The following is a 144,179-nucleotide window of genomic DNA, read 5'->3' as shown; positions in this document are numbered from 1 at the left end:
TTTTGCTAATTATATACCAATATCTAATCTATCAGTGTCTGGTGAATGTAGTAATTATTTATATACCCGGCTGGACATAATAAGACATAATGAGAGCGCACTGCTTCATTCATGTCATTTCATGACTGTACGTCTGTGACCATGGGTTATATACAGAGGCACAGACATACTGTCATGAAACGTGTATTGTCCACTCGATAAGAGGGATTAAATATTGGACATTGTGGTGTTTATTTATGGTGTAGTTTATTTTTTATCTCCACAGCAGTGGAGATAAAAAATGTGGATCCACACGTTCCAGCTGTTGTTTTTTTTTTGTTGTTTTTTTTCCACATCAGCAACACGATGTGGTTCCACATGCTCCAGCTGCTCACACTGTGTTCGTGCATGCTCATGCGGGTGCACAAAACCGTTGCAATGGGATTGTTCATGCCTGCCTGACCATGTATCCTTCCTGACGTCATTTCAATGTTTTCGGGGTTTGCTTCCTTGGGCTGTTTCACTGTGATTTGCCCTAATTCCTACTTATTTGTGCTATGTGTGAAGGGGCCCTAAAGATGGTTTGCAATCTGCCCGTAAACACAAAGAAGTAGTAATTTTATTTTTGTTATTAAGTCATAAGTCTTAAGTCATAAGCCTGTGGCACAAGTGCAGCTATGATGGTCATCATAATTCACATACATTATGTAACCCATGAAAGGGCATGACAATGTATATGTAATGTAAGATTTATTATGGCTATAACACCCCATTCAGATGTGTGTGCTGCGCCCGCAGCTGTGGCACGCATTGACCCACAGGAACTCACGGTGCTTTCGGTTTGATTGCACAATTTTCATGTGTAGTTTACAAGATGAATGTGTGCCACAGACACTGCATATAAAGATATCGCCTTTCCAAACCCCAAACGGGATCTAGTGGAGGTGCACGTACGGCTCATCCATGCCACACTCTGGACATGCCAGCTGGAGCTGATGTGCCTGACCACAGCGAATTTCCCTCGAATGCGATCAGACCATTACAAATGCTGTTTTGATGCTGTGACAACACTTAGAACGCAATTCTAATATGGTGTAGGTCGAGTACGTAATATTTCATTTTGCATGCTACGTGGAAAATGTGCATTTGGTGACAGATTGCAGACATCATCTGTTTTGTTCAGCTCATTATGAACCTGTGGTGGGACAAATTAGACGATGGTGGTCAACATACTTTGTGGTAAACTTGTCATGAATTATTCACTATAAAGTTATATATTGTGAACTTTAATGGAAGGGCACAAACAATGATGAGGTTCCCATTCAAAGCACCACGTCCAGCATTCTGTAACAAGTTGGTACTTGTTACACTTATGCAATGGAATGACGGTATGTGAATATGGCACATCGTAACTGAAATTAACCCTGTATTGCCCTGCACTACTTTTATGATGTTTCTGTAATTCACTGTCAGACCTCACTGTCGACTGTGTTATCTGTGGAGGCAAACCTGCTGAGGCTCTGGACTTTGTGCCAAGAGAAGTTAGACTCCAGCTGTCGATGTGCCAGGGCAATAACTCTGAAGCCCTGCCTGGTGTAAACCTCGAGGATGGCAGCGAAATTGTGTGGAACTGTGGAGAATCAAACATAGAAGAACAGAGCCACATCATGTGGGAGGAAATATCCGCCAAAAACATAAACACCCACAAAAGCCTGACCTGTGTGCTGTTTGCAAAGGCTGGCCACGACCTCAGGCGCCCCTTTCAAGTAGGCATCCATGTGTTTTTTCCCCAACCTCCTGACCACCACACTCATCCTCTGCAGAGCCGAGGAAAATGGGAACTGATGCACAATACCAATCTCAAAGGTCTGAAAAAACAAAAGTCACAGCATACAAACACAGTCAGTGTAAATATTATCACTCTTCTGAATTCTAAAAACATGAGAGAAAGCTTAAAGAGGTGACTTACCAGTAATTCAGACAGCAGCTACAAAGGAAGAATTGTATAATCCTATAGATAAAGCATGTAACGTGTGTGCATGTGTGCGCATACGCATGCACATGTCCAGAGCCCATGTATGGGTAAAGAATGGAGCATAAGAGACACGGTACCCTACCTGGGCTGGACAACAAAAGAAATCTGAATACCAACAAGCTCAGCTAAGAGGCTAACTTCAGTTCAGGTGTTTATTAAATCATATTTTGTGTGGCTAAGCAGTGGTTCTCATAAAGTGTTTGCTTTGGTGTGGTCAATAAAAATTCTGATCCACTTATTTCCTCAGTAACCACAGTCCAACTGGACCTAACATCATGATGCTATGATGCCTGCTAAATATGCTAAAACCTTTAGCATCCAAAATTACATTGCATGATAAAAGCACTCAAGGTACCAGCACACAAACACATCTTTGATGATCCCTTCAGAGAATTAACCACACAACAATCCATATTATTACAGATATTTTTAATAAAAATCAAAAAATGTAGGGCTGGGCAAGTTAACGCGTTATTATTGCGGTAACGCATTAATTAACGCCAACATTTTTTTATCGCACATTAACGCAGCTGTTTTCTTTGTTGTTTTTTTATTGTAAGAGCCTGTTGCTCACAGGCTTATGTTTTGCAAGTCTGTCGCTGACTGCTGGCGTGCTCACAGGAACCGGTGTGACGAGTCCACGACACTGGAAAAGAAAAGAATTGGTGGATAAACCAACCAACATGGAGAAGGGCATGGAACGTTTACATGGCCATTTTCATTTTAAAGTGCTTCCATACAACGTAGTTGACAGAACCAAACAGTTTTTTGCAGCCACTGCAACGCTGATAAACAAAGGCAAGAGAAGCTCGCAAACACGACAGCGAAATGGATTGCTACAGACCGCAGGCCGATTAGTGTTGTGGAGGATGTCGGTCTGAGAGACATTCTGAGCATTGCAACAAATGACGGCACGTATGAGATTCCCTCACAAAGCACCATAAAGGAGAGGACTGCAAAAGCCATAACTTTACAACGTGCACCCACTGTTGCTTTCAATGGGGACTACTGGACATCACTGGGTAACCATAATTTAGTTTTATTTAACTGCAACTGCATAAATAAAATGCTGTTAAGTGTTTGCAGAACAAACATTATGGCACTTTCATTCATATGGCAGAACATTTAAAATAAAATTGTGCTATACACTACTTTTGAATTCATTTTTAGATTTTGCGTATAACAATGCAATTAATCGCAATTAATCATGGAAATCATGCGATTAATCACGATTAAAATTTTTAATCATTGCCCAGCTCTAAAAAATGTCTTTTGCATTATGCTTTCTAACCAGTGGGTATTTCTGCTAGTACTATTGTATATTGTGCAAACTCTTACTTGTTTTCCTGGGACAAATAGTTAATACAATAGTTTACACTTGTAGTAATGTTATAGAAATTAGTTTGAAGTTTGAGATTATATAAGAGTTTTTATTTTTTGTACTCTTCCTCTATATTTTTAGACATCATATGCACAGTACCAATCAATCCTTTGAATGGGAAAGTGTGTCCAAACATTCGACTGGAAAAATTTTGTTGCTCCAGTATATTTCAACACTAAGTTGCACACAGGCATCAAACCAACTTATGCTTAGTTTATTGGACAACCCAACCCACTAATTTAGTTGTATAGCCATCTTTGGGTTTTTTATTTGTTTGTTTGTTTGTTTGTTTTTTTGGGGGGGGGGGGGGGGGGGGTTTACAATGAAAAATCTTGTAAAAGTCCAAGTGGTTTGAGGCATGTTTATAGCCACTGAAGACATGGCTGAAGCCAAAACATTTCATTGGTCTTCAGCCAAAAAATGTACAAAAAAAAATCATTAAAAAATTTTCTAATATCTGGATTAAGACAGTCGTGAAGGAGGACCAAGCCACGATGGAGTGAGTGTAAGAGATAATAACCTGAAGAGTCACTGTACCTTGTGCTCTGTTAATGTGATGTTCTGATTGGTTTCACAGATGAGCTGCTTTGGAGGTCGCACAACTGTGGGCATTACGGGATTATGAAGCGCAGTTTCTTCCTCTGTGGCCTCCTCTAGCATCTACAAAGAAATAACGTGAAAAGATCTTATACTGTCTTAAAGTATATTTTTAACTACAATGTCCTTATACTGTATGTTTGCTGCTCATTGTGAGATGGTTATTCCATTGACCTACTCACGGACATTTTGGGATATTCATTTCTGACCTTTAACCCTGATCCTTCCTCTTTCTTTCTGACTGATGATATGTAACCCATCCATTTTCTTCCGCTTTATCCGGAGTCGGGTCGCGGGGGCAGCAGCTCAAGCAAAGCCGCCCAGACCTCCTGATCCACACACACCTCCCCCAGCTCCTCCGGGGGAACCCCAAGGCGTTCCCAAGCCAACCGAGAGATGTAGTCCCTCCAGCGTGTCCTGGGTCTTCCCCGGGGCCTCCTCCCAGTGGGACGTGCCCGGAACACCTCTCCAGCGAGGCGTCCAGGGGGCATCTGGAAAAGATGCCCGAGCCACCTCAACTGACTCCTTTCGACGTGGAGGAGCAGCGGCTCGACTCCGAGCTCCTCCCGAGTGACCGAGCTCCTCACCCTATCTCTAAGGGAGCGCCCAGCCACCCTGCGGAGGAAACTCATTTTGGCCGCTTGTACTCGTGATCTCGTTCTTTTGGTCATGAGCCAAATCTCATGACCATAGGTGAGGATTGGAACGTAGATCAATCGGTAAATTGAGAGCTTTGCCCCCCCTACTCAGCTCTCTCTTCACCACGACAGTCCGATACAGCGACCGCATCACTGCAGATGCTGCACCAATCCATCTATCGATCTCACGCTCCATCCGTCCCTCACTCGTGAACAAGACCCCGAGATACTTAAACTCCTCCACTTGAGGCAAGGACAGTCCACCGACCTGAAGAGGGCAAAGCACCTTCTTCCGGTCAAGAACCATGGCCTCGGATTTGGAAGTGCTGATTTTCATCCCGAACGCTTCACACTCGGCTGCAAACCGCCCCAGTGCACACTGAAGGTCCTGATTTGACGAAGCCAACAGAACCACATCGTCCGCAAACAGCAGAGATGAGATTCTGTAGTTCCCAAACCAGACCCCCTCTACACCTTGGCTGCGCCTAGAAATTCTGTCCATAAAAATAATGAACAGAACCGGTGACAAAGGGCAGCCCTGGCGGAGGCCAACGTGCACTGGAAACAGGTTTGACTTACTACTGGCAATGCGAACCAAGCTCCTGCTGCGGTCGTACAGGGACCGGATAGCCCTTAACAAAGGACCCCGGACCCCGGACCCCGTACTCCCAGAGCACTCCCCACAGGGTGCCCCGAGGGACACGGTCGAACGCCTTCTCCAGATCCACAAAACACATGTGGACTGGTTGGGCACACTCCCATGAACCCTCGAGCACCCGATGGAGCGTGTAGAGCTGGTCCAGTGTGCTGCGACCAGGACGAAAACCACACTGCTCCTCCTGAATCCGAGGTTCGACCATCGGTCAAATTCTCCTCTCCAGTACTCTGGAATAGACCTTACCGGGGAGGCTGAGGAGTGTGATCCCCCTATAGGTGGAACACACCCTCCGGTCCCCCTTCTTAAACAGAGGAACCACCACCCTGGTCTGCCAATCCAGAGGCACTGTCCCCGATCGCCACGCGATGTTGCAGAGGCGTGTCAGCCAAGACAGTCCCACAACATCCAGAGACTTAAGGTACTCAGGACGGATTTTATCCACCCCAGGAGCCTTGCCACTGAGGAGCTTTCTAACCACCTCGGTGACTTCGGCCTGGGTAATGGATGAGTCCGCCTCTGAGTCCCCAGTCTCTGCTTCCTCTTCGGAAGGCGTGACGATGGGATTGAGGAGATCCTCGAAGTACTCCTTCCACCGCCCAACAACATCCCCAGTCAGGGTAAACAGCTCCCCACCCGCACCGTAACCAGTGCTGGTGGAGAGCTGCTTCCGCCTCCTGAGGCATCGGACGGTTTGCCAGAATCTCTTCGAGGCTGACCGATAGTCCTCCTCCATAGCCTCCCCGAACTCCTCCCAGACCCGAGTTTTTGCCTCTGCGACTGCATGGGCTGCGGCACGCTTGGCCTGCCTGTCAGCTGCCTCTGGAGTCCCACCTACCAACAAAGATAAGTAGGACTCCTTCTTCAGCTTGATGGCATCCCTTACTTCCAGTGTCCACCACCGGGTTCGGGGATTGCCGCCGCGACAGGCACCAGAGACCTTGCGACCACAGCTACGAGCAGCCGCATCGACAATGGAGGTGGAGAACATGGTCCACTCGGACTCAATGTCTCCAACCTCCCCCAGGATCTGGGAGAAGCTCTTCCGGAGGTGGGAGTTGAAGACCTCGCTGACAGAGGGTTTCGCCAGTCATTCCCAGCAGACCCTCACGATACGTTTGGGCCTGATGTGTAAACTTGGTCCTGATATTTGTTTGTCATCATTTATCTTTTATTGCTGATTTGTGATCCTGAGCGTTCATCCTTATTGTTGACCTTGGATCCAGATCACTCAGTTTTGATTTTGATGACATTTGATGCAAATCACACATCTTTGATCCTGATTGTTTACCTCTGTAAGGCTCCTGGGTTGTGGGGTGGTTTTTTGTGTCCTGTCTGTCTCTTTTTCTATCTTTCTGCTTGGGTTTACTCTGTCCTGTTGTTTCTTGCCTTCTTTTCTTGGTTCTTGTTGGTGGGTGTTTAATTCTGCCTGGCCACGCCTCGGTTCTGGGAGTTTCTCACACTCCTGTTCTGAGTTGTAGTTAATCACATGGGTGCTTTATAAGCTGCACGGTTTGACCAAGTCCTTTGCCAGTTCGATGTGCCTTGTGCCTTCTTACCAGCTCAGTTTTTGTATTCCTGCCTTACGTTTTGTGCCTCATCGGATTTTGACCACTACCTGCTTGTATCTCAACCACGCACTTTGCCTGATGTTTTTGATCCTGTTGCTTTGTTTGGACTGCCTATCTGTGTACCGACCCCTGCCTGTTCCTCCAGTTAACACTGTTTCAACTCTGAGCTGTACTCCCGCGTTTTGCATTTGCGTCCAACTCCTCGAGCCTGTCAACCTCTGCTTCTGATCACTCATCTTTGATTCTGACCCGATTGTTGAGGTTTGATCCTGATCACTGAGTGGTGATCTTTTAACCATGTAAAGGTTATTTACATTTTCATAGTCATGTTCTGTCTGTCTTGCTTTGGTCCCGTAATCAAGACCAAATAATTTAGGATCAAGGAGTTAGATCTTGACCTTTGATACTGATGACTGAACTAAGTACCAATACTGATTGCAGGTTCTAAAAAATCAGGTTCAAGGTTCAACAATTAAGATTTGATCACAGGCATGAAGATCAAATATACACTGTAGTTGACAAAAGGCAGGGTCTTCCCTTTGTCAGAATCAAAAGAGTGAGGATCAAAGGCTGTATATGAATGAAAGAAATTGGGATTACGGTGTGGATCCTGCTGAAATAATCAACAATACTGAATACTGACAACATGCACCCATTTTTTATACCCATTTACTGCAATTAAAGGTCAGGGGCTGGAGCTTAACCCAGACGTCATATGGCATGATCTGGGGTACACCCTGGACAGGGCATACTGATAACATGCTACAATATAATCAGGATCAAATATCAAGTCTCAAACATCAAAGACAGTGTCAGTATCAAAAGAATCCAAATCAAAGAGTTAAAGTCAAAGATCCAGGATGGGAGGCACGGTTCAGCCCTTAATCAGGATCAAAGGGCCAGAATCATCAAAGGCAGAATCAGGTTCAACCAAATTTGGATGAAACATCAAAGACAAGCTTGATTTGCACCATACTCAATCATATCTTACTTAATTAATCTACGTCCCCACCAAATTTCACTGAAACATCTTTTTAATACATCCTGTTGACACGCAGCAACAAAAGCATAACAGCCTCAGGGTAGCTAATTACACTAGAACAGGTGTGACAGCCAGCATGTGGACTTTAGCTTTTTTCCTAAAAGGCACAGTCCCTGCTTTCATTGACATGGTACCCAACGTCAATTACTTTAGCCAAGAACAGCATGTTCTGCTGAGACAGCTGGTGTAGTCCTGCACAATTCATGCACTGAGCCTGTGACTAAACATGGCGTCCTTACCCAGCCTGTGGCACTGAACATCTTCAGGTCCAAAGGGTCTCCAGAGAGCTCGCCCTCTATCCTCGTCAGTGAGTGGCAAGTAGCCATGCAGGCTGTGATCGCTGAGTTAACCAGACTCTCTTTATCCACCTCCGCTTCTGGAGGACAAAAACTGTAAAGGAGCAGAAGGCTATGAGTCCAGAAATGTTCCGTGAAGAATAAACTGCCTGTAAGATCCTCAGACATAAATAACTACAGGAAGGTGTTAATGAAGGTCACAGTGTATATAGAACTACAAAAACTGGTACGTACAGACGCATAGCACCTTGTCACAACAAATATAAGAACAATGTGCTGTACATAACACTCACCCACAAACACAAAAACAATCCAGATAATACCATCTTCCTTGATTCTCCGTGTACTGTACCTCTGTGCATCTCTGTGAGCGTCTGTGCCACAGAGACACTCAGAAACTCATTATAAAACATTGTTTTAATCAGCAGTGAATGAGCTTTCAGAAAAATGGACTCATCTGTACCTCTTTGTTTGGCTGTAGCATGCACATGTTACTGCAGACACACACATTTTACAGAGGACATGCCCTCCTTCCTCTTTGACAAAAACACCATGGTTCAGCACCAAGGACAGCTCCAGTGGCAATAAAGATGAGTCTTACAATTTCATGCCACATACACACAACAATCTCACACCAGTGTTGCCACCATTGTGCACATGTCCATCAGTGCCATTTGCAAAAGTCTTTTTTTTTTCCCACAACGGGTTTGACACCTCAGTAGGGTGAATTGATTGCTGGCTAAGGTTGCTTTCCGTAGCCGTCTCGGCCTTAAAGGAATAAAAAAGCTCCATCTCCTCAATGTCTGAGGAATTTTTGGCTACAAACTTTGACCACCATTCAACAATATTTTCCACAATCAATAACCTAGTGTTCTTCATCATGAACCTACCTGCCGTTGTCTGTTCTCTGTATACCCCACAGGTCCAAACCATCTTCAGTGAGAGTGCCAGTCTGGAAAGACAAAATCCATCAAATTGTCAACAGTGGTCCAACCAAGGGTTCAGACTGAGGGCTCTATCAACACAAAGCAGTACACACTGCACCACAAGTGTCTTTGCTAGTCATTTTCATGGCCAGCACCCATGAAGTTCAAATAGCAGGTGTACTTGTGCTCATCTCTGTGGCCATTGGTGAGTATGTCTTAAAATGAGGTGTGGTCAGGTGAAAATCTTGCGCATTGCTATTGTGAGGCATCAGCAACAGAAGACACCCCTGATCACACAAAAAAAGTCAGTTTGTTACTTTGCACTATTCAGGTATGGGTGGCATGGTGGCTTAGTGGTTAGCACTGTTGGGTCACAGCAAGAAGGTCATGGGATTGCATCGCACTTGTTCCTTTCTGTGAAGAGTTTGCATATTGCAACCGTCACTTCGTTACTGGACATTTGTTGTAAATATTTGTAAATGTTGTGGTCCTATGGGGTTTTATATAGAAAATACCAGCATGGGTTTAACATACACAATACCTTTAATAACAACACTTGCACTTTTGAATCACATGTACTTCATGTAATGTTTGCACATTATATTTAAATGGACATTTTTATTTCTAATTGCTGTATGGAGTGGTAGTTATTTGGCCACCTACCTCCTTTGCTTCCTGTGTTCAGCCAAAAGATTCCTCCTGACAGTACAATTCTGGAGCGGACCAAGTGATGAATTAGGGTAGCGATCAGAGCTGTATTGCTGGGGAATGAAATTTTTTTTATATAAATATAATTTTAAGTGTGTTATTTTGGATGGAGATGGCAGTCCATATAAAGTAATTAATATTACCATATTTTTGACTATAAGTTGCACTTTTTTACATGTTTTGGCCAGGGGTGCGACCTATACTCCAGAGCGACTTATAAATGAAAAATATATCGATAGATTCTCAATTAATTTACCGTAATAAAATAATTTTATGTGACAGAGTCGCACTATGTTTTAAAATGGCCACCGGAAACGGAAATGCAATGCATCATGGGCACTGTAGTATGGCGGCTACCCTATAGGTCACGCTGGTCGCGATAACCAATCAGAGAACAGAACATTTGACATGTATTCCTCACCTCACCCAGACAATGATTGTGAAACAGCGTGTGAAGCAGACGAACGCGGTGCTTGCTGTTCTTCCGGGAGGGCTAACAAAACAGCTTCAACCCTTGGATATCAGTGTGTGAGCAGAATGTTTAAGTTGACGCTGAGAGCTGCGTGGAAGCACTGGGTGAGCGACGGCGGAGGATTAGCGTCTACACTTGCAAGGAGCTGGCGTCGACACCACGGAGAGGTCATGAGCTGCGTAGGTAGGTGCTGCACGAACATCGGCAGCTGACAGCTGGTGTGTACTATGGTCCACAGCGGGTAATATGTTGGAAAAGAACAGTTCAGAGATAGTGCGGGTTATGGTTCAGCTCGCAATGTGGTCCGCAAAATACAAACATATCCGTGGGTAAAATGCAGCTCACGAGAGGGCGCTCAAGGCTTGTGTGACTGTTCCTGCAACTTCTGACTACCATAGAAAAATAAAAATTTCAACATTACTGATAACTTAACAAGACAACGGAGAAGGCCCGAAAAAATGCCACCAAAAAGAAAATCATACTCTGCAGATTACAAGTTACGACTAGTGAAATATGCATCCGAAAACGGTAGCCATCACAATATTATCATCTGAACTTTTCATGTTTAGTTAACATACCTGTATGTCCATGCGACTTACAGTCCAGTGCAACTTATTTATGGTTTATTTTTCTTTATAATGGATAAAGTGGCTGGTGTGACTTACAGTCCGGAAAATACGGTAATCTTTGTAAGTGATAAATTTGACATGTGAATTTGATGGTGGCTATATATATACAGTGAGGAAAATAAGTATTTGAACACCCTGCGATTTTGCAAGTTCTCCCACTTAGAAATCATGGAGGGGTCTGAAATTTTCATCTTAGGTGCATGTCCACTGTGAGAGATATAATGTAAAAAAAAAAAAAAAAAAAAAAAAAAAAAAAAAAAAAATCCAGAAATCACAATGTATGATTTTTTTAAATAATTTATTTTGATGTTACTGCTGCAAATAAGTATTTGAATACCTACCAACCAGAAAGAATTCTGGCTCACACAGACCTGTTAATTTTTCTTTAAGAAGCCCTCTTATTCTGCACTCTTTACCTGTATTAATTGCACCTGTTTGAACTTGTTACCTGTACAAAAGACACCTGTTCACACACTCAATCAATCACACTCCAATCTGTCGACCATAGCCAAGACCAAAGAGCTGTCTAAGGACACCAGGGACAAAAGTGTAGACCTCCACAAGGCTGGGATGGACTACAGGACAACAGGCAGGCAGCCTGGTAGAAGACAACTGTTTTGATTATTTATTAGAAAGTGGAAGAAACACAAGATGACTGTCACTCTCCCTCGGTCTGGGATTCCATGCAAGATCTCACTTTGGGGGGTAAGGATGAGTCTGAGAAAGCTCAGAACTACACAGGAGGACCTGGTCAATGAGCTGAAAAGAGCTGGGACCACAGTCACAAAGATTACATTAGTAACACATGATGCTGTCATGGTTTAAAATCCTGCAGGGCTGCAAGGTCCCCCTGCTCAAGCCAGCACATGTCCAGGCCCGTTTGAAGTTCACCAGTGACCATCTGGATGATCCAGAGGAGGCATGGGAGAAGGTCATGTGGTCAGATGAGACCAGAATAGAGCTTTTTGGAATCAACTCCACTTACCATGTTTAGAGGATGAGAACAACCCCAAGAAAACCATACCAACCGTGAAGCATGGGGGTGGAAACATCATACTCTGGGGGTGCTCTTCTGCAAAGGGGACAGGATGACTGCACCGTATTGAAGGGAGGATGGATGGGGTCATGTATTGCGAGATTTTGGCAAACAACCTCCTTCCCTCAGTAAGAGCATTGAAGATGGGTCATGGCTGGGTCTTCCAGCATGACAATGACCCCAAACAAACAGCCAGGGAAACTAAGGAGGGGCTCCGTAAGAAGCATTTCAAGGTCCTGGAGTGGCCTGGCCAGTCTCCAGACCTGAACTCAACAGAAAATCTTTGGAGGGAGCTGAAACTCCAAACCTGAAAGATTTGGAGAAGATCTGTATGGAGGAGTGGACCAAAATCCCTGCTGTTGTGTGTGCAAACCTGGTGAAAAACTACAGGAAACGTTTGACCTCTGTAATTGCAAACAAAGGCTACTGTACAAAAATTAACATTGATTTTCACAGGTGTTCAAATACTTATTTGCAGCAGTAATATACAAATAAATTATTAAAAAAATCATACATTGTGATTTCCGGAATTTTCTTTTTTAGATTATGTCTTTCACAGTGGACATGCACTTAAGATGAAAATTTCAGACCCCTCCATGATTTCTAAGTGGGAGAACATATATTATTAACTGAATAAATAATTTTTGGTTGAAACTTACCACATTTTTTGGTTCATTTATCACTGCAACCACCTTGCTGCTCAAAGGTCATCCCAACACATGTTCTTCCCATGTTCATGTGGGTGCTCAAACTTCCTCCCACTTCCAAAGACATGTGGGTTAAGTGAACTGGTGACTCTAAATAGACCTCAGGCATGTGTGAATGTGTTTGCCTGCCTATATGTGGCCCTGCGACAAATTAGCATTCTGTCCAGGGTGTACTCTACCTCATACCTCCTGAGTGATTAGATAAGCTCCAGCCTCCCCATGATCTTTGATTGAATAAGCAGGTATAGAAAATGAATGAATATTCAGATATATAGTGCACATTACTACAAACTGAAGTGAGAAAAAATGCAGAAAAATTTAATAAAAACAAAAAGTAATGTTAAAAAAAATACATAAATAACTGGTTTGTACTATATTTTTACATTCCCGGGGTTTGCGAGCAGGGAGCACCAAGAGGAGGCTGACAAAGGGACCGTCCAAAAGCAGGTCCATTCCATCACCAGACACTCTCTCATTTCTGTCATCTACTGAGACCAACATCTAAATAGCAATTCACCAGTTTCAAGTGCACAGAAACATTTAATAACAGATGAGAATCTGATTAGTGTGATTCCTGTTATTCCCAAAACACACCTACAGTTAAATAAGTGACTAAGCACAACCCCTTTGCAACTTCAGCCTTAATTTGCACTCAGATTAAGTACTGTGTAAATAACAAACTTAAGTTGGGCACACCCCAAATGCATTTGAGCTGTGCATGTTAGACTGTGTGCTAATCCTCAGTTACTCTAAAGCAGGGGTGGCCAAGTTCGGTCCTCGAGAGTCACCTTCCAGACACTCTTAGTTGTCTCCCTGTTCCAACACACCTGAATCCAATGAAAGTCTCATTAAAAGTCTGCTAACGAGTCTTTCATTGGATTCAGGTGTGTTGGAGCAGGGAGACAACTAAGAGTGTCAGGAAGGTGGCTCTCGAGGACCGAACTTGGTCACCCCTGCTCTAAAGACTATGGACACAGTGTAAAGTGGAAAAATAAATTAAAAAAAATAGAAGTGCATACATCTACATCTAAGTTGAACTCCAGCCCTTCAACCATGTGTCTGAATTCTCTTCCTTCATGACAGGCAGCGTGGTGGCCAAGCAGTTAGTGTGCTTTTTTCCAGAGCAGAAGTTTCTTGGTTCAAGACCACCTGTTCTCCATGTAATGTGGAGTTGTGTCAGGAACAACATCCGGCATAAAACATGTGCCAAATCAACATGAAGATCCATCTCTGATCTGCTGTGGTGACCCCTATTGTTAGAGGGGAGAACCTGAAGGAACTTTCTTCCATAATAAATTAAAAATATACCTGATCACAGCTGTGACATTCATGTCTCTGGGAGCATTGGCAATAATACCAGAACCTCACTAGCAAAAGCCTATGGTTACAGGTTAGCGGTATTTGGCGTCTTCAGGGTCCTGGTGCTTCCCATATGGTAACCAGTTGCCCAAGCTGAAGACACAATGACTTTGGGACTCTGTCTTCTTGGGTACCACTGGAAAGTCTTTGTGTCAAACAAACAGTTAAGAAGACCAACATCAGCTATGACACTGTGGCTATGTGGCGCTTTTCTCTAGGCATAAACTAGAACGCAGGTGCCTCAGTGTTGAGAACCCCAGCAGCTGGAGGAGGCCAAGGGGACACCCACAGATCAGCTGCATGCAGCAGACAGATGTTCCTTTGGGGAAGAGGGGATGGGTCAGTGGCAGGCACAGCTAACTAAAAACTTAGTTTCAATAACATCTAATCAGCTAACTGAAAAGTTATCTTTTATAAAGCTAAATCACCACAAAATTGATCAGAAGCTACAGCTAACTGATAACTTCCGGTATTATTTCCAGTACACTTGCAACAACTTCTGTCTTTGTGTGTCCTGCCCACTGCTGGTAGCTCCTGTTTACTACATATTTTGCAGTTGAGCAGAGCTAAGCTCAGCTCTACACACACAAAACAAGCCATTATTCCTAAACAGGATACAACCATGCCACCGTGAGGCTGAGGTCTTGGAAAATAAAGCAGTTTTGACTTGTGTTTTTTTTTTTTTTCATTTAGAAAAATAATAAAAATTAATTCCATTAATGTCAATTCTGTCATTTGTACAAAGTTAAAATATAACATATCTTTTAATTTTAAATAATACACTAATTCTGAAGTTTTGTAACAAACACAGACAGATGCCATAGGGATTATGGGTAAATAAGCCTCCGCTAACACTGATTGGTTGACTCATTCATTCTATGTAAAAACCAACATGTTAATGTGACGTGACGTGTGCGTTGGTATTTACATATAATATGCTTTTGTAAAATATGCCATTTTATTCATATGTAAAAAAAGCCATTTGCAAAAGCCAAAAGTTGTGATTTTTCAACCTGGTATAACCGGGTCTAAATGCGTAGAACACTGCCATCTACTGGCACCCAGATACTCAGACCCTTACTCATAATCATTTGCGTACCAGTTTTTGTTTTTGTTTTTTTGCGTGCCAGAGAGTTGCTGCTGTTTAAATAATAGAATCCACGACAACAATTGTAAATGAACATTATACAACCAAAATGTACATTTTTATTTCTTTAGCTGGTGCAAGAGGCTGCAACAACTCTCAGTCGTGCAAAGGATTATAGAATATCTCAATAGTTACGGTGAATACTGGCATGAACACTACTAGCCAGTTGATGGCAGTAGAGACTGTGAAAACTTGCCAAAACAAACGTTCCAAATTATTCGTGTGGTACGTGTAATTTGCGTGGAGAAGTAACCTGAGCTTCTTCTGGCATTTTTACATAAACAAACATAATAACAATGTCTATAAACCCAGAGAATATATTCACTAGAGTTTTAGGCACAATATCAATCAATCAATCAATCAATTTTTTTATATAGCGCCAAATCACAACAAACAGTTGCCCCAAGGCGCTTTATATTGTAAGGCAAGGCCATACAGCAGAACCAGGCTCAGGGAGGGGCAGTCTTCTGCTGGGACTGGTTGGGGCTGAGGAAGAGAACCAGGAAAAAGACATGCTGTGGAGGGGAGCAGAGATCGATCACTAATGATTAAAATGCAGAGTGGTGCATACAGAGCAAAAAGAGAAAGAAACAGTGCATCATGGGAACCCCCCAGCAGTCTACGTCTATAGCAGCATAACTAAGGGATGGTTCAGGGTCACCTGATCCAGCCCTAACTATAAGCTTTAGCAAAAAGGAAAGTTTTAAGCCTAATCTTAAAAGTAGAGAGGGGTGTCTGTCTCCCTGATCTGAATTGGGAGCTGGTTCCACAGGAGAGGAGCCTGAAAGCTGAAGGCTCTGCCTCCCATTCTACTCTTACAAACCCTAGGAACTACAAGTAAGCCTGCAGTCTGAGCGCGAAGCGCTCTATTGGGGTGATATGGTACTACGAGGTCCCTAAGATAAGATGGGACCTGATTATTCAAAACCTTATAAGTAAGAAGAAGAATTTTAAATTCTATTCTAGAATTAACAGGAAGCCAATGAAGAGAGGCCAATATGGGTGAGATATGCTCTCTCCTTCTAGTCCCCGTCAGTACTCTAGCTGCAGCATTTTGAATTAACTGAAGGCTTTTTAGGGAACTTTTAGGACAACCTGATAATAATGAATTACAATAGTCCAGCCTAGAGGAAATAAATGCATGAATTAGTTTTTCAGCATCACTCTGAGACAAGACCTTTCTGATTTTAGAGATATTGCGTAAATGCAAAAAAGCAGTCCTACATATTTGTTTAATATGCGCTTTGAATGACATATCCTGATCAAAAATGACTCCAAGATTTCTCACAGTATTACTAGAGGTCAGGGTAATGCCATCCAGAGTAAGGATCTGGTTAGACACCATGTTTCTAAGATTTGTGGGGCCAAGTACAATAACTTCAGTTTTATCTGAGTTTAAAAGCAGGAAATTAGAGGTCATCCATGTCTTTATGTCTGTAAGACATTCCTGCAGTTTAGCTAATTGGTGTGTGTCCTCTGGCTTCATGGATAGATAAAGCTGGGTATCATCTGCGTAACAATGAAAATTTAAGCAATACCGTCTAATAATACTGCCTAAGGGAAGCATGTATAAAGTGAATAAAATTGGTCCTAGCACAGAACCTTGTGGAACTCCATAATTAACTTTAGTCTGTGAAGAAGATTCCCCATTTACATGAACAAATTGTAATCTATTAGACAAATATGATTCAAACCACCGCAGCGCAGTGCCTTTAATACCTATGGCATGCTCTAATCTCTGTAATAAAATTTTATGGTCAACAGTATCAAAAGCAGCACTGAGGTCTAACAGAACAAGCACAGAGATGAGTCCACTGTCCGAGGCCATAAGAAGATAATTTGTAACCTTCACTAATGCTGTTTCTGTACTATGATGACTTCTAAAACCTGACTGAAACTCTTCAAATAGACCATTCCTCTGCAGATGATCAGTTAGCTGTTTTACAACTACCCTTTCAAGAATTTTTGAGAGAAAAGGAAGGTTGGAGATTGGCCTGTAATTAGCTAAGATAGCTGGGTCAAGTGATGGCTTTTTAAGTAATGGTTTAATTACTGCCACCTTAAAAGCCTGTGGTACATAGCCAACTAACAAAGATAGATTGATCATATTTAAGATCGAAGCATTAAATAATGGTAGGGCTTCCTTGAGCAGCCTGGTAGGAATGGGGTCTAATAAACATGTTGATGGTTTGGATGAAGTAACTAATGAAAATAACTCAGACAGAACAATCGGAGAGAAAGAGTCTAACCAAATACCGGCATCACTGAAAGCAGCCAAAGATAACGATACTTCTTTGGGATGGTTATGAGTAATTTTTTCTCTAATAGTTAAAATTTTGTTAGCAAAGAAAGTCATGAAGTCATTACTAGTTAAAGTTAATGGAATACTCAGCTCAATAGAGCTCTGACTCTTTGTCACCTGGCTACAGTGCTGAAAAGAAACCTGGGGTTGTTCTTATTTTCTTCAATTAGTGATGAGTAGAAAGATGTCCTAGCTTTACGGAGGGCTTTTTTATAGAGCAACAGACTCTTTTTCCAGGCTAAGTGAAGATCTTCTAAATTAGTGAGACGCCATTTCCTCTCCAACTTACGGGTTATCTGCTTTAAGCTACGAGTTTGAGAGTTATACCATGGAGTCAGACACTTCTGATTTAAAGCTCTCTTTTTCAGAGGAGCTACAGCATCCAAAGCTGTCTTCAATGAGTAACGACCAGGTGGACGATAGATAATAACAAATAAAACTGTTTTTTGGGACTTCCAATTTGGATGGACAAGACTAAGAGTCAAGCTTTCAAATGAATTAAAGCTCTGTCTGGATTTTTGATTAATTAATAAGCTGGAATGGAAGATTGCTGCTAATCCTCCGCCTCAGCCCGTGCTACGAGCATTCTGACAGTTAGTGTGACTCGGGGGTGTTGACTCATTTACACTAACATATTCATCCTGCTGTAACCAGGTTTCTGTAAGGCAGAATAAATCAATATGTTGATCAATTATTATATCATTTACCAACAGGGACTTAGAAGAGAGAGACCTAATGTTTAATAGACCACATTTAACTGTTTTAGACTGTGGTGCAGTTGAAGGTGCTATATTATTTTTTCTTTTTGAATTTTTATGCTTAAATAGATTTTTGCTGGTTATTGGTAGTCTGGGAGCAGGCACCGTCTCTACGGGGATGGGGTAATGAGGGGATGGCAGGGGGAGAGAAGCTGCAGAGAGGTGTGTAAGACTACAACTCTGCTTCCTGGTCCCAACCCTGGATAGTCACGGTTTGGAGGATTTAAGAAAATTGGCCAGATTTCTAGAAATGAGAGCTGCTCCATCCAAAGTGGGATGGATGCCGTCTCTCCTAACAAGACCAGGTTTTCCCCAGAAGCTTTGCCAATTATCTATGAAGCCCACCTCATTTTTTGGACACCACTCAGACAGCCAGCAATTCAAGGAGAACATGCGGCTAAACATGTCACTCCCGGTCCGATTGGGGAGGGGCCCAGAGAAAACTACAGAGTCCGACTTTGTTTTTGCAAAGTTACACACCGATTCAATGTTAATTTTAGTGACCTCCGATTGGCGTAACCGGGTGTCATTACTGCTGACGTGAATTGCAATCTTACCAAATTTACGCTTAGCCTTAGCCAGCAGTTTCAAATTTCCTTCAATGTCGCCTGCTCTGGCCCCCGGAAGACAACTGTCTATGGTTGCTGGTGTCGCTGACTTCACATTTCTCAAAACAGAGTCGCCAATAACCCGAGTTTGTTCCTCGGCGGGTGTGTCGCCGAGTGGGGAAAAACGGTTAGAAATGTGAACGGGTTGGCGGTGTACACGGGGCTTCTGTTTAGAACTACGCTTCTTCCTCACAATCACCCAGTCGGCCTGCTTTCCCGGCTGCTCTGGATCTGCTGGAAGGGAACTAACGGCGGCTAAGCTACCTTGGTCCGCACCGACTACAGGGGCCTGACTAGCTGTAGGATTTTCCAAGGTGTGGAGCCGAGTCTCCAATTCACCCAGCCTGGCCTCCAAAGCTACGAATAAGCTACACTTATTACAAGTACCATTACTGCTAAAGGAGGCAGAGGAATAACTAAACATTTCACACCCAGAGCAGAAAAGTGCAGGAGAGACAGGAGAAGCCGCCATGCTAAATCGGCTAAGAGCTAGTAGCTGCGCTAAGCTAGCGGATTCCTAAAAACACACAAAGTGAATAATGTGTAAATAATTTAGAGGTGATTCAGCAGAGGGAGTGCTTTAGTTAAGGCAGGTAAAGATTACACTGTGAAACAAATGGTTATCTAGTTAACTAGATCAAGCTAACTGCGCAGATTAAACAGCTAACAGATACAGCAAAACACCGCTGTGCTCTGGAACAGGAAGTGATACAATACCGCAGTGAGAGCCAACCACCAGTAGGATGGTGTCAAAAAAATGGTGTCAATAGCATTGAGGCAAACACAACAGACTGAACAATTCCATAGTTATTCCAAATATAACTTGAAGAATTCACAATCTGGTGAAGTTGGGACTTTTGAAGGTTGGAGCAGAGATAGAAAAACACAGAGGAGAGGAGAGAGGAGGAGATGTGAGCGCCCTCGCCGAAAATGACATTCCTCCATTGGGTATCTGGTTTTACACTCCAGGAGACAGTGAGAAGCTTGAATATCCAGGATGGACTTGGAGTAGAGCCACTGCTTCTTTGCTTCAAAAGGAATCAGCTGAGATGGTTTGGGCATCTGGTGAGGATGCCCCATGGTTATCTCCCTATTGAGTAGAGGTGGGAGTAAGTCACTGTCAAGTCATTCTCAAGTCATCATTCTGCAAGTCCCAAGTCAGGTCTCAAGTCAGCTTGCAAACCATTGGTGGTCATTATGACTTGAGACTTGCTGATTCATCACTTGAGAATGACTTGATGGTGACTTACTCCCACCTGTGCTATTTAGGTCTTACAGGCACATAGCACCATGCTGCACCAGTATCACAGTAAATTTTGCTGAGTAAAATATAATATATATACTACATTCGGTCCCAGTCCAAATAGAGTAAAATACATTCTATTATAGAGTGAAATCAGCTCAACCGTCTTGTCAAATCAAGTTTTTCAACTCCAATAACAGTCATTCATTGTTGTGTGGGCCGCCAGAAGAGGAGGTACTGAGGGTGCCCTGCCTGAAGTGCGGGCTTCAGGCACGAGAGGGCGCTGCCGCCACGGACACAGCCGGGAGTGACAGCTGTTACTCATTATGTCCTGACAGCTGTCACTCATTCTTCATCATCCCACTCCATAAAACCCAGACGTCATCTCCACCTCATCGCCGAGATATCATACTTCTGTTAAAGATTTTATATATATATATATTTTTATCACTGTTAAACATTTGTTCCTTTGTCTTTGTTCTGATGAAATGTTATTGAGCTGTTTTGCACCTGTCTTAACGTAACCCTGAGAATGTACTTGTTATTATTACACTGACAGCACAACTTTGTTTTTGTAGCCACTAACGACTGGGAGTGAAGAGATGGAGGTTATTTTGACCTTATGCTGTACAAATGCTTACTGTTTTGAACAGGACACTCCAAGCTTTTGCAGAACAGATGATAAGTGCAAACAGAGGAGCCTGCGAGAACGGGATGTGCTGACCTTCAATTTTATGATTAAACAAAACGAACCGTTTCTCCACACAGCTGCAACCATTGGCATACGTGCCATGAGATGTTTTGTATTACGGGAAGAAACTTGTCTTGCGATGCTTCCCCCCACCCTTAGGACAAGTTTCACAATGTGGGTAGGGCTTTCTCCTAATAAAAAGAGTGAGCATGCGCAGCAGTCCTCAGTGCTTTCAGTGGTACTACGTGTACGGACTGTCTGCACTCCTCGCGAGCTAAATTTGACTTTCTGTCTCACTGGTGTTTCTTGACTCTGTTTGTCTTGTTAAAGGTTTTAAGAATGTTTGGAGGAGAAAATACCCAACATTGACTGGGGGCTACGTCCGGGATCTCAACAATACCGGAGGTGTCCGGCGGAGGTCGTCAAGTCCAGACGTAAATCCTTGGCCAAGGTCCGATCGATTGATCGTGTCTGCAATTGTCGACCGCCGTTGGCATCGTCTGGTTGACGAGATTTTCCCGAAGAAGACAGACAGGAGGTCGAGTCAGTGAGTAGAATTTCTTTGTAACAGTACTGAGTGAATGGTGATCAGATCACATAAACAGTTAAATTCCGCAAGCGATGATACAGAATCGTCTGTTAATGAAACACAGTTAAACTCTGTAAGGAGGTCGGACTCCTCTACGATGGCGAGGAACGCACGTAGTTAAATTCCGAAGGAGGGTGCGGACTCCTCTGTTTATATACGCGTACCGGTAGATCACATAAACAGTTAAACTCCGTAAAACGATGGCGTGGAATCGTCTGTTAATGTAAAGCAGTTAAACTCCGCGAGGAGGGCGGACTCCTCTACGGTTGCGAGGAACGCACGTAGTTAAATTCCGAAGGAGGGTACGGACTCCTCTGTTTTAATACGTAAAGGAAATACCGGGTAGAAATATGTGCACAGTGAAAAGGCAGTTAAATCTCGCAGGGACGGTGGAGTCCCCTAATGCAGGACATTAGTTAAATTCCACGGGAGGGCGAGCTCCCCTGGCCTAAGAATACGCGTACGGTTATTAAAAGTGTTTCTATGTATTTGTGTAAATAAAATAACTGTGTGAAAGTGTAATACTTTGGACAACGTAAGTGTCAACCGTGTGTGGAAGCAGAGGCAAGTGATTCCGCTTCCTACGGGGAGGTGAAAGGAATCAACCACACGACGGCAAATTAATTGTCACGTCCAAAGAAAGTGAAAACTTCAGATTTAGAACACCCTAGGTGTGCCCCCGTCTGAAGTCCAAATTATAACAAAGAATAATAATAAAAATAGGGGGAAAGACGTCTAAAAATAAGGAAAATTTATCAACTGACGACTGGAAATTTATGGAAGCAAAAAATCCAAAAGCAACAAAGAAATTGGAGACCTGGATAAATAAACATGACTTTGACGGACGACTGAACCTGACTAGTATTCAGAAGTTGAAGGAAAGGTTAGAAAAGGAACATAAAGGTGATGAGAAAAAAAAAAAAAAAAACAGCAAGTAGGGGGTGATTTAGTGGCAGTTTGGGAAGAGGAAGCACAGAACAGACAGAAAGGAGCAGAGAAAAGGAGACTAGAAAAAATGAGGAAAAAGAAAGGAGTATGGAAAGCAGAGGAAGATGTAATAGTACAACAAGAACCACAAGAACCTCAGAAACAGGCGGCAGGACCGTCTGGAAAATCATTATATCCTCAGGTAGAGGACGAACCACAGCATTATGACTTAGCAGTAAAACCAAAAATAAAAATAGGAAAACCACAAACTCGTAGTCATACAAAATTACCGTCTGCACCACCAATGAATGAGACACATGAAGATGAAGAACAATGTCGCCACCTGACCTGCATGTCACAATGTGGCACAAAGACACTCCAGGTCCTGATGGTGACTATGAAAACAAATTGAAAGACCTATGAAGCTGACAATGACAGATTTGATTCATGATGGCAACTCAACAGCCGTCATAACAGTGACAGGTGCCACTGAAGATGTTTTAAAATTGAGATTCACAGGTATGCCATTACATGTGTCACTTTGTAAACCATATTTGACAGAATGGCAAGATTTGGGACTGACAGTCATGACAGCCTTGTCAGCCACTGATTGGAGCAGAGTTGGACCACAAACGGAGTTCAGTCCATCAACTAAATTGTATAAAGTGCCAGTTAATGTCTCATTAGTGCTGACAGCCGGAACACATATTGATGTGTCCACTTCACAATCCTGAGTGTTTCAGTTGAGTCCTGAAGAAGATGATCTTCTCTCTTCAGTACTATCAGGATTGTGGACAACAGGTCCTTCAGACGTAGGACTGATAAAAAATGCACAACCTGTAGTTATAAGACCAAAAACAGAATACAGACCATGTGTAAGACAGTATCCATTGAAACCTGATGCAATTGAAGGAATCAGACCAGTAATAGAGGATTTGTTAACAGCAGGAGTTATAGTACCATGTCCAGATTCACCATGTAACACACCCATATTTCCTGTAAAAAAGGCTCCGCCCTCAGTAGGATGGAGAATGATACAGGATCTCCAAGCTGTAAATGCTGCTGTAGTAAAAAGAGCTCCATGTGTTCCAGATCCGCACACACTGTTAAACTCATTGAGATCAAATTCTAGTTGTTTTTCTGTAATAGATCTCAGTAATGCATTTTTCTCTGTACCAGTGGACCCAGATAGTCAATTCTGGTTTGCTTTTACTTTTAAAGGGCAACGATATACATTTACCAGATTACCGCAGGGTTATGCAGAAAGCCCAACTATTTATTCTCAAGTCATGTCAGCATGTTTAGCCAATTTCGTTCCACCGGCAGACAGCCAATTATTAGTGTATGTTGATGACATTTTGATTGCCTCTGACACACGAGAAAACTGCATAACTGACACAGTAGCATTATTGTGTTTCTTATTTGATAATGGCCACAAAGTGAGTAAAAGCAAAGTTCAGTTGTGTAGGGATAAAGTAAAATATTTAGGACATGAATTATCAGCCACAGGGCGCACGATCCTGTCTGACAGAAAGGAAGCGATTTTACATGCTCCGAAACCACAAACTAAAAAACAGATGATGTCATTTCTTGGACTGACAAATTACTGCAGGGCATGGATTCCTTGCTATGCAGAGTTGACTAGTCCACTTTCTGATTTGATGTACAAAGATGATATTTCAATGTCAACTGTGCTGGAATGGAACAAAGATGCTGAGGAAGCTTTTGTAAAAGTCAAACAAACATTAGTGTCATCCACAGTTTTGGCACTACCAGATTATAGTAAACCATTCATTCAAACAGTTGATTGTAAGAATAAGTTCATGACTAGTGTTTTGGTACAAGTGTATGGCTCAAAATTAAGGCCAGTTGCCTACTACTCATCTAAATTGGATGCAGTGGCAAGTGCTCTACCACCATGCGTACAAGCTGTTGTTGCAGCCTCTATGGCTGTTCAAAGTAGCAGTAATGTTGTTCTATTCCATCAGCTGACATTGAAAGTACCACATGCAGTTTCTGCACTTCTGTTGCAGACAAACATGAGCTTTTTGTCCCCAGCAAGACATCTTTCGTGCATGTCCTTGCTATTATCACAACCACACCTTACGGTAGAGCGATGTACAACATTGAATCCATCCACATTGATACCTTTACCTGAGGATGGTGAACCGCACAATTGTCTCGATGTAGCAACAGTTTGTATGAAGGCTCGCGCTGATCTACTGGATACGCCCATCCCACACAGTACAATTGTGTATGTGGATGGTTCCTCCACCAAAAATGCTTATGGACAAACACAATCTGGATATGCCGTTGTCACAAATTCAGAAGTATTGGATTCTACTTCATTGCCATCGTCATTCTCAGCACAAGCAGCTGAATTAGTTGCTTTAACTGCAGCTTGTCATTTGTTTTAAAGGAAAAGCTGTGACAATCTATACGGACAGCCAGTACGCTTTCAGCACAGTGTATGTGTTTGCAAAATTGTGGAAAGAGCGTGGAATGGTGACATCATCTGGAAAGCCGGTGACTCATGCCACTCTTTTAACAGCACTACTGAAAGCTGTGCAGTTACCACAGAACATTGCTATATGCAAATGTGCGGCTCACACCAAAGGCTCTGATATAGTTTCACAAGGAAATGATTTTGCTGACAGAGCAGCAAAGGAGGCAGCAGCAGCTTCTTCTATTTTTGTTGTACAGGAAACCACTCCAGATTTGCATTTAGGTCACACACTGCTTGCTGAGATGCAACAGCAGGCACCTGAGAAAGAAAAGCAGATGTGGTTAAACAAAGGAGCTACATATGCAAATGATTTGTACTTATGACCACAAAAGAAACCCATATTGCCAAAAAATATGTTTAAATGGGCGGCTATCATGAGCCATGGCGTGACGCATGTCTCATCAGGGGGTATGATGTCGCAATTACAATCTATTTTTTGTCTTTATGGGTTCGATGCATATGCAAAACAGCATTGTAGAGCATGCATGACATGTGCAAAACACAACTCACAGGGTAATTTGAGACCCCAAAGAGGCAAATTTCCAACACCACAATATCCCTTTCAAGTGATTCATATGGATTATATACAGCTGAGTAAACATGAAGGAAAAGAATTTTGTTTAGTCATAATTGATGCGTTCTCAAAATGGGTAGAATTGTTCCCCATAAAACATGCAGATGCACTTACAGTGGCTAAAGCATTGTGCAAAGACATCATTCCACGATTTGGAATACCAGAAACAGTCTATTCAGATAATGGAGCGCATTTTGTTAATACAATAGTGCAATACGTAGGAGAAGCGCTACAGATTAATCTCAAAAATCATTGTGCTTATCATCCACAAAGTGCCGGATTAGTGGAAAGGATGAATGGGACAGTAAAAAACAGACTTAGGAAGACAATGGAGGAAACAGGCAGACCATGGACACATTGTGTAGATTTGGTAAAAATGTATATAAACATAACTAGTACCATGGGGTTGACACCGTATGAAACATTGTTTGGCAGAAAATACCGATTGCCATATTATGGGCAAATTTGGGATGTACCTGAGGAAGCCAATTTGGCAGATTACATGAGGAAGATGTTAGAAAGACAACGAGGGAGAGTTTCAAACACTGATGATCCCATTTCTCCACAGGATGACCCTAAAGTGGTACCTGGAGACTGGGTGTTGATAAGAAGCATCAAGAGAAAACACTGGCATTCACCTAAGTGGGAAGGGCCCCATCAAGTACTACTCACAACACCCACAGCTTTGAAAATTGGGGAAAGAAGTACATGGATTCATTTAACTCACTGTAAGAAAGTCATTTCTGCAGACACAGACAAACAGTAAGAGCAGTAGGATAAGACTAGTAATAGTGTGTGAGCTTGGTGTTAAGATCCAGGTTAGACACGAAAGCTAGCAGAAGACATTAAGAAGCCACTGTTCTGAACATAGGTGTGCTGTAGTGTGTAGAAATGACGAAAGTAAAAAAACAAAAAGAACGAGGGTCCCTGGACCCCATGGACAGTCCTTATTATGTTACTTTTCTTTTTTTGGATTAGGCTTATTAGTGAAAGCCATAAGTGTCGGACACGACAATACAGGACACATCAACAAACTAAATAGGCCAAAAAGAGAGGACAAAGACCCCAATCCACTTATACCTGTAGGGCATCGATGTAGTAAACAAAGAGCATATCAATTTGGTGTACAGGCCTGCTTTCCCCGAAATGCTTCAGTAGTAATCAAAGTCCCTTTTACATCCTTGACACGGACACAGGATGATCAACAGGGATCATGGTATAGTGGCTATGATTGGTATATGACAAATGATCAACAGGATAAGAGATGGGAGACCTTGGTGGCAGATAGGTATGACAGATGGACGCCTAGATGGGCACAAACCGGGTGGGCTAAGTACCAAAGCCAATTCCTCAAAATGTATCAAACAGAGGATAGCTTGCTGATTGCAGTGGATACAAAAAACAAATCCATAATCCCACCAGGAACACCGGATCCAGAATGTTGGTTGTTTTTGTTGTGGGTCCACAAAACAGGGTCTGACCCCTACTTCTCCCTGATATTGTGTGAAGATAATATCATGGCTACAGCTAACAAGACATTAAAGCAACCAGTTATGACTGAGCTCAGCAGGACAAAGGGTGCATCCATAAGAAATACAAAAGACATGAAAACAGATGACTGGTTCCTAGTAACTACAGGAATTAGCGGACAGAATAATAATTGGCTTTTAATGGCAGAACAAGCAGGACTAGCTACAAAAAGGGACTGTGTTGTATGTATGGGACCCAGACCTATATTACAGGTAATACCGGCAGCATTACCCAAAGACTGTCTGCTGACTGTAATGACACAGACATACATTGCAGCAAACAATTGTTCTAAGTGGGACAAGATATCCATTGACCAAATTGACTAAGATTAAACCTTTATTTTCAAGCAAAGTTGGGCATGCTAACCATACATGTGTAAACTTGACAGGGACAAGTAAGACTTTGTGTTGGGAAAGTGTAGGAACACGGACCCACAACAGGGGGCGCAAATGAACGGACAATGGAGTAAGTCAAAATAACAACGCTTTACTGTTGTGAATGTGCACAACGAATACAACCAATCACAGCAATGGACAACAGTCAATTCACAAAAGTGTCGTGTGGGCAGGCTCGAAGATAGGAGACGCCTCTCCAAGGTAAGACCGGAACCACACGGCTTCCTCCGCCACAGGACCCCGGGAATACCGGAGCCGCCAAGTCCCGAACTCCCAGGTGGCCACTGCCTCCGCGTGTCGGACCTGGTACTGCTGGCGAGGAACAAAGGACAGTTAGATGGGGGCGCGTTTGCACCCAGGACTCCGAACAGCAGGGAAGTTACCTCCACCTCTCGTTGGAACAGTAATCCACAAACTAAGCACAAATCCAAAAAGATACACTCCGTAGCTTCGATACGTTACCTCTCTGGTAGAAACGATATCTCGGCAATGAGGTGGAGGTGCCGTCCTGCTGATATACCCCACAGATGATTGCCGTCAGCTGTCTCAGGTGATGGGTGACAGCTGTCACCGTAGCTGCTCACGTGAGGCGGCGGCGCCCTCTGGTGCCTGGAGCCCGCATCCAGGCAGGGCGCCCTCTGGTGGTGGTGGGCCAGCAGTACCTCCTCTTCAGCGGCCCACACAACACTTTGGGTAGCTTAAACCACACTGCCTGGTGTAAGGATGTGGTCCATAGTAATTCCACATTCAAACCTGTCAGTAGGAGTGATGTATGGTGGTGGTGTGGTGATAACAGAATCTTTGACAGACTGCCAAGAAATGTGTCAGGTTATTGTGCATTAATATCATTATTGTTACCAGTTAAAGCTATACCCATGACCCCTGAAGACGTTATGACATATGCAGCCTCTCTTATTCCTGAAGACTGGCAGAAAGGCATAGCCAGACATAGAGTAAAAAGAGATTGGAAAGGAGTGGGAGATCCACATATATTGATGCGATAGGAGTCCCCAGAGGAGTGCCTGACGAGTATAAACTGGTTGATCAAATAGCAGCTGGATTCGAATCCTCCATCTGTTGGTGGTGTTCAATTAATAAGAACGTGGACAGAATAAACTACATCCACTACAATGTGCAGAAATTAGGAAATTGGACTGAGGAAGGATTTAAGGCTGTCCATTCACAGTTAGAAGCCACGTCCCTTATGGCCTTCCAGAACCGTATTGCTCTGGATATGTTGTTGGCAGAGAAAGGAGGTGTTTGTGCCATGTTCGGAGAACAATGCTGCACATTCATTCCCAACAACACAGCTGCAGATGGCAGCCTCACTCAAGCCATCGACGGTCTGAGGACGTTGAACAGGAAGATGAAAGAGCACAGTGGAGTAAACACCGAAGGCTGGGATTGGTGGCTGGAAGGGATGGGAAAATGGAGGTCTTTGATTTCTTCACTATTAGTGTCTATAGCAGTATTTGCTGCGATTCTAACATTGTGTGGATGTTGTTGTATTCCATGTCTTCGAGGCCTTGCAAATAGAATGATAACCACAGCAATAGGTCCAGGACCAGGAGGGGGACCAGCTTCATATCCACTCCTGGGGCAAAACGACGACGAGGAGGAAGAGGGCTCTCATGACCTGGGTGTAAGCCTGTAGAACATACCATGATGAACCTCTTAGTGAAAATCTCAAAAGAAGTGCTAAGCTAGGTGATGCCTACTATATGTTTAACAAGCGATAACAGGAGGGAAATGTTAAAGATTTTATATATATATATATATTTTTATCACTGTTAAACATTTGTTCCTTTGTCTTTGTTCTGATGAAATGTTATTGAGCTGTTTTGCACCTGTCTTAACGTAACCCTGAGAATGTACTTGTTATTATTACACTGACAGCACAACTTTGTTTTTGTAGCCACTAACGACTGGGAGTGAAGAGATGGAGGTTATTTTGACCTTATGCTGTACAAATGCTTACTGTTTTGAACAGGACACTCCAAGCTTTTGCAGAACAGATGATAAGTGCAAACAGAGGAGCCTGCGAGAACGGGATGTGCTGACCTTCAATTTTATGATTAAACAAAAGGAACCGTTTCTCCACACAGCTGCAACCATTGGCATACGTGCCATGAGATGTTTTGTATTACGGGAAGAAACTTGTCTTGCGATGCTTCCCCCACCCTTAGGACAAGTTTCACAATGTGGGTAGGGCTTTCTCCTAATAAAAAGAGTGAGCATGCGCAGCAGTCCTCAGTGCTTTCAGTGGTACTACGTGTACGGACTGTCTGCACTCCTCGCGAGCTAAATTTGACTTTCTGTCTCACTGGTGTTTCTTGACTCTGTTTGTCTTGTTAAAGGTTTTAAGAATGTTTGGAGGAGAAAATACCCAACAACTTCAATGGAGGTAATATCCTCAGCCATTTGTGTTTACTTATAAGCTGTATATTGTGAGTGTTTGCAGGAGTACCGGTCCCTCTTCCTGTGGAGGCTGAGTGAGTGCAGGACGGCACTCTTTTCCTCTGAGGGATCACTGTAAATTCATCAGCATATTGAGTGAGAGGTGGAGGTGGCATTCCCACCGTTATTGTTACTGGGTGTACACACATCCACACTTGACTGTCTTTGTTCTTCGCCAGCAGTACCAGATCCGACAGTCGGGGACGGTGATCACCTGGGAATTCGGGACTTGGCGGCTCCAGTATTCACCAGGTTCGGTGGCGGCGGAAATCATGTGGTTTCGGCTCTTCTCAGGACAGACGTCTTCTATCCTCGAGCCTGCCCACACGTCACCTTCGTGGATTGACTGTAATCATATTCTGAGATTGTCTGTGTATTCGTTGTGCACCTTCACAACATTAAATTGTTATATTTTGGCTCATCTATTGACCGTTCATTTGCGCCCCCTGTTGTGGGTCCGTGTCACTACACTTTCACAACAATTCATAGCATGATAGATTTTATTTTACAATGTAATAGAACTGATTTAGCACTTTAATAGAATATATTTAACTCTATATGGATTGGGACCAAATGTAGTCCCAGTAGAGTATATTTTACTCTGCAAAATTTACTGTGTAACAGTACTAACCCCTGGCAATAATTATGGAATCACCGGCCTCGGAGGATGTTCATTCAGTTGTTTAATTTTGTAGAAAAAAAGCAGATCACAGACATGACACAAAACTAAAGTCATTTCAAATGGCAACTTTCTGGCTTTAAGAAACACTATAAGAAATCAGGAAAAATAATTGTGGCAGTCAGTAACGGTTACTTTTTTAGACCAAGCAGAGGGAAAAAAATATGGACTCACTCAATTCTGAGGAAAAAATTATGGAATCACCCTGTAAATTTTCATCCCCAAAACTAACACCTGCATCAAATCAGATCTGCTCGTTAGTCTGCATCTAAAAAGGAGTGATCACACCTTGGAGAGCTGTTGCACCAAGTGGACTGACATGAATCATGGCTCCAACACAAGAGATGTCAATTGAAACAAAGGAGAGGATTATCAAACTCTTAAAAGAGGGTAAATCATCACGCAATGTTGCAAAAGATGTTGGTTGTTCACAGTCAGCTGTGTCTAAACTCTGGACCAAATACATACAACATGAGAAGGTTGTTAAAGGCAAACATACTGGTAGACCAAGGAAGACATCAAAGCGTCAAGACAGAAAACTTAAAGCAATATGTCTCAAAAATCGAAAATGCACAACAAAACAAATGAGGAACGAATGGGAGGAAACTGGAGGAAACTGGAGTCAACGTCTGTGTCCGAACAGTAAGAAACCGCCTAAAGGAAATGGGATTTACATACAGAAAAGCTAAACGAAAGCCATCATTAACACCTAAACAGAAAAAAACAAGGTTACAATGGGCTAAGGAAAAGCAATCGTGGACTGTCGATAACTGGATGAAAGTCATATTCAGTGATGAATCTCGAATCTGCATTGGGCAAGGTGATGATGCTGGAACTTTTGTTTGGTGCCGTTCCAATGAGATTTATAAAGATGACTGCCTGAAGAGAACATGTAAATTTCCACAGTCATTGATGATATGGGGCTGCATGTCAGGTAAAGGCACTGGGGAGATGGCTGTCATTACATCATCAATAAATGCACAAGTTTACGTTGATATTTTGGACACTTTTCTTATCCCATCAATTGAAAGGATGTTTGGGGATGATGAAATCATTTTTCAAGATGATAATGCATCTTGCCATAGAGCAAAAACTGTGAAAACATTCCTTGCAAAAAGACACATAGGGTCAACGTGATGGCCTGCAAATAGTCTGGATCTTAATCCAATTGAAAATCTTTGGTGGAATTGAAGAAAATGGTCCATGACAAGGCTCCAACCTGCAAAGCTGATCTGGCAACAGCAATCAGAGAAAGTTGGAGCCAGATTGATGAAGAGTACTGTTTGTCACTCAGTAAGTCCATGCCTCAGAGACTGCAAGCTGTTATAAAAGCCAGAGGTGGTGCAACAAAATACTAGTGATGTGTTGGCGCGTTCTTTTGTTTTTCATGATTCCATAATTTTTTCCTCAGAATTGAGTGATTCCATATTTTTTTCCCTCTGCTTGGTCTAAAAAAGTAACAGTTACTGACTGCCACAATTAATTTTCCTGATTTCTTATAGTGTTTCTTAAAGCCAGAAAGTTGCCATTTGAAATGACTTTAGTTTTGTGTCATGTCTGTGATCTGCTTTTTTTCTACAAAATTAAACAACTGAATGAACATCCTCCGAGGCCGGTGATTCCATAATTTTTGCCAGGGGTTGTATAACATTTCCGTAGAATCCCAGAAGTCAGTCAGACATCTCAAAACCGCACACAGCAAAATCACACTGCCACTGAACATATGGTCCCACTCTGGCCGGCAGTGTTAATTTAACACTGTCAGTGTTAGTTTTACACTGGTGATTTTACTGTGCAGGTGTATCCTACAAACAGTGTCTGTCAGCCATAGAAAAGACCACAGAAACAGAAAAGTCCCATCTGCATACAGGCACCTCTAGACCACCCAGGCTAGTCACTGGGGTGTAAGGTAGGACAGCCTCTTCCGACACCTACCACCATCAGAACATACTCAGACCCTCATATAGAACACGCAACAAGGGGCATTGATACAGGCCCAGAAGCATGTCAGACCAGAGCCAGAAGCAAGCAACATCCAGGCATCAAGGATCCACACAGACCAGCAAACAGGCAGAGCAAAGACCACCTAGTCAACTAAATGTCCACACCCTGCACATATTGACAAGTCACACCCACCACAAAATATACCCCACTCCTGAAAATGAAAGCCAACCAGAAGGTGTTGTAAAGATCTCAAACTATCCTCCAACAGTCCACCACAAGAAGCAACCACCCACAGAACCCCACATCAGGACAAACAGAGCAACCTCAGCCAGGCAAACACAACAGACTGAGTACGTCAGAGACAAGCTAGGCATCGGCCATCATCCTGTCATACACACATCATACCTGCAGAGTTCAACCTGTTCTCTTGTAACCCCTGTAATGTAATACACGTGAGTTATCAGCGTTTTTTTTTCCTTTTCGACTTTAGATTTATTGTTGCTTTGAGTGTGTTTGTTTGCTGTGCTGATATGCTGCATTAAAATTACACGATAAGTAAAGCGGAGGTAAACCACATTACTGTTTCACAGTACCTTCGTGCACCACACCCCATGACAGAGAACTCACAAATCCACCGCCCATTGTTTATTGCACAAATATTATTAATGCCTGATTTTTGGCCCAATATTAATATTGTGCACAATAGGGATCAGGTTGAGTTGATCCTCAAAGGGGAAGTGGAATGAAAGTCAGAACAAGACTGAGAGAGAGCAAAGTGGAATAGTGAGGTTTCCGGTGGTGAAGGTAGATGAGTTTAAATACTTGGGAGCAACTATCCAAAGTAATGAACAGTGTGGTAGAGAGGTGATGAAGATAGTGCAGGCAGCGTGGAGCGAGTGGAGAAGAGTGGCAGGAGTGATTTGTGATCAAAAGGATATCCACAAGAGTGAATGGGAAAGTTTAAAAGACAGTGAGATCAGCTATGTTGTAGAGCTTCGAAGTGGTGATGTGAACAAAAAGACAGGAGGCAGAGCTGAAGATGCTGTGGGTTTTTTGTTTTGGTTTTTTGAGCGATGATGATGATGGACAGGATTAGGAATGAGCATATCAAAGCACACGTAGGAAGGTTTGACGGTAAAGTCAGGAAAGTGACCTTGAGATAGATTGCACATATGCAGAGGAAGGGGCCCAGGGTACACTGAAAAAAAATTGGAGTGATATTTACTTGGAAAAAAAACACTAGGAAAGCTTTTTCACTCAGAAATTCCCAAAATATTTTACAAGGAGAACTCTTAAGTAAATTTTACTTGCATATATTAGTTTATCTAAAAGAATAACTCAAGTAACATTTACTAGCAATTATCAACTGAATATTTTCATTGAATTTTACTGTCTTAATTCATAATAAGTAAAACTTTTCAGCTGTTCCCCTTGTTTTCACAGCAGATCCAATTTGGATTTCCATGATGATTTGGCACAAATTGTACACTGGATGCCCTTCCTGATGGACCTCCACATTACATGGAGAAATGCAGCAGGGGTGGGGTTTGAACCGGTAACCCTTTGCACTGAAACCAAGTGCACTAACCACTTGGCCACACCTCTGCCTATTATGGATTGTTAAAAATACTTAAATTTGTCAGACAGTGAGACAAACAAAAATCTGTTTAGAAAAAAGATGCATCATAATGCATCAATGGTTATTTTATAATGAACACATTCATGAACTAATGATCCAAGATCTGCTGTGGCAACCTGGTCTCACGGCAAGTCGTGATTCAGCAGCACGAAATATACATTAATCTATTGGTTCGTGATGGGCAGCCAAAGGGACTTAAAACTCAGTGCAGTCTGGCAACCTTGAGTGAAAACAAGGGGAACAGCTGAAAGGTTTTACTTTTTATGAACAAAGACAGAGTAAAATTCAATAAAAAAATTCAGTTGATAATTGCTAGTAAATGTTACTTGAGTTATTCTTTTAGATAAACTAATATACGCAAGTAAAATTTACTTAAGAATTCTCCTTGTAAAATTTACTTGGAATTTCTGAGTGGAAAAAACTTGCCTAGGTTTTTTCAAGTAAATATTACTCCAACTTTTTTAGAGTTTATATAGAGAAAATGGTGCTGAGGATGGAGCAACCAAGCAGGAGGAGGGAGGCCTAAGAGAAGGTTCATGGATGTGCTGAGGGATGCCATGCAGGTGGTTGGTGTGTCAGAAGAAGATGCAAAGGACAGGACGAGATGGAGAAGGATGATCAGTTGTGGCAAGAAGAAACACAATCATTTTAATCTACCTTCTACAGCTGTATACAAAAAGTCACATTTACATTACTCACAACAGTTTGACTAACTGATAACAGATTTCAGGAACAGCGATGTTTACCATTAACATACCGTGGACCTGAGCAGCAGTGTGTGGGCACCCTGCAGAGAGGTCTGTGTGCAAGTTCCTTTGACGCCCCACTCAGGCAGCCAGTACAGGAGCAGCAGCAGCAGACCTCCAGAGCACAAAGTACCAATGCCCACCAGGACCATCTTCCACAAACAGGGCCGGTACCCCCACACCTCCTGCACAGGCAGAGCCTAATGTTACAATGTACACGGCTGCAGCATCTTTTTTTAAACAGGCTGCAAGAAAATGTAGTGCAGGCAAAGATATTGAACATCTTAAAGTCAAACCTGGATTCACTATGGAAGAACCACCTGTTGAAATATAACTACAGTGCAGCAGCTAAGGAATGTGATGGTGGATGAGGAACGGATCTGTGGATGAATGTATAGGTTTCCAGGCCTTCACTGTGTATCTTAGTATAACATACTGTAGTGCTGGCAGTGTGAAGTGTGAGAGATTACGGACTTTGTGAGACCAAGAACCAACCTCCACCCATCAAAAATGATGCCTACTGGGAAATGGAAAACGCTTGAGGGAGCATATTTCCATAACTAGTTTCCTCCTCCGTGACAACTGTACAGAGGGTGAATTTTTTAAATAACTCTTTTAAGATGTTTTAAGCCATAATGTTGGGCATAACTAGGGACATGCTTGCTTTGAGTGACAAGTAGTTTGACCCCTCAGCTGAGTCCATTCTGCCCTGGTCACAGAGTCTGCTATCAGTAGTTAGTGATTGACTGTCTGTCCTTTCTGCAAATATCTGTTTGCTGTGTTATGCTTGTTGTGTGTTTAATGGTTAATGTTTAATTGTGTTAAAAAAAAAACCTAAACCAAGGTTAGCCTGGTAGCTTTAATTTGATTGGTAATTCTGAGACGGGGGCATGTTCAGGCTTCTTTTGTCATGTCCATGTCATGTAGGCTCTTGTCCATGCTCCACCTCTTTTACTTGGGTCAGCCAAGGCTTTGGCAGAGTAAGCACTGCCAAGATATTTAAAGCCACGTCATGGCTGCTGGTGAATTAAACAGAAGCCCAAGAAGAAAAGTGAATAGTCTGTTAAATGCACAATAAAGTACATTTTAAATATGCCCAGTTGGAGCCAGGTGAACCAAACCATTAGCATACCATATCCGGTGCAAATAGGCATAAAAATGTAGCTCTCTATATGCGTCTCACACACACAGACAGACAGACATTATAGCATACCATAGCACAGTATAGCATAGCTTATATGATACCGGATTTGATCCTTCTCATTTGATTGGTGAGCGCTATATCATGTGACGTTTATTATTGTTGCAGTGCATGGCTTGTTTCACTACCTTGCATTTTTGGTAGAATCTGTGGATTTTTTTTTTCTCCTATCCTTTTCACTCTCCTGCATATCTCCATGATGACACGACATGACTGACACATAAATTCAACAAGACTGCGCTGTGCCATTAGCTTCTCATAACAATGCTTCTATGATACCAGGAAACTACGATGTTCGCAGGGACATCTTTAGTAGCTATTGATGCACTGTCATATGAAGAATTGGACAAGTTCTTGTAGCGATTTTTCTTTGGGTTGAAGATAGCAGACATGTTTCCACAGATAGTGTTAAACTCCCCAACACAGCGGCTCTCACTGTTGTTGTTAGCAGTGTGTCAGCGAGGCCTGCAGAGGGTAGAATGAAATGCTGGGTCGTACTGCCCTCCACTTTCTGCTCTGAGAACAAACACCTGTCTAATTTTAAGTTAAATATCAAATTATGCGGATCTGTGTTTAGGTGTCATATAACACAAATAATGAATGTTTTCCATTCATGCAATGGAAAGAATCTTCAGTCACTGAAAGATGTAATGTACCATTCCACAAGGTGAAGTAGAATGTATTATAGTATAGTATAGTATAGTAGAAGCATAGTATAGTATAAGCATAGTATAGTTAGGGAATAACCATGTTGTGTCTGATGATTTGCAGATGTTAATGCTGGATTTTACAGTCACAAATAGAGTTTTACCAACAACACGTTAAGGTGGAGTAATATATTAAATGTGAAACGGTTTTAATATTTTGCCACCGTTGACGCGAAATTTTATGGTCTGAAATCTCACACGATTATCCAGTCAGATTTGTGGAAAAAATGTAATTGGATTACAATAGAGTATATAAATCATGATTGTGAATAACTGCAATTGTAAAAAATATTTGCATGAGTTGAAATATGGAATATACCATTCAATGAGGCAACATTAATTAGCTTGTTAGCTTCTTCTTGCCAACATGGTGTTTTCTTCTAAATAAATAATGTGCAGATTACATTAATTTTGCTTCTTACTGTATGAAACACAAGCACAATGTTTCAAAATTAAAGCAATTCATAAACCAGTGTGACTTATATATATATATGTTTTTTCCTCTTCATGATGCATTTTTGAACAGATATGTGACCAATACTTTGCTGAACTTACATCTGTTTTAGCTATTTTAAGCAACAGGCTTATGAATAATTACGTGCTTGGTCAGTTTGAGTGATAGCTAGTGTGACTTTCAGATAGGTAACACTCAGTGCAGGAAAAATAATGAGAAACTGTGTGAATATTTTTCACATTTAGTTAAAATAATTTATTTCCAGTCATTTACTGAACTCTATAAGACATTTTAGTTGTATTTGATGAGATGTTTACAGTAATTTTTACCCAAGGCCAAAATATGACTATATATGAATATTGCGAAGTCCATCCGTCTGTCTGGCTGGTTGTCTGTGCTCAGCGTAAGTCCAGTCCTATGCCTGCTAGGGTCTTCAAATTCACAAGGAGCATTCTTGGAACACAGACCTTGGACAAGTTCAAAGATGACTAACTTTGACCTTTTTTAAGAGGTCAAAAGGTCATAATCCTTTTCCAATTTTTTATGCTCATAGAGCCAAGGGTATTTTTAGCATTGCGTTATATTATTGTTTGTGATGATTGATAACTGTCTTTGTGTTGTCATGTTATTGACCGTACACATACAAGGAAATCATGATTTTATGTGCAAGCATAAAAATTGTAATTAAATAATAATTTAATAGAAAATTCATTTGTTCTCAAAAGCATTTGTTCTGAATAATGCAATTTGTTTTTTATGTTACTTTGGTTTTCTGTTTCCTGTTTCTTCAGCTTTGTAAAAACCTTGTAACTGTTAGAATGGCCTAAGCAGTGGGTCACCCTCTGAGTCTGGTCTGCTTGAGGTTTCTTCCTCAACACCATCAGTTTTAGCTTACCACTGTAGCCTCTGCGCTTGCTCTAGGAGTTGGTAAGGTTACACATTACTCCCATGAAGCACCTTGAGGCAGCTTTATTGTGATTTGGTGCTATATAAATGCAATAAATTGAAATTGAAAAATAATTATAATAAAAAGAATCTGCGAGTTTTTGTGTGTGTGTTTTTGTTGCAACAGAAATGTTTGGACATTTCAAATTCTATACAGTATTTTGAGTTTGTTATTGACACACTGATTCAACTTTAGACCATCATATTGATTCTAAGGTACCTACAACTCTTGCACAGTACTAAAATATAATAAACAGTTCTTTTGCACAGTATAATGACAGCATTTGGCACAGCTCTTTAAAAATAAAAGCCAATGTAAATGGTTAAAAAGTTGCACAACAGAGATGAGAAAGCAGATAATGCGAGTGAAGCGTCGGGCAGCATCGCGAAGCTTGCTGATGGTACAGGGAGTACCAAACAGGAAGTGCCAAATTTTGTGTCCACAGTGAAACAGGAAATGTCAAGCACTTCCTGGCATGGGTGGAGCTACAGCAGAGGCCAGGGTTGCACTGGACTCCCCTGAAATCTGATTGGACACAGGTGATTGACATGTCACGGCACCATGCGTCTGGTTGAAAAGAGCTGCATTTTGAAATCAGTGAGTCACATTGACTGCTAGGTTCCTCCTGTCCAGTAGTTGGTGCTGTGTACCACAAAAAGTTCTAATCCACCGTAGTAGAAGAAGAAAAATGTTTGCCTCAGATTTTAACTGAACACGTCATTTGAACTGTGGACTAATAATGACACCAAAGTCATATTGGTGAGTAAACAACCGTATTTTATGCCAGAAATGAGGTCCAGGTTGTTAAAAGTGCCATTTCTGCTTTAATTCGGGTGTCTTATATATGCATGTGTCTCCAGTGATTTTTAAACAAGCAAGCAGCTGTTGATTAAATAACCTCTTAATTTTGCTGTCTGAAGGACTTAATAACTTCTTCATTTTGCTCTCTGAGTGACACCAGGATGATGCATTTCACTTAAAAATACACATGCCATGGAGTGTTTCTCAACTGTAATCAAAAGTATTGGAACACTTGGTATTTCACACATTTTAATTTGTTTATGCTATTTCAAATACAAATAAATAAATAAATCTAAAGTTATCTTCCTGAAACTCAAACTGAAAGCAAATGTCTAGAACTTGATATAAAATTAATTAAAAATATAAAATACAGCTTCCTGATGAAGTGGTGTAGAGGAGGATTTTCTTAAAAAGAAGACCTCAACATCCAGCTACAATTTGCCAGAAAGTACATCTGAGATGCAAGGCTAGATTTGATGTGTTGGTGAAAGAAACTTTTGTATTTCTTCATAAGTGATATAAATAAAGTCCAAGACATAGTCATTTACTTAGAAATGTTCATGTTTCCATCCCCTGACTTGTCTGAAGAAAATTGGCAGTAAAACTGATTATTATTCTTATTATTTACAGGTATTAACAAGATTTGCTTTCAGTTTGAGTTTGAGGAAGATCAATTTAGAAATTTTTATTTTTTATATTTTTGTATTTCTTGTATTTGAAATGGCATAAACAAATTAAAATGTGTGAAATACCAAGTGTCCCAATACTTTTGAAGGATACTTTATCCTAATCTTATGATGAGTATGGTATCGTTACTGTTTTGTTTAAGAATGTTTAATTATCACTGTTGCTGCACTTTGTGTGAAATCATAGTCATACCGTATATCATATTGATATGACAATATTGAGCTACAATAATTTGTCCATAGTGTACAGCCCTACTGTCAACTCACTGAAAACACTGAATATTAATTACATCTACATTTAAAAAATGCTAAAAGTGGCAGGGGGTTAAGAGGACTGTAATTGGGGGTTGGGGGTGGACCTCCCCCAGAAACTGAAAGGTTTTAGCCATGATAACGCTCCTCTGAACCATTTAATGAAAAAAAAAAAAAGCCTGAAGGACCTAAATGACATGATGAGATGCTGAAGACCTTCCCTCGTTCATGCCCACGACATACACATATTAAGATATAGTGATATAAGATGATGTTTACCATTTCGTCCTGCAGGCCTTGGTTAATGATCTTCATCTCTCCCGTCTTCATGTCACCAGAGTAACTTCCAAACAAGACAAATAAGGAACACAGCAGTTACTGATTACATTTCTAGAATATGCAGTTATTGAGGCTTTCTTATCACAGAAGGAAGTATTTAGTGCCCTCTGCTCGGGAAATGTGTTGCAAACTTTCACCACGGTCAAGGGCTGGGTTTTATAGTTTTGAAAGCAACAATAACACAAATGAAGAAAACAACGTGGCAATTTCACCCCCCCCCCCCCCCTTTAAATATACTGTACACCTTCAAAAATGACTGTGAAATTATCAGTGAAATACTGTAAAATTGGAGCATAAAAATGTGTAAACAGAAAAACAACATAGCAGGCTTTAATTTACAGTATACTGTAGTAAATGCTGAACTAAATACTAATATTTAGTTAATACAGTCAGAATATCTTAACAGTATCATATTTTATTGTAGAATTTACAGAATAGTGTAGTTTAAACCATAAATAATAGACATACTGTTGTAGGCTGGGGGGGCCTGGCTGCCTTTTGTTTCTGTTTTCTGTCTGTCTTTGTTTTTTCCTTCCAGGTGGCTTGCGTTTAGGACTGAGTGGCTGTGTGGCTGAGTTATCAGGACCTCACCCTGATCACCTGAGGCTCGTCAGGACTCACAGCTGTGGTGCATCTACACGGATTGGAACATGGTGGCATTTAAGTCTGGAGTACACAGTGTGCATTTGCCAGAGACTCGACCTTGTGACCAGACGGGTGAGATCGTCGTCTCGAGAGCCATCTCATCATCAGTGGATGCAGAGAACGTCCAGGTTTGATGCATGGTCTGTGAAAGAGGAGGGGGTGAGGTCTCACGCTCGTCAGCACACTTCCTGAGGTACGTTAGATTTTGTGACTAACATTTATACAGTCAGTAAATGTGGTGTCCCTCACACCTTATTATATTGAGCTGTATGTAGTCGTTTAATCAGCTTCCACTGCAGTGGAGTTTTGTGAACAGGGTGTTCTATGCCTGCAGGGTGGGAAGCTGATTAGTAATTAAGCCAGGAAGTGTTTGCTGTTTGTACACCTTTGAGCGGTCCCTCTGTGTGTAGAGTGTGGACTCACATGATGATTTCTTCTTTCACAGACTCGGTTTGTCGCGGCCACCTGGGGGGTGTCGGCGGGGTCCTTGGGTCCGAACTGGTTCTGGCTCCGGACCGTTTTGTGCTGCTGGGAGCACACCGCAAATCCGCCACGCCAGACCGCGCACTTATTTGTTTGTATTTTTTCACATCACTGTTATGTTTATTAAACCCTGTTATCCTTTGTACTGTGCTCTGCTTATTTTATACTGGGTCCTTCAAACGCTGGTCGGTTCTCCGGGCTGCGTCCGACACATAACACATACTCCAGTTTGTCGACTTTGTAGTAAATGTATAGGTAGAAGCCGCCTCTTGTCACTGCTGTGTAAAGATTGATCAACTGAACCCTTGTAAAAATGTCAATAAAATAAGCTCATAAGAGTATGTACGAATATGATATCAGTAAAGTCATATCTGCCAGGATATATAATTACTGATAGCAATTCCAAATCTCATTAATGTAACATACTGCTGAAAAAAAAAAATTGCAGAGGGCAGAATGAAATGCTGGGTCACACTACCCTTCACTTTACGCTCTGAGAACAAACACCTGTAAAATTTAAAGTAAATTATCAAATGACACGGATCTGTGTTTAGGTGTCATATAGCACAAATAATGAATGTTTTCCTTTCATGCAATGGAAAGAATCTTCAGTCATTGAAAGATGGAATGTACCATTCCACAAGATGCAGTAGAATGTATAATAGTATAAGCATAGTAAGGGAATAATCCTGTTGTCTGATGATTTGTGGATGTTAATGTTGGATTTTACAATCACAAATTGAGTTTTTACCGGCAAGGCATTAGTGCGGATAGTAACATATTAAATGTGAAATGGTTTTAATATGTCTGTGAAATTATCAATGAAATACTATAAAATGGAGCATAAATGTGTAAATAGAAAAACAACATATTCAGGGTTTAATGCACAGTACTGTAGTAAAATGCTGAAACTAAATACTAAATACTAATATTTAGTTAATACAGTCAGAATATCTTATCAGTATCATATTTCATTGTAGAATTTACAGAATATTGTAGTTCAAACCATAAATAATAGACCTACTGTTGGGAAAGTGTAGTGACACGGACCACAACAGGGGGCGCAAATGAACGGTCAATAGATGAGCCAAAGGTAACAATTTAATGTTGTGAATTGTGCACAACGAACATACAGACAATCTCAGAATATCATTACAGTCAATCCACAAAGGTGACATGTGGGCAGGCTCGAGGATAGAAGACGTCCGTCCTGAGAAGAGCCGGAACCACACGATTTCCGCGAGCCACAGAACCTGGTGAATACTGGAGCCGCCAAGTCCCGAATTCCCAGGTGATCACCGTCCCCGACTGTCGGTTCTGGTACTGCTGGCGAAGAACAAAGACAGTCAAGTGTGGGTGTGTGTACACCCAGTAACAACAGCGGTGGGAATGCCACCTCCACCTCTCACTCAATATGTTGCAGCGATCCCTCAGAGGAAAAAGAGTGCCGTCTTGCACAGCCTCCACAAAAAGGACCGGTACTCCTGCAAACACTCACAATAAACAGATTTACAAAAGGCTGAGGATATTACCTCCAATGAAGTATATCTCGGCGATGAGGTGGAGATGACGTCTGGGTTTTATGGAGTGAGATGACGAAGAATGAGTGACAGCTGTCAGGAAGTAATGAGTAACAGCTGTCACTCCCGGCTGAGTCCGTGGCGGCAGCGCCCTCTCGTGCCTGAAGCCCGCACTTCAGGCAGGGCGCCCTGTGGTGGTGGGCCAGCAGTACCTCCTCTTCTGGCGGCCCACACAACACCTACTCCAGTTTGTCGACTCTATAGTAAATGTATAGGTAGAAGCCAGGCCTGTTGTCACTGTTGTGTAAAGATTAATCATCTGAACCCTTATAAAAATTTCAATAAAATAAGCTCATAAGAGTATGTACGAATGTGATATCAGTAAATTCATATTTGCCAGGATATATAATTACTGATAGAAATTCCAAATCTCATTAATGTAACATACTGCTGAAAAAAAAATTGAAGTGGGACAAACTGGTAAATGTGTGTGACATGCGGGTTGGCCAAGACGTTAGGACACAAATGCAAGGCTCACACAAACAACTCTAGTTGGGAAAAAGACTTTACTGAGGTGGATAGCAATGGTTGATACACAGAAAGGCAGCCCAAAATACACGGCAGACATATAAGAATCAACAGGCTTTGGTGAGAACGGAAGAATGCGCAGGAGGTCAAAAAACACATTGAAGCAGGCAGAACTATGTAACATGAGAACAAGAGCTGGAGAGAAGGCACAAGGTGCATCAATTTGGCAAGGATCAAATGCACCCAGTGAGCTTATATAACCCACAGGTGATGAGCTGCAAATCAGGAACAGGTGTGCGTGGAAAGCACCAGCACAAAGGTGTGGCCAGAGAGAGAGAAACGCCCACCACCAAGAACCCTGGGACAGAGAAGAGCGATAGAGACAGACAGACCCAAACAAAGAAACCCAGCAAGAGAATAAACACACAGAAAACCAATGAATCAATGACCTTTAAGTCTTGCCTCAATGTTTCCTCTAGCAATTCACATCTACAGTATCAATAAAATCAGCCAAGCAATTCCTGAGACATTCACACACACACACACATACACACACACACACACACAGAGTGATTACAATAGTCTCGTAAATTAAAAAAAGAAAAGAAACTCGACTAATGAATGAGCTTTTCAGCAGCACCTGAGTCACTGTGCTCCATGACCTCAGCCAGCACGCAGCCCACACAAGTAGGGTTGCCACCCGTCTCTTAAAATACAGAATTGTCCTTTATTTGACAACTAATTGTTATGTCTGTATTGATTGTAAATGGTTCCATATTTTCATAAACGTCCCACCCACACTCATCAAAACTGAATAATGAACAAAATAAAACAAAGGAAATATTAGGGCTGCCAGTGTCATCTCTGTACCTCACGTCAGGTCCTGTACTGAAGAAACTCCACCACGTCCAAAGAAGCAAAAACATTTGCAAATGTACAGACAGACGTGAGTGGGAACAGTGGAACCCCTGGCTTGACAGCATTAGTAGTACAAGGCAAACTGTAGGCAAACAAGTATTTTTATTTTGTATTTCCTCTTAAAGTAAAATATCCTCACTTTTACAATTAAAATTATTGGTCTGTTTTCTATAATATTTATGTTTATTATTACACACTTCAGTGGCTGCACAGTTTATCATTAACAGTTTGTCTTTTAAAGCACTTAAAGCTTTTAAGTATGACTAAATGCTTTTTTCAAAATTAAATATACCACTCCTTGGGTGGTGGTGTTGTGACCCTGAGGAGCCGTCCTTTATTTTCATTTCTAAAAGGTGGCAACCCTACATACAAGCTTTGAACAGTATTTGGTCCAGAAGACATTGATGACAGAGATGAGCATTCACTGAGAAGAATTCAAACACTGTCTCCACTCTGCACAGTGTTCACGTTACTGTGAGGTAAGTCCACCATAATGGACCCGTGCAGTGTGACTCCTCTGCATGACACTGAGAATGACCTCTGAGATGAAACACTTCCTTCTCATCAATGGAATCCTCAGCAGTCTTCAGACTTTGTTGTGGAAGATCTCTCACATTGCTTTAGGGTGGTTTGTCATGTGCTTATCTGGAGGTTCTGCACCCAGATTACATGGACATTCTGTTGTGTGGGCCGCTGAAGAGGAGGTACTGCTGGCCCACCACCACCAGATGGCGCCCTGCTTGGAGTGCGGGCTTCAAGCACAAGAGGGCGCCAGAGCCCTTGGGAGTGACAGCTGTCACTCATCCTCAACACCAGCTGTCACTCATTCATCTCATCACCATCACCATAAAGGCCGGACGGCAACTCCACCTCCTCGCCGAGAAATCTTCTACGACTAGAGGTAACCTTCTCTGCTGTGATTACTGTTAATCTAATATTGTTCTGTGTGCAGTCGCATGCCCGTGAAGACCCAGGAGAGGGACAAACGGGAGCTGCACGAGTAAAGACGTTCCTGGAGGTGGAGGTTATCCCTCCCGGAAGGACATTACTTATAAAGGTTGCTGGGTGTGAGGACTCACACTCACCACCTTCTGTTTCTGTCTGCCAGCAGTACCAGGGCCGACAACGGAGGACAGAGACCACCTGGGGACTCAGGGCTTGGCGGCTTCGGTGTTCTTCAGGCCGTTGGTGGTAGAAGCGGTGTGGGCCCCGGCTCTTCGTTCATCCGAGGTCTCCTATCTTCAAGCCTGCCCGCAGTCCTCCTGTGTATGATTGGCATCATTATCTTGTTTATATTCCGTTGTGTTCTTTCGCAACATTAAATTGTTACTCCTTTTCTTATCCATTGTCCGTTCATTTGCGCCCCCTGTTGTGGGTCCGTGTTACGACACCTTCCCAACACATTCCTCAGAAACAGCCTAATTTTGAAGTGTATTTATCCAGTGTCAGTCTGAGATACCAAACACATGATAGTGTGCAGAATTTCAGATGACTGTTTAAGGATACAAATAATGATTCTACGGCCAGAATTCATAAACTTGACCCTTCACTGGACCCTGATTGTTCTCCTTAGTTACTCACTAGTACCATCAAAGTGCACCTGTGGGCCCTGGAACCAGAATCAAACAACTTTTAGTGCCAAAGCTTTTACACAGTTAAAGAGCACTGAAACATGTTACCCATGACAGATCTGTGGAGACCGAAGTATTAGTTGGTGCAAGCAGACTTGCCAGTGCCAGTGTTTGCATGAAATCGCCCATGACTAGAGAAATATCCATTTTGGAACAACCATCAACCACAGAGATAACCAAACAGTTTAGTTGGTTTCTTTATGCTACCCCCCACCACCACCTGAGGAAGTCTTCCCGAGGGATCAATAAAGTTCAATCTAATCTAATCTAAAACAATGAATCGGTGTGTTTTAATAAGTTTAGAATGAGAATGTATGTCTACATGGGGGCTACCATGTTGTGTATTGATACAGTACACCAAAAGGACCACACTTACTCTATCTTTCGCACTTTGCAGCATAATGACTGAAAAAAAGAAGAACCGGTGATTGCTTCATGGACTGTCTACTGGTTGCTTGTGCAGGCTATCCATCATTGTGAAAACCTCTTGGTGATGAGGAAGATCATCTCTTGATCAATTCCCAGATGGGATGGTGGGCACAGAGATAGAAAATCTGCATCAGGGTTGATCTGGAGATGCCAGTACATGGGTTTGTTTAATGTGGAGATGATATTGCACGCTGACAAACACGCGGTCCTTGACAGATCATTAGCCTGGTGTGATGGGGGGGTAAATCCCAGGCAGTCGGGGTCTGAGGATCTGCTGCATCCTTCATCCACCTTCACAGCCGTTGGGTTGTAAGCCGTCAACTCCTCTGCCTGATCTGCCATTGAGGACTTCTTGTTTCACCAGAGCCCTGTTAGCCATCTCACGTTCAGAGTTACTGTTGGACCTTCATGGCTACCATAGTGGCTGTGGAGCACACAAGGTCCCCACCGGCAGTGTTGCCACACTTACTTTGAAAAAGTAATCCAATTACTGATTACTCCTTGAAAAAGTAACTTAGTTACTTTACTGATTACTCAATTTTAACAGTAACTAAGTTAGATTACTAGTTACTTTATTAGTTACTTTCAGCAGTTACCAACAACCCCTGCCACCTCACCATGAAAATGAAAACCCGTTTTGCCAATACTCACTTTATAGTCACCCTTTCTTGACATCAAAGAACATAAATAGTTGTTTTACAAAAAAATAAAATTAAGACATCTTTCTTGACCTCAAATTTAACTGTTGACCGCACTGTAACAATAAAATTTACAATTTCTAACCATTATTGTTTATAAATGTATAACTATTAAATTCTTTCTATCATTTTTCTTACATTTAAATTCTTTCTACACATTTTAGTAGTTAAAATTATTATTATTACTATTATAAGTAGTATTAGTAATAGTAATAGCATGAAAAAATGTTGTAATGACGAGACATACACACCGAGTATCAGTCAGAACGATTACTGGTAAATGCCGGACTCACTCGTGTACAGCTGTTTATATTACCAGGTCATGGCCTGGGGTCATACTGCCCACTTGTGGTGAAACATATAACTTCACATATCAATACAGCTCCCTTTTTTTCAAGTAAAGATGTCCAAACTATAAACTTATGACTGTTGACATCATTTCAAAAGAAATCCATTGCTTGACTTCATATCTCTTTGTCAACCATATACTGTTTCTTAAGTTTCATTAAACAAAATCAAATCCATTTCTTCTGTTTACATACCTCTGTCAACCTTGTACATTGAATCATAACTTCAACAATTTCTCTGTTTACAACTCAGCATATTTTTTCAACACTTTTCTTTCTTTTTTTTCAACTTTTATACATTTGTCTCAGTGCACTTCACTACATTTCCTCAATCAATCTCTTTGGTCTCACAATTTGTCTTTGTGAGCTTCTACTCTGTGTCACCTCAATCTGTTCGTTCCTGTCTAAGTTCTGATTGTCTGCCATTTGTGGTTGTTCTGTCTGGTTTGGCATGTCACTTGTGTCACTGTCCATGACTCTCATTTCTGTCTGAGGCACTTTCAGTAAGTGACGTCGGTTTTGCCTCATTGTTTTCCCATGCTCTGTGATGACTTCATATGATCTGGGAGTTGTTACTTTGACTACTTTAGCCAGTGGTCCCCATTCTCCATCACATCTCACTCACACTATGTCCTCATGTGCAAGTGGTCTCAGAGGCCGTGCTGTTCTGTGTACAGTTCAGTTTGCCTCTCATCACGCCTCACATCTCTCTTTTCCATCTGATGAGATGCTGATGGAAGTCACTTCCTGAGTTTCCGGTTCATGGCATTTCTGCTGGTGAAAGTCCATTCTCCAGTGGTGATGCTCGGTAATTCAGAATTGTAGTCTTCTGCATTGTCTGCAGCCTTTTTCAAGATGCGCTTCACAATTTGCACTCCTTTCTCTGCTAACCCATTTGACTGTGGGTACAGAGGGCTTGAGGTCACATGTTTGAATCCATATGTGTCTGCAAAGTCTTTGAAGCAGAAGTCCTTTGGCCCGTTATCGCTTACAACAGTCAATGGGATTCCATGGCGTGCAAACATATAGTCTTTGTATGTGCAACCACCCGTTCTGCTGTTGTGTCACTCAACCCTACAAACTCAGGGTAGTTTGAATGATTGACAGATAGTCCTTGCCCTTTAGCTGGAATAGATCCATGCCCACTTTTCTCCACGGCTCTTGAGGCTTGTCATAAATGGTAAATGGACTGCATTTATATAGCGCTTTTCCATCTGCATCAGACGCTTTACAATTATGCCTCACATTCACCCCGATGTCAGGATGCTGCCATACAAGGCGCTCACTACACACCAGGAGCAATAGGGGATTAAAGGCCTTGCCCAAGGGCCCTTAGTGATTTTCCAGTCAGGTGGGGATTTGAACCCATGATCTTCTGGACTCAAGCCCAACACCTTAACCACTAGACCATCACCTCACCTCCCAGGTCATGGGGCCTCATCCTTTAGCTGCTGGTATCTGTGGCGCTGGCAGGTCTCACAGCGCTGCACATATGCCTCAATGTCCTTGTGCATGCTAGGCCAATACAACACATCATGTGCATGTCTTTTGCACTTCTCAATATCCAAACGCCCCTCATGCACTAATTTGACCATTTCAGCTCTCATGGAGGTAGGTATGACTATCTTTGTATCCTTTAACAGAACCCCATCTAACACAGACAGTTCACCTTTAAAGTGTTGGTAAGGCTTGTCAAGCTTAACCTGTCCTGTTTGATGTATCTGTTCCATTACTCTTTTTAGTTTCTCATCCTTTTGTGTTTCTTTCACTATCTCTGCCCATTTTGCATCTGACACTGGCATGTGTACCCTAATAGAGTCAACATGGATTTGCACAGCTTCTTCTGTTGTGCTATTGGTGTTGCGCAAGCTAGCCCTACTCAGCGCATCGGCTTGCCTGGTGTAAACTCAAATGTCAGGTCATATTTCTGTAGTCTTAAGATTAGACGCTGGATGCGCTGTGGTGCGTCACCCAGTGGCTTCTGTGAGACAGCTATCAGTGGTTTGTGATCGGTTTCTAGTATTACTGATCGTTCATACACGTATTTGTGAAACTTCTCACATCCAAACACTGCGCCTAGAGTCTCCTTCTCTATTTGCGCGTAATTTCTTTCTGTGCTTGTCATGGTGCACAACACGTATGCGACTGGATACCACTCTGTATCATGTTTTTGCAAAAGCACAGCTCCTAGGCCTGCTTTGGACGCGTCTGTGGACACTTTCAACAGCTTGTCCTGATCATAGAATTTAGCACTGGCTCCTGTGTTAGACTGCTTTTGAGCCACTCCCATTCTCTGGCATGCTCTGCCATCCACTGCCACATTGTATCGGTCTCTAACAAGCTTCTGAGAGCTCTTGTGTTAGCTGATAGATTTGGATAAATTTCCCCAAGTAATTCACTAGCCCTAAGGCTGCCTGTAAGTCATTTTTGTCCTGCGGTACTGGCAGCTCTGCTATAGCCCGCACTTTTTCTGGATCTGGTTGCACGCCTGCCCCAGATTAATTTCTCACCAAGGTACGTAATCTCCTGCACCCCAAATTGGCACTTATTCTTATTCAGTTTCAAACCTGATTTTTTGCGCCTGTGTGAGAACTCTGGCCAGTCCCTCATCATGCTCCGCTTTTGTTTTTCCCCAGACTACCACGTCATCGCATAAGACTCCTACCCCTTCTATTCCATCGAACAGTTGCTGCACGGTTCTATGAAAACCTCAGGGGCTGAGCTAATCCCAAATGGCCATCGTTTAGAAAGCAATGCCTTCCGAATGGCGTATTGAATGTGCACAATTTAGAGCTTTTCCTCATCAAGCACTATTTGGTAAAACCCAGATGAGGCATCTAGTTTTGTGAAATAGCTTGCTCCACTCATTGTGCTGGTTATGTCATATTTTGTCGGTAGCCTGTAGTGCTCACGCTGGTATCGCCTTATTTAGATCTTTAAGATCTATGCACAATCTCAGATCTCTATTTGGCTTCTCTATGATAACCAAGGAGTTAACCCCTTCAGTAGCTCTTAAATTTTTCTGAAGGACTCATTCTGCTATCAGTGAGTCTAATTTTTCCCTCAGCCTCTTTTTAAGAGCTACTGGCACTGTTCTTGCTGGATTGTATGACTGGGTCTGCATTCTCCTTAAGCTAATTTTATGTTTGCCTGGTAGGCAGCCTATGCCATTGAACACCTCTTTGTATTCCTTCACCCAGTCAGTGCTTTTGGGCCTACTTGTAGTAGCCTCTGTGTTTGCACACTCCCTTAGTGGGTATTGGCTTATCATCATATGTTCTCAGATAATCTTTTTGTCTTTTACTTTCGGTTTGTTTTCAGTCTCTTAAAGTCTTTCATTGGACAGGATGTTTACCTGCGCACCTGTGTCGAGCTTCAGTGAGACGTCTGTGGCATTCACATCCAAGCACGCAATCCATCATCACTTGAAGCACTCTTCTCACCCTCGATTGCATCCACGAAGAACGGCTCCTCCTCCCCCTCCTCGCTGTCGCTCTTCTTCTCCACGAGTTGCACCATCTTCTTCGAGAAGCAGCTCTTTGCGAAGTGGTTCTTTCCGCCACACTTGCGGCATTCCTTCCCGAAAGCTGGACACTGTTTCGGCGCGTGTTGCATTCCACACCTTTTACAGTTCCTGCTCTCTTTCCTGGGTTTGCATCCTTTTTCTTTGCATGCAACGTTGCTTTCGGTTTCGCTCACTGCACTGCATCGACCCCAACAGTTTCACTTTCTTTGCTGCTGAAAGTCTTTAGTTGTGCCTTTGCACTCTCAGACGCTTGGCAAATCTGCATTGCCTTCTTTCAATAATTGCATCCGGAATTTGTTGTCTTCGACCCCCGATTACAATTTGGCCTCTTATCATTGAATCACACAATGTTCCGAAGTTGCATGACCTGACTTTTCAGGCGTAGGTCTGTGACATACTGTTCAATCAATTCTGACTCTTTTCTGAAGCCTGTTCCTGAACACATACCTCTCGTACGTTTCATTCTTTCTCGGTGTGCAATAATCCTCGAATTTCTCATCACAACATCAAACGTATCCTTTTCGTCTTCCGTGAAGACAAATGTTTTGTACACATCTAATGCAGCTCGCCCTGCCACTGTTAGCAGTAGTGCTATCTTCCTTTCCTCGTTTCAAAGACTGATACCTAGCGAATAAAGTTCAAAAACTTTGTTTAAACGCTTTCCAGTTCTCGTTGACATTGCCCGTCAACTTTAACTCTTCAGGTTGTCAAATTAAGTTCATCTTTGTCGTCGGTTTGAGATATTTATCCTAGTACCATGTAATGACGAGACATACACACCGAGTATCAGTCAGAACGTTTACTGGTAACTGCTGGACTCACTCGTGTACAACTGCTTATATTACCAGGTCATGGCCTGGGGTCATACTGCCCCACTTGTGGTGAAACATATAACTTCACATATCAATACAAATGTGTTCAAACGTGGCCCTTTAATCTAGGGCTGTTTTGTGGGGAGCCCACCCATGCCCCCTTCCCACATGAATTCACCCCTGGCTTGCTGTTTGAGCAGGAGTATGGATAATGTTTATTTATGCAGAATACATGACCAGCTTGATAGGTAAGAACATTTTATCAGGTTTTTTTTAACCTCATGTCAACCTCAGAAAGAGACTAGGTGCATTTGGGTGGAAAAAAGCCTTAGTATTTGTAATGCATTGTAGATCAGCTGTTTTTATGGAGGAGACACATAGCGGCGTTTTAAAGAAAAATGTGCAAAATGCCTTTATAAAACCATAGCTCTGAGCGTCACCGCACAGCGGCTACGGCTTTGTGCTTGCAGCTCACTGAAGCGGGTGAAGTGGGCACTACCGAACCCCAACCTCCCTTTACCGACAGGCTGGTTTTAATGCTGCGATCAACCCACAATAAAAAATAACACAGTGATTTAGAGAAGTAACTTTCATCTGATTTGGAAATATTAACACACTAGATTAGTTATTACTGAAAAAAAGAGGTCAGATTAGAGTACCTAACGCATTACTAAGTCACGTTACCAGCATCACTACCCAGTGGACACTCCAAGAGGCAACACCCTACTTGATTCATTGCCAAGAGTGTCACGATGCGGATGAGGTGCTGGATTTTGACACCTTACTGCAACTGCATTGACATGGAGGCTCATGCATACTGCTTATCATAACAGAAGAAAAAGAAGCATGAATCCCTGTCACAAAAGAAGCAAACGTGAAAAAACAAAACAAAATGGTGACAAGCAATGCATAATGCAGTCTGCAGCCTCACAGCTAGATGACACTAAATTCTACACACTGTACCTTTAAATCTATGCCAATGCAAGAGTCTTGAAAACAATCTTTAGCCATAGCAAACGCAACACAAATACGTATTAGACGTAGAATTATTTGAGGCCAGCGCACCTGTAGTACCGCCATCTGTCCACTAGATGGCACCATCGTAGTGTGTAGTCTCCGGCGTTTTTACAGGTTCATTTGGTTCCAAATTTTTAAAAATTTTGATTTAATGTTTATCTCTGATATGTCGCAATTACAGAGAAGTCTTGCAACATTTTAAACCAGTTTTTTTTTTTGTTTTGTTTTTTGTTTGTTTTGTTTTAATGAACTACAACATCCATGATCCTTACCTACGAATTGCGCATGCGTCGATTGTACGGATGCCGGGAGAGTGGTGGCGGTGACGTTTTCGTGACAACACCAGACGCCTTAAGCTGGTTTGTCCGTGTAACTAAGTGTCCCGTATGGCATAATTAATTACATATTGGCATTTTGTGTATTAAATTAAGGCGGTGAGTGATATTTCAAGTTGCAGCTCGCTAATGGTATAATTTTTAGTTTTAGCCAAGTAGCCAGTTAGCTTGAGTTTATTAAACTCCGACAGGATACAATAACATGATTCATTGGTCGTTGGTCTGATTTGTGTTATTACTTTTCTGACGGCGCCTCTTTTTTTTCTTTGTTTTTTTTTATTTACACATTAATACTTAAGTAAAGTTGAGTAATCGACTGACTCAAACAGGTTGGACTGGAATCTGAAGTTGGGGTCCGAAGGTCAGAGACGGTGTTAATATAACCGCGGTGTGATCGCCTCACCGGGTCAGACACGGTGCTGATAAAACCTCAGTGTGATCCCTCAGGCTGTAACATGGCCAATATCAGCTGACCATGGACCATGTGGGAGTGCCAGGACATATATCACAGGGGCGATGGAAAGTCAGAGGAATGGGTTCACGAAGAAAAGCTTCATTTTGGCAGTGGACGTTGGCACAACATCAGTCAAATGTCATGTGTATGACAAGAAGGCAACAGTCCGAGGATCATGCACTGTCAAGGTATTCAAATCTCACTCTGGTTTCTACACAACACACCAAATCAATGACCGCTTTATAGGTACACACGTTACATGCCATATAGACATGGTGAAGACAACTTGCTGAAGTTCAAAGCAAGCATCAGAATGGGGAAGAAAAGGGATTTACTCTAAATGACTTTGAACTTGGTGTGCCAGATGGGCTTATCTGAGTTTTTCAGAAACTGCTGTCTACTGGGGTTTTCAAGCATTAACCATCTTTAGGGTTTACAAAGCGCGTGGCCCGTGGGGATCCATGGGCTCTACATTGGGGAGCATTTATAAAATAGGTAGCTAACATTTTTCAAGGGCGATAATAAATTATGCAAAGTTTCTATAATGAGTTGAAATGGCCTGTGAGTCCAGAATGTTTTTAGAACCTTAGACCTCAACAGTTTTTAGTAGAACTCAACCCTTTTATTTCCTGTTAATTATGTAATTTTTTTTATGTTAATTACCGTCTTGATGTATTTATAAATTGTTTAGGTTCTTCCTATCATATACACACTGTTATTGTTATCGTTATCATCAGTATTATTATTATTATTATTTTTTTTAATTTTATTATTGATTTTATTTGTCATGGCCAAGTGGTTAGTGCACTTGGTTTCCAGTGCCTAAGGTTCCCTGTTCAAATCCCACCCTTGCCACATTTCACCACATAATGTGGAGTTGCGTCAGGAAGGGCATCCGGTTGTAAAACATGCAAATTCAACATGCAGATCCACCTTGAATCTGCTGTGGAGACCCCCGAGTGCAAACAAGGGAGCAGCCGAAGGGACTTACTTGTCTTTTGATTTTTAAATGGACCACAATAGAAATAAATGTTTTCACTTTGTTGTGTCATCCATGTATTTTTTTACACATTTACAATTATATTATGTACTTAAACTGAACTTACTAAATTAAAGCACGCACACACTCATGCTTTTAATATAAAGATGATTTACCACCCCCCTGCTGGAATAGCATGTTAACTAATATCAGTAGGTTCTCCAAAAATGTTAGTCCTATCAATGGTCCATTTTGGCGGTGTTCATCCTTGACCCAAAATACATAAGCATACCAAACGGAAAATGTCAGGTGTCCACTGTTTCTCCATGATCGAATTTACACATACGCATGGAGAACTTTTTGTCTTTTCCGCATTCTGCCTCAAGCAGGTGCTTTTAATTCTAGACACAGACAGATGGTGGCAGAAGACATCAAATGCAATACACTTCTCACTTATGGTACCAGCAATGAAACTAAACTAACTAACTAACTAAACTGACTAAACCAATTGAACAACAAAACACAATTCAATAACACCAACAACACTGTTAAACTAACATGCACCACAATAACAACATTTTAAAACCCCCAAACTGCCATGATGCATTGCAGCACCACATTCATTGTTTATTAGTTAGCTAAAATTGATCATTTCTCCAAAAATATTTGTCCTATCAACTTTCCCTTTTAGCAGCATTCATCCTTGACCCAAAATACATAAGCATACCAAACGGCAATTGTCAGCTCTCCCTGGATTCTGTGATCGAAGCCATACGCGCGCGCACACACACACACACACACACACACACACACACACACACACACACACACACACACACAGAGGCCTTGTGTCAGTGAAAAGCTGGATGTCCAGCAATTTTTTTTACATTTAAATTCAGACAAGGCCAAAATTATTGTTCTTGGTCCAGTGAAACATGGCATCAGTTTGACCAGCTAATGCTTAACCTAGGTTCATGTGTCATACATCACACTGACAAAGTAAGGAACCTTGGGGTGATTTTTGATCCCACATTGTCCTTTGACCTACACATTAGCAAATATATGAGGGCTGCTTTTTTCCCACCTGAGAAATATAGCGAGGATACGTTCCATCCTGTCTATGGCTGATACAAAGACCTTGATTCATGCATTTGTCTCTTCTAGACTGGATTACTGCAATACTCTATTTTCTGATTTACTGCAGTCCAGCATTAAGGGTCTCCAACTCGTTTAAAATACTGCTGTCAGACTTTTGACAGGAAGCAGAAAGTTTGACTACATTACACCATTTTGGCATCTCTTCACTGGCTTCCTGTCTCTGTGAGATCTAATTTTAAGGTTCTGCTATTAACCTATGAAATTGTTCACGGACTAGCACCTCCCTACTTAGCTGACCTAATTAATCCCTACGTACCAGCCCAGGCTCTGCGTTCTTTTATGGGACTTTTATGCCAAACATTCCTCTATTTGATCCATGATCAAAATGTAATCAGTGTGCGCACTGCAAATCTTTTTAAAATAAGATGGGAGAGGAAGGAGTGAAAATGAAAAATTAAGCAGTCACAGCCCTTGCGGTCACGGTCGTTTAAAACAGGTGCGATGTCAGGCTAGGGGGAGGATTCACAGCCCCGCAGAGGGCTCTGATCTAAAGTGGTTGTTTTTGGTTCATCAGACCCATGGATATGTGTGAAACTTAACACTATATTACAGTGCAGGCAGCAAGCAGCATTTTGTTAATAATCACAGGTCTTGAATAAAGGGCTGCCTCATTTAGGCACCAGGTCTGAGCACAGTTTGAAAAAAATAAAACACCGATTTTGTACCTCTATTGTGACTAGACACATCCACATTGCTCTGTCTTCTACATGTGAGGGGTTTTTAATAGAAATGAATTGCAATGTGATGGACGTTTTGTCCGATGTGAGTGAAAGTCTGTTTATACCAAATCTGGTATATAGAGTGTTTATTACATGGAAAACCATAAAAACATTGAGAGTTTTGCTTTTGTCTGGTGAGTGTGAGTATCCAGTTTATCTGATGACAGCTTTTACTGTTTGTGATTATGCAATGCTGACTTACAAGATCTTTGTTGTGATTAATTCCTGTTCTAGATTGTTCCTTTGTATCCAGAGACCGGTTGGGTGGAGATGGACCCAGATACACTATGGAAAAGGTTTTGTTTCTGTGGTCAAAGGAGCTGTGAAAGGTACATCAGGACCAGCTATTGTATGTCACACTCATGTGGTTTGACTGGAATGTTGTTAAACTGAAAATGAGAAAGTAATAATTGTATTTTTTACTTGGTGTCAAAAGAAATTGTTCTCTATGGGTTCTAATGCTTTACACTTTCACTTTCCATTTGAAATCCGTCTTGTGGAATTCCCACATCTCAGTATCCTGTACAGTTTCTTTTGACGCCATGATGAAAATGAAAGTAGCCAAAGAGTGAATCCTAGCAGAAGTAGGTAAGAAAGATCTCAGATCAAAAAAATAAAAATCCCTGCCGAATGTTCTTTCTGAACCCTCTATTCAGCAACAAGTGACTCAGCTCGATACAATTATAACAGACATGATTCAACAAGGGTGTTCACTTTTTTAGCCACAGACATTTTCCAATGTTCCCTGTTACTTGTCATCATAATGTCATAGTATCACATTCAAGATTGTACAATACAGGTATTGAAGTTTCTTTTCTTGTGGTGTAATTTGTGTTAAATATGTGCTGAAATGCAGGAAATGGCACATAAAAAAAAAATGTCTGGGGAAGCATCCCCCTGTTAGTCAGGCCTTACTCGTTCACAAATCCACACCCACCCACCTTAAAAAAATCCTGGCTCTGCCTTTGTAATGGCGATTTGAAAGTGAATGTGATACATTATACAGTATTTACCCATAACTCAGAGGCTGTCAGAGTGCCCCCTCACAACATTTTTAGGGAATGTTGTTGACACCATAAGCTAACTTTGACAAGAAGTTTAAAGGGTATATTTTTTGGTGGAGTTCACAACTGATTTCAGTTCATTGTAACTTACTTCTGTTTGATGCTATATATAAAGATCAGAAGGATCCATGTATGCAGGCTTTGACAAGTAACCCTAGTGCTTACCCTATAGTGGTAGTTGATTGGCACACATATAGCTTTACAAATCTATGTTCCATCCTCTCGTTACAATTGGGATTAGAGTTTGTGTGATATTTACAATCTTTGGAAGCAAAATGGAGCATTCACTTGTGACTTCAAGTGCTTGACTGGCCGAATAACACCTTCCAGTTCCTGGTAGCCTGTACACACAGACAGTTCTGGCTCATGATATTTGGCTATATGGAACAAACTGCCCAACAGTTGTTATGGTGGACTACACTAAGAAGACTGTATCAAGTATCATTAATTTGATTTCATTAGCGTTTCAGTATTAAACTAACCATTGTCTGTCAACAGAATGCGAGAGCGAGATGCAATTTTTTTCTTCCCTGTTACTGCTTCCACTGCAGCTGTTGTTTTTGTTTTTCATGTTTTGCCTACAGTAAGTGAACTACATGTGCAGTAGGATTTGGGCTCAATGATTGACTTGTTCTTTGGACAAACACCCTTTTATTTGCTTTAAAAAAGTATCAGTTTGTTTTTGCCGGGTGCTTCGGGTCATTGTCCACTTTCACTGTGGCTCATGTTCTGCTGAGTTTTAAGAGCCAATATTTTTAAAGTTCAGGCAGGTTTACATTAGGGTGTGATTCAAGCCGACTTGGATTTCAACGAAACTTGGCTCAGAGATGGAACATACCAAGAAACGAACTTTCACAAAATTTCTAGACCGAACAGTTACCTTGCCAGGGTCATTAAAGTTCAAGGCAAAAATACGCAAAAACTGATATTTCATTAAATTCCCATCTTTCAAGTGGTGTAACATTCAGCGCAATCAGGTCCCAAGCTAGTTTAACTATCAAATGACATAGGGAGGCAAACTCTTTCATCTTATATACATATATGGTTGGGGGATCAATGGCGCTGAATGTAGGGGGCACTCAAAGTTTGGTCATTTTGCAAATTGGCTGTATTTAAAGGCCCATAACCCTCTGCACAATTAAGACCCCAACCAGATTTCTATGTTATCAACAAATATAGGCCCTACTCTATCAAATGCAACTGAAAAAGCATTGAGGTATTGATGGCGCTGGCCACCAGGGGCGGCAAAGTACTCAACATGCCCAATTTTGAGGAAGTTTAGCGTCCGCACCATGAGCCTTTTTTAACAAAATTTGCAGGAGTGGATAAACCAACATCTCTACTTTATATAACAGTTGACAGAATTTTGGGGACTCCTCTTATATTGATTTGATACCCCTTTAAAATCAGGTGCTCAAAATTATTTCTATCTTTTTGTTTTTTGTTGTTATTTATTTATTTGTTTTTTTAATCAAGTTGGCTTTGCAAAGGGACTATATGAAACGCTTCCATTCTAACTTTTACGCTTAAATTTATATCATGATATATACCCTTACCGTGAAGGGATTCAATTTATATCGTGATGCGAATTTTAAGTCATATCGCCTAGTGCTCCTGGCTGAAAACTCCAAAATTTGGCCTCTGAGGACCCAAAAAAAAAAATTACAGTAGGCACAATTATAATACATAAAATGAAAGCTGTTCTATGGATTTCAGAAATTTGGTATTTTACAAATCAGAACAAAAGTCTGAATGAGAGTATTGAAATGCCTGCATTCTTAGAAAATACACTTCGATAAATCGTTCTTTCCAGGCAGTTTTTCTTGGCACATAAAACAAAAATAGGCTTACTGTTATCATCCTGGTTTTCAAACTTATAAACATTCATAAATATTATCAAAATGTCTCATAAAATGTGTTAGGCTTATATTTTTGGCAAATAGATGCTTGAATATTAGTCCAGGGCAATTTGTACATTTCATGTTGATGAAATGGGCAGACATCTTTCATTAAAATGAAATAAAAATGGTTCTTGATCTAATGGACTAAAATTTGATTTAATCTCATAGAACTGACATTTTGCCAAAACTTTGTCTAGTACTTGATTTGTTTGTTTGCTTTCCCACATTGATTTGATGAAACAAATACATAGTTACCTTACTACAGTGGCCTGCATCCTTTCCCATCAAAACAGATATTTTTGTCCTGGCCAAATTTGTCTGGAGCCACAAAATATTTGATTTTTAAAAAGAATGAATGAATTAAGATAACACAGCTAAATACATTTTGTTGTGTGTGTGTATGTATGTGTAGATAGATATAGTTAGTCATTTTTTGTATACAACTACAAATTAGAAATAGTTGGGATGATATGATATGGAAAATGTTGGTGGACAACTCCCCACAAATCCAAATGTATTTTAAATATAATTCTCTTGCCAGGAGGCTGCAAAATAATAACCATTTTGATTTCTGGAAAGAGGTCAAAGTTCTGAATAATTGTAAAATATTTTTGCCATCAAACATTGAGAATATATGTGGTCCACAAAAATTCTTGAGGTGTGGTATGAGGATTATTTTGAGTTACTTAATTGTGTTAAAAGTAACTTTTTTGTAGTTTATAATGTTACTTCTTGTTGTGTGGGCCGCTGAAGAGGAGGTACTGCTGGCCCACCACCACCAGAGGGCGCCCTGCCTGGAGTGCGGGCTCCAGGCACCGGAGGGCGCTGCCGCCTCACAGGAGCAGCCGGGTGACAGCTGTCACCCATCACCTGAGACAGCTGATATCAATCAACAGGGAGGTATATCAGCAGGACGGCATCTCCACCTCATTGCCGAGATATCGCTCTACAAGGAGGTAACGAACTCAGCCAGCCATACGGATTAATCCATTGTTGCTTGTGTGTAAAACGACTGAAGACCGAAAAGGACGTATTTGGATAAGTACTCTTATTCCCACATTACAGCGTTGTTTCTGAGTAGAGGTGGAGGTGGTGTTTTCCACCCCACGTGTTGTTGGGTGCAGCCGCACCAAAATCTGACTGTTTCTGTTCCTCGCCAGCAGTACCGGATCCGACGAGTGGAGGCAGTGATCACCTGGGAGTTCGGGACTTGGCGGCTCCAGTATTCCCGGGGTTCGGTGGCAGAGGACATCGGGTGGTTCCGGTTCGACTTGGACAGACGTCTCCTATCGTCGAGCCTGCCCACACGACACCGTTGGAATTCGATTTGTGACCAAAATTGTAATTTGTTGTGTTTGTTGTGCGTGTTCACAACAGTAAAGCTTTGTTATTTGACTTTCTTCATTGTCCGTTCATTTGCGCCCCCTGTTGTGGGTCCGTGTACTGACACTTTCCCAACAGGATATCTCGGCCATCGTCATGGATCCCGAGGGGCGTCAACCGGCTGTTGAACGGCCAATGGAAGAACAGGACGCGCAGGCGTCTGCAGGAGGGGTAATCGGTGAGTTGCAGCGGATCCTCACCGCTTTCACGACTCGTTAGATTTGATGACCGAGCAGAACGTCCTCCGCGCCGCTGCGGCTCTCCTTCCCGTAGACCCTGTACGCAACATAGACGTTCCACTGGTTGTTCAACGACCCCTCCCACCTTCCCCGGAAGCATACATAAGCCCCCCAGAGCCGTACGGAGGCTGTGTGGAGACGTGCGCGGATTTTCTTATGCAGTGTTCGCTCGTCTTCGCACAGCGTCCTGTTATGTACGCGACCGATGCTAGCAAGGTAGCTTATGTAATAAACCTGCTTCGCGGTGAGGCACGCGCTTGGGCTACAGCGCTCTGGGAGCAGAACTCACGGCTCCTCCAGACATATGATGGGTTTGTGAGGGAGTTCAGAACAGTGTTCGATCACCCCAATAGAGGAGAAACCGCTTCAACAGTGCTACTGTCAATGAGACAGGGGCGTCGGAGCGCAGCTGCCTATGCAGTCGACTTCCGCATCGCGGCTGCGAGGTCCGGCTGGAATAGCACTGCCCTCCGCGCCGCCTTTGTAAACGGACTGTCATTGGTTCTTAAGGAGCACCTGGTGGCTAAGGACGAACCGCGGGATTTAGATGGGCTTATCGATCTGGTCATACGATTAGACAATCGGTTAGAAGAACGTCGTCGGGAACGAGACGAAGGGCGTGGCCGGGCACGCGCCGTCCCTCTCCCTTCCGGTTCCGACCGCGTCCTGCCTTCCCCACGCTCCACGGCTCCGGCGCTCCGTGTGGCTGCAGCTCCCCCTGCTGACGAAGCTATGACACGAGCAGGGCAACATTTAGGGCACCAGATGCACAGAGGAGGCAGGCCACGGAGTATGTTTTAATTGTGGCTCGACAGAGCACCAAGTGAGAGACTGCCCCGAGCGGTTAAACACCAACGCCCGCCCCTAGAGACTGGGCTAAGGGTGGGCCGAGACATTCACGTGGGACACACCCACATTGCCACACGACTCCCAGTTACGATCCTTTATGAGGAATCAACCCTGAAGGCCCCACTGGTGGAAGAGTTTATATAGAGAAAATGGTGCTGAGGATGGAGCAACCAAGCAGGAGGAGGGAGGCCTAAGAGAAGGTTCATGGATGTGCTGAGGGATGCCATGCAGGTGGTTGGTGTGTCAGAAGAAGATGCAAAGGACAGGACGAGATGGAGAAGGATCAGTTGTGGCAAGAAGAAACACAATCATTTTAACTACCTTACAGCTGTATACAAAAAGTCACATTTACATTACTCACAACAGTTTGACTAACTGATAACAGATTTCAGGAACAGCGATGTTTACCATTAACATACCGTGGACCTGAGCAGCAGTGTGTGGGCACCCTGCAGAGAGGTCTGTGTGCAAGTTCCTTTGACGCCCCACTCAGGCAGCCAGTACAGGAGCAGCAGCAGCAGACCTCCAGAGCACAAAGTACCAATGCCCACCAGGACCATCTTCCACAAACAGGGCCGGTACCCCCACACCTCCTGCACAGGCAGAGCCTAATGTTACAATGTACACGGCTGCAGCATCTTTTTTTAAACAGGCTGCAAGAAAATGTAGTGCAGGCAAAGATATTGAACATCTTAAAGTCAAACCTGGATTCACTATGGAAGAACCACCTGTTGAAATATAACTACAGTGCAGCAGCTAAGGAATGTGATGGTGGATGAGGAACGGATCTGTGGATGAATGTATAGGTTTCCAGGCCTTCACTGTGTATCTTAGTATAACATACTGTAGTGCTGGCAGTGAAGTGTGAGAGATTACGGACTTTGTGAGACCAAGAACCAACCTCCACCCATCAAAAATGATGCCTACTGGGAAATGGAAAACGCTTGAGGGAGCATATTTCCATAACTAGTTTCCTCCTCCGTGACAACTGTACAGAGGGTGAATTTTTTAAATAACTCTTTTAAGATGTTTTAAGCCATAATGTTGGGCATAACTAGGGACATGCTTGCTTTGAGTGACAAGTAGTTTGACCCCTCAGCTGAGTCCATTCTGCCCTGGTCACAGAGTCTGCTATCAGTAGTTAGTGATTGACTGTCTGTCCTTTCTGCAAATATCTGTTTGCTGTGTTTGCTTGTTGTGTGTTTAATGGTTAATGTTTAATTGTGTTAAAAAAAAACCTAAACCAAGGTTAGCCTGGTAGCTTTAATTTGATTGGTAATTCTGAGACGGGGGCATGTTCAGGCTTCTTTTGTCATGTCCATGTCATGTAGGCTCTTGTCCATGCTCCACCTCTTTTACTTGGGTCAGCCAAGGCTTTGGCAGAGTAAGCACTGCCAAGATATTTAAAGCCACGTCATGGCTGCTGGTGAATTAAACAGAAGCCCAAGAAGAAAAGTGAATAGTCTGTTAAATGCACAATAAAGTACATTTTAAATATGCCCAGTTGGAGCCAGGTGAACCAAACCATTAGCATACCATATCCGGTGCAAATAGGCATAAAAATGTAGCTCTCTATATGCGTCTCACACACACAGACAGACAGACATTATAGCATACCATAGCACAGTATAGCATAGCTTATATGATACCGGATTTGATCCTTCTCATTTGATTGGTGAGCGCTATATCATGTGACGTTTATTATTTGTTGCAGTGCATGGCTTGTTTCACTACCTTGCATTTTTGGTAGAATCTGTGGATTTTTTTTTTCTCCTATCCTTTTCACTCTCCTGCATATCTCCATGATGACACGACATGACTGACACATAAATTCAACAAGACTGCGCTGTGCCATTAGCTTCTCATAACAATGCTTCTATGATACCAGGAAACTACGATGTTCGCAGGGACATCTTTAGTAGCTATTGATGCACTGTCATATGAAGAATTGGACAAGTTCTTGTAGCGATTTTTCTTTGGGTTGAAGATAGCAGACATGTTTCCACAGATAGTGTTAAACTCCCCAACACAGCGGCTCTCACTGTTGTTGTTAGCAGTGTGTCAGCGAGGCCTGCAGAGGGTAGAATGAAATGCTGGGTCGTACTGCCCTCCACTTTCTGCTCTGAGAACAAACACCTGTCTAATTTTAAGTTAAATATCAAATTATGCGGATCTGTGTTTAGGTGTCATATAACACAAATAATGAATGTTTTCCATTCATGCAATGGAAAGAATCTTCAGTCACTGAAAGATGTAATGTACCATTCCACAAGGTGAAGTAGAATGTATTATAGTAGTATAGTATAGTAGAAGCATAGTATAGTATAAGCATAGTATAGTTAGGGAATAACCATGTTGTGTCTGATGATTTGCAGATGTTAATGCTGGATTTTACAGTCACAAATAGAGTTTTACCAACACGTTAAGGTGGAGTAATATATTAAATGTGAAACGGTTTTAATATTTTGCCACCGTTGACGCGAAATTTTATGGTCTGAAATCTCACACGATTATCCAGTCAGATTTGTGGAAAAAATGTAATTGGATTACAATAGAGTATATAATCATGATTGTGAATAACTGCAATTGTAAAAAATATTTGCATGAGTTGAAATATGGAATATACCATTCAATGAGGCAACATTAATTAGCTTGTTAGCTTCTTCTTGCCAACATGGTGTTTTCTTCTAAATAAATAATGTGCAGATTACATTAATTTTGCTTCTTACTGTATGAAACACAAGCACAATGTTTCAAAATTAAAGCAATTCATAAACCAGTGTGACTTATATATATATATGTTTTTTCCTCTTCATGATGCATTTTTGAACAGATATGTGACCAATACTTTGCTGAAACTTACATCTGTTTTAGCTATTTTAAGCAACAGGCTTATGAATAATTACGTGCTTGGTCAGTTTGAGTGATAGCTAGTGTGACTTTCAGATAGGTAACACTCAGTGCAGGAAAAATAATGAGAAACTGTGTGAATATTTTTCACATTTAGTTAAAATAATTTATTTCCAGTCATTTACTGAACTCTATAAGACATTTTAGTTGTATTTGATGAGATGTTTACAGTAATTTTTACCCAAGGCCAAAATATGACTATATATGAATATTGCGAAGTCCATCCGTCTGTCTGGCTGGTTGTCTGTGCTCAGCGTAAGTCCAGTCCTATGCCTGCTAGGGTCTTCAAATTCACAAGGAGCATTCTTGGAACACAGACCTTGGACAAGTTCAAAGATGACTAACTTTGACCTTTTTTAAGAGGTCAAAAGGTCATAATCCTTTTCCAATTTTTTATGCTCATAGAGCCAAGGGTATTTTAGCATTGCGTTATTTGTTTGTGATGATTGATAACTGTCTTTGTGTTGTCATGTTATTGACCGTACACATACAAGGAAATCATGATTTTATGTGCAAGCATAAAAATTGTAATTAAATAATAATTTAATAGAAAATTCATTTGTTCTCAAAAAGCATTTGTTCTGAATAATGCAATTTGTTTTTATGTTACTTTGGTTTTCTGTTTCCTGTTTCTTCAGCTTTGTAAAAACCTTGTAACTGTTAGAATGGCCTAAGCAGTGGGTCACCCTCTGAGTCTGGTCTGCTTGAGGTTTCTTCCTCAACACCATCAGTTTTAGCTTACCACTGTAGCCTCTGCGCTTGCTCTAGGAGTTGGTAAGGTTACACATTACTCCCATGAAGCACCTTGAGGCAGCTTTATTGTGATTTGGTGCTATATAAATGCAATAAATTGAAATTGAAAAATAATTATAATAAAAAGAATCTGCGAGTTTTTGTGTGTGTTTTTGTTGCAACAGAAATGTTTGGACATTTCAAATTCTATACAGTATTTTGAGTTTGTATTGACACACTGATTCAACTTTAGACCATCATATTGATTCTAAGGTACCTACAACTCTTGCACAGTACTAAAATATAATAAACAGTTCTTTTGCACAGTATAATGACAGCATTTGGCACAGCTCTTTAAAAATAAAAGCCAATGTAAATGGTTAAAAAGTTGCACAACAGAGATGAGAAAGCAGATAATGCGAGTGAAGCGTCGGGCAGCATCGCGAAGCTTGCTGATGGTACAGGGAGTACCAAACAGGAAGTGCCAAATTTTGTCCACAGTGAAACAGGAAATGTCAAGCACTTCCTGGCATGGGTGGAGCTACAGCAGAGGCCAGGGTTGCACTGGACTCCCCTGAAATCTGATTGGACACAGGTGATTGACATGTCACGGCACCATGCGTCTGGTTGAAAAGAGCTGCATTTTGAAATCAGTGAGTCACATTGACTGCTAGGTTCCTCCTGTCCAGTAGTTGGTGCTGTGTACCACAAAAAGTTCTAATCCACCGTAGTAGAAGAAGAAAAATGTTTGCCTCAGATTTTAACTGAACACGTCATTTGAACTGTGGACTAATAATGACACCAAAGTCATATTGGTGAGTAAACAACCGTATTTTATGCCAGAAATGAGGTCCAGGTTGTTAAAAGTGCCATTTCTGCTTTAATTCGGGTTGTCTTATATATGCATGTGTCTCCAGTGATTTTTAAACAAGCAAGCAGCTGTTGATTAAATAACCTCTTAATTTTGCTGTCTGAAGGACTTAAATAACTTCTTCATTTTGCTCTCTGAGTGACACCAGGATGATGCATTTCACTTAAAAATACACATGCCATGGAGTGTTTCTCAACTGTAATCAAAAGTATTGGAACACTTGGTATTTCACACATTTTAATTTGTTTATGCTATTTCAAATAAAAAATAAATAAATCTAAAGTTATCTTCCTGAAACTCAAACTGAAAGCAAATGTCTAGAACTTGATATAAAATTAATTAAAATATAAAATACAGCTTCCTGATGAAGTGGTGTAGAGGAGGATTTTCTTAAAAAGAAGACCTCAACATCCAGCTACAATTTGCCAGAAAGTACATCTGAGATGCAAGGCTAGATTTGATGTGTTGGTGAAAGAAACTTTTGTATTTCTTCATAAGTGATATAAATAAAGTCCAAGACATAGTCATTTACTTAGAAATGTTCATGTTTCCATCCCCTGACTTGTCTGAAGAAAATTGGCAGTAAAACTGATTATTATTCTTATTATTTACAGGTATTAACAAGATTTGCTTTCAGTTTGAGTTTGAGGAAGATCAATTTAGAAATTTTTATTTTTTATATTTTTTGTATTTCTTGTATTTGAAATGGCATAAACAAATTAAAATGTGTGAAATACCAAGTGTCCCAATACTTTTGAAGGATACTTTATCCTAATCTTATGATGAGTATGGTATCGTTACTGTTTTGTTTAAGAATGTTTAATTATCACTGTTGCTGCACTTTGTGTGAAATCATAGTCATACCGTATATCATATTGATATGACAATATTGAGCTACAATAATTTGTCCATAGTGTACAGCCCTACTGTCAACTCACTGAAAACACTGAATATTAATTACATCTACATTTAAAAAATGCTAAAAGTGGCAGGGGGTTAAGAGGACTGTAATTGGGGGTGGGGGGGGACCTCCCCCAGAAACTGAAAGGTTTTAGCCATGATAACGCTCCTCTGAACCATTTAATGAAAAAAAAAAAAAAGCCTGAAGGACCTAAATGACATGATGAGATGCTGAAGACCTTCCCTCGTTCATGCCCACGACATACACATATTAAGATATAGTGATATAAGATGATGTTTACCATTTCGTCCTGCAGGCCTTGGTTAATGATCTTCATCTCTCCCGTCTTCATGTCACCAGAGTAACTTCCAAACAAGACAAATAAGGAACACAGCAGTTACTGATTACATTTCTAGAATATGCAGTTATTGAGGCTTTCTTATCACAGAAGGAAGTATTTAGTGCCCTCTGCTCGGGAAATGTGTTGCAAACTTTCACCACGGTCAAGGGCTGGGTTTTATAGTTTTGAAAGCAACAATAACACAAATGAAGAAAACAACGTGGCAATTCACCCCCCCCCCCCCCTTTAAATATACTGTACACCTTCAAAAATGACTGTGAAATTATCAGTGAAATACTGTAAAATTGGAGCATAAAAATGTGTAAACAGAAAAACAACATAGCAGGCTTTAATTTACAGTATACTGTAGTAAAATGCTGAACTAAATACTAATATTTAGTTAATACAGTCAGAATATCTTAACAGTATCATATTTTATTGTAGAATTTACAGAATAGTGTAGTTTAAACCATAAATAATAGACATACTGTTGTATGGCTGGGGGGGCCTGGCTGCCTTTTGTTTCTGTTTTCTGTCCTGTCTTTTGTTTTTCCTTCCAGGTGGCTTGCGTTTAGGACTGAGTGGCTGTGTGGCTGAGTTATCAGGACCTCACCCTGATCACCTGAGGCTCGTCAGGACTCACAGCTGTGGTGCATCTACACGGATTGGAACATGGTGGCATTTAAGTCTGGAGTACACAGTGTGCATTTGCCAGAGACTCGACCTTGTGACCAGACGGGTGAGATCGTCGTCTCGAGAGCCATCTCATCATCAGTGGATGCAGAGAACGTCCAGGTTTGATGCATGGTCTGTGAAAGAGGAGGGGTGAGGTCTCACGCTCGTCAGCACACTTCCTGAGGTACGTTAGATTTTGTGACTAACATTTATACAGTCAGTAAATGTGGTGTCCCTCACACCTTATTATATTGAGCTGTATGTAGTCGTTTAATCAGCTTCCACTGCAGTGGAGTTTTGTGAACAGGGTGTTCTATGCCTGCAGGGTGGGAAGCTGATTAGTAATTAAGCCAGGAAGTGTTTGCTGTTTGTACACCTTTGAGCGGTCCCTCTGTGTGTAGAGTGTGGACTCACATGATGATTTCTTCTTTCACAGACTCGGTTTGTCGCGGCCACCTGGGGGGTGTCGGCGGGGTCCTTGGGTCCGAACTGGTTCTGGCTCCGGACCGTTTTGTGCTGCTGGGAGCACACCGCAAATCCGCCACGCCAGACCGCGCACTTATTTGTTTGTATTTTTTCACATCACTGTTATGTTTATTAAACCCTGTTATCCTTTGTACTGTGCTCTGCTTATTTTATACTGGGTCCTTCAAACGCTGGTCGGTTCTCCGGGCTGCGTCCGACACATAACACATACTCCAGTTTGTCGACTTTGTAGTAAATGTATAGGTAGAAGCCGCCTCTTGTCACTGCTGTGTAAAGATTGATCAACTGAACCCTTGTAAAAATGTCAATAAAATAAGCTCATAAGAGTATGTACGAATATGATATCAGTAAAGTCATATCTGCCAGGATATATAATTACTGATAGCAATTCCAAATCTCATTAATGTAACATACTGCTGAAAAAAAAAAAATTGCAGAGGGCAGAATGAAATGCTGGGTCACACTACCCTTCACTTTACGCTCTGAGAACAAACACCTGTAAAATTTAAAGTAAATTATCAAATGACACGGATCTGTGTTTAGGTGTCATATAGCACAAATAATGAATGTTTTCCTTTCATGCAATGGAAAGAATCTTCAGTCATTGAAAGATGGAATGTACCATTCCACAAGATGCAGTAGAATGTATAATAGTATAAGCATAGTAAGGGAATAATCCTGTTGTCTGATGATTTGTGGATGTTAATGTTGGATTTTACAATCACAAATTGAGTTTTACCGGCAAGGCATTAGTGCGGAGTAACATATTAAATGTGAAATGGTTTTAATATGTCTGTGAAATTATCAATGAAATACTATAAAATTGGAGCATAAAATGTGTAAATAGAAAAACAACATATCAGGGTTTAATGCACAGTACTGTAGTAAAATGCTGAACTAAATACTAAAATACTAATATTTAGTTAATACAGTCAGAATATCTTATCAGTATCATATTTCATTGTAGAATTTACAGAATATTGTAGTTCAAACCATAAATAATAGACCTACTGTTGGGAAAGTGTAGTGACACGGACCCACAACAGGGGGCGCAAATGAACGGTCAATAGATGAGCCAAAAGGTAACAATTTAATGTTGTGAATTGTGCACAACGAACATACAGACAATCTCAGAATATCATTACAGTCAATCCACAAAGGTGACATGTGGGCAGGCTCGAGGATAGAAGACGTCCGTCCTGAGAAGAGCCGGAACCACACGATTTCCGCGAGCCACAGAACCTGGTGAATACTGGAGCCGCCAAGTCCCGAATTCCCAGGTGATCACCGTCCCCGACTGTCGGTTCTGGTACTGCTGGCGAAGAACAAAGACAGTCAAGTGTGGGTGTGTGTACACCCAGTAACAACAGCGGTGGGAATGCCACCTCCACCTCTCACTCAATATGTTGCAGCGATCCCTCAGAGGAAAAAGAGTGCCGTCTTGCACAGCCTCCACAAAAAGGACCGGTACTCCTGCAAACACTCACAATAAACAGATTTACAAAAGGCTGAGGATATTACCTCCAATGAAGTATCTCGGCGATGAGGTGGAGATGACGTCTGGGTTTTATGGAGTGAGATGACGGAAGAGTGACAGCTGTCAGGAAGTAATGAGTAACAGCTGTCACTCCCGGCTGAGTCCGTGGCGGCAGCGCCCTCTCGTGCCTGAAGCCCGCACTTCAGGCAGGGCGCCCTGTGGTGGTGGGCCAGCAGTACCTCCTCTTCTGGCGGCCCACACAACACCTACTCCAGTTTGTCGACTCTATAGTAAATGTATAGGTTAGAAGCCAGGCCTGTTGTCACTGTTGTGTAAACAGATTAATCATCTGAACCCTTATAAAAATTTCAATAAAATAAGCTCAGAAGAGTATGTACGAATGTGATATCAGTAAATTCATATTTGCCAGGATATATAATTACTGATAGAAATTCCAAATCTCATTAATGTAACATACTGCTGAAAAAAAATTGAAGTGGGACAAACTGGTAAATATGTGGTGACATGCGGGTTGGCCAAGACGTTAGGACACAAATGCAATGGCTCACACAAACAACTCTAGTTGGGGAAAAAGACTTTACTTGAGGTGGATAGCAATGGTTGATACACAGAAAGGCAGCCCAAAATACACGGCAGACATATAAGAATCAACAAGGCTTTGGTGAGAACGGAAGAATGCGCAGGAGGTCAAAAAACACATTGAAGCAGGCAGAACTATGTAACATGAGAACAAGAGCTGGAGAGAAGGCAAAGGTGCATCAATTTGGCAAGGATCAAATGCACCCAGTGAGCTTATATAACCCACAGGTGATGAGCTGCAAATCAGGAACAGGTGTGCGTGGAAAGCACCAGCACAAAGGTGTGGCCAGAGAGAGAGAAACGCCCACCACCAAGAACCCTGGGACAGAGAAGAGCGATAGAGACAGACAGACCCAAACAAAGAAACCCAGCAAGAGAATAAACACACAGAAAACCAATGAATCAATGACCTTTAAGTCTTTGCCTCAATGTTTCCCTCTAGCAATTCACATCTACAGTATCAATAAAATCAGCCAAGCATTCCTGAGACATTCACACACACACACACATACACACACACACACACAGAGTGATTACAATAGTCTCGTAAATTAAAAAAAGAAAAGAAACTCGACTAATGAATGAGCTTTTCAGCAGCACCTGAGTCACTGTGCTCCATGACCTCAGCCAGCACGCAGCCCACACAAGTAGGGTTGCCACCCGTCTCTTAAAATACAGAATTGTCCTTTATTTGACAACTAATTGTTATGTCTGTATTGATTGTAAATGGTTCCATATTTTCATAAACGTCCACCCACACTCATCAAAACTGAATAATGAACAAAATAAAACAAAGGAAAATATTAGGGCTGCCAGTGTCATCTCTGTACCTCACGTCAGGTCCTGTACTGAAGAAACTCCACCACGTCCAAAGAAGCAAAAACATTTGCAAATGTACAGACAGACGTGAGTGGGAAACAGTGGAACCCCTGGCCTTGACAGCATTAGTAGTACAAGGCAAACTGTAGGCAAACAAGTATTTTATTTGTATTTCCTCTTAAAGTAAAATATCCTCACTTTTACAATTAAAATTATTGGTCTGTTTTCTATAATATTTATGTTTATTATTACACACTTCAGTGGCTGCACAGTTTATCATTAACAGTTTCGTCTTTAAAGCACTTAAAGCTTTAAGTATGACTAAATGCTTTTTTCAAAATTAAATATACCACTCCTTGGGTGGTGGTGTTTGACCCTGAGGAGCCGTCCTTATTTTCATTCTAAAAGGTGGCAACCCTACATACAAGCTTTGAACAGTATTTGGTCCAGAAGACAATTGATGACAGAGATGAGCATTCACTGAGAAGAATTCAAACACTGTCTCCACTCTGCACAGGTTCACGGTTACTGTGAGGTAAGTCCACCATAATGGACCCGTTGCAGTGGTGACTCCTCTGCATGACACTGAGAATGACCTCTAGATGAAACACTTCCTTCTCATCAATGGAATCCTCAGCAGTCTTCAGACTTTGTTGTGGAAGATCTCTCACATTGCTGTAGGGTGGTTGTCATGTGCTTATCTGGAGGTTCTGCACCCAGATTACATGGACATTCTGTTGTGTGGGCCGCTGAAGAGGAGGTACTGCTGGCCCACCACCACCAGATGGCGCCCTGCTTGGAGTGCGGGCTTCAAGCACAAGAGGGCGCCAGAGCCCTTGGGAGTGACAGCTGTCACTCATCCTCAACACCAGCTGTCACTCATTCATCTCATCACCATCACCATAAAGGCCGGACGGCAACTCCACCTCCTCGCCGAGAAATCTTCTACGCTAGAGTAACCTTCTCTGCTGTGATTACTGTTAATCTAATATTGTTCTGTGTGCAGGTCGCATGCCCTTGAAGACCCAGGAGAGGGACAAACGGGAGCTGCACGAGTAAAGACGTTCCTGAGGTGGAGGTTATCCCTCCCGGAGGAATTACTTATAAAGGTTGCTGGGTGTGAGGACTCACACTCACCACCTTCTGTTTCTGTCTGCCAGCAGTACCAGGCCGACAAACGGGAGGACAGAGACCACCTGGGGACTCAGGGCTTGGCGGCTTCGGTGTTCTTCAGGCCGTTGGTGGTAGAAGCGGTGTGGGCCCCGGCTCTTCGGTCATCCGAGGTCTCCTATCTTCAGAGCCTGCCCGCAGTCCTCCTGTGTATGATTGGCATCATTATTCTTGTTTATATTCCGTTGTGTTCTTTCGCAACATTAAATTGTTACTCCTTTTCTTATCCATTGTCCGTTCATTTGCGCCCCCTGTTGTGGGTCCGTGTTACGACACCTTCCCAACACATTCCTCAGAAACAGCCTAATTTTGAAGTGTATTTATCCAGTGTCAGTCTGAGATACCAAACACATGATAGTGTGCAGAATTTCAGATGACTGTTTAAGGATACAAATAATGATTCTACGGCCAGAATTCATAAACTTGACCCTTCACTGGAACCCTGATTGGTTCTCCTTAGTTACTCACTAGTACCATCAAAGTGCACCTGTGGGCCCTGGAACCAGAATCAAACAACTTTTAGTGCCAAAGCTTTTACACAGTTAAAGAGCACTGAAACATGTTACCCATGACAGATCTGTGGAGACCGAAGTATTAGTTGGTGCAAGCAGACTTGCCAGTGCCAGTGTTTGCATGAAATCGCCCATGACTAGAGAAATATCCATTTTGGAACAACCATCAACCACAGAGATAACCAAACAGTTTAGTTGGTTTCTTTATGCTACCCCCCACCACCACCTGAGGAAGTCTTCCCGAGGGATCAATAAAGTTCAATCTAATCTAATCTAAACAATGAATCGGTGTGTTTTAATAAGTTAGAATGAGAATGTATGTCTACATGGGGGCTACCATGTTGTGTATTGATACAGTACACCAAAAGGACCACACTTACTCTATCTTTCGCACTTTGCAGCATAATGACTGAAAAAAAGAAGAACCGGTGATTGCTTCATGGACTGTCTACTGGTTGCTTGTGCAGGCTATCCATCATTGTGAAAACCTCTTGGTGATGAGGAAGATCATCTCTTGATCAATTCCCAGATGGGATGGTGGGCACAGAGATAGAAAATCTGCATCAGGGTTGATCTGGAGATGCCAGTACATGGGTTTGTTTAATGTGGAGATGATATTGCACGCTGACAAACACGCGGTCCTTGACAGATCATTAGCCTGGTGTGATGGGGGGTAATCCCAGGCAGTCGGGGTCTGAGGATCTGCTGCATCCTTCATCCACCTTCACAGCCGTTGGGTTGTAAGCCGTCAACTCCTCTGCCTGATCTGCCATTGAGGACTTCTTGTTTCACCAGAGCCCTGTTAGCCATCTCACGTTCAGAGTTACTGTTGGACCTTCATGGCTACCATAGTGGCTGTGGAGCACACAAGGTCCCCACCGGCAGTGTTGCCACACTTACTTTGAAAAAGTAATCCAATTACTGATTACTCCTTGAAAAGTAACTTAGTTACTTTACTGATTACTCAATTTTAACAGTAACTAAGTTAGATTACTAGTTACTTTATTAGTTACTTTCAGCAGTTACCAACAACCCCTGCCACCTCCACCATGAAAATGAAAACCCGTTTTGCCAATACTCACTTATAGTCACCCTTTCTTGACATCAAAGAACATAAATAGTTGTTTTACAAAAAAATAAAATTAAGACATCTTTCTTGACCTCAAATTTAACTGTTGACCGCACTGTAACAATAAAATTTACAATTTCTAACCATTATTGTTTATAAATGTATAACTATTAAATTCTTTCTATCATTTTTCTTACATTTAAATTCTTTCTACACATTTTAGTAGTTAAAATTATTATTATTACTATTATAAGTAGTATTAGTAATAGTAATAGCATGAAAAAATGTTGTAATGACGAGACATACACACCGAGTATCAGTCAGAACGATTACTGGTAAATGCCGGACTCACTCGTGTACAGCTGTTTATATTACCAGGTCATGGCCTGGGGTCATACTGCCCACTTGTGGTGAAACATATAACTTCACATATCAATACAGCTCCCTTTTTTTCAAGTAAAGATGTCCAAACTATAAACTTATGACTGTTGACATCATTTCAAAAGAAATCCATTGCTTGACTTCATATCTCTTTGTCAACCATATACTGTTTCTTAAGTTTCATTAAACAAAATCAAATCCATTTCTTCTGTTTACATACCTCTGTCAACCTTGTACATTGAATCATAACTTCAACAATTTCTCTGTTTACAACTCAGCATATTTTTTCAACACTTTTCTTTCTTTTTTTTCAACTTTTATACATTTGTCTCAGTGCACTTCACTACATTTCCTCAATCAATCTCTTTGGTCTCACAATTTGTCTTTGTGAGCTTCTACTCTGTGTCACCTCAATCTGTTCGTTCCTGTCTAAGTTCTGATTGTCTGCCATTTGTGGTTGTTCTGTCTGGTTTGGCATGTCACTTGTGTCACTGTCCATGACTCTCATTTCTGTCTGAGGCACTTTCAGTAAGTGACGTCGGTTTTGCCTCATTGTTTTCCCATGCTCTGTGATGACTTCATATGATCTGGGAGTTGTTACTTTGACTACTTTAGCCAGTGGTCCCCATTCTCCATCACATCTCACTCACACTATGTCCTCATGTGCAAGTGGTCTCAGAGGCCGTGCTGTTCTGTTGTACAGTTCAGTTTGCCTCTCATCACGCCTCACATCTCTCTTTTCCATCTGATGAGATGCTGATGGAAGTCACTTCCTGAGTTTCCGGTTCATGAGCATTTCTGCTGGTGAAAGTCCATTCTCCAGTGGTGATGCTCGGTAATTCAGAATTGTAGTCTTCTGCATTGTCTGCAGCCTTTTTCAAGATGCGCTTCACAATTTGCACTCCTTTCTCTGCTAACCCATTTGACTGTGGGTACAGAGGGCTTGAGGTCACATGTTTGAATCCATATGTGTCTGCAAAGTCTTTGAAGCAGAAGTCTTTGGCCCGTTATCGCTTACAACAGTCAATGGGATTCCATGGCGTGCAAACATAGTCTTTGTATGTGCAACCACCCGTTCTGCTGTTGTGTCACTCAACCCTACAAACTCAGGGTAGTTTGAATGATTGACAGATAGTCCTTGCCCTTTAGCTGGAATAGATCCATGCCCACTTTTCTCCACGGCTCTTGAGGCTTGTCATAAATGGTAAATGGACTGCATTTATATAGCGCTTTTCCATCTGCATCAGACGCTTTACAATTATGCCTCACATTCACCCCGATGTCAGGATGCTGCCATACAAGGCGCTCACTACACACCAGGAGCAATAGGGGATTAAAGGCCTTGCCCAAGGGCCCTTAGTGATTTTCCAGTCAGGTGGGGATTTGAACCCATGATCTTCTGGACTCAAGCCCAACACCTTAACCACTAGACCATCACCTCACCTCCCAGGTCATGGGGCCTCATCCTTTAGCTGCTGGTATCTGTGGCGCTGGCAGGTCTCACAGCGCTGCACATATGCCTCAATGTCCTTGTGCATGCTAGGCCAATACAACACATCATGTGCATGTCTTTTGCACTTCTCAATATCCAAACGCCCCTCATGCACTAATTTGACCATTTCAGCTCTCATGGAGGTAGGTATGACTATCTTTGTATCCTTTAACAGAACCCCATCTAACACAGACAGTTCACCTTTAAAGTGTTGGTAAGGCTTGTCAAGCTTAACCTGTCCTGTTTGATGTATCTGTTCCATTACTCTTTTAGTTTCTCATCCTTTTGTGTTTCTTTCACTATCTCTGCCCATTTTGCATCTGACACTGGCATGTGTACCCTAATAGAGTCAACATGGATTTGCACAGCTTCTTCTGTTGTGCTATTGGTGTTGCGCAAGCTAGCCCTACTCAGCGCATCGGCTTGCCTGGTGTAAACTCAAATGTCAGGTCATATTTCTGTAGTCTTAAGATTAGACGCTGGATGCGCTGTGGTGCGTCACCCAGTGGCTTCTGTGAGACAGCTATCAGTGGTTTGTGATCGGTTTCTAGTATTACTGATCGTTCATACACGTATTTGTGAAACTTCTCACATCCAAACACTGCGCCTAGAGTCTCCTTCTCTATTTGCGCGTAATTTCTTTCTGTGCTTGTCATGGTGCACAACACGTATGCGACTGGATACCACTCTGTATCATGTTTTTGCAAAAGCACAGCTCCTAGGCCTGCTTTGGACGCGTCTGTGGACACTTTCAACAGCTTGTCCTGATCATAGAATTTTAGCACTGGCTCCTGTGTTAGACTGCTTTTGAGCCACTCCCATTCTCTGGCATGCTCTGCCATCCACTGCCACATTGTATCGGTCTCTAACAAGCTTCTGAGAGCTCTTGTGTTAGCTGATAGATTTGGGATAAATTTCCCCAAGTAATTCACTAGCCCTAAGGCTGCCTGTAAGTCATTTTTGTCCTGCGGTACTGGCAGCTCTGCTATAGCCCGCACTTTTTCGGGATCTGGTTGCACGCCTGCCCCAGATAATTTCTCACCAAGGTACGTAATCTCCTGCACCCCAAATTGGCACTTATTCTTATTCAGTTTCAAACCTGATTTTTGCGCCTGTGTGAGAACTCTGGCCAGTCCCTCATCATGCTCCGCTTTTGTTTTTCCCCAGACTACCACGTCATCGATAAAGACTCCTACCCCTTCTATTCCATCGAACAGTTGCTGCACGGTTCTATGAAAAACCTCAGGGGCTGAGCTAATCCCAAATGGCAATCGTAGAAAGCAATGCCTTCCGAATGGCGTATTGAATGTGCACAATTTAGAGCTTTCCTCATCAAGCACTATTTGGTAAAACCCAGATGAGGCATCTAGTTTTGTGAAATAGCTTGCTCCACTCATTGTGCTGGTTATGTCATATTTTGTCGGTAGCCTGTAGTGCTCACGCTGTATCGCCTTATTTAGATCTTTAAGATCTATGCACAATCTCAGATCTCTATTTGGCTTCTCTATGATAACCAAGGAGTTAACCCATTCAGTAGGCTCTTAAATTTTTCTGACGACTCCTTCTGCTATCAGTGAGTCTAATTTTTCCCTCAGCCTCTTTTTAAGAGCTACTGGCACTGTTCTTGCTGGATGTATGACTGGGTCTGCATTCTCCTTAAGCCTAATTTTATGTTTGCCTGGTAGGCAGCCTATGCCATTGAACACCTCTTTGTATTCCTTCACCCAGTCAGTGCTTTTGGGCCTACTTGTAGTAGCCTCTGTGTTTGCACACTCCCTTAGTGGGTATTGGCTTATCATCATATGTTCTCAGATTAATCTTTTTGTCTTTTACTTTCGGTTTGTTTTTCAGTCTCTTAAAGTCTTTCATTGGCAGGATGTTTACCTGCGCACCTGTGTCGAGCTTCAGTGAGACGTCTGTGGCATTCACATCCAAGCACGCAATCCATTCATCACTTGAAGCACTCTTCTCACCCTCGATTGCATCCACGAAGAACGGCTCCTCCTCGCTGTCGCTCTTCTTCTCCACGAGTTGCACCCTCTTCTTCGAGAAGCAGCTCTTTGCGAAGTGGTTCTTTCCGCCACACTTGCGGCATTCCTTCCCGAAAGCTGGACACTGTTTCGGCGCGTGTTGCATTCCACACCTTTTACAGTTCCTGCTCTCTTTCCTGGGTTTTGCATCCTTTTTCTTTGCATGCAACGTTGCTTTCGGTTTCGCTCACTGCACTGCATCGACCCCAACAGTTTCACTTTCTTTGCTGCTGAAAGTCTTTAGTTGTGCCTTTGCACTCTCAGACGCTTGGCAAATCTGCATTGCCTTCTTTCAATAATTGCATCCGGAATTTGTTGTCTTCGACCCCGATTACAATTTGGCCTCTTATCATTGAATCACACAATGTTCCGAAGTTGCATGACTGACTTTTCAGGCGTAGGTCTGTGACATACTGTTCAATCAATTCTGACTCTTTCTGAAGCCTGTTCCTGAACACATACCTCTCGTACGTTTCATTCTTTCTCGGTGTGCAATAATCCTCGAATTTCTTCATCACAACATCAAACGTATCCTTTTCGTCTTCCGTGAAGACAAATGTTTTGTACACATCTAATGCAGCTCGCCCTGCCACTGTTAGCAGTAGTGCTATCTTCCTTTCCTCGTTTCAAAGACTGATACCTAGCGAATAAAGTTCAAAACTTTGTTTAAACGCTTTCCAGTTCTCGTTGACATTGCCCGTCAACTTTAACTCTTCAGGTTGTCAAATAAAGTTCATCTTTGTCGTCGGTTTGAGATATTTATCCTAGTACCATGTAATGACGAGACATACACACCGAGTATCAGTCAGAACGTTTACTGGTAACTGCTGGACTCACTCGTGTACAACTGCTTATATTACCAGGTCATGGCCTGGGGTCATACTGCCCACTTGTGGTGAAACATATAACTTCACATATCAATACAAATGTGTTCAAAAGTGGCCCTTTAATCTAGGGCTGTTTTGTGGGGAGCCACCCATGCCCCCTTCCCACATGAATTCACCCCTGGCTTGCTGTTTGAGCAGGAGTATGGATAATGTTTATTTATGCAGAATACATGACCAGCTTGATAGGTAAGAACATTTTATCAGTGTTTTTTTAACCTCATGTCAACCTCAGAAAGAGACTAGGTGCATTTGGGTGGAAAAAAGCCTTAGTATTTGTAATGCATTGTAGATCAGCTGTTTTTATGGAGGAGACACATAGCGGCGTTTTAAAGAAAAATGTGCAAAAATGCCTTTATAAAACCATAGCTCTGAGCGTCACCGCACAGCGGCTACGGCTTTGTGCTTGCAGCTCACTGAAAGCGGGTGAAGTGGGCACTAACCGAACCCCAACCTCCCTTTACCGACAGGCTGGTTTTAATGCTGCGATCAACCCACAATAAAAAAATAACACAGTGATTTAGAGAAGTAACTTTCATCTGATTTGGAAATATTAACACACTAGATTAGTTATTACTGAAAAAAAGAGGTCAGATTAGAGTACCTAACGCATTACTAAGTCACGTTACCAGCATCACTACCCAGTGGACACTCCAAGAGGCAACACCCTACTTGATTCATTGCCAAGGTGTCACGATGCGGATGAGGTGCTGGATTTTGACACCTTACTGCAACTGCATTGACATGGAGGCTCATGCATACTGCTTATCATAACAGAAGAAAAAGAAGCATGAATCCCTGTCACAAAAGAAGCAAACGTGAAAAAACAAAACAAAATGGTGACAAGCAATGCATAATGCAGTCTGCAGCCTCACAGCTAGATGACACTAAATTCTACACACTGTACCTTTAAATCTATGCCAATGCAAGAGTCTTGAAAAACAATTCTTTAGCCATAGCAACGCAACACAAATACGTATTAGACGTAGAATTATTTGAGGCCAGCGCACCTGTAGTACCGCCATCTGTCCACTAGATGGCACCATCGTAGTGTGTAGTCTCCGGCGTTTTTACAGGTTCATTTGGTTCCAAATTTTTAAAAATTTTGATTTAATGTTTATCTCTGATATGTCGCAATTACAGAGAAGTCTTGCAACATTTTAAACCAGTTTTTTTTTTTGTTTTGTTTTTTGTTTGTTTTGTTTTAATGAACTACAACATCCATGATCCTTACCTACGAATTGCGCATGCGTCGATTGTACGGATGCCGGGAGAGTGGTGGCGGTGACGTTTTCGTGACAACACCAGACGCCTTAAGCTGGTTTGTCCGTGTAACTAAGTGTCCCGTATGGCATAATTAATTACATATTGGCATTTTGTGTATTAAATTAAGGCGGTGAGTGATATTTCAAGTTGCAGCTCGCTAATGGTATAATTTTTAGTTTTAGCCAAGTAGCCAGTTAGCTTGAGTTTATTAAACTCCGACAGGATACAATAACATGATTCATTGGTCGTTGGTCTGATTTGTGTTATTTACTTTTCTGACGGCGCCTCTTTTTTTTCTTTGTTTTTTTTATTTACACATTAATACTTAAGTAAAGTTGAGTAATCGACTGACTCAAACAGGTTGGACTGGAATCTGAAGTTGGGGTCCGAAGGTCAGAGACGGTGTTAATATAACCGCGGTGTGATCGCCTCACCGGGTCAGACACGGTGCTGATAAAACCTCAGTGTGATCCCTCAGGCTGTAACATGGCCAATATCAGCTGACCATGGACCATGTGGGAGTGCCAGGACATATATCACAGGGCGATGGAAAGTCAGAGGAATGGGTTCACGAAGAAAAGCTTCATTTTGGCAGTGGACGTTGGCACAACATCAGTCAAATGTCATGTGTATGACAAGAAGGCAACAGTCCGAGGATCATGCACTGTCAAGGTATTCAAATCTCACTCTGGTTTCTACACAACACACCAAATCAATGACCGCTTTATAGGTACACACGTTACATGCCATATAGACATGGTGAAGACAACTTGCTGAAGTTCAAAGCAAGCATCAGAATGGGGAAGAAAAGGGATTTACTCTAAATGACTTTGAACTTGGTGTGCCAGATGGGCTTATCTGAGTTTTTCAGAAACTGCTGTCTACTGGGGTTTTCAAGCATTAACCATCTTTAGGGTTTACAAAGCGCGTGGCCCGTGGGGATCCATGGGCTCTACATTGGGGAGCATTTATAAAATAGGTAGCTAACATTTTTCAAGGGCGATAATAAATTATGCAAAGTTTCTATAATGAGTTGAAATGGCCTGTGAGTCCAGAATGTTTTTAGAACCTTAGACCTCAACAGTTTTTAGTAGAACTCAACCCTTTTATTTCCTGTTAATTATGTAATTTTTTTTTATGTTAATTTACCGTCTTGATGTATTTATAAATTGTTTAGGTTCTTCCTATCATATACACACTGTTATTGTTATCGTTATCATCAGTATTATTATTATTATTATTTTTTTTAATTTTATTATTGATTTTATTTTGTCATGGCCAAGTGGTTAGTGCACTTGGTTTCAGTGCCTAAGGTTCCCTGTTCAAATCCCACCCTTGCCACATTTCACCACATAATGTGGAGTTGCGTCAGGAAGGGCATCCGGTGTAAAACATGCAAATTCAACATGCAGATCCACCTTGAATCTGCTGTGGAGACCCCGAGTGCAAACAAGGGAGCAGCCGAAGGGACTTACTTGTCTTTTGATTTTTAAATGGACCACAATAGAAATAAATGTTTTCACTTTGTTGTGTCATCCATGTATTTTTTTTACACATTTACAATTATATTATGTACTTAAACTGAACTTACTAAATTAAAAGCACGCACACACTCATGCTTTTAATATAAAGATGATTTACCACCCCCCTGCTGGAATAGCATGTTAACTAATATCAGTAGGTTCTCCAAAAATGTTAGTCCTATCAATGGTCCATTTTGGCGGTGTTCATCCTTGACCCAAAATACATAAGCATACCAAACGGAAAATGTCAGGTGTCCACTGTTTCTCCATGATCGAATTTACACATACGCATGGAGAACTTTTTGTCTTTTCCGCATTCTGCCTCAAGCAGGTGCTTTTAATTCTAGACACAGACAGATGGTGGCAGAAGACATCAAATGCAATACACTTCTCACTTATGGTACCAGCAATGAAACTAAACTAACTAACTAACTAAACTGACTAAACCAATTGAACAACAAAAACACAATTCAATAACACCAACAACACTGTTAAACTAACATGCACCACAATAACAACATTTAAAACCCCAAACTGCCATGATGCATTGCAGCACCACATTCATTGTTTATTAGTTAGCTAAAATTGATCATTTCTCCAAAAATATTTGTCCTATCAACTTTCCCTTTTAGCAGCATTCATCCTTGACCCAAAATACATAAGCATACCAAACGGCAATTGTCAGCTCTCCCTGGATTCTGTGATCGAAGCCATACGCGCGCGCACACACACACACACACACACACACACACACACACACACACACACACACACACACACAGAGGCCTTGTGTCAGTGAAAAGCTGGATGTCCAGCAATTTTTTTTACATTTAAATTCAGACAAGGCCAAAATTATTGTTCTTGGTCCAGTGAAACATGGCATCAGTTTGACCAGCTAATGCTTAACCTAGGTTCATGTGTCATACATCACACTGACAAAGTAAGGAACCTTGGGGTGATTTTTGATCCCACATTGTCCTTTGACCTACACATTAGCAATATTATGAGGGCTGCTTTTTTCCCACCTGAGAAATATAGCGAGGATACGTTCCATCCTGTCTATGGCTGATACAAAGACCTTGATTCATGCATTTGTCTCTTCTAGACTGGATTACTGCAATACTCTATTTTCTGATTTACTGCAGTCCAGCATTAAGGGTCTCCAACTCGTTAAAAATACTGCTGTCAGACTTTTGACAGGAAGCAGAAAGTTTGACTACATTACAACCATTTTGGCATCTCTTCACTGGCTTCCTGTCTCTGTGAGATCTAATTTTAAGGTTCTGCTATTAACCTATGAAATTGTTCACGGACTAGCACCTCCCTACTTAGCTGACCTAATTAATCCCTACGTACCAGCCCAGGCTCTGCGTTCTTTTATGGGACTTTTATGCCAAACATTCCTCTATTTGATCCATGATCAAAATGTAATCAGTGTGCGCACTGCAAAATCTTTTTAAAATAAGATGGGAGAGGAAGGAGTGAAAATGAAAAATTAAGCAGTCACAGCCCTTGCGGTCACGGTCGTTAAAACAGGTGCGATGTCAGGCTAGGGGGAGGATTCACAGCCCCGCAGAGGGCTCTGATCTAAAGTGGTTGTTTTTGGTTCATCAGACCCATGGATATGTGTGAAACTTAACACTATATTACAGTGCAGGCAGCAAGCAGCATTTTGTTAATAATCACAGGTCTTGAATAAAGGGCTGCCTCATTTAGGCACCAGGTCTGAGCACAGTTTGAAAAAAATAAAACACCGATTTTGTACCTCTATTGTGACTAGACACATCCACATTGCTCTGTCTTCTACATGTGAGGGGTTTTTAATAGAAATGAATTGCAATGTGATGGAACGTTTTGTCCGATGTGAGTGAAAGTCTGTTATACCAAATCTGGTATATAGAGTGTTTATTACATGGAAAACCATAAAAAACATTGAGAGTTTTGCTTTTGTCTGGTGAGTGTGAGTATCCAGTTTATCTGATGACAGCTTTTACTGTTTGTGATTATGCAATGCTGACTTACAAGATCTTTGTTGTGATTAATTCCTGTTCTAGATTGTTCCTTTGTATCCAGAGACCGGTTGGGTGGAGATGGACCCAGATACACTATGGAAAGGTTTTGTTTCTGTGGTCAAAGGAGCTGTGAAAGGTACATCAGGACCAGCTATTGTATGTCACACTCATGTGGTTTGACTGAATGTTGTTAAAACTGAAAATGAGAAAGTAATAATTGTATTTTTTACTTGGTGTCAAAAGAAATTGTTCTCTATGGGTTCTAATGCTTTACACTTTCACTTTCCATTTGAAATCCGTCTTGTGGAATTCCCACATCTCAGTATCCTGTACAGTTTCTTTTGACGCCATGATGAAAATGAAAGTAGCCAAAGAGTGAATCCTAGCAGAAGTAGGTAAGAAAGATCTCAGATCAAAAAAATAAAAATCCCTGCCGAATGTTCTTTCTGAACCCTCTATTCAGCAACAAGTGACTCAGCTCGATACAATTATAACAGACCATGATTCAACAAGGGTGTTCACTTTTTTAGCCACAGACATTTCAAATGTTCCCTGTTACTTGTCATCATAATGTCATAGTATCACATTCAAGATTGTACAATACAGGTTATGAAGTTTCTTTTCTTGTGGTGTAATTTGTGTTAAAATATGTGCTGAAATGCAGGAAATGGCACATAAAAAAAAAAATGTCTGGGGAAGCATCCCCCTGTTAGTCAGGCCTTACTCGTTCACAAATCCACACCCACCCACCTTAAAAAAATCCTGGCTCTGCCTTTGCTAATGGCGATTTGAAAGTGAATGTGATACATATACAGTATTTACCCATAACTCAGAGGCTGTCAGAGTGCCCCTCACAACATTTTTAGGGAATGTTGTTGACACCATAAGCTAACTTTGACAAGAAGTTTAAAGGGTATATTTTTTGGTGGAGTTCACAACTGATTTCAGTTCATTGTAACTTACTTCTGTTTGATGCTATATAAAAGATCAGAAGGATCCATGTATGCAGGCTTTGACAAGTAACCCTAGTGCTTACCCTATAGTGGTAGTTGATTGGCACACATATAGCTTTACAAATCTATGTTCCATCCTCTCGTTACAATTGGGATTAGAGTTTGTGTGATATTTACAATCTTTGGAAGCAAAATGGAGCATTCACTTGTGACTTCAAGTGCTTCGACTGGCCGAATAACACCTTCCAGTTCCTGGTAGCCTGTACACACAGACAGTTCTGGCTCATGATATTTGGCTATATGGAACAAACTGCCCAACAGTTGTTATGGTGGACTACACCTAAGAAGACTGTATCAAGTATCATTAATTTGATTTCATTAGCGTTTCAGTATTAAACTAACCATTGTCTGTCAACAGAATGCGAGAGCGAGATGCAATTTTTTTCTTCCCTGTTACTGCTTCCACTGCAGCTGTTGTTTTTTGTTTTTCATGTTTTGCCTACAGTAAGTGAACTACATGTGCAGTAGGATTTGGGCTCAATGATTGACTTGTTCTTTGGACAAACACCCCTTTTATTTGCTTTAAAAAAGTATCAGTTTGTTTTTGCCGGGTGCTTCGGGTCATTGTCCACTTTCACTGTGGCTCATGTTCTGCTGAGTTTTAAGAGCCAATATTTTTAAAGTTCAGGCAGGTTTACATTAGGGTGTGATTCAAGCCGACTTGGATTTCAACGAAACTTGGCTCAGAGATGGAACATACCAAGAAACGAACTTTCACAAAATTTCTAGACCGAACAGTTACCTTGCCAGGGTCATTAAAGTTCAAGGCAAAAATACGCAAAAACTGATATTTCATTAAATTCCCATCTTTCAAGTGGTGTAACATTCAGCGCAATCAGGTCCCCAAGCTAGTTTAACTATCAAATGACATAGGGAGGCAAACTCTTTCATCTTATATACATATATGGTTGGGGGATCAATGGCGCTGAATGTAGGGGGCACTCAAAGTTTGGTCATTTTGCAAAATTGGCTGTATTTAAAGGCCCATAACCCTCTGCACAATTAAGACCCCAACCAGATTTCTATGTTATCAACAAATATAGGCCCTACTCTATCAAATGCAACTGAAAAAGCATTGAGGTATTGATGGCGCTGGCCACCAGGGGGCGGCAAAGTACTCAACATGCCCAATTTTGAGGAAGTTTAGCGTCCGCACCATGAGCCTTTTTTAACAAAATTTGCAGGAGTGGATAAACCAACATCTCTACTTTATATAACAGTTGACAGAATTTTGGGGACTCCTCTTATATTGATTTGATACCCCTTTAAAATCAGGTGCTCAAAATTATTTCTATCTTTTTGTTTTTTGTTGTTATTTATTTATTTGTTTATTTTAATCAAGTTGGCTTTGCAAAGGGACTATATGAAACGCTTCCATTCTAACTTTTACGCTTAAATTTATATCATGATATATACCCTTACCGTGAAGGGATTCAATTTATATCGTGATGCGAATTTTAAGTCATATCGCCTAGTGCTCCTGGCTGAAAACTCCAAAATTTGGCCTCTGAGGACCCAAAAATAAAAATTACAGTAGGCACAATTATAATACATAAAATGAAAGCTGTTCTATGGATTTCAGAAATTTGGTATTTTACAAATCAGAACAAAAGTCTGAATGAGAGTATTGAAATGCCTGCATTCTTAGAAAATACACTTCGATAAATCGTTCTTTCCAGGCAGTTTTTCTTGGCACATAAAACAAAAATAGGCTTACTGTTATCAATCCTGGTTTTCAAACTTATAAACATTCATAAATATTATCAAAATGTCTCATAAAATGTGTTAGGCTTATATTTTTGGCAGAATAGATGCTTGAATATTAGTCCAGGGCAATTTGTACATTTCATGTTGATGAAATGGGCAGACATCTTTCATTAAAATGAAATAAAAATGGTTCTTGATCTAATGGACTAAAATTTGATTTAATCTCATAGAACTGACATTTTGCCAAAACTTTGTCTAGTACTTGATTTGTTTGTTTGCTTTCCCACATTGATTTGATGAAACAAATACATAGTTACCTTACTACAGTGGCCTGCATCCTTTCCCATCAAAACAGATATTTTTGTCCTGAGCCAAATTTGTCTGGAGCCACAAAATATATTTGATTTTTAAAAAGAATGAATGAATTAAGATAACACAGCTAAATACATTTTGTTTGTGTGTGTGTGTATGTATGTGTAGATAGATATAGTTAGTCATTTTTTTGTATACAACTACAAATTAGAAATAGTTGGGATGATATGATATGGAAAATGTTGGTGGACAACTCCCCACAAATCCAAATGTATTTTAAATATAATTCTCTTGCCAGGAGGCTGCAAAATAATAACCATTTTGATTTCTGGAAAGAGGTCAAAGTTCTGAATAATTGTAAAATATTTTTTGCCATCAAACATTGAGAATATATGTGGTCCACAAAAAATTCTTGAGGTGTGGTATGAGGATTATTTTGAGTTACTTAATTGTGTTAAAAGTAACTTTTTTGTAGTTTATAATGTTACTTCTTGTTGTGTGGGCCGCTGAAGAGGAGGTACTGCTGGCCCACCACCACCAGAGGGCGCCCTGCCTGGAGTGCGGGCTCCAGGCACCGGAGGGCGCTGCCGCCTCACAGGAGCAGCCTGGGTGACAGCTGTCACCCATCACCTAAGACAGCTGATATCAATCAACAGGGAGGTATATCAGCAGGACGGCATCTCCACCTCATTGCCGAGATATCGCTCTACCAAGGAGGTAACGAACTCAGCCAGCCATACGGATTAATCCATTGTTGCTTGTGTGTAAAACGACTGAAGACCGAAAAGGACGTATTTGGATAAGTACTCTTATTCCCACATTACAGCGTTGTTTCTGAGTAGAGGTGGAGGTGGTGTTTTCCACCCCACGTGTTGTTGGGTGCAGCCGCACCCAAATCTGACTGTTTCTGTTCCTCGCCAGCAGTACCGGATCCGACGAGCGGAGGCAGTGATCACCTGGGAGTTCGGGACTTGGCGGCTCCAGTATTCCCGGGGTTCGGTGGCAGAGGAAATCGGGTGGTTCCGGTTCGACTTGGACAGACGTCTCCTATCGTCGAGCCTGCCCACACGACACCGTTGGAATTCGACTTGTGACCAAAATTGTAATTTGTTGTGTTTGTTGTGCGTGTTCACAACAGTAAAGCTTTGTTATTTGACTTTCTTCATTGTCCGTTCATTTGCGCCCCCTGTTGTGGGTCCGTGTACTGACACTTTCCCAACAGGATATCTCGGCCATCGTCATGGATCCCGAGGGGCGTCAACCGGCTGTTGAACGGCCAATGGAAGAACAGGACGCGCAGGCGTCCGCAGGAGGGGTAATCGGTGAGTTGCAGCGGATCCTCACCGCTTTCACGACTCAGTTAGATTTGATGACCGAGCAGAACGTCCTCCGGGCGCCGCTGCGGCTCTCCTTCCCGTAGACCCTGTACGCAACATAGACGTTCCACTGGTTGTTCAACGACCCCTCCCACCTTCCCCGGAAGCATACATAAGCCCCCCAGAGCCGTACGGAGGCTGTGTGGAGACGTGCGCGGATTTTCTTATGCAGTGTTCGCTCGTCTTCGCACAGCGTCCTGTTATGTACGCGACCGATGCTAGCAAGGTAGCTTATGTAATAAACCTGCTTCGCGGTGAGGCACGCGCTTGGGCTACAGCGCTCTGGGAGCAGAACTCACGGCTCCTCCAGACATATGATGGGTTTGTGAGGGAGTTCAGAACAGTGTTCGATCACCCCAATAGAGGAGAAACCGCTTCAACAGTGCTACTGTCAATGAGACAGGGGCGTCGGAGCGCAGCTGCCTATGCAGTCGACTTCCGCATCGCGGCTGCGAGGTCCGGCTGGAATAGCACTGCCCTCCGCGCCGCCTTTGTAAACGGACTGTCATTGGTTCTTAAGGAGCACCTGGTGGCTAAGGACGAACCGCGGGATTTAGATGGGCTTATCGATCTGGTCATACGATTAGACAATCGGTTAGAAGAACGTCGTCGGGAACGAGACGAAGGGCGTGGCCGGGCACGCGCCGTCCCTCTCCCTTCCGGTTCCGACCGCGTCCTGCCTTCCCCACGCTCCACGGCTCCGGCGCTCCGTGTGGCTGCAGCTCCCCCTGCTGACGAAGCTATGAACACGAGCAGGGCAACATTTAGGGCACCAGATGCACAGAGGAGGCAGGCCCACGGAGTATGTTTTAATTGTGGCTCGACAGAGCACCAAGTGAGAGACTGCCCCGAGCGGTTAAACACCAACGCCCGCCCCTAGAGACTGGGCTAAGGGTGGGCCGAGACATTCACGTGGGACACACCCACATTGCCACACGACTCCCAGTTACGATCCTTTATGAGGAATCAACCCTGAAGGCCCCAGCACTGGTGGACACGGGCTCTGAAGGGAATCTGTTGGATAGCAGATGGGCCAGGGAGATAGGGCTTTCTCTGGTGGCGCTTACCTCGCCTGTGCAGGTGCGAGCACTAGATGGCTCCCTACTCCCTCCAATCACGCATAAGACACCACCTGTAACCCTGGTGGTGTCCGGAAATCACCGGGAGGAGATCGAGTTTTTTGTGACTCCTGCTACCTCCCGAGTGATTTTGAGGTTTCCCTGGATGTTGAAACACAATCCCCGGATCGATTGGCCGTCCGGGGTAGTGGTTCAGTGGAGCGAGACCTGCCATCGGGTGTGTTTAGGTTCCTCGGTTCCTCCCGGCTCCCAGGCTAAGGAGGAGGTCAGAGTCCCGCCCAATCTGGGGATGGTGCCGGTGGAGTACCACGACCTTGTCGACGTGTTCAGCAAGGATCTGGCGCTCACCCTTCCCCCCCACCGTCCTTATGATTGTGCCATTGATTTGGTTCCGGGCAGTGAGTTCCCGTCCAGCAGGCTGTACAACCTCTCACGGCCTGAGCGCGAATCAATGGAGACCTACATCCGGGACTCGTTAGCCGCCGGGTTGATCCGGAATTCCACCTCCCCGATGGGTGCAGGTTTCTTTTTTGTGGGTAAAAAAGACGGCGGTCTTCGTCCATGCATTGATTATAGGGGACTGAACGAGATCACGGTTCGCAACCGATACCCGTTGCCCCTGTTGGATTCGGTGTTCACACCCCTGCATGGAGCCCAAATCTTCACCAAGCTCGATCTTAGAAATGCGTATCACCTGGTTCGGATCCGGAAGGGAGACGAGTGGAAGACGGCATTTAACACCCCCTTAGGTCACTTTGAGTACCTGGTCATGCCGTTCGGTCTCACAAACGCTCCCGCGACTTTCCAAGCGTTGGTTAATGATGTCTTGCGGGATTTCCTGCACCGGTTCGTCTTCGTATATCTGGACGATATACTCATCTTTTCTCCGGACCCTGAGACCCATGTTAAGCATGTACGTCAGGTCCTGCAGCGGTTGTTGGAGAACCGGCTGTTTGTGAAGGGCGAGAAGTGTGAGTTCCACCGCACGTCTTTGTCCTTCCTGGGGTTCATCATCTCCTCCAACTCCGTCGCGCCTGATCCGGCCAAGGTTGCGGCGGTGAGAGACTGGCCCCAACCCACAAGCCGTAGGAAGCTGCAACAGTTCCTCGGCTTTGCAAATTTCTACAGGAGGTTCATTAAGGGCTACAGTCAGGTAGTTAGCCCCCTGACAGCCCTGACCTCGCCAAAAGTTCCCTTCACCTGGTCGGATCGTTGCGATGCCGCGTTCAAGGAGTTGAAACGGCGTTTCTCGTCTGCACCCGTTCTGGTGCAGCCCGATCCTAGCCGCCAGTTAGTGGTTGAAGTGGACGCCTCGGACTCAGGGATAGGAGCCGTGCTGTCCCAGAGCGGGAAGACCGATAAGGTCCTTCACCCGTGTGCCTATTTTTCCCGCAGGTTGACCCCGGCCGAACGGAACTATGACGTCGGCAATCGAGAACTCCTTGCGGTGAAAGAGGCTCTTGAGGAGTGGAGACATCTGTTGGAGGGAACGTCCGTGCCATTCACGGTTTTCACTGACCACCGGAACCTGGAGTATATCAGGACCGCCAAGCGGCTGAATCCCAGGCAAGCCCGCTGGTCACTGTTCTTCGGCCGTTTTGACTTCCGGATCACCTACCGTCCCGGGACCAAAAACCAAAAATCAGACGCTTTGTCCCGGGTACATGAAGACGAAGTCAGAACGGAGTCGTCGGATCCCCCGGATCCCATCATCCCGGAGTCCACTATCGTGGCCACCCTCACCTGGGACGTGGAGAAGACCGTCCGGGAGGCCCTGGCACGAAACCCGGACCCCGGAACCGGGCCGAAGAATAGACTCTACGTCCCACCAGAAGCTAGGGCTGCGGTTCTGGACTTCTGTCACGGTTCTAAGCTCTCCTGTCATCCTGGGGTGCGAAGAACCGTGGCAGTCGTCCAGCAGCGCTTCTGGTGGGCGTCCCTGGAGGCCGAAGTCCGGGGTTACATCCAGGCCTGTACCACCTGCGCCAGGGGCAAGGCCGACCACTGCAAGACATCGGGATTGCTACAGCCGCTGCCCGTGCCTCATCGCCCCTGGTCTCACATCGGCCTGGATTTTGTCACGGGCCTTCCGCCGTCCCAGGGAAACACCGTCATCCTCACGATAGTGGACCGATTCTCCAAGGCGGCCCACTTCGTGGCCCTCCCGAAGCTACCAACGGCCCAGGAGACAGCGGACCTCCTGGTCCACCACGTCGTCCGTCTGCATGGGATACCATCAGACATCGTCTCCGATCGCGGTCCCCAGTTCTCTTCGCACGTCTGGAGGAGCTTCTGCCGGGAACTGGGGGCCACGGTCAGTCTCTCGTCCGGGTATCACCCCCAGACCAACGGGCAAGCAGAACGGGCCAACCAAGAGATGGAGCAGACCCTACGTTGTGTGACAGCCGCGCACCCGACGGCCTGGAGTACCCACCTGGCCTGGATCGAGTACGCCCACAACAGTCAAGTATCATCAGCCACCGGCCTCTCCCCTTTTGAGGTGTGTTTGGGGTATCAGCCCCCGTTGTTTCCGGTGGTTGAGGGAGAGGTCGGTGTGCCCTCGGTCCAGGCCCACCTACGGAAGTGCCGTCGGGTGTGGCGTGCCGCCCGTTCTGCTTTGTTGAAGGCCCGGACGAGGGCGAAGACCCATGCAGACTGGCGGCGGACCCCGGCTCCCACGTATCGTCCTGGGCAGGAAGTGTGGTTGTCCACCAAGGACATTCCCCTACAAGTGGACTCCCCGAAACTACAGGAATGATACATTGGTCCGTTTAAAATTCTCAAGGTCATCAATCCCGCCGCAGTGAGGATTCATCCAGTATTCTATGTTTCCAGAATCAAACCTCATCACACCTCACCCCTCTGCACTCCGGGTCCGGCACCACCTCCTGCCCGGATCATCGACGGCGAGCCGGCTTGGACTGTGCGCCGGCTCCTAGACGTCCGACGGATGGGCCGGGGTTTTCAGTATCTGGTGGACTGGGAAGGGTACGGCCCCGAAGAACGCTCCTGGGTGAAGAAGAGCTTCATCCTGGACCCGGCCCTCCTGGCCGACTTCTACCGTCGCCACCCGGACAAGCCTGGTCGTGCGCCAGGAGGCGCCCGTTGAGGGGGGGGTCCTGTTGTGTGGGCCGCTGAAGAGGAGGTACTGCTGGCCCACCACCACCAGAGGGCGCCCTGCCTGGAGTGCGGGCTCCAGGCACCGGAGGGCGCTGCCGCCTCACAGGAGCAGCCGGGGTGACAGCTGTCACCCATCACCTAAGACAGCTGATATCAATCAACAGGGAGGTATATCAGCAGGACGGCATCTCCACCTCATTGCCGAGATATCGCTCTACCAAGGAGGTAACGAACTCAGCCAGCCATACGGATTAATCCACTGTTGCTTGTGTGTAAAACGACTGAAGACCGAAAAGGACGTATTTGGATAAGTACTCTTATTCCCACATTACAGCGTTGTTTCTGAGTAGAGGTGGAGGTGGTGTTTTCCACCCCACGTGTTGTTGGGTGCAGCCGCACCCAAATCTGACTGTTTCTGTTCCTCGCCAGCAGTACCGGATCCGACGAGCGGAGGCAGTGATCACCTGGGAGTTCGGGACTTGGCGGCTCCAGTATTCCCGGGGTTCGGTGGCAGAGGAAATCGGGTGGTTCCGGTTCGACTTGGACAGACGTCTCCTATCGTCGAGCCTGCCCACATGACACCGTTGGAATTCGACTTGTGACCAAAATTGTAATTTGTTGTGTTTGTTGTGCGTGTTCACAACAGTAAAGCTTTGTTATTTGACTTTCTTCATTGTCCGTTCATTTGCGCCCCCTGTTGTGGGTCCGTGTACTGACACTTTCCCAACACTTCTTCTAAGAACATGGTGCCAGTGGCGGGTGATATTTATGAAGCTTGAGGATAACAAGGCTTGTGGTATGGATCATGTCACAGCTGAACACTTAAACTATGCCAGTCATAGACTTTGTCTTTTACTTTTCATGCACTTTACTTTTGTTTGTTTGATCCATAGTGTCCTTCCAGATACTCTTGTCTCTAGTTTTAGTACCTGTCATTAAGGACAAGGCTGTCTTATCTTAATAGTATGGATAATTATAGACATATTGCCTTTACACGTGTCCCCTCCAACATGATAGAGAGATTTCGATTTGCAAGGCTGGAAAAGTTTATCACCACTTTTGATCAGTTTGGTTATAAAAGAGAACGTGGCGCTGATATGTGCATTTATGCTCAGAAAGAAAAAGCTGCTCAGTATCAAAGTCAAGGTTCCACTGTATTCATGTGTTTTATGGACAAGTCCAAGGTATTTGACAGACTCACATCATGGAAAATCATTTATGAAATTGTTTTCTAGCTGTGTACTAAAGCATATCATGAGGATATATATATATAATATATATATATATATATATAATATATATATATATATATATATATATATATATATATATATATATATATATATATATATATATACACACACATTCATTCATTCATTCATTTCGGTATGTAAATCAAACAAGCCATGATAAATGGGGTAATATTCGGGACCATAATGGAAATTCGTTTTGTGCTTTATTGTGCTACCATAGGGAATTTTATATACTGTACTGTTTTTACACACATGTATTTTATTGCCAAAAAAAAAGAAATTCTGTCAACCCTTTTTGCAGCCAGTGGTGTTCAACAAGTTGAAATCCTGTCACCTATAATATTTTTGCCCCTGTTTGGTTATTTGTTTGTGAACAGCCTGCAATTTTTTATTTATTGTTATGAAACTTTTACTGAACATTCATATCCTGATAGGCAAGAACTGGTTTAATTTTCAAGGGCATAGATCAAAGGACAAAGTGAGGAAAAATTTTGAAAAATTGGGGAAAAAAAACCCCTATGTTACGGTTGGACAACCGGGTTGGGATGGTTGACCCAAATGCAGGAGCAGTAAGGCAGGCAAAGAGGTTTAAACAAGAGTTTATTAAACAAAGGACTGTGCAGTGGAAGGACTAAAGGAGGATGGACCATGAGGACTTGACTGACGGGACAGACAGGGCAATGAGACAGGAACTAGAACCAGGGAAGTGAGCCTGTGGAGCTGCTGGGACTTGGATAAACTGCGGGGGAGAATGAGAGGGCAGGTGAGACAGTAAAGGTGCATTTGGGCTCCCATCTGGGAATGAAAAGTCAAAACTAAACTCTGTCCGTTCTGAGGTTCAGTTCAAATCAACGTTCAGTTCATTCAGGTTTTCAGTTCGGAATCAAAGTCTCAGGTCATTCCGGATTGGAGTTTAGATCAAAGTGCAGGTCATTCAGGAGTCCAGTTCAGATCAGAGTTTGGGATTGAACTCTTGTTCATTCAGGATTACAGTTCCACATGACACACCCTAAAGGTGGGCACATGTGACAGACCTACAGAGTCAGATGACAGCTCCAAGTTCCAGGCTTAGATGCATGCAGCAATGTAGCAGCTGAGTGAAGCGCTGTGTGTGATTACATACCAGACAGAAAACAGAATATGTCAAGGTTAAAGCGAGAGACAGAAAAGCGTGACGTGAAAAAACCCATATGATCCACTTTACATAACTGAAATAATATATTAAGAACAGGAGCTCATACTGCAGGGAAAAACACAATTGATAACGTTATCATTTGAAACCTGGAGTATCACAGTAGGGAAAAACACGACATGTAACACACTGAGCCTGGAAAATCCTGAGAGGAAAAGACATGACGGGTTACACACTGCGCCTGGAAGCGACAATGAAAAAACACAGACAGATACTTTTGTGGACATGGGAGCCCACAGCAGAAGAGTTACGACAGGAGCACGGAGACTTCAGTCCGGAAAAACACAGCAGGAAAAGTTAATGAGCTCAGAGGTTGACGTCGGGAAAACAACAGACAGTGACATTAATTCCAAACCTGGTGACAGGACACCAAACAAAGAACACTACAACAAAACACAAGACCAGATTACCGGCTGGGAGCGATGGCATGGCACAGCTGGGAACCCGTGGCAACCCGGTTCCAACCCAGAGGAACGCGGAGGTTCTTCAGGAGGAAAACAGCAGATGTAGGCTGTGGTACGCAGTTTAAGCAATTGTAGAAGTAGATTCTGGCCCCCGAACCCATGACACGTCTGGGGTTAAATCTGGAGCGGTGATGAGACGGGATGAGCGTCAGCTATGAAAATGTCGATCAGCTGTGAGACGCCGCCCTGTCAATTCCACATGCTGACTTGACAGATGGGGCGGAGCCCAAGTGCAGCTTGACAGCTGAGAGCAGAGCCCTGACGTCACACACAGCAGACGCACCAAGCCACCAGCAACTTCACCCAACAGCTCCACCTGAAAACTCAGAGACAAAGACAACCAGCAGGCCAAGCAGGACCAGGGGCAAACCACAACACCCTATCTTTAACATTGAACGAATTTTCAAAAATTCATACTTCTGTCAAAAAGATAAAATTTATTTCATATTTGAGAGCCTTATGCATTCTTTAGGGCCCCTTCACACATAGCACAAATAAGTAGGAATCAGGGCGAATCACGGCAAAACAGCCCGAATGAGTGAAGCACGGAAACATCAAGCCGACATTGGAAGGGACACATGGTCGGATAGGCATGAATGATACCGCTGCGACGGTTTTGGGCATGCGCATGAGCGCGCACAAAATTGAACACAGTGCGAGCAGCTGGAACGTGTGGAACCACATCGCGCAGCTGCTGTGGAGAAACAACAGTAAAAACTACACACCATAAAAAACAATGCAATGTCCAGTATTTAATCCCTCTTATCGAGTGGACAATACAAGTATGATCCCTCTGTGCATCTGTATGTGACCCATGGTCACAGACATACAGTCATGAAATGACATTAATGAAGCAGTGTGCTCTCATTACTGCAAACACCGGACACCGATAGATGAGATATTGGTGTATAATTAGTGAAAATCACTTGGTTGATATAAATAATAAATAAAAGGGGACCCAATACAGAACCCTTCATTTAAATAACCCTGTTTAATAAAAAACAGATGCCACTCACGGGTTTCGAACCTGCAATTTACAAAAGCTCTTATTAACAGACTGAACTTTACCACTGCCGTACAGTTGCTGTCCTATAACAGGACCATGGAATGCTTAAAATCAGTAAGGAGATAAAAGTATGTTTTCAAAAATGAGAAATGTATGGACACACGTGTCGTGTCGGGTCGGCCTGCAGCCTGCTGAGATGCGCTGTATGTGGCCGCTGCAGCCTGGTGCAAAGGCGAAAGATGTATTTCCACGTGAGGACAGCAGGCAGAGACACGTGCCTCACAGAGGAGAGTTGTAAGTTCATGTCCTTCAAAATACGGTACGTCCAGGAGCAGAGATCTCAACAACAGCTGCTCTTGGCAGACACGCCCCCTTGTCCGTTCAGCGCCCAGACCATCTCTGGTCACTCTCTGTTTCTGTGTTATGTGGTCATTCATTTTAGTTATTTGTTATGTAATTGAGTATGTAGGTATTGTCGTAATTATTTATATACCTGTCCTGGCGGTGGTCTCTGTGTTTTTAATGTGACACATTATGTGCACTGAGCTGTCATTTCCAGCTGTCAGTGTGCTGCGATCAGCTGACAGGCGCCTCGCCGTGCTGCTTGTGATCATGTCTGTACATACATATCAGCATTTTATGCAAGTGTGCCCCCCCTCCACCCGCATGCCACATTTGTTGGTGGAGTGGGGGAGCGCGAAACACACACGCCACATGTGTGTTGGTTTTTGCAACACCACATTCGTGGGGGCACTTAGACAAATTTCACAGCCAGGTCAACAGTGATCACCTCCTCACTATTTTCATGCTAACAGCACAAATGTCCACACATTTTCTCAGTGCCCACCCTTACCAAAAAGTAGTACATGCAGGTATGTTTCAAGTATACTTCCAGTTTACTTTTTATATACTTATCAATACTATTTTTTGGTAAGGGCAGTGAGCCGTGTTGGATGTTCGTGTGTGCCACGTGGAATTTGGCTGACACCTGCTGCGAGAGGGATCAGATGGGCTCTCACAGGGCACACTGTCTTTCAGCCGCTGGTGTGCACGAATAATTGTAGGGACAGGTGTGCGATACGTTAAAGGCGGCTCAGATTTTTCATGAATGGCATGCAATTCCTCCTTTGTGTGCTAGTCGGCTTCAATCATGTTATGTGTGAAGGAGCCCTTATCAACTGACAAAGTTTGATCCAAATCTGATCTGTTTTGTTTACAGATTTTGTGGCCTTTAAATTGAATATTGAAAACCCCATTTAATGTATATTTTACGTTATATCTTAATCACCCTTACCAAAAAATAGTACTGATAAGGATATAAAAAGTAAACTGGAAGTATACTTGAAACATACTTGCATCTACTACTTTTTGGTAAGGGCAAACATGCCCCAATCACTCTCATATTGGAAAGTGAGGTGCAGACTGGCACTCACTGTCACCCAACAAAGTTCGTTCCAGATTGTGGATTTTGTGGACATTTGAATTTAATATTGAAAAGCTCATTTGGTGTACATTTTGCAGTATATCTCAACCAAAAGTGCCTCAATCATTCTCGTTTTCTGTTATGGATTTACAGACACCACCAAAATTGGATGAAGGTTCCAATTTTATGCCTGTCTGTCTGTCTTCCGGTTATCAGTCATACCCCCATCACACATACGCCGACTGAGGCCCAGTTGCATCAGAATGACACATCCAGCCACAATCAGGCAATATTGAGGTACAGTCTGAAGACCAACAGACTAGGGCTGAAACGATTAGTCGAGTAATTCGAATAATTCGATTACAAAAAAATGCTCGAGGCAAATTCTGTGCCTCGAAGCTTCGTTTAACGTTGTAGTACATATGCCAGGCCTGTGTGTGGCGCTGTAACGTCCCCAGAAACCAAACAGAAGAAGACTAGAGCAAGCGCTAATCAAATTAGCACAATAGCTACAGCTTTCCAACGCGACAAACAGAATGAAATAAAGTCTTTTATGAAAAAGACGGTCCACGCTGATCATCTCAAATAGTTTACTGTGCATTTAAAGCAAAGCAGTGTGTTTTGTTTTTGTTTTTTAAAAAACAACACAGTTTCGTCCACTGGCCGCTCTACGTGTGGCGGCCGACTGCTGCCTCTCTACCCGGTGTGAGCGGCTCTGCACTGCCCTCACACAGCTCCGTCCCGGCCACAGAGTCTCTGGAAGAAGTCCACGCTTTCTTCTGCGTTTTGCTTAGATTCGTAATAAGTGTTTCGCTTTTTAATTTTCGCTTTTTTGGGCAACATACAATGCTTCACAAAAACGGGAACAAATAAAATAATAATAATAAAAAAACTGACTGCGAAGCTGCATGTTCAACCTCCAGCTGAAAATGAAATGCATTGGCTGAATCGCAGTGTTAAAAAGAAATTCATGCAAGGACCCAGTCCACCACCTTAATAAATCAATCAATAAATAAAAATGGTTGCATTTTACAAGTTGGGAAAACAAAAAAAAAACAAAGCCACAACCCATCACCATTTGAGCAAAATGTCAAGACTTTGGCCTGACTTTGGCTGAGCTCCTGACACCAGGAAAGATCCAAAACTTGATGTGAAAACATAAATAACTACCCAGGAAAACAGGGATACACTAAATTTGACAATCTCCGTGATGACGCAGTGACATTGTGCCATTACATAGGGAGAGCCCTGGACTGTTAATGTTTTAAAAAGCAAAAGTACTTTTTATCCGATTACTCGATTAATCGCCAGAATAATCGATAGAATACTCGATTACGAAAATAATCGATAGCTGCAGCCCTACAACAGACGGTGGTCTGTGAGCATCTACATATTTGGTCCCATTTGCTCAGCTGTCCCAAGTGTGTTACACATGTTCAAAACATGTGCCCCTCCTGGTGCAGCCTTCGCCCACTTTGCCTCAATTCGGATGACGGACTGCTTCAAGTTTAGTGCACATAAACAAAGTCAAATGTGTATGTGTTGTCTTTAATTCTGATGTGTGCCATTATTACGGTAAACAAGTAATAATTGTGGATTAATTGCTGTATCTTGTCTGAGGTAATTGGAATGTAAACGTAATTTTGTTGTTGTTGCACTCATGTAATGACATCCATCCATCCATCCATTTTCTTCCGCTTTATCCGGAGTCGGGTCGCAAGGGCAGCAGCTCAAGCAAAGCCGCCCAGACCTCCCGATCCACACACACCTCCCACAGCTCCTCCGGGGGAACCCCAAGGTGTTCCCAAGCCAGCCGAGAGATGTAGTCCCTCCAGCGTGTCCTGGGTCTTCCCCGGGGCTTCCTCCCAATGGGACGTGCCCGGACCACCTCTCCAGCGAGGCGTCGAGGGGGCATCAGGAAAAGATGCCCAACCCACCTCAACTGACTCCTTTCGACATGGAGTAGCAGCGGCTCGACTCGGAGCTCCTCCCAAGTGACCGAGCTCCTCACCCTATCTCTAAGGGAGCGCCCAGCCACCCTGCGGAGGAAACTCATCTCGGCCGCTTGTACTCGCGATCTCGTTCTTTCGGTCATGAGCCAAATCTCATGACCATAGGTGAGGATCGGAACGTAGATTGATCGGTAAATCGAGCACTCTTGGTGCCATCGAGATGCGACGCACATCTGACGCAGTCTATATACAGTTTTTGCCTTATCTGATCACAATCTGTATATCCTGATGGCATCAAAACAACAAATGATCTGATTGAGCTCTGAGATCAGTTGGTTACAACAAAGCCTGCTGGCATATTGTGCCACGGATGTCCACCTCCACTGGACCCCGTGGTCTCATGCGCAGTAATGCGTCATTGCGCATGTCAGGCACGGAGCTGAACAGATCTCACCACCATCTAAACTCTGTAGGAGGTGTGACGTGGAACTGTATCCCAGCCCATGACATTATTAAACATGAACCTCCAGCACGGAACCAGGACAGCGCAGAGCGCACAGGATGCAAACCACAGCCTGTGGTGAAAAGCCTCTCACCAGGCTGCTGTGTGCTGCAAATAATCACGCATAATTAAATCCCATGTGATAATCCAACCGAACATCACAATGTACAGCATTGCGTTGTGGAACTGAAGTAAGCAAAAAAGAAAAAAAAATTAAAGTTCGTAGGAAAGGCTGCGTCTGATGCATGGTGTGAAAGCTGCAAATGTGTCCAGTGGCACGTGCACACATGCGCCCTGCACACACGCGCACTGCGCAGTCACGCACACGTGCACCCCACACACACATCGGACTGGAATTGTCACTCAGCTGTGTGCGTGTGTGTCTTCATAATGGCTGCATGAGCCACTAAGCGTGCGCGTGGGGCGCACGTGTGCGTGTGCCACTGGACACCTTTGCTGAAAGTTTGCTGGCAGTGGGCCAAGCAGTCACACCATGCATCAGATGCAGCCTTGACACATATGGCATGAGTCCGGTCCATACATTGGTTGTACTCTGGTGTCCAGTACTGACAGGGACTGTGCAACGGGAGGAACACAGCGCTCCCTCCCACTCCGGTCCTGTGTTTGCATCCAGATGTTTGGACATCGTGCAGTCTTCAGTGGCTTTTATGTCTGACGGCAGTCTGTGTCATCTACCTGTTGTCCACATATGCTTTGGATGCCATCGTGCAGGTGTGGATGAGGTAATCTGGATGCGTTCTGACACGGCTGACCATCCCTCTTTCCCTCCCGACTGCATCCAGTTATTGCAATTTTTTTGCCATTTGTCCTGCACATTCTTGCTTGTGTGATGGGGCTTCAGAAACCAAGTGCCAAAAAGCAATGACAAATTGTGCATAGCAGAGATAACCAATGTTCTGTGAAAATTATCCAAAAGATTTCAGAAACCGAAAAAGTTGGGGAAAAAAACACCACAAAAAAAATTTTATTCAAGTGCATGAACTAAGTACATACTCGTAACATCTGATCACATCTAATTTAGCTTATGAAAAGCCACTTCTTACAGGACCTTGAAAATTTTTTTCCAAGGTAAGATTTTGTGGAATTGGAAACTAGTGTTGGTGGAGGTTTGCGCTGTGCGAGCACGATGCTCTAGTTAAAGGTGTGCTCACAGTACTGCAATGACTGTGATGTTAAATTTAATGCCAAGAAGAGTAATGTCATGGTTGTTAGACGCAAAGAGGATTGAGAAATAATTTTTCCTGATTTCCACTTGAGTAATGCGTCTATCATAGCACACAAGAAAATAAATAAATAAATAAATCCTCTCATAGCACACAAGAATGGCCACTGTATAAGTGGTGTCCAGATGTCACTAGACCTCTTTGTTGGAGTAGGCCATAATTGAACATTGCCTATATGTGATAACAGATCTGTTTAGGTCCCTTAACAGATCAGATTAAAATTGTATATCTTCTAAGATGCAGAAAATACGGTGACTAGATCCTTCTGGGGTAATTTTTTGTTTCTTAGCTTCCTGAAGCAATGAAGGCACATTGCATATTAAAATGCCAGCACTGTTGCTATTTAGTTACACTTATGACTGTTGTTGCTGGTTATCTTGAGTGACCTTCTTCTTGGTTCTCAGGGTACCACTTGTCTAGATGTGATGACATCAGTGCAAACAATACTTTTGATCATGGAGCGGTTTATGAATTTGTTTGGCACATTGTCTGTGGTTCTAGAAATCATCCAAAAATATTTTAATGTGAATCTCCTCACCATATCTTTTACTCACTATAGCCATTTTATTCCTTGTGTTGCTGTGCCCCCAATGCAGATGCAGGTGTACAGATGGGTCAGATAGAGGCTCTTGGCATCTCCACTCAGCGAGCCACCTTCACAACATGGGACAGGTAGTCAAATTATGTTTAATATGCTTTAAATAGGACTGCAAGTAATTATTGTTTTTGGAATTCATTAATGTATCTTTTTTCACTTAATCAGTTTAATGATTGCTTTACTAGTCTATTATTTTCTGATTAGTTGATTATCATTTGGTTAATGTAACAGTAAATCATAACCATAAATTGTACCAATAACTTTCAACTTTGTATTCAAATAGTTGGTCAGAAAAAAGTATTTTTCACTAATAATAATAAAAAGTTAAAAAAAAAAATCCAACAGGCAGAGGATATAAACCAGAGCTTGACTGATATATCGCTTGGTTGATAATATTGTCTGGCGTGAGCCTTCTATGGACATTTTGTTATCAGTATAATTTTTGCAGATGTGAAAACATTTATTTTACAGCATAAACACTGCTGACTGTTAAAAATGGTATCATTATGTAGTTTGTCCAGCAGAGGGTACTCCAACAACATTGCGTACAATGCTCTCAAGTTTGGGTGGGACCCCCATCAGTGCTTGCTCAGATTAGTAGCAAGAGACAGAGGCAAAGCGACCAGCTGCCATTTATTTTCAGTCAGAGCGGGTGTTTTACTGCAACTAGAAACAAGTGGCTGCTATGCTACCAGCTAGGTTTGTCCACAATATACAAGAAATCTATTTTATGCAAATGCTTAGCAATATGACACTGCAGCTGCCGATCTGAGAGGAGGCAGCGTGACAGAACCGTGACATACACTTGTTGGTTATATTTATAGTTATTGATAATAAAGTTTGTGTTTAAACTGTGAAACATCAATCCTCAATTACATTTCTTTGCCACACGGGTTTTTAACAAAATGTTTGGAAGCATTGCCATATTTATGTATATAACGTAGATACATCAGTTTGGTGAAATTTTTACGACTTAATAATGGTTTCGGTATTGGTCCCCCCCCAAAAATCCATATCACTCTAACGTTAATATCAAGTTCAAAACTTAAAAACACTGTCATGAAAAAAAAAATTATGGAATAAGTCTTTGCCTCTTTCTGAGAGACAAAAATGCAGAAGATAAAATCCTGACATATTTCACAGGGCTGCAACTAACAAATTGTTTTCATTATCTTTTAATCTATTGATTATATTCTAGTAAGAAAATCTTTCAAAACCCAAGTTGATTCCCTCAAGTGTCTTGTTTTGTCCACAGTGTAAAGGTATTCAGTTTCCTGTCAAAGACAAATAAAGAAACCAGAAAATATTCTAGAATCTGAAATCAGAAAATTTGACTTAACTTCCCTTGAAAAATTCAAGGCATATGAAATAATTATTATCCTGCTTTCTTAATCAAGTTTGTTTCACTTACTCTCTGTCAGGAAAACTGGAGTTCCTTTCCATAACTTCATCAGCTGGCAGGACCTGAGGGCTGCAGATCTGGTGAAATCCTGGAACAGATCCTGTACCATGAAAGTGAGTCTGTGGACATCTATTGTCTCTAGCTCACACATAGTTTTTCCACATGTGAACAGTTCATGAAGGTGAAAACGGTTGAAGTACATTGTGGCTTTCTTTCTTTGACTTTAGACAGTCCACGGTGCAATGAAGGTCCTCTACTTCCTCACCAGGCAGAATCGTTATCTTGCAGCAAGTCTTATAGTCTTCTCTACTCAGCATGTCACCTTACGCCTTGTCTGGGTCCTTACACACAATAAGAAGGTTTGTCTGTATGTCTGTCTATGCATGATGATAGCCTTTCCAGACTTATGTAAGCCGGGAATGACTAGACAAAGAGAGGGCACCCCTACACAAAACTGTAGCAGCGATGTGTTAATCAGACTGGATTTGTTGGTGGCTGCCTGCTGGTGTGGAATTTACTCATCATCTGTGGTCCACTAGTGTCAGTAGTGCCTTTCTCCTCATTGCCAAGTAGAGCCACTAAAATTTCAGCAACAGTTTACCAGGAGACATGAGAGGCTCAAGCCTCGATGTGATTTATTTTGTTGTATGAAAATCTTTCTCTGTTCCACTCCACTATGAAGCTGTGAGTAGTGATGCAACAGATAAAAGTTGCATGATGTACAATTTCTACAATCACAGTCAGAGATGCTGACAACCCTAACAGAGTTGTCTAAGTGTCTTGGTGCCTCCTCCAGACAGATTCATCATACAATACCATATTGTTTGTATTTCTTAAGCCCCCGTCACACATAGCAAGAATGTGGAGGAATCATTCCGACACGGCAAATATTGCCATAATCCGACGCAGTCAGGAGGAAAAGAGGCGTCATCAGCCATAGTCCGAATGCACCCAGACTGCCTCGTGCACACCTGCAGGATGCAGTCCAAACATATTTCAGACAACGGTCAGATGATACAAACTGCTGTCAGACCACACCGACAATGAAGCTGTCACCCACCCACTCACTCACCCATGCAATCAAATCTCACTCAGGGAGTGACACTTTGGTCTGTGCTCTGAACGGACGGGGGCGTGGCAGTTGTTGACATGGCTGGTCCTGGACATCAGAGCTGCAGAACATGCACCACACGTTTCGACGGACACGTGCGCGTGTGCACTTGCTGTACTCACATCGAAAGCATAAAAACATATATAACTTGCGACAGGCTGGAGAGCGTGCACACTGACAGGTCCACCTGGACCAGACCGTCCGTTTATGTGGACACGCAGCACACGATCTGAACGTCACGTCTGTCTGACAGGACAGTGAACGGGGCACCGCATGACCATACAAAAGGCCAACAGTATGACAAATTTACCACATATCAGCAGAAAGACAACATAGCAAATGCTGTTTGGTCAGTTATCACAGTGCTTTTCTTCTTTTTTTTTAGAAAATACGTTTGTCTGCTTGTTGATTAGAGCCATTTTATGCTCCTGTTATGAGACAGTGATTGTGGTGCAGTGGTAGAATTGCATTATGTGTGAAGGGGGCATTTAGCTTTGGCTACATTAATTTTTTATGACACACCAATCTAAACAACCAGGATGGTTAAAATAATGCAAAAATTTGGATTTAATACTTTGTGTGCATTGTGTCAGTTTTGGATCAGCTTTTTGGCTTGAAACCAGTTGGCAATATCTGGCAACACTGTCACTGATGTGCGGCTGTGGGCTCGTTCATGCAGTGCAGCCAAATGAGAAATGATCTGGAAGAATTTGCCATCATACCGGCAACATTAAATAATTAACTCCTTTTACCAGACTCTCTATGACTGAGAACAACTTTTCTGCTCCTCGCTTTTACCAAAGTCTCAAGCTGAGACACTTTCCATTATTCCATAAAATGCACTTAGAGTTCTGTATGCTGACAAACACACACAAAAAACCCAAATTAAATGCTCTCGCTGAAGAAAAGACAAGAGTGTGGAATAAAACATAAATATATCCAACTGAAGCATAGGCAGTCTCACACATGGCTACAACCCCTGGCAAAAATTGTGGAATCACCGGCCTCGGATGATGTTCATTCAGTTGTTTAATTTTGTAGAAAAAAAGCAGATCACAGACATGACACAAAACTAAAGTCATTTCAAATGGCAACTTTCTGGCTTTAAGAAACACTACAAGAAATCAAGAAAAAAAGATTGTGACAGTCAGTAACGGTTACTTTTTTAGACCAAGCAGAGGAAAAAAATATGGAATCACTCAATTCTGAGGAATAAATTATGGAATCACCCTGTAAATTTTCATCCCCCAAACTAACACCTGCATCATATCAGATCTGCTCGTTGACATTGACCCTATGCCATGACATTGACCCTATGTGTCTTTTTGCAAGGAATGTTTTCACAGTTTTTGCTCTATGGCAAGATGCATTATCATCTTGAAAAATGATTTAATCATCCCCAAACATCCTTCAATTGTCCAAAATATCAACATAAACTTGTGCATTTATTGATGATGTAATGACAGCCATCTCCCCAGTGCCTTTACCTGACATGCAGCCCCATATCATAAATGACTGTGGAAATTTACATGTTCTCTTCAGGCAGTCATCTTTATAAATCTCATTGGAACGGCACCAAACAAAAGTTCCAGCATCATCACCTTGCCCAATGCAGATTCGAGATTCATCACTGAATATGACTTTGATCCAGTCATCCACAGTCCACGATTGCTTTTCCTTAGCCCATTGTAACCTTGTTTTTTTTCTGTTTAGGTGTTAATGATGGCTTTTGTTTAGCTTTTCTGTATGTAAATCCCATTTCCTTTAGGCGGTTTCTTACAGTTCGGTCACAGACGTTGACTCCAGTTTCCTCCCATTCGTTCCTCATTTGTTTTGTTGTGCATTTTTCGATTTTTGATTTTCGATTTTGAGATTTTTGCTTTAAGTTTTCTGTCTTGACGCTTTGATGTCTTCCTTGGTCTACCAGTATGTTTGCCTTTAACAACCTTCCCATGTTGTTTGTATTTGCTCCAGAGTTTAGACACAGCTGACTGTGAACAACCAACATCTTTTGCAACATTGCGTGATGATTTACCCTCTTTTAAGAGTTTGATAATCCTCTCCTTTGTTTCAATTGACATCTCTCGTGTTGGAGCCATGATTCATGTCAGTCCACTTGGTGCAACAGCTCTCCAAGGTGTGATCACTCCTTTTTAGATGCAGACTAACGAGCAGATCTGATATGATACAGGTGTTAGTTTTGGGGATGAAAATTTACAGGGTGATTCCATAATTTTTTCCTTTAACAAAAGGCACAAATCATTTTTTATAGTATCTGCATTATTTTGGCTTTTATGTTTTTATTTTTATTTTTTTTTTGTTGTTATTTTGTAGAGATTTGTTTTCTCTGACTTTAAAGGGCATCTTTTTTCTTCTTAATAGGAAATTATTATGTTTTTTTTTTTTTTTTTTTACATATGTCAGATGTATAAACGATCAAAGATAAGTACAAGTATACCTTTTAGAGGCACTGTACTGTCTCTCCCTAAGAAGGTGAAAAATAGGAATATTAACAGTTTTACAGTCTGATTTTTGTTTCTGTCTTTCTTCTTCCAGGCTTGGCAGGCTGTAGCTGAGGGCAACTGCTGCTTTGGAACTATAGACACCTGGTTACTGTTCAAACTCACAAAAGGTGGATTTGGCTGTTTTTGTGGTCACCTCATTTGAGTGCATCTCTGTTGTGGATATGCATAAAATGTCTTTTGAGAACAGTCCAGTCCAGCAGTATGTAATTTACAATGTGGATTGTATTAGTTAGGGTGGCTAACAGCTTTGATAGCACACAGTGTTCTTTGTGGGTCTGATCCTGTTGCATCACTGATTGTAAAGCCCCCGTCACATATAGCAAGAATGTGCCGGAGCCATGCCCGACATGGCAAATATTGCCATAATCCGATGCAGTCGGGAGGAAAAGAGACATGGTCAGCAGTGTTGGAGCACAGACAGACTGCCTCGTCCACACCTGTCAGATCGCATCCGGAGCGTATGTAGACGACACAGACTGCTGTTAGATGGCCATAAATGTCACTGCAGACTGGCCAATCTCCAAATCTCTGGATGGCAAATACGGACCGGAGCGCTGTGTTCCTCACGCGTGAGTGTGCAGCATGCGTGGGGCTGCAATTATCACTTAGCCCTGTGTGTGTGTGTGTGTGTGTCTGTGTGCACGCGCGCGCGCATGTGCATGCATAATGCTGCATGGGCCACTAAGCATGCGTGCAGGGCGCACTGGACAGCTTCATTCAAAGTTTGCTGGCATTGGGCCATGCAGTCCCTCAGACGGAGCGCCTTTCCAGGGCTCTTTCTTTTTTTATTGTTTGCCCACTTCAGGAGCACAATGCAACACTGGACACCATGATGGTTGGATTATCACATGGAATTAATTTTTTCTTTTGGGTGAGAGGATTTGAGCCACACACAGCTGTCCCAGCTTCACGTCCACACGCACGCTGTGAAACACTCCTGGGCCGCTGTTGGAGGTGAGATTCATGTTTATTAATGCTGTAACGACCTGGCACAAGTTCCATGTCATATCTCCTACAGAGTTAGAAGGTGATCATTTATTACACTGTGAGATCCGTCCAACTCCGAGCCTAACGCATGCAATGACGCGTTACTGCGCACCACAGAGAGACGCAGCTGCCCGTGTTATATGCAATTGTGATAGAGACAATAGTTCACATTATTTGCATCACCCATGGGAAGGAATGGACAGATATTTGTACTGTAAGGTCTATTGTGGATATAACAGCCTGTTCAGATTTGCGGTGGCGTGCGCGTAGTAGCGCATGGAGCTTTCGGTTTGATAGCTGCTGTTTACATTCACTGTACATGATAGTAATTCATAATTATTATCCTGATGAAGCGTGCCACATACATTTCAACAGTTCCTTTGCCCTCGGGGTGGGGGGTGTCATTATTATACGTCGCACGTGCAGGTCATACCAGCAGGCTTTGCGCTGTCAGATCCATCTCGAGGTTCCCTCGTATGCACTCAAATCATTTTGGATCCCATTTTGCCACTATCGGAATATGTAAATTGCAGTCAGATGGTCCTCAGAATGCACATGGACCGCCGTCGGATAGGTGTCTCATTTTGACGGCGCCCGGAGAGTTTTGAACATGTGCATCACACTCGGGGCCGCCAGCCGATTTTGACCAACTGTGTCGACTTCCACAGATGGGTGTCAGAACATTTCGGAACTGAAATCTGATACTTTTCGGATGGGCGCCAATTCATAATTCCGACGCCATTCTGTGTGATTCCGGCTGTGTGTGATGGGGGTATAAGTGTTTAAAGGCAGTTTCTGATGTCCTTGTCATTTCTTCCATCCTTCCTTTTTCAGGACATGTCCACGCCACGGACTACTCTAATGCCAGCTCAACTGGGATTTTTGATTCTTATCAGGTCTGGTGTATGCCAGATTTACTTGTTGTTTATTGTGCTGTATGTTGTAAATTTGTTCCTCATCCATAACACATGCCCCCCCACAGATGTGTTGGAGTGGCTTTCTGTGTTCTCTTGTTTCTCTTCCTCTCTCTATTCTACCTGAAGTACACGACACAAGGTGAGTCGCTCATTTTTCAAACATTGTATAATACAACCCCTGGCAAAAATTATCACCCTGTAAATTTTCATCCCCAGTAATACTGTGAGAAATCTTGGAGTCATTTTTGATCAGGATATGTCATTCAAAGCGCATATTAAACAAATATGTAGGACTGCCTTTTTGCATTTACGCAATATCTCTAAAATCAGAAAGGTCTTGTCTCAGAGTGATGCTGAAAAACTAATTCATGCATTTATTTCCTCTAGGCTGGACTATTGTAATTCATTATTATCAGGTTGTCCTAAAAGTTCCCTAAAAAGCCTTCAGTTGGTTCAGAATGCTGCAGCTAGAGTACTGACGGGGACTAGCAGGAGAGAGCATATCTCACCCGTGTTGGCCTCTCTTCATTGGCTTCCTGTTAATTCTAGAATGGAATTTAAAATTCTTCTTCTTACTTATAAGGTTTTGAATAATCAGGTCCCGTCTTATCTTAGGGACCTCGTAGTACCATATTACCCCATTAGAGCGCTTCGCTCTCAGACTGCGGGCTTACTTGTAGTTCCTAGGGTTTGTAAGAGTAGAATGGGAGGCAGAGCCTTCAGCTTTCAGGCTCCTCTCCTGTGGAACCAGCTCCCAATTCAGATCAGGGAGACAGATACCCTCTCTACTTTTAAGATTAGGCTTAAAACTTTCCTTTTCGCTAAGGCTTATAGTTAGGGCTGGATCGGGTGACCCTGGACCATCCCTTGGTTATGCTGCTTTAGACGCAGATTGTGGGGGGTTTCCCATGATGCACTGTTTCTTTCTCTTTTTGCTCCGTATGCATCACTCTGCATTTAATCATTAGTGATCGATCTCTGCCCCCCTTCACGGCATGTCTTTTTCCTGGTTTTTTCCCTCAGCCCCAACCAGTCTCAGCAGAAGACTGCCCCTCCCTGAGCCTGGTTCTGCTGGAGGTTTCTTCCTGTTAAAAGGGAGTTTTTCCTTCCCACTGTTGCCAAGTGCTTGCTCATAGGGGGTCGTTTTGACCGTTGGGGTTTTTCATAATTATTGTATGGCCTTGCCTTACAATTTGGAGCGCCTTGGGGCAACTGTTTGTTGTGATTTGGCGCTATATAAGAAAAAAAGTTGAGTTGAGTTGATCCCCAAAACTAACACCTGCATCAAATCAGATCTGCTCGTTAGTCTGCATCTAAAAAGGAGTGATCACACCCTGGAGAGCTGTTGCACCAAGTGGACTGACATGAATCATGGCTCCAACACGAGAAATGTCAATTGAAACAAAGGAGAGGATTATCAAACTCTTAAAAGAGGGTAAATCATCACGCAATGTTGCAAAAGATGTTGGTTGTTCACAGTCAGCTGTGTCTAAACTCTGGAGCAAATACAAACAACATGGGAAGGTTGTTAAAGGCAAACATACTGGTAGACCAAGGAAGACCTCAAAGCATCAAGACAGAAAACTTAAAGCAATATGTCTCAAAAATCGAAAATGCACAACAAAACAAATGAGGAACGAATGGGAGGAAACTGGAGTCAACGTCTGTGACTGAACTGTAAGAAACCGCCTAAAGGAAATGGGATTTACATACAGAAAAGCTAAACGAAAGCCATCATTAACACCTAAACAGAAAAAACAAGGTTACAATGGGCTAAAGAAAAGCAATCGTGGACTGTGGATGACTGGATGAAAGTCATATTCAGTGATGAATCTCGAATCTGCATTGGGCAAGGTGATGATGCTGGAACTTTTGTTTGGTGCCGTTCCAATGAGATTTATAAAGATGACTGCCTGAAGAGAAGATGTAAATTTCCACAGTCATTGATGATACGGGGCTGCATGTCAGGTAAAGGCACTGGGGAGATGGCTGTCATTACATCATCAATAAATGCACAAGTTTACGTTGATATTTTGGACAATTGAAAGGATGTTTGGGGATGATTAAATCATTTTTCAAGATGATAATGCATCTTGCCATAGAGCAAAAACTGTGAAATCATTCCTTGCAAAAAGACACATAGGGTCAATGTCATGGCCTGCAAATAGTCTGGATCTTAATCCGATTGAAAATCTTTGGTGGAAGTTGAAGAAAATGGTCCATGACAAGGCTCCAACCTGCAAAGCTGATCTGGCAACAGCAATCAGAGTAAGTTGGAGCCAGATTGATGAAGAGTACTGTTTGTCACTCATTAAGTCCATGCCTCAGAGACTGCAAGCTGTTATAAAAGCCAGAGGTGGTGCAACAAAATACTAGTGATGTGTTGGAGCGTTCTTTTGTTTTTCATGATTCCATAATTTTTTCCTCAGAATTGAGTGATTCCATATTTTTTCCCTCTGCTTGGTCTAAAAAAGTAACCGTTACTGGCTGCCACAATTTTTTTTCCTGATTTCTTATAGTGTTTCTTAAAGCCAGAAAGTTGCCATTTGAAATGACTTTAGTTTTGTGTCATGTCTGTGATCTGCTTTTTTTCTACAAAATTAAACAACTGAATGAACATCCTCCGAGGCCGGTGATTCCATAATTTGTGCCAGGGGTTGTATACATACATGCCGTACATATTACTTATTACACTATTCCTTTATATGACATATTACACTGCATACTATATATGACTCTACAAATTTGCATAATACACTACACACTGCATATTATACTCTACATCAGGGCTGCACCAATCTGTTCATGGAGGGCACATGTCTGCCTACTCTACTGACACCTGATTATTTAATTTGGATGTTTCCAATCTCCTCATTGGCTGAGCACAACCTGTTAAATATCTGTGGGTGGAGCAGGGAGAGTCAAAAAGCATGAAAGGGCAAGTGTTCTCCAGGCATGTATTTAGGCAGCCCTGCTCTACATACTACACATTACTCTACATTACATTACACACATCTGACTTGAGGCTTTGATCTTAAATTGTTCATCTCTTGTGTGTCCTTTTATTATTAGACTGTTTTTAACTTTTCTCAGATGCCAGAAGCAATTTTACTGTTTTGTTTAGACTGCTTTTCACCATATCTGTGGTTTCTATCTCTTGATGCACCAGCCATCACTTTGGTTCCACAGACCCTTGTATCTTTGGAGTATCCATTCCCATCATGTCAGTGGTGAGTTATTGGTTTGTTTGTTTTTTTATTATGCTTTCTACTGTTTCTGTGAAATAATTAGAAACAATGTGAAGCTTCTGAGTCTGTTCACGCCAATGTGTCGACATCAATGTCACAGCAATAAAGCAATCAAATTTTATTCAGTGTTTATTGAATTAGAAACTGAGGTTGAGAGATTTGTGCTTATCTGTCTGACAATATCAGTTTGCGTACAAAAGGAATTGGAGTACGAGTGATGCCATTTTAACTATCGTGATTTTCATTTTAAAGCATCTTGAGAGTTCCTCTGCATATGCCAAATTAGTTTTTATTGATTTTAGTTCTGCTTTTACCGGTATTCAGTCACACATCCTTCTTCAAAAACTTGAACCCTTTCTTAATTAAGTGGTCTCACGCTTTCCTATCAAACAGGTCATAGCAGGTGAAGTTTAATTCTGTCCTCTCTGATGTTGCATTAAGCAGCACTGGAGCACCTCAGGGCTGTGTTAGGCCATCATTTCTATTTACATTGTATACCAAAGACTGTGTCAGCTCCCAGCCAAACCAGTATGTTGTTAAATATTCAGACGACACTGTAATACTAGTCTGCTAAACACTAATACCAATTTAAGTAGTCGCAAATCTGGAGTGGACAAGTTTGTGAACTGGTGTGACGCCCACTAACTGCAGATTAACACAAATAAAGCAGTGGAGATGTTGGTGAATGAGCAGATGGCTGTGGGTGGACAGGAAAGATAGTATAAGATCATGTGTTGCTGAATTTGCACTAAGATGCTGGTATGGTTTTGTTGATTACGTATTTGTATTTTAATTTTGATCTATTATGTAATTGTTTTTGATGCATGGGTGGTATGTGTTGGATGTATTGTTTGTGCAGCAAAACCCTCTGCCCAAGGCAAATTTCAGCCTAGGGAGAAAGACACTTTGACTTTGACTCGGATGCAGTAGACATTTGACAAAACTGATAGATTTGTGGAATTGATAAACACATGCTGGAAAAAGATCAAACACTAAAATGGCATTGCAGTTTTGAGTAACACCATTTATTACATCTGTTGTCCACATGACCTAAATAATATGCAAATAGGTTAATGGTTGCTATGGTAATTCTTCCCCCTTCTCTGATGACACATGTGCCAAGTTGTTTTATTTACAGCTGTGGTGAGAATGCTTTGAGGCGTACCAAGCGAAGCTGAACATTACCTTAGGGTGAAAATGACCTGGACAAGATAAAACACATGCTCGAGTTTTTTTCTCTTCTCGGGTCTTTTCAAAGACACAGTCTGGGGCATCAGCAAGTTGTAAACGCCTTTGGATACGTCGCAGATAGCATTTCATTCTTTATTTGCTCAGCGTGTTAATCAGCATTAATTAATAACCCCCACTGTAGAGTGTTTTAAGTCTCGTCTTAAGACCCATTTTTATGCTTTGGCTTTTAACACCGCATGAGTGTGTGTGTGTGTGTGTGTGTGTGTGTGTGTGTGTGTGTGTGTGTGTGTGTGTGTGTGTGTGTGTGTGTGTGTGTGTGTGTGTGTGTGTGTGTGTGTGTGTGTGTGTGTGTGTGTGTGTTTTCTTTGTTTTTGTACAGCACTTTGGAAACTATGTTTGTGAAATGTCCTATATAAATAAAGTGGTATGGTGTGGTATGGTAATACTCTTGGAATATGAAGAGCACACACTTTCAAATTGTGATTCCAGCGTTAAAATAATCATTTTTTCAGCCCCTGATCACCCATCCTATGTTGCCTGTACCACTTGCCTGTGCATCCAACTTAGCTACCCCCAACAGCTGTGCAGACATTAGCTAGGTGTAACTCTTTTCTCGTATTAATAATTAGGGAAGGTATTTGCAGGTCTTGATCCCGTCAGGTCTCAAGTAATAATCAGAGTAGGTCCTAATATTAGTGCTTGGGTGGGAGGCCACTTAGGAATGCCAGGAGCTGTAAGTGTGTTTGTCCATGTAGAACTGGTGGTGTATCAGGAAGGACAATTTTGTGTGTTTTCATTCCTTGTATGCAATTTGTGTTTTACATTGTAAAGTGCTGAATATAAACTTAATTTGATTTTGATGTGATTAATATTGAGCCTAAATGATAAATGGACTACATTTATATAGCGCTTTCCTTCTATATCAGAAGCTCAAAGGGCTTTACAGTGATGCCTCCCATTCACCCATTCTCTAGCCTAGGTCAGGATGAATACACGGACGATTTGTGCTATGTAGTTGAGAGTGATGAAACTCAGATAATATGACAAACCCCATGTCGAATTGCTAGTAGGGTGATTTTCTTTCCTCTGAAATGGTTTCGAGTAAGAGCACTTGTACTTTGGACACTGGTCTTATTTAAGTATACATTATTAAAGGTCTCGGAATAGTTATACATTTTCAGTGGTGCTTGGCTGGGTCTGGGGTTAATTTCACATGTGCCCTGTTTAGGTCATTTCTGTTGGACCACTGTCAATTTCCTAAGATGGTTTGGTCATTTGGGGAGGTGTGACTTCGCATTCAAACTCTGGTCTGAGCCAAATAAACTGTAAAAAGGGGGTCTGATCTGGTTCCAAGTGGACCATTGTATTTGTATGCTTGTGAGTAAACTTAAATATGAACCACTTAACAAAACCAAATGTGAATTCTGTATGTTGGCATGTTTTGTTATGAGACATTTGCCTCAGCAAATCCCCCCCCCCCCCCGCCAATGGAAATCAGCTTAGCACAGTTTCCAGAAAGACACAAAAATATAGAATGATGTGAAGCGTACAATGAACTACTACAAAGAAAAGTTGACTAGCCGTCACCAGTCTGTAAAACAATGTCTGTCACACACAAAAAAGAAACCAAACTATGCCCCATCATGACTAAAACAGATGAAGATATCTATAACTCTAATATCTTATCTGCTTTAAACTGATTCCTCAAGTTTCAGGTGATGTAATCCTTGGACAACAAACGGGTCAGCAATAATCAAATGGCCATGAATTTTGCAAAGATCGCAATTTTTCAGTTTTTGTCTATGTTGATCAACTTTTGTCAAAACTAAAATATAGTTATTTAGGGATATTGGTTCAAAATTTCATCATATCATCATCAGATTAATTTTGTGCAGTGTTATCAATATAATAACCATGGTTACATTTTCTGGCGTTACAGAAACAATTGACTATATAGATTTGGAAGAAAATTAGTATAATTACCATAATTTAAGATAGCCTCTTGTTATCTAATTATAATAATTTATTATTAGTAGTAGTTGTACTATATTTATTATTATCATCATTAATTTTCTGGTGTTATACACCAGATGTTAGCATTTTATATTACCTTTTATACTTGTATTGTTAACTTATTTTAAATATTGTTATACTGTAATTGTTCAGTTTTCTTGTATTTGTTTTTATTGTTTGTACACTTTTAGTTTTTGGTGTATGTATGGATCACACTGAAGGTGTGTTTTCACTTTATTGTGTTATCCATGTATTTTTTTAATGTATATACTTTGGTATGTGCATTGAAGTATACTAAATATTCAGCTCTTACATAGCAAAGTATTGTTTAGACAAACACCATGATTTTAGATTTGGACATTCGTATGCTCAATTACATTCTATTTTGGACTCTACAGGCAGACTGTGACTACCATTTGTTGTTTTTTTTTCTTCATTATTTTATTAACTTACGTAAGGTGTCAATACTGTTTTTCTAAGCAGAAACACACTTGGAATACAAGAATATATTGGTTATTTATATTCCTAGAACAAAAAAATTAAAAAAGCCTGCACACTTACTCCTAGACCAGAGGAAGATCCAGTGGGATCGAAACATTGTCACATTAAAGGAAGTAACCATGGAGTAAGTGTGCAGGATTGTTTTATTAATTTGTTCTATGTTCACTGCAGTAGCCTTGCACCTGGTCCTCATAATGAGATTGTTATGAACGCTACATAAATCACCAGACACGACATAACACAACGGATGCACAAATCCTCAGGCACTTCAGGTTACCACACTGTATCTTAAGTTTCAAAGTATTTATATCAGGTCATATCATCAGTTATTTTCTAATTTAGAACCCTGAAAAAAAACATAATTTTTACTTTAATTTACATTCTGTTTCAGAAAAAATGTATTCTTTGAAGGTAATAATTGAATGCATTGTTCACATAAGTGGAAAAAGGACAGGCACAAATAAAAAACTAACAACTAATTATACATAAATGCCATTTGATTGTGTGCTTGCATGTGCCTTTTGTTACAGGCTACATTAGAATTGTGGCCATGTGAAAGCAAGTAGGCTACCTGTGTCTGAAAATGAATCCTGTTGTTTCTGCTGTAGATGGCGGACCAGCAGGCTGCCATGTTTGGAGAGTGTTGCTTTGATGTTGGTGATGTCAAAGTAACCATGGGAACGGGCACTTTCATGAACATCAACACTGGGAACAATCCACATACATCTTTAGCAGGTAAAGCAAACAAGTTAATTAACCCTCTTGGGTCCGAGGGCATTTTTTTGGACAGTTCACTCACCTGGCATAATTGTTTTATTATCGCTGTTAACAGCTCTCCCTGCATCCCACAATCAAGTTTTATATCTCTTTTTTCAGGACAACCTGTGCTTTCAGAATATATATGCTTTTGTTATGTTTTATAAGTGTAATAAAGGTTTACAATCAAAAATAAGAAAGAAAAAAGTAAAGCCGAAAATAATTTTCCACACACATTTATTCAAAACACACAGCAAACTATAATAAACAACTGTTTTGAAACTTTATAAAAGTAATTTGAGGTCTTGTGTGAAAGACTGTACAACAAAAAGGTTAAAACAATAAACACAAATGCACATTTTGAACAATATATACAAAATGGTCTATGCATTTTGTTGTCCATTGATAAGGTAAACAGTGCTTTATGCAGAGAAAGCAACAGAGTTATCCAGTAACATTCACATGCAAACTAGTGGAGCAATCCTGATAGTTACACACTCTTTGTTTGGGCACATGAGAGTGTCATCAGAGGCTCTCCGTCTGCTCCATCTGCTTTCACTGATCGCTGTGCGTAATGGCACAGGGCGCACTGGATGTACTCATTGGAGTTTCCCGGGGGCTATTCAAACGGGCCAACTAGTAACATATCACTCCTGAAAACGATCTTTGGCTTTTCACGTGAGGTAAATCTGCCCTATGATTGGATTTTGGAAAACCATGTGATGGTGAACCAATTCCAATTGGACACTCACATTGCGCACGTCATCACACAGCTTCTATGAGGAGTACAAAGATGGCCGATGGCTGGCTCGAAAGTCCGCGGAGTTAACTTTTCAGCAAAAAAAGTAAGTTTCTATCTCATATCATTAAAAAGTTATTTATTATTTAGTAAAGCTTGGTCTTAGCTGTTGTATATGACAGCATTGGCCCCAGAGGGTTAAAAAAAGATTGAGTACAACACACAAAAATTCTTGCCCTATGATTATGCACACACATAATCATGAAGCAATAATTGAGCATATTTAATAGACCGTTGTTACATTGTTTGGTGCATGTCGACTGAACGCTCCACAAGTCGCTCACGTAGAACGCTGTGAGGATGCAGAGCCTTTTAATGTGAGCATGCATCCTCTGTGTAACTACACAGACGTGACTATGGGTAACACTGTGACAAATGCCTGTAACTTGCCCAAAGAAAGGTGAACAAAGTCCCTTAAATGTTTCCCAGATGTGACAATCAGATCAATAAGACAATATTTAGTAGATAACGTTGGCACCATCAGCTGTAATTCTGTGCACACCATGTGTACATTTTTGTCACGTCTTTATTCATAAAAATCATTCAGTATTACAACAGTAAAAATAACTTGGGTGAAACTACATTTAATGTCTTGGTTTGAATGTGCTTCCACAAATGATAGCTGTGTTTGGGGAAGAAAACAAAAACAACAGACATTTTCATCACAAAGCCTTTTCAGACAGATTGCAGAACGCTAAAAATGCAACGTTCCATTTATTCCTCAAAAACATTAAAGTGTACTGCTCCAGCTGTCATGAAGAGAAAACACCAACTCAATATTTTTCAAGTATTTAGAAACCGTAAAAGGAGTACTGTAAACAGAAGAACGTCTGGCCGAGGGCGCAGCTACATAGTTTTGTTTTTTGGCGGGTTGCTAGGTTTGCAATTTATAAACCAACTTGTTAGGAGGGAAGCCAGACTGAGCCGTTTCATCCTGTTTTAGCACTTTTTTGGATCGTGGGCGATCATAGTAGAACAGCACCTGAAGAGTAAGCTGTGAGAGCCACTCCTCATACGTGTTTTGGGCGAAGAGGCACTTAACGTTCCCCATGCCATGTGAGATTTATACACCATTGAGCATGCGCATTGATAATGTAACAGCAGCCTATTATTATATCCTCCAAGGACATATTAAAATCATCTGCGTTTATTTATTTATTTATTTGTCTGTGTCTTTCAGGAGGATTACGTCAAAACTACTTCACAAATTCTCACCAAATTTGCACCGCAGATAGATATTAGGGCATGGAAGACTCCACTGAATTTTGGAGGTGATCCGGGATCTGAATTCTGGTTCAGGATTTTTCTTTATAGGCTTTTAAGGATTACGTCAAAACTACTTAATCGATTTTTAGTAAAATGTGTGTGCGTTTATATTTTCTAGGACAACTGGGCCTTCATTATTTGTGTGTATGCATGATCTAAGTAAGTTCTAAATTTGTTTGCAAAGTATGAACAAATTTAGGCAAGAACATAATGAATCTCAGATTTGTGGGTCGAACATTCATACGCAAGGTTTAAGCACAGATTTGTGCATACACACAGTTTGTGAATAAGGCTGGCTGTGATAGATTTTTGCTTGTGTGATGCAAGCATGAATATGTAAAAATTCTAAAACGAATTTGTACGATTTATTGATCGATATATAGTATATAGACAGTCAGCGGTGATTTATCTGTACCATGTATATAGCCTCAGCTCTTGCTGAACTTGCTAAGTTTTATTCAGTCTTTCCAAACGGGAATCTTACTGTATAGAGTTTCTGATCTGTAGGTCTCTATCCTCTGGTGGGCTGGAAAATTGGCCCAGAGGTGGTGTATCTGGCAGAGGGAAATTCTGCAGACACGGGCACTGCTATCAGATGGGCCCAAGATCTGGGTGAGTGAGAACACCTCAGTGATTATTTCCTTTTTTTTAATGATTGGAAAAATGCAAAAGTTGAGTGATGTGAGTCACTTTTTTGTGTTGCTGTTGCAGATCTCTTCACTGATGTCCAGCAGACCAGTGACATGGCTTACAGTGTAGCCAACTCAGACGGAGTGTGTTTTGTCCCGTCATTCAGTGGTTTGCAGGTAGATATGTGCCTGTCACAGATCAGTTTGCTTTTGTATGCAGTTAATATTTTCTGTGATGTGTATGCCAGCATATTCACCTGAATATTGTTTGTATATCCTGTCAAGGCTCATCTTAGACATTTTATAAGAACAGAGTTTGACCATTGTATATTTGACCTATTAATTTTCTCTATTGACGGTTCACACACACTCATCTTCAACCGCTTAGTCCAATCAAGGGTCGTGGGGGGCTGGAGCCTATCCCAGCAGTCATAGTGCATGAGGCGGGGTTCACCCTGGACAGGACGCCAGTCTGTCGCAGGGCCACATATAGACAAACAAACACATTCACACCCACACGCACACCTACAGACAATTTAAAGTGTCCAGTCCACTTAACCTGCGTGTCTTTGGATGTGATAGGAAGCCGGAGCACCCGGAGAGAACCCACACAAACACGAGGAGAACATGCAGAAGGGCCACAGGTGGGAATCGAACCCATGGCTTTCTCGCTGTGAGGCAACAGTGCCAACAACTAATCCACCGTGCTGCCCTATTGACAGTTCAGAAAATCATTATATAAAACATTTTATGCTTTGAACCAAGTCAGCAGCTATAAGATGCATCATGACCATAAAAAGGTTTGATCTAGGTTTAAAAAAAAAAAAAAATCAAGAAAAAAGGCAAAGGTCCAAGACTGTGTGCATAATTACATTTAGGCAAGAAGGAATTACTCATATCATAATGCAAATCCAACCTTCACTATCATAGTGTTTATATGGTTAATAATGGTATATAATAGTAGTTTTGTATATATTTTGTAGTTTATCTTGTTATATAAGTGCTTCAAGATGGATTCAAACTCGGTGCAGCAAAAGCATTTCCCTGCTCACTTCAGCAGCATTTTCCTGAGTGCACCAGCAGTAAAACAACTGGTTTGGGTGGTTCAAAAAATTATTTTATTACCTGGTAACAGTGACATCCACCAATAAAAGATGTCTCCATTTCAATATAGGATTGTGGGTGATGTAGTTCTTGTTGGTGAAATCACTAATAAAACAGATTTTTATTAAAATAAAGTTAATATCATACAGATTTGTGGCTTCTACAGGAGCACATACCATCAAAACATCAGAGCTCTTAGTGAGTCTGTTTTGAATGCTTGCAACTTGTTAGCCCATAATCTAAATCCTTAATATGAATGGGATTTTTACTTACAGAACTGCACTGTTGAGCTCTGTTGTCACACTTTTGTTAGTGCTTAAAGTATTACACAACAAAGTCTATCCTGAAATGCAAGATGCAGTTTTCCTGTCTTCTTTTATACTTTTGGATAGACCACTTACTATATGTGGAACATTTATCTGCCTTGCAAAATTACAGATGAGGCCACAGTTTTACAGGCACCTTGGCTAAAAACATTTCAATGCAGTTTTCCCCCAACTCTGTAATCATTCATCTGGGACACACACCGCTGACAAACTGTATCCGGGTCTGTAGGTGGTCCTTCAGACTGCAGCCCTCCTTATTTTTGTCTTGAGTTTTTTCTTCCGTTTGGGGTGATTGGTAGAGGGACTGGCACTCCAGCAACCATAAAACGGCCTGAAAAGATAAATACTATAAAAAGTGATCTTTTTGTATCAGCAATCCATGGGCGTAAAGGCAGCTTTACACCGGGAGGTGATGGTCTAGTGGTTAAGCTGTTGGGCTTGAGACCAGAGGATCCTTGGTTCAAATCCCAGCCTGATCGGAAAATCACTAAGGGCCCTTGGGCAAGGTCCTTAATCCCCTAGTTGCTTCCGATGTGTAGTGAGCGCCTTGTGTGGCAGCACCCTGACATCAGGGTGAATGTAAGGCATTATTGTAGTTGCAGATGGAAAAGCGCTAAATAATGAATGCAGTCCATTTATTTACTGTACTATGATGTGATTAATGTGCATTCCAGTGGGATCATACAAAAAGCCTTATTGCTGTGTGTGTGTGTGTGGGGGGGGGGGGGGGGGGGTAACTGCAACAGGATGTGCAACACACATCAGTGTGTTGGTGAGATTGATATACACTGTGCCTGTACCATGTATGTAACATCGTACACAGTGGCACACACAGGCACATGCACTTGGTGTCAAAGGCTTGTATGCATAGCACACTCTCCTGTCACCAAATACCACAGTTTATAAGCGCACTCTCTGCAGAATGTGAATCATACCAAATCCAAGTTCCATAACAAATTTGCAAGACTGAAGGAAAGACTAACAGTGTATGTGAGGTTTGACCCACTGAAAAATCTGTTGTAAATAACAAGACACACTTTTGTACTGAGACTCCCCTACGGGTAATTTTCACCACAGCATCAGGGATTGATGCAGACACAGCCACATGCACGTACATGTACAAAATGCACTTCTATTTTTACCTATTGGCCTTATGCCTGCTGGGGGATTTACAAAAAAACACAATGGATGCCAGGCATACTAAATTTCAGTAGTTAATACTTTGATTAATAAGGTGGGGATGGGGATGAATAGAGGTTCTGGATGAAACTCATTTCAGTTGTCCAGTTGAATAAGAAGGACTGCATTTCTATAGTACTTTTCCATGTAGCAGATACTCAAAGCCCTTTACAATGATGCCTCACTATAACTTCCCCAGCCAAGGCCTGTATCCATTTTTACAGCTGCGTGGACTAAGACAATGCAGATTAGAGAGCTGCTTTTATTATCTACAGAGCAACCTGCTCTGCAGAATTTTTAAATCACATGTATTTATGTTGTCTACAAGAAATTGTGACTGGCACCTGCACACACACGCACACACACAAGGACAGAGTAGTTTTGTATCCCCCTTATGGCCGATGAGGCGTAAAACTGAAATAAATCTATCTCTTACCACTTATGTTGAAATAACATTATATGTTAATGAAGTTTATTATTGACTTACACACAGGGCCTGATTGACTAAGGATCCCAGATAATGAGTGCAAAATTGCGTGGACAGTCCAAACTTTTGTGCATTGGAGTGGACAGTTTTGTGGGTGATCGACTGAGACTAATTGCCAGAGGTGGGACGAAGTCACTGTCAAGTCATTTTCAAGTCATCAATCTGCAAGTCCCAAGTCAAATCTCAAGTCAGCTTGCAAACAATTGATGGTCATTATGACTTGGGACTTGCTAATTCATGACTTGAGAGTGACTTGATGATGACTTCGTCCCATCTCTGCTAATTGTGCAGTTAATAGCAAGTGGTAATGTGATGTAGACAGCACGAAGTAAATGAGGATTTTGCACATGTTAATAAGTGCCAAATCAGATTCAGTCAGCTACTTGCAGGTGTGCGTCTTGTGCTTTCATAAAGCTGTGTCACACTGTGACAGATAGAGTAAATGGATTAGTAACGTGTTTAAATATTTTGTCCAGTCGCAATATCGCTTAATCTGTCAGCCTCCTGTGGGTTTTTGGCTCTGGTGGACAGATATCATCACATGTCAACTGGCAACACAGTGAGCTGCATTCAGCATAACAATTTTCTGAACCCTTTGTTTGCAAATAAAGAGATCAGAAGTTTCTTGTAGTTCTTGACCAAGTTTGCACATACTGCAGCAGGGATTTTGGTTCACTCCTCCATATAGATCTTCTCCAGATCTTTCAGGATTCAAGTTTCAGCTCCCTCCAAAGATTTTCTGTTGAGTTCAGGTCTGGAGACTGTCTCGGCCACTCCAGGACCTTGAAATGCTTCTTATGGATCCACCCCTTAGTTGTCCTGGCTGTGTGTTTTGGGTAATTGTCATGCTGGAAGACCCAGCCACGACCCATCATCAATGCTTTTATTGAGGGAAGGAGGTTGTTTGCCAAAATCTCACAATACACAGCCCCATCTATCCTTCCTTCAGTACGATGCAGTCATCCTATCCCCTATGCAGAAAAGCACCCCTAAAAATGATGTTTCCACCACCATGCTTCACAGTTGGGACGGTGTTCTTTTGGGTTGTTCTCATCCTCCAAACACAGCGAGTGGAGTTGATACCAAGAAGCTTTATATTGGTCTCATCTGACCACATGACCTTCTCCCATGCCTCCTCTGGATCATCCAGATGGTCACTAGCAAACATCAAACAGGCCTGGACATGTGCTGGCTTGAGCAGGGGGATCTTGCTGCACTGCAGGATTTTAAACCATGATGGCGTAGTGTGTTACTCATGTAATCTTTGCGACTGTGGTCCCAGCACTCTTCAGGTCATTGACCAGGTCCTCCGATATAATTCTGGGCTTTCTCAGAATCATCCTTACCCCACGAGATGAGATTTTGCATGTCTTTTTACAGGTAATGAGTTCAAACAGGTAATTAATAATAATTAATACAGGTAAAGAGTGCAGAATAGGAGGACCTCTTAAAGAAAAACTAACAGGTCAGTGAGAGCCAGAATTCCTTCTGGTTGGTAGGTGATCAAATACTTATTTCATGCAATAAAATGCCAATTAATTATTTAAAAATCATACAATGTGATTTTTCTGGATTTTCTTTTTTTAGATTCTGTCTCTCACAGTTGAAGTGTACCCACAATAAAAATTACAAACCTCTCCATTCTTTGTAGGTGGGAAAACTTGCAAAATCAACAGTGAATCAAACACTTATTTGCCTCACTGTAGATGCTATCAGCACTTGCAAAAATTTCCTTTTGACCTTGAGAAATCATGTTTTGTGTGCAGACCTCACCTATTTGCATGATCACACCCCTCCCCTCCCCTTAATTTTGCATACTCAGTTAGACAAACCCCAAATTGCATATTCATTCATTCAGTCGTATGCTAAATGGACAATACATGCTGTTTTTGTGCATTTGACAGATGCAGTCCTCAGTGCATTCTGATAATAAATCAGTATGCAGAGATTTTTGCAAGTACTGTCATGTTTCTACACATTTTTATGCATGCAAACATTGTGTATATGATGCACACATTGTTTGGCAACATGGCATGTGGAGTTGCAGAAAAGTGACCTTGAACTAATTTTTTATGTTGATGATGTACAGTATGTCCCTGCAGCCTGTCAAATGAGTCTTGTAAGCGCAGCTACTCCTAAAAAGGTTTACGGATTTCACTCAGTTTTTGAAAACAGCCTATGCCAGACTAAATTTGTCTGGCATAGTACACAACATGATACCTTTTCTATTTTTTTATGCTTATGCATGTAGTTCACTACATATTCAGTGACTTAGAAATGTTCATGTATCATCATTCTCAAGAACACTGGCTGTAAATGTGATAATTTGTATCAACAATAACTATTTAATATATTTAATTTGTTCATCTACTTATGGCCTGTGAAAATGGAGGAACTGTGTGTAAAAATGGCCACAATTCCTGAATGGTTAATGTAATATTCATGTAATATTTTTGTTAAACCCTATGAATTAAAGCTAAAAGTCTGCACTGCAGTTGCATCCCAATTGATTAATTTAATCTTAATTGTGATGGTGTACACAGGCAAAATTACAAAAAAAAAAAACGCACTACTGTATACAACTACGATACTTACAGATTGTAAACTTATCGCCTCATATGTGACGTTTTTTAATCCTAACTGAAGACACAGGCATCATTGTATTTGAAGCTGTATCATGTAACTTTGCCTCCCGTTATTGTTTGCATCCCAGCTGCACAGTTTCACTCTCAGGAACTAAACAGCAAGTTCAAGAGTTTAGATAACTGCACATTAACAGGTATTCATAATAATATAAAAGAGTTATATTAATAATAGCTCAACTGTACATATTGACTGAAATTTATATTTTGTCAGAAGAGGAACTTAAGTACATTTTTGTTCTTTGTTTATCCCTCTGTAATGTGGTGATGTTATCTCTTTTTCCCCCTATGCCCTCCATTGTGAACTGGCTTTTGTAAGTCTGTGTCCTGAATATTTATACCGTGTTCATATGAAGAAATGTTTGGCACATAACTAACATTCTGCATTACATAAAATTATGGGTCACTTAACAAAACAAACTGTGGCGCTGCTTTGTTGCTGACTAGAGGACATGTTTAATTTATCTCGCTGTCATTGTTGTTATGTGCCTCTTTTTTTTTTCTTATAGCAGTTTGTCACATTTGTCTGTACACTTCACATATTCAAAGGCTCCTCTGAATGATCCCAAAGCTTGTGCCTCCCTCATGGGCCTCAAACCTTCAACCACCAAATGCCATCTGGTCCGTGCCATTTTGGAGTCTGTTGCCTTCAGGTGACTCATTCTGAAAAGAACATTTCTGTTGTTGTGTATTTTCATTCATGCTCACTTTCATTGCATTTATATTGTCATTTTTCCCCTTCACACAGAAACAAGCAGCTTTATGACATAATGCTGAGAGAAACTCTGATTCCCATCACCAAGATCAGGTGCACCTTTTTCCTCATGTGCGGTGCTGGTTGAACAGGTCTTGTCTGTAGAAATAAGAGACAAATTAATTTGTATTTGATACCCAGTGGTATTGTGCAGGATCTGCTTACAAGGTCTGGCTTTTAGCCATGAAAGCAGATGTAGTAGATATAATACACCGTGTACCCCAGGCTCTGCTGATGCAGTTCAGTTTTGACAGTCTGTGGATTATAGGTGTATGTTTCACTGATACTCTTACAGATGAGTCAGTGAATTGTGTGTCTTAATTCTTTCTCAGGGTGGATGGTGGAGTTTCTTCCAATGACTTTGTCATGCAGCTAACAGCAGACCTACTTGGCAGGAAGGTAGCCAGACGAAAGCACAGAGAAATGTCTTGTCTCGGGGCAGCTTTTGTTGCTGGACTTGGAGTGGGTATGAAGAGATGTGTGCACACACACACATATACACCTATTCAAACATTGCATGCATTTTGTAGAGACAGGGTCCTGGTGATGCACAAAATTACGATTTGAACATCTCTAGCTTCCATGATTATTTCCATAGGAAACGAGATTGTACACTTGGCTTTGGCCTTGTCCACACGGAAATGGAACTTTCCTTATATGACCTTTGTGTTTGTCATCTTCAAAAAGTGTTCCATAAACACGGCACCATTCCAAGAAATATCTCCGTCCACATGAAACCAAGCAAAACCACCTGAAAACCCTGCAGTATATATGCCAGACCTGTATGTGGCACTGTAACACTTCCATAAAAAAAAGAGAAGAAGATGTGGAGCATGCGCATGTCCAGTGTAAGCAGGGTTGTGGCTAGATCAGAACAGCGTGGTGTTTAAATGTCCTGAAGTGAGGAAGGCACGATGGCCACGTGACAAACAGCAAACACGGCTGTGAAACCGAAACCGGCAACTTGCTGCTCTTAAATGTATGCTTGACAGTTGAAGTTCAAAGTTTGTAAATATATTCATACAATATACTCATAATGTTCATGGAAAATTCATCATTATGAAAACAGGGTGCTCTGCCCCTCTGTGCTTCAGATACATTTGACAGCAGCAAAGAAAATTATATCATCCTCGATTTTATTTATTTTTCCTTTATGTTAAGGGCAGTTATCACTTAATGAGCCTGACTGGTTATACTCCCTCGTCGTTGAGGGGGCTGAACCTACTGCTCCATATTACTGCCTTATTATGTAGCCAGCAAAGTTGGTGGTTGATCGAAGTAACAGTTTTGATTTTCTTTTTTTTTTTTCTTTTTTTTTTGTAATTCTTGGGACTATAAAGTCAGTGATAATTCTTTAGGGGGCTGACACCCTTTGTGGATGTCGGTAATGTCAGTCACAGTCAACAGCCAACAATCTGACATACATTCTTTTATGATTCTAAGTGGAAAACATGTGAACAGTTAGAGGATACAAGAAGATAACTGAATTAAAGTCTTGAACAATATATGATATATAGTATAGGGAATGAAATGGCCCCTTCAAAACTAACTGCACTTAAATGTATGAACTTTGGCTATCATTCAGAACAACTCCGAAGCAGATCCAGATCAGGTTGGATTGGATTTATTTGGCATTTAAAGTACATGTACATATAACAACTATGCCAAGGATAGCACAGTAAAACATAAAATCTATTTCCATTGTGCTTCTCTGGGAGGGAGACTTAAAAAAAATAAAAACGAGGAAAAACATTTTTAAAAAATACTAAACTGACCAGGAATCAACAAAAAACATAAAAACCTATTTGTATTGTTGTCCTCTGGAAGGAAGACTATAATTTTCTTTATTAATTTATTTAAAAAAACAAACAAACTGGGCCGCAAACCAACAATTCCTGCATTACAGTCTAATAACTATTCAACAGCTAGTACAACTACTTCAAAAGAGTGATCTTTCAATTGAGTGACCTTTCAGTTGTCCTTATCTTTTATTTTCATGCGGCAAAAAAATGAAAAATATCATTTTTGGGTATTCGTAAATGAATAAGTGGATTTCCTAATCCAGACCAAACTATTTTAAAAAATGATTAAAAGTCTGTGGAAAGACGACAAGGACACTGTACACATTGTACACATCAGGTGGTACATTACTTGGACGTTATATCACTTCGCTTGACCAGGCTGCTGTCTGGTGCATCCTGAGAATTTACAGCAGGGGTGGCCAAGTTCGGTCCTCGAGAGCCACCTTCCTGACACTCTTAGTTGTCTCCCTGCTCCAACACATCTGAATTCAATGAAAGACTCGTTAGCAGACTTTTAACGAGCCTTTCATTGGATTCAGGTGTGTTGGAGCAGGGAGACAACTAAGAGTGTCAGGAAGGTGGCTCTCGAGGACCAAACTTGGCCACCCCTGATTTACAGGATACTTGAGAAGTTTGCTGGACAGCCTATATACACAAGTACTATGAGTGCTGTGTAGAGTGGAGGCAGAATCTCTGACGTTATTGAATACTGGTGTTCATCAGGGATGTGTTCTTACTGCTACACTGTCCAGTGCTTGCATTGACTAGTTGTAGAGTAGGGCTGTGTAAACTAGCAGTGTAGGTATCTTTGTTGGCGAGGAAAGGTTTACTGACCATGACTTCTATGATGATGATCTGATCTTTGCAAAATCAGTGAATACCCTGAGTGTAGCATTGAAGAAGCTGAGTGTGCAACTGGAGCATTTGGTTTGTGATTGTGCAGGATTAATACCGAGATCCAGGTTTTCTATGGCTTCCTGGACTCAGCCATCAGACATTTACTTATCTTTCTTGGTGGTGCATTCATGTCTCTGGATACTCTGTCTTTGAAACTGAGAGATGCCTGGTAAGTTCTTATCAAGTCATGAGGTTCCCTGAGCAGAGGTGTCAGGTGATGCAGTTACCAAGTCTGTAGGGTCCTGGTGCCTCCTGTCTTATTGTATGGTTGTCAGACCTGGAAGCTAATCACTGACCTAAGGTGACAATTGGATGTCTATGATATCTGGGCCCGTATCCGTGAAGCAACTCAAAGTCCTCTCAGGGAGCTCCTAACTTAGCCTAAAATTTCCTGACAAAGAATCCTAGCCTAAGAGTGAGCCAGGGGGTGTCTGAGAGCAACTTTGAGCAAAGAGGGAACAGAAACTCCTATCTTGGTGAGGAGGCGGGGTTGACCCCATTGCTAGGTATGACGCAGTCCTCTAAGAGCTGTTATTGGTTGTCACGGAAAGGACAGGAGAAATAAAAAACAAATGCGCTTCAGCCTCCTAGTCATGAATGAACAATGAAATCAACGATCATATAATCTGAATTGCATTAAAACATGTAATTGTGAGGATAACTTTATGATGATGCAACCCAGCAAAATTAAGTGAATTGTTGCACAGCTTGAAAATATTTGAATGTGCCGAATATCTATATATTTAAGAGTGCATGCGTGAGTTTTAGTACGTTCATTGTGAGTATATAATTGTAAATACATTAAAAATACATGCAAGACACAAGAAAGTGAAAACACTTATTTCCATTGTGGTCCATTTAAAATCAAATGTCAAACTAGAAGTAATCATCACTGCCATTCGACATGAGTATGGCGGTCCAGAAGTAATTCATCCAGGCCTCTAACTAGGAGGCTGCCAACTGTTTCAGAGCTTCAGCAGCTTTCCGTCTTGCACGTCTTTCCTCTTCAGCTTTCCGTGTATTGGTCTCAAAGGTCTTGATGCCATCATAAACCGTTCTCCTCCAAACCAATCTATCTGCTGGGGCTGTAGCCCAGTCAACAATCTTGCAGTCTTTAAAACGTCTTTTAAGGACATCCTTGTACCTCATCTTAGGAGTGCCAACCAGGGCTGTGAAAACCCCGCGGATCTGCGGGATTCCGCGGATTTCATCATGGGGATGGGGGGGTGGGGTGTTAGCGATGTAGTCTTTAATCATGAACATCACTGAGTTTTTAAAATGCTTATCGCAAAGAGTTCTCTTTTTTTACGACATCGTGTAAGTTTTATAAGTCCGCAGACACTGATCTGTGTGTTACAGATACAAATCAGTTTCCTCGGATCCGCGGAGAGTTTCGCGTAGGAAAAATGCCACTCAAAGTGTAGCTGTTACGACAATTGTCGTAAAGCAGGACTGGTTGGTTGCTGCGGCGACGCTGTGTAGCTCCTGTGCGGCGCTTAAGCTAAGTGTAGCATGTAGACATCCCAAACTGTTAGAGCGTTCAAGTTTTTAAAAGAAGAATTGTGCAGCATGTCTGTGTCACGGAGCCACGTCGCACAGAGAGAAGATGGCGAGAAAGACTGTTTGAAAAGTCTTATAAGGACAATAATCCGTGGAATTGCCGCTGGCTTCATCAACACGCCTGAAAGATAAAAGAAACGGGAAAAGTGAACTGTGTCATCAAGAAACACGGTAAGACTTTTTCTCTTCCTGGAAAATAAACATTCTGCTGTTCAAACAGGATTTTAGACAAGATTATGTGACTTTTTTCACTAATCTAGGCATTCTTTCATTGTAAAAAAAGACATTGTGGCTTTGAATGGATTTAGGCTGCATGAATTTACACAAGAATATAAGTGACTTTTTATGTTATTAATATTTTACCATGATTTTCCAAATATTCTACAAGCTTTAGCTGTGGTTTTTGAAATGCTGTAACAGTCTTTTCAGTCTTCATAAATTTCATGTAGTTTAATTGTTCTGAGTTAATGCATAATTTGATTTACAATTAAAAGGAAAATCATACCAGGTCCTATTTCCACATCATATTCTGTTATTTCAACATCATCATTGACAGGTCAAATAAAAGGTTGAATATAGGACCATTTAAATATGCACTAATTTTGAGATTTGTTCTTCCAGGAGATGCTGAAAAAGTATCATTAGATAAAAATTTAATTCTGGAGCCCCAGAGGGCCCTAGACCCCAGCTCCTGGACGCTGCACCCCCTCCCCTCCCCAGACCCCCTGCAAATTTTCCTCGGATTTCACAATTTTCATTTCACAGCCCTGGTGCCAACACAACGTGTTCCAGTAGAAAGTTGACTGAAGAGTTGTTTTGGAAGACGTAGCGCATCCATTCTCACCACATGTCCGTACCATCTCAGCCTGTTTTGATGTAACATAGCCTCAATACTTGTCAGGCAAGCTCAGTCAAGAACTACAGCATTGGTGACACGATCATACCATTTCACATTTCTGATTGTCCGAAGATATCTTTGGTGGAATTTCTCGAGTTGTTTCACTTGATAACAATAGGTAGTCCACATTTCAGAGCCATACAGAAGTGTTGGTAAAATGATGGATTGATAGACTCGTATTTTGGTCTCCAACTCAATATCATGGTTGTTGAAGACACGCCGAAAGCTACTGCAGCAGAGCTGATCCTGTTGTTTACCTCACAATCAAGGGAAACAGAACTTGCACTGTAGCTACCAAGATACTTAAAGTGAGAATGGTTCCGTCAACAGCTATTTCAGGCTGAGTGACGGGTGGAGAAATGGTATCAGAGGGAGATCAATACAGAGACTCCGTTTTAGTGCAGTTCAGTGATAGACCAAGTCATTTGTAGGCTTCTACAAAGGCATCTGTTATTCTCTGCAGCCCAGCTTCTGTAGTCGAGCAGACGGCAGCATCATCAGCATATTGAAGTTCCACAACTGAGGCTGTGGATACCTTAGTTTTAGCCTGTAGGCGCTGTAGGTTGAACAAATTACCATCATATCGGAAAGTTATTTGTACTCCAAGGTTACTTAGCTGTGCCTCTGCCAATTGCAGAACAGCGCACATGAAAAGAGCACATAGCGTAGGTGCTAATACAACCCCAATTCCAATGAAGTTGGGACGTTGTGTGAAATGTAAATTAAAACAGAATACAATTATTTTCAAATACTCTTCAACCTATATTCAATTGAATATACCATAAAGACAAGATATTTAATGTTCATACTGATAAAATTTATTGTTTTTGTGCAAATATGTGCTCATTTTGAAATGATCCCTGCAACACGTTTCAATAAAGCTGGGACAGTGGTATGCTTACCACTGTGGGTTACATCACCTTTTAACAACACTCAATAAGCTTTTGAGAACTGAGGACACTAATTGTGAGTGTCATGATTGAGTATAAAAGGAGCATCCCCAAAAGGCTCAGCTGTTCACAAGTAAAGATGGGGCGAGGATCACCACTTTGTGAACAACTGCGTGAAAAAATAGTCCAACAGTTTAAGAACAATGTTTCTTAGTGTTCAGTTACAAGGAATTTAGGGATTCCATCATCTACAGTTCATAATATAATCAGAAGATTCAGAGAATCTGGAGAACTTTCTACATGTAAGCGGCAAGGCCAAAACCAACATTGAATCCCGTAACCTTTGATCCCTCAGGCGGAACTGCATCATAAACCGATATCATTGTGTAAAGGATCTTACCGCATGGGCTCAGGAACACTTCAGAAAACCATTGTTAGTTAACACAGTTTGTCGCTACATCTACACGTGCAAGTTAAAACTCTTACTATGCAAAGCGAAGCCATACATCAACAACATCCAGAAATGCCACCACCTTCTCTGGGCCCGAGCTCATTTGAAATGGACAGACACAAGTGGAAAAGTGTGCTGTCGCCTGATGACTCCACATTTCAAATTGTTTTTGGAAATCATGGACGTTGTGTCCTCTGGACAAAAGAAGAAAAAGACCATCCAGAGTGTTACCAGTGCAATGTTCAAAAGCCAGCATCTGTGATGGTATGGGGGTGTGTTAGTGCCCCTGGCATGGGCAACTTACACATCTGTAATGGCACCATGCTGAAAGGTACATCCAGGTTTTGGAGCAACACATGCTGCCATCCAAGCAACGTCTTTTTCAGGGACGTCCCTGCTTATTTCAGCAAGACAATGCCAAGTCACATTCTGCACGTGTTACAACAGCGTGGCTTTGTAAGAAAAGAGTGCGGGTACTAGACTGGCCTGCCTGCAATCCAGACCTGTCGCCCATTGAAAATGTGTGGCACATTATGAAGCGCAAAATACAACAACGGAGACCCTGGACTGTTGAACAACTGAAGTCGTACATCAAGCAAGAATGGGAAAGAATTCCACTTACAAAGCTTCAACAGTTAGTGTCTTCAGTTCCAAACGCTTATTGAGTGTTGTTAGGAGGAAAGATGATGTAGCACAGTGGTAAACATACCACTGTCCCAGCTTTATTGAAATGTGTTGCAGGCATCCATTTCAAAATGAGCACAAAAATAATAAAGTTTATCAGTTTGAATGTTAAATATCTTTTCTTTGTGGTGTTTTCAATTGAATATAGGTTGAAGAGGATTTACAAATCATTGTATTTTGTTTTATTTACATTTTACACAGTGGCCCAACTTCATTGGAATTGGGGTTGTACACACCCTTGTTTAACATCGACTTTCACAGGACTTGTTGACCTTCACATATAACAGAAGCAGTCATCTCATCATGAAGTAGGCGGATCATTGTAATCAATTTGTCGGGACACCCATATTTGCTCAGAATGATCCAAAGTGTTTCTCTGTGCAATGTGTCAGAAGCCTTAGTCAGATCGAAAAAGGCTGTGTAGAGAGGAGTTCTTTGTTCCCTACATTTTTCTTGCACTTGCCATAAGGCAAAGGTCATGTTGATGGTGCCCCTTGCAGGTTGAAAGCCGCACTGTGTGTCGGGTAGGACATCCTGTGCAGTTTGTGTAAGCTGATTTAGTATGATTTTTGCAAACAATTTACCAACGGTGGACAACAGTGATATGCCTGTATAATTGCTGCAATCAGCCTTGTCTCCTTTCTTATGGATGGTAACTATCAGTGCATTTTTAAGGTCAGCCGGTGCTTGTTCTTTGGTCCAAATACACTTTACAATGTCATGAAGACACCGAGCCATTGCTGGTCCGCTGTACTTCAGAACTTCAGCTGGAATTCCATCAGGACCGCTCGCCGTGTCATTCTTCTGCAACTTGATGGCCATATTGACTTTGTGAGGTGTTGGGGGATCGGCGAGTTTATGTTTCATTAGAAACTCTCAGCTCATTGATAAATGTCTGGTCAACTTCAACTTCACGATTCAGCAAATTGTAAATGTGCTCCCTCCGGCATGACTGAATGGATTCAGGATCCTTCACAAGCGTTCCAGCTATGGAGTTGGACCATGTGTACTAGGTCCATAGATAGCCTTCATTGCAGCAAAGAAGGCTTTTGAGTTCCGTTTACCTGCTAGCTCCTGAAGCTCTGCAGCTTTGTTCTTCCACCACTGATTCTTTAGTTCACGAGTACACTGTTGCAGCTTATTTCTTGCTCTCATTAAATTAGTCTTAGATGATCTTGTTCTTGGGTTCTTCTGCCACTTGATGAAAGCAGCTCTTCTGCGTTCAATAAGTATTTTTATTTCAGCGTCATTGTCATCGAACCAATCTTGATTTACTTTATTTTTAGAACCAATTGCTTTTGTACACGAATCAAGAATCACATTCTTCAGATCACTTCAAATCTCTGCCATGGGTTTTTCATATGTGAGTTGTGACAGATTGCTGGTCAGTGTTGTCTGAAGTTTTTGTTGAACAATTGGGTTTTGTAGGGAGGCAACATCAAACTTCTTCACTTTGACTTGAAATCTTATTTTGTTTCAGGGATTGATCATGATTTCGCACTTCACTATACGATGATCAGTTAGGAAGCTATCGGAGCCGATGATGACACAGGCTTTTTAAATTTTCTTCCTGTCTCTAGACGTGGTGATTATAAAATCTATTTGATGCCAGTGCTTTGATCTAGGATGTTGCCACGTGCCTTTATATCTTATATCAGAGTATCAATAGGCGATCTTTGTTGGGTGTATTGGTAATCACTTGATCAAGAGCAGCATAAAAAGTTTCCTTCACAGTGTCGTTTGCATCCAAAGTAGGAGCATACGCACAAACTATGGTAACGTGATCATCGTTTTGGAGCGCAAGTCTGGCAGTCATGAGGTGCTCACTCAGACCAGTTGGTAGCTCTTTAAGATCTTTAAGGAAGCTTGTCTTGATGGCTAGTCCAACACCATGGATGCAAAAATCATCCTGAGGTAGACCTTTCCAGAAGAAAGTGTAACCAGATCCTATATCACCAATCTTCCCCTCCACAGGTAGTCTCGTTTCTTGCAGTGCTGCAACCTCAATGTCCAGTATCTTCAATTCATGTCCAACCAAAGTTGTGTGTCGTTCAGGGCAATTGTCCAAGTCCATCAAGGTACGCATGCTCCAGGAGGCAAACTTCATGAGATTAGCAGATTTTTTTGCCGCTGCCTAGGGGGACAGCGCGTCGGTGTTAACCCCATACGCAGTAGCATTATCCAATAACGAATATCTGAACATTTCATAGGACAGTGTGTGCATGGTTTTACGGACTTGGGTGCACAAACCAAGGCCACTTGGCTACTCCAGAACCTTGATTCCATGGAAAAAATAAGTTGAGACAATGGAGATGCTGGAGAGTTGCAAAGCGGTAGATGGCCGTTGGCTCAATAAGAGCTCATCCGCCCTTTGCAAATATTGTTCTTAGTTCTGCCGGGTGTCTACCCACCCAAAACCACACTGCTTGTAAAACAAACAGGTGAATTGAGCCAGTTTAGTCGACGGCCATCCGACCATAAACAGGTAGTATCGGATTACATGTTTACCGGTAGCAGTGGAAATTGACTGACCTGACTGACTACAAGTAATAATAAAAAGAAAAAAACAATGTTAATAAGACTGATAATAATAATAATATAATATAATATTAACAGTGTGTATATGATAGCAAAAACCTAAACAATTTATAGATCTATTAACACAGTAAATTAACATAAAAATCAAGCCGGTAGTGTGTTACTGACTCACTGTCATCCTACAAACTGAGAATATCTCTGCTTCTTCTCTGTCTTTTCCACCATCTTCACTGCTTAAGATATTCTTAGGCTTCTTAAAAATCCTCCTCCCTACTCTTACCAGTTTGGCACCTGAGGAGCTCTCTTAAGGCCTAAGGTGCTTTGCGAACAACTTTCATCTTACCAAAGGAAAATTGTAAAGCCCCATCACACATAGCAAGAATTTGCCGGAAGCATGCCTGACACAGCAAATGTTGCCATAATCCGAAGCAGTCAGGAGGAAAAGAGGCGTGGCCAGCAGTGTCGGAGCGCAGACAGACTGCGATAACTGCTGGTAATCGCATTCACATAAAATCCTTAGAAGATTGCCTTGCATCAGTGAGAAGTTGGATGTCTAGAAACTTCCTACTTTTAAACTCTGATAAGACTGAAATTATGGTTCTTGGTCCAGTGAGACATCTGCATCAATTTGACCAGTTAACGCTTAGCCTAGGCTCGTGTTTCATACATTACACTGATAAAGTGAGGAACCTTGGGGTAATTTTTGATCCTATGTTGTCCTTTGACCTCCACATTAGAGATATTGCGAAGACTGCTTTCTTTCACCTGAGAAATATAGCAAAGATTCGTCCCATCCTGTCTATGGCTGATGCTGAGACCCTGATCCATGTGTTTATCTCTTCTAGATTGGAGTACTGCAATGTTCTATTTTCTGGTTTACCATAGTCCAGCATTAGGGCTCTCCAATTGGTTCAAAATGCTGCAGCCAGACGTCTGACACGATACAGAAAGTTCGACCACATTACACCCATTTTGGCATCCCTTCACTGGCTTCCTGTCCCAGTGAGATCAGATTTTAAGGTTCTGCTACTAGTCTATAAATTTGTTCATGTACTGGCACCTCCCTACCTAGCTGACCTAATTAAACCTTATGTACCGGCCCGGGCCTTGCATTCTCAGGGTGCAGGACTACTTTGTGTCCCTAGGGTGAATAAGAAGTCTGCGGGTCATAGAGCTTTCTCTTATTGTGCCTCTGTTCTGTGGAATGATCTCCCCGCTTTAATAAAACAGTCAGGTTTTGTGGAGATTTTCAAGTCCAGACTTAAGATGCACTTATTTTCCCTTTCGTATGGCTAGCATACTGGTATAGTATAGTTCTGTGCTTTTTACTCTTAATTCATTTTATTAGGAAATGGAGCGTGCCGCTGACTCAACTTTACCTAAATTCTGGGTCTTTTAGTGAAGCTTAGGGCTCGTGGCCGGCAATCACCGTTTTTCTTGTTGTTTAATGCTGACAAATTACACTGTATTTCTTGTCTTTCTAATGCCTGACTGTTTTTTCTCTCTGTTTAAGGTGCAACTCCAGAGATGGGTGTGGTATTTGTGCTGAAGACCCTCCTGTCCTGTGCACCAACATCATTTCTTGTATATTCATTTTGTGAATTGTTCTGTAATTTGTGTCTGTAGGATGGCCCAAGCAGAGGGTCATCCCTTTGAGTCTGGTCTGCTTGAGCTTTCTTCCTCAGAGGGAGCTTTTCCTTACCACTGCTGCTCTGGGGGTTGGTGGGGTTGGACCTTGCTTGTGTGAGGCGCCTTGGGGCAACTCTGTTGTGATTTGGCGCTATATAAATAAAAATAAATTGAAATTGAAACAGATTGCCACTGTACCACTTGTAGTGGCCTGGAAGTCAGAACACCACTCAGACAGCAGCAGCTGTGCTGAATCTTTATTTTGCCACAGTCGAGCTGATGCTCCTGACTCACACTGCTTTCAAAATAAATTTACATTTTCACCAGAAATTACTAAAAATAAATGTTAAAATGAAATAAGAGATTTATGTAACATTTGGTCTGAATGAGCACCTTGATACATTTGTTTTCATTTGTATACAGCAGCAGCACCACAGACATTTGTTGTGGTGTTAAAACACATGTTCCTGAAGCTGTGGGTTTCAGCCACTGTGCTTTTGGGCTCCATTGTGGTCCCATTATATTCGGCAAGATTGATTTAGACCTCTGACACATTAATGGTTTGCGGATTGCCAGAGGTTAAGATAGAGTGGTGCAATATAATCTGCAGCTTGTAATAACAGCAGAAGTGTTGGAGACATCATAAACATTTATTTTTTTGTGTGTGTGGATTTTTTTTCCAAATTAATCTATTATTTTTCTATTGAATCTAGCAATTATTTTCTGATTAGTTGTTTATGTTTAATCTTTTGGTTAACTTGCCATTATTAATATAAATATTAACCAGAACTTCTTCCCAATAATTTTATTCAGGGATTTTGTCATTAAATAATTTTTTTTTCAAATTAAAAACAAAAAATTCCCAACATGTTGTCTTTCAGCTGCTCCCGTTTTCATTCGGGGTTGCCACAGCAGATCCAGCCCAGATCTGCGGTGGGATTTCGCACACGTTTTACACCTGATGCCCTTCCTGACGCATCTCCAGTTTTACCTGGAGAAACACTCACAGGCCCCAGTCTTCCGAAGTGGCCTCCCATCTGATCTGATGGGATTAGGCTTACACAGAGCAGACCCCAACATACAAATAATATAAAATGTCAGAAAAAAATGGGAGGTATACTTGCTGCTGAGATAGGTTTGAGCCTCCGTGACCCATGATTGAGTAAGTGAGTATAGTAAATGAATGAATGAATGATGGTATCTTTTGAAAAGTTCTCATACACTCTTCTGGGACACAAATAAAACCTCACTTAAGATTAACATACAGTATTTTAAGATGAAAGCTGTGAATAAAGGAGCCATTTAAAACTTTTACTGTTATCTAATGTTTCTATTCATCACAAATGTTAAGACCTATGGCAGTGGTGTCCAAACTTTTCCAGAAAGGTCCAAGAGGGTGCAGGTTGTCCTTGCAGCCACTGACTTCAGCAGGTGATTTCACTGATTAACATCCCTTTGAACAGGTGGGATGAGTTCATCAGTGAAATCACCTGCTGAAGTCAGTGGCTGCAAGGACAACCTTCACCCTCTTGGACCTTTCTGGAATAGTTTGGACACCACTGACCTTTGGAGTGCAGGTCCCGTCAGGGAGGATGCGCTGGTGCTGCATGTTGCCTCATCCACCACACTACAAAACTGTTAAGTCCTGGATGGCAGCCACCCAGGCAGACAGCTCTCAAATTTTATACAATAATGAATGTTTATAAATTCAGTGGTACGAATATTTCATAAGATGAAAGATGGAATGTTCCAGTTTATTCAAACTGAGTTTGATAAATCCAGTAAATACATCATATAATTACAAGACTCCTTTTTGTGAAACACCTTTGGCTTTATTTTCTATTTTATTTCTAAATGCAAAAATAAATCTGTTAAGCATTTATTGCTTTGGATCTTTTCACATCGAAATAGGTGATGCACACAGACAAATGTCCTCCATGTGACACAAGGCCTGTTTTTGCAAAATAGCCACGCCATGATTTTACATAACATTTTAAATATTAAAACATGAAATAAATCTATTTAGCTTCCAAACCTTTTGACATCAAAACGCCTGTGATGATGATGCGTTGCAAAAAGAGGCCTTGTGTCACATAGTGGTGTGCGTCACATTTTTTTTATTTATGTTTGTCCCCTCAAATTTTTACTCGCAACACCCCATAATGACGGCATGAAAAACTTTTTTTTTTTTTTTTTTTTTGCAAATTTATTAAAAATTACAACTTCACACCCTTTGTTCAATACACCCTTTGTTGATGCACCTTTGGCACCAAGCAGCCTCAAGTCTTCTTGAATACAATGCCACAAGCTTGGCACTCCTATCTTTGGGCAGTTTTGCCCATTCCTTTTTGCAGCACCTCTCAAGATCCATCAGGTTGCATGGGGAGCGTTGGTGCACAGCCATTTTCAGATCTCTCCAGAGATGTTCACATTGTCAGTATATGGGGTAGTGAGCAAACACATTCACATCTGCACACACAATTTAAAGTTCCCACTTCACCTAACAGTCAAGTTTTTGGATGTGGGAAGAAGCCAGAGCACCCAGAGGGAGTCTGCACAAACATGGGGAGAACATGCAAGAAAACTAAATAAAATAAAACAAATATATAGATATAAAATCATGGAAATGTGTAAATTTTTTGAGTTTGATCACAGAACTCTAATTTCTTATGTCTTCAACTGCAGGCTTCTGGAAGTCCCAGGAGGAGTTGAAAAAGCTACACTATGATGGCCAGACGTTCCTGCCCAAAGGATCACCAAAGGGACTCACTAACAGCCCCAGCTGGGAGTACGTTCCGGTCCTCCAGAGCTGGGAGAGCGCTCTGAGGCGCTCCATGAATTGGTACAGCAAGCCTTAGCACTGCCCTCACACACAGGCCCACTTTGACCAATAAATACATGGGGTTGAGTCAGTATGTGGACACAAAGTCCTTTTTAATCATGATTAATATTTTTGGAGATGAAAGATTGAAGAAGAACAATGCGGGTTCCATCCTGATTGTGGAACAACCGACCAGCTCTTCACCCTCACAAGGATCCTGGAGGCCTTGGAGTATACTCATCCAGTCTACAGCACGTCCAAAAAGTAATCACAGCGCTTCACTTTTTCCACTTTTTATTAGTTACAACCTAATTCAAAAATGGAGTAAATAAATTTTTTTCCCCTCACTTCTACTCGCAACATCCCATAATCACAACATGAAAAAAGTTTTGGGTTTTGTTTTTTCAAATTTTTGCAAATTTATTAGAAATATAAAACTAAGAAATCACGTGTACATAAGTATTCACACCCTTTGCTCAGTACTTTGTTGATGCAAATTTGACAGTAATTACATCCTCAAGTCTTCTTGAATATGATGCCACAAGCTTGGTGCACCTATCTTTGGGCAGTTTTGTCCAGTCCTCTTTGTAGCACCTCTTAAGCTCCATCAGGTTGAATGGGGAGCTTCAGTGCACAGACATTTCAGATCTCCAGAGATGTTCAGGTGGATTCAGGTCTGGGCTCTGGCTGGGCCATTCGAGGACATTACAGAGTTGTTCTGGAGCCACTCTTTTGATATCTTGGTTGTGTGCTTAGGGTCATTGTCGTGCTGAAAGATGAGCTGTCGCCCCAGTCTGAGGTCAAGAGCGCTCTGGAGCTGTTTTTCATCCAGGATGTCTCTGTACATTGCTGCATTCATCTTTCCTAACTAGTCTCTTAGTTCCTGCCGCTGAAAAACATCCCCACAGCATGATGCTGCCACCACCACGCTTCACTGTAGGGTTGGTGCCTAGTTTCCTCCAAACATGATGCCTGGCATTCACAAGAAAGAGTTCAATCTTTATGTCATCAGCCCAGAGAATTTTGTTTCTCATGGTCTGAGAGTCCTTCACTGTGCCTTTTGGCAAACTCCAGGTGGGCTGCCATGTACCTTTTTACTAAGGAGTCACTTCTATCTGGCCACTCTACCATACAGGCCTGATTGGTGGATTGCTGCAGACATGGTTGTCCTTCTGGAAGTTTCTCCTCTCTCCACAGAGGAATGCTGGAGCTCTGACACAGTGACCATTGGTTTCTTGGTCACCTTTCTGACTAAGATCCCTCTCACCCGATCCCTGAGTTTAGATGGGTGGCCAGCTCTAGGAGGCATCCTGGTGGATCTGAACTTCTTACATTTACAGCTGATGGAGGCCACTGTGCTCTTTGGAACCTTCAAAGTAGCAGAAAGATTTCTGTGCAAATCCCCAGATTTGTGCCTCCAGCCAATCCCGACTCAGAGGTCTACAGACAATTCCTTTGACTTCATGCTTGGTTTGTGCTTTGATATGCACTGTCAACTGTGGGACCTTATGTGTAGACAGGTTTGTGCTTTTCCAAATCATGTCCAGTCAACTAAATTTAGTCTTTATGTTTGTTTGTTTTTAATAAATTTGCAAAAATGTAAAAAAAAAAAAAAAAAAATTAATTTCATCCATTTTGGAAAAAGGCTGTAACATAATCAAATGTGGAAAAAGTGAAGTGCTGTGAATACTTTCCTGATGCACTGTAAATGTGCTTTGTGGACTTGGAGAAGGCGTATGATCCGGTAGCCAGGGAAGTGCTGTGGGAGGTGCTGCGGGAGTAGGGATTGAGCAGATTCCTTCTCAGGGCCATCCAGTCTCTGTGTTCGGGTCCTCGGCAGTAAGTCGGACTTATTTCCGGTAGCGGTTGGCCTCTGTCACAGCTGTGCCTTGTCACCAATCCTGTTTGTGATATTCATGGACAGGATATCGAGGCGTAGTCAGAGGGAGGAGGGTCTTCAGTTTGGTGGCCGCAGGGTCTCATCACTCCTTTTTGCAGATGATGTTGGCTTCATTGGCCTGTGACCTCCAACACTCACTGCCTCGGGGTCTTGTTCATGAGAGCTGGAACAATGAGATTGGCCGGAGAATCTGAGAAGCAGGGACGGTATTGCATTCGCTCTACAGTACTGTTGTGATGAAAAGGGAGCTGAGCCAAAAGATGAAGCTCTCGATTTACCGGTCAATCTTCATTCCTACTCTCACCTGTAGTCATGAGGGTTGGGTCATGAAAGAAATGAGTTTTGTCCCCGGTTTGTTACTCGTGGGAATTTGTATGAAAGTCAGTATTCAGTCCCAGCTGAGTGTCTGAAAACAGTGAAAAGTACCCGGTGATGGTGTGATGTCTGCGGTATTTCTATGGAAACGTTTTTGTTTTTTTGTTTTTTTAACTGCTAAATCAGATGAATGTCTTAAGTACAAATCTAACACAGCATCGGTAACAAATGCTGAATTGCCATTTAATATCAGAGGTCCAGTACTGTCTGATCAGTGACAGCAGCTGGTACGAACAGTGTAGTTGTACGTTTAAGTGCTTCCTTCACACCATTGCAGCCTCATCAAAAAAACAATTAAATCTCATTCATTCACGGCTTGAAGTCAAAAGCACGTCTTCAAAACATTTTCTAACACTGCTTACATACCTTCCACTGGAGGGCGCTAATGACTGTCTTCACAGCTTTTGTCAACTCACCACAGCAGCCACATGACACATGCTAACAATGGTGCGTCAGATCTTGATCACATGAATCCTTTTCATATTCATGTGATCCTCTAGTGGGGAGAATGGCATTGTGAGTCTGTTCAGGACACGGTGTGTCAGTGAAGAAGACAATGTTGGTCAAAGTGAACAAATGGAGGTGCAGACTGTGCAGCGGACTTCTTTGCCTTACTCAAGCATGGCGTCTTATGTGGTATCATGGAAACATGAGCCGTATTGACTTATATGTTTTTAATTTTCATTAAACATTAATAAGATTTAAAGTGGTTCAGCAAACAGTGTCTGGATAGTTATCAGTTAATAATAAAGCACCTGGTTTTTGTTTGGTATTTCTGTTTTGTCATTTGATGAAGAGTTTCAGACTCTGAAGAGGGAAGCCGAGGGCATACATAGGAAATCTGGAACAGTACTTGCACATATTAACCTAAATGTGTTTGTGGTACATGATGCTTGTTGAGACGTATGTAACTGGAACTAAAATAAATAGTCTACATTTCAGAGGAGTCCAGGTTTTAAGGGAATCCTGCTGGAGACCAGTATTCGAACAAACTGCACTTCAGTTAATTTTATATCAGAACAAAAAATAAATCATTTTTGGGGCTACAAACATCTTCTCTGGGGGCGGTAACTGTCAAGTAATGTGGTATTTTTATGAGAATGTGTATCCATTCAAGGAATGAATGAATTTATTCGATACACACACACACACAGGTCCAGAACAACAAAAAAAACTTACAAAGAAAGAAAGAAAATAATCCAACAATGCACCCATGTGCCCGAAAGGGTGTAGGCAGAAGTAAAAGCTTCAGATTAGAATATATATCTTTGCTGTCACAGAAATAACTTTTCGGTGTTAGTCCATATAAAATGTCCAGTCTTCCAGCTTGTACTGATGATTAACACACAGGTACTCTTCTTCTATTTGGACGGGGACATGATTTGTGTTACAAATGTTACAGGTTGTTCTTAATTAATGTTTGTGCTAAAAAGTGTTTATGCTGCTCTCTCTTGGACAAACATGTTGATTTATTTGTTTTGAATTAAATCTTTACTTACCTGATAAGTGGCAGATCAGGTAGCTCTGTGACATAGGAGTTGGACTACCAACCTCGACACTGGAGCTCAATTCCAGGTGTGCGCTTCAGGCTACGTGTCTGTGTCCCTGGGCAAGACATTTCACGTGTGATGTCCAAGTCCTCTCAACAAGTGGGTTCCAGCCCTGGCTGTGGAAGTAACCTGTGATGGACTGGCATCCTGTCCAGGGGTGGTCATAGAC

The 144,179-nt window shown here is 42.0% G+C and overlaps 3 protein-coding genes across 4 annotated transcripts in view; 1 reads left to right on the top strand and 2 right to left on the bottom strand.

The window, feature by feature from the left end:
* Positions 1-40,187, bottom strand: part of LOC117521198 (probable cation-transporting ATPase 13A3) — a 94,566-nt gene extending 54,379 nt beyond the window's left edge. The window contains exons 1-8 of the mRNA XM_034182545.1: positions 40,093-40,187; positions 34,778-34,951; positions 34,497-34,565; positions 9,085-9,146; positions 8,138-8,306; positions 3,933-4,055; positions 1,697-1,847; positions 1,489-1,609 (exon numbers count right to left, since the gene is read on the bottom strand). Of these exons, the coding sequence (XP_034038436.1) occupies positions 1,489-1,609; positions 1,697-1,847; positions 3,933-4,055; positions 8,138-8,306; positions 9,085-9,146; positions 34,497-34,565; positions 34,778-34,951; positions 40,093-40,143 (920 nt within the window). The 5' untranslated portion in view covers positions 40,144-40,187. The remainder of the gene's footprint in view (positions 1-1,488; positions 1,610-1,696; positions 1,848-3,932; positions 4,056-8,137; positions 8,307-9,084; positions 9,147-34,496; positions 34,566-34,777; positions 34,952-40,092) is intronic.
* Positions 40,188-61,892: 21,705 nt separating this feature from the next.
* On the bottom strand, positions 61,893-67,597 carry LOC117521197 (probable cation-transporting ATPase 13A3). The gene is made up of 3 exons (XM_034182544.1): positions 67,503-67,597; positions 62,207-62,380; positions 61,893-62,000 (listed from the first exon to the last, which is right to left on the bottom strand). The coding sequence occupies exons 1-3, from the start codon at positions 67,551-67,553 to the stop codon at positions 61,893-61,895; spliced, it is 333 nt and encodes a 110-aa protein (XP_034038435.1). The 5' UTR covers positions 67,554-67,597.
* A 12,819-nt stretch (positions 67,598-80,416) lies between these two features.
* gk5 (glycerol kinase 5) lies at positions 80,417-140,275 on the top strand. Of its 2 annotated transcripts, none has more exons than XM_034183943.1 (16): positions 80,417-81,074; positions 83,980-84,073; positions 102,177-102,252; positions 103,600-103,693; positions 103,808-103,939; positions 107,248-107,323; positions 109,038-109,099; positions 109,186-109,259; positions 112,290-112,350; positions 116,682-116,808; positions 119,402-119,506; positions 119,606-119,700; positions 125,811-125,914; positions 126,010-126,069; positions 126,348-126,481; positions 140,050-140,275. In XM_034183943.1, the coding sequence occupies exons 1-16, from the start codon at positions 80,916-80,918 to the stop codon at positions 140,220-140,222; spliced, it is 1,626 nt and encodes a 541-aa protein (XP_034039834.1). In that variant the 5' UTR covers positions 80,417-80,915; the 3' UTR covers positions 140,223-140,275. The 2 variants fall into 2 exon arrangements, with proteins under 2 accessions (XP_034039834.1, XP_034039835.1); XM_034183944.1 differs by having other exon boundaries at positions 103,600-103,697; positions 103,812-103,939.
* Positions 140,276-144,179: the final 3,904 nt, after the last annotated feature.

This window comes from Thalassophryne amazonica, chromosome 12, assembly GCF_902500255.1.
Source record: "Thalassophryne amazonica chromosome 12, fThaAma1.1, whole genome shotgun sequence".
Taxonomy (NCBI): Eukaryota; Metazoa; Chordata; class Actinopteri; order Batrachoidiformes; family Batrachoididae; genus Thalassophryne; species Thalassophryne amazonica.
This window is presented reverse-complemented; position numbering and strand designations above follow the sequence as displayed.

Excerpts from the sequence above, each read along its gene's own strand:
- LOC117521197 (XM_034182544.1), bottom strand. The coding sequence starts at position 67,553 with ATGAAGACGGGAGAGATGAAGATCATTAACCAAGGCCTGCAGGACGAA. Across the intron at positions 62,381-67,502 it reads AAGGCCTGCAGGACGAAATG|GAGGTGTGGGGGTACCGGCC; the intron begins GTAAACATCATC and ends CTGCCTGTGCAG. Across the intron at positions 62,001-62,206 it reads CACTGCTGCTCAGGTCCACG|CACATCCATGAACCTTCTCT; the intron begins GTATGTTAATGG and ends GGCATCCCTCAG.
- gk5 (XM_034183943.1), top strand. The coding sequence starts at position 80,916 with ATGTGGGAGTGCCAGGACATATATCACAGGGCGATGGAAAGTCAGAGG. Across the intron at positions 84,074-102,176 it reads GGTCAAAGGAGCTGTGAAAG|ATGCAGGTGTACAGATGGGT; the intron begins GTACATCAGGAC and ends CCCCCAATGCAG. Across the intron at positions 109,260-112,289 it reads CCTGAAGTACACGACACAAG|CCATCACTTTGGTTCCACAG; the intron begins GTGAGTCGCTCA and ends TTGATGCACCAG.